The sequence below is a fragment of the Oncorhynchus mykiss genome, chromosome 15 (assembly GCF_013265735.2).
Source record: "Oncorhynchus mykiss isolate Arlee chromosome 15, USDA_OmykA_1.1, whole genome shotgun sequence".
NCBI lineage: Eukaryota > Metazoa > Chordata > Actinopteri > Salmoniformes > Salmonidae > Oncorhynchus > Oncorhynchus mykiss.
Window position 1 is genome coordinate 24,231,355 of NC_048579.1, and position 144,179 is coordinate 24,375,533.

General features: G+C 41.7%; 2 protein-coding genes across 2 annotated transcripts; both read right to left on the minus strand.

Annotated features, from left to right (window-relative positions):
• Positions 1-19,855: 19,855 nt before the first annotated feature.
• gad2 (glutamate decarboxylase 2) lies at positions 19,856-33,557 on the minus strand. The gene is made up of 16 exons (XM_021562788.2): positions 32,710-33,557; positions 32,239-32,301; positions 31,931-32,086; positions 31,257-31,490; positions 30,223-30,313; positions 29,306-29,418; positions 28,677-28,792; positions 27,876-27,955; positions 27,707-27,761; positions 27,347-27,463; positions 26,449-26,513; positions 26,283-26,361; positions 25,651-25,800; positions 24,712-24,819; positions 23,587-23,676; positions 19,856-20,314 (listed from the first exon to the last, which is right to left on the minus strand). The coding sequence occupies exons 1-16, from the start codon at positions 32,786-32,788 to the stop codon at positions 20,141-20,143; spliced, it is 1,770 nt and encodes a 589-aa protein (XP_021418463.1). The 5' UTR covers positions 32,789-33,557; the 3' UTR covers positions 19,856-20,140.
• Positions 33,558-38,536: 4,979 nt separating this feature from the next.
• On the minus strand, positions 38,537-113,178 carry myo3a (myosin IIIA). Its single transcript, XM_036944113.1, has 36 exons — positions 113,048-113,178; positions 104,988-105,171; positions 99,169-99,303; positions 85,063-85,167; positions 84,805-84,904; positions 79,041-79,117; positions 77,140-77,285; positions 72,699-72,764; positions 72,173-72,328; positions 67,202-67,301; positions 65,803-65,919; positions 64,525-64,629; positions 64,313-64,396; positions 63,938-64,140; positions 62,936-63,034; positions 62,696-62,810; positions 61,275-61,401; positions 60,122-60,332; positions 59,645-59,792; positions 58,064-58,217; positions 57,436-57,524; positions 57,100-57,229; positions 55,995-56,089; positions 55,666-55,710; positions 53,654-53,737; positions 53,090-53,295; positions 52,834-52,945; positions 52,558-52,720; positions 52,312-52,401; positions 52,088-52,211; positions 50,296-51,511; positions 50,033-50,177; positions 47,066-47,157; positions 45,040-45,080; positions 40,028-40,321; positions 38,537-39,679 (listed from the first exon to the last, which is right to left on the minus strand). Coding segments are annotated over exons 1-36 (5,478 nt in total). The 5' UTR covers positions 113,050-113,178; the 3' UTR covers positions 38,537-39,561.
• Between the last annotated feature and the right edge of the window lie 31,001 nt (positions 113,179-144,179).

Consider the following 144,179-nt stretch of genomic DNA (forward strand, 5'->3'; position numbering starts at 1 on the left):
TCTCCCACTTAAAAAGATGAGGCCTGTAATTTTCATCAACTATGACCGACAAAATGAGAAAAAAATAAATAAGTTACAGGTCTGAGAGAGCCAGAAATCTTGCTTGTTTGTAGGTGACCAAATACTTATTTTTCCACCATAATTTGCAAATCAATTCATTAAAAATCCTATAATGTGATTTTCTGGATTTTTTTTTCTCATTTTGTCGGTCATAGTTGATGAAAATTACAGGCCTCTCATCTTTTTAAGTGGGAGAACTTGCACAATTGGTGGCTGACTAAATACTTTTTTGCCCCACTGTGTATATATAAATAAAGCTGCCCTCACAAAAAATAATCTAATTTGATCAATTATAAATAAATCCTCCAGTTTGCATTTTCAAGTTGGAAGTTCTTGTTCAGTGCCCTACCTGATAACACAGCCATAATGAGATAGAATATTGTTAAAAGATTTATCAAAAATTGTACTACATTATTGTGATTGCATTATTTATTACTAACCTTTTCTTAACCTACCAAGTACAAAATTATTTTTATTGGGTAAAACGAAATTGTTCCTCCAAATGTTTTGTTTTATTTTATTTCCTCATTGTCATGCTTTATTCTGGCCAAATGAATATTCCTGCCTGTCAATTGATCACTGTGGGTGGGCTCATCAGAGAAATGGGTGGGATGTTTGAGTCACAGGGTTGGTATTTCTTTTTTAATATTTGATTTTGCTAGGCAAGAACAAATTCTTATTTACAATGGCGGTCAAACCCGGACGACGCTGGGCCAATTGTGCGCCGCCCTATGGGACTACCAATCCCGGCCTGTTGTGATACAGCCTGGAATCAAACCAGGGTCTGTAGTTACACCTCTAGCACTGGGATGCAGTGCCTTAGGCCGCTGCGCCACTCGGGGTTTCAGACCCGTCTTATTTATTGGGAGTCTGATTTTCAGGGAAGGGAGTAGATTGGTTATCTAGTCATAAACACGTTTCAATATACTTTATTGTGGCAAAATCTAAAATGGTTCTATTCATAAATATAGATTCCCCCTGTTAAACTGTAGAATTGCAGGAAAATTGTCTATGGGATATCCTATAGACGGCAGCCATCCATAGATCGATAGGGCCAGCTAGCTAGTGTGGAATACAGCATCATGTGTTGGTTTATGGTAAAAATCAGTATCATGGATACAAGCTGACTTATACAGACCTGGAGTAGACACAGTAGCTCAATCATACTCTTCAAATGCCATTACCAAGACAGCTGGGTCACTATGTTGTATAGAAGTTGTATAAACATTCTAAGTGCTCAGCCTGGCCTCCGTAGACATAACATAAATGTATATCTGTGACACTCAAATTAGAACGTTTTATATTTGGTATGGTTACGTAAAGGATAATTGCGCTTCCTGATTGGGCCTCGTTTGGAAAATTGCTCATTTAAGAAATGCTAGCAGCCATTACCGATGCCAAATGAGAGTTGCCTTGGGAGTGTGGTTTGATGTGGGTGTGTTATGTTCGCATATCGTACCATGTCAGGTTCTGTTCTGAGTAACTAGCCACTTCCTCAAAATAATACGAATTAATCTTTAAGATAATTCAATAAATAACTCATTTTGATTTTTTTGTAGATGAAGAGATCTTAGTCACGCAATTATACATCTAGCTAAGGTGTTTGGTGCTGTTCTTTATTTAAGTAAAATGTGCAGGGAAGAACTAGTCAGTGCACTGCATACAGTCTCGAGACAAGTCTGGCTGCGTGCTCAGGACTGATTTCTGAGAACAAAAACATGTCTAACTTCATCTGCAAGCTGTCAAACTATCATAAATATAATGCAAGCGACTCTGGCAGTATTTCAAAGCGAATCATGTTACAAAACAGGTCTCGGCAGACACAAGATGCGCACATTGGGTTTTGTAATATTTACAAGCTGTAGTTGGGATACAAGTGCACTCTGATCATCTCAATTCTCATTTTGCCTGAAAAAAGTGCCACTCGAGTGATCCCTATCAAACACATCAGCAATCTAGTCATTCCCCATGCTCCCCCCCTCTTCTGTCCTCCACCTGTCCCCTGATTTTAGTTGTCAGACCACCTCTTCATAGATGACAAACACGATAGACACATCCTGCCCGGCCTCGGCACCGTACCCTTATAGAACCTAGCCACGCACAAAGGGTGGTTGGGTTAGACAATGGCCACATCCACGCGACCGAGTGGAGGAAGAGCAAGAGAGAGTGATACTCACGACTGTGGTCCTTCGTTCTTGAGGATCTGGAAGGCACAGTCCATCGTGCTGCTGTACTGGTGGGCCTCCAACCCCTACGTTAGGCTTCAGTGGTATATCAGGGTATTTTTTTTTATTCAATTGAGCCAGTCACATGGTATGATTGTTTTACAAAAAGCACACTGAACAAACATGACAATCCACTGTTGAGCAGCACTAAAGTTACACTTTAAATTCACAACTACTGTTTGCCTGCTAAATATTGTGTAACTATTAGTTACTATCCAAATACATTTCCTCCAGTTCAGGGCTCCAGCTATGCATTAGGTTTGCTAACGTTAGGTGGCTAGCTTGCATTATCAAGCTTCTTCTGTATCACACACACACACCGGTAAATCCTACAAATTCCTAAACGCACACAGTGCTTCGCTCTGTCCCTGTGTGTGTGTGTGTGTGTGTGTGTGTGTGTGTGTGTGCGCGTCACATTTTATTGGTCACATGTGTTTAGCAGCTGTTATTGCGGGTGTAGCTAAATGCTTGTGTTTCTAGCTCCAACAGTGTAGTAATATCTAACAATTTCACAACATATACCCAATACACACAAATCTAAGGAATGAAATTAAGAATATAGAAATATATGGACGAGCAATGTATATAGGCAGAAAGCCTCTCTGGGCTAGTGATGGCTATTTAACAGTCTGATGGCCTTGAGATAGAAGCTGTTTTTCAAACAGAATAGTGATTTGGCTGTGATAATAACATTAATGTTCTATGTATATCTCTTGGCCAGTTGTTATAATGTGTCATGTTTTATATCTAACTTGGAGCTTCGCCCACCTTAAGTGTTTTCATTGGACAGGCGACGATAATGGCCTCCGCTTTGCCTGCCACCAGGCCACACCATGGGCTGCGTGTGTTATCTAGGTGATGGTTGTATCACCACCTAGAACGTCCCAAACCTGAACAGGGAGGGAGTGATAAACAGGCTATAGCTACTCGTATACTATGTTGTAGGTATCTAGGATAGCGAACTTCACTTGTCAAAATAGCTAGCTAGAAAGACATGATCATTGCTCCACAACGTTGTGTATCTAGCTAGGCATTAGCCATAGCAACACCAGCTTGTCTTGTCAAAGAATGAATGACTGGGTGAGGTCATTAAACCTAGTTCCACTAGCTTGCTCACTGAGATGAGATTGCGATAATGCGGTTCCATGGGGTGAGCTGTCTGTCTAGCATTACAGCTTTCCGCTAACGTTAGCTACAGTAACTGCTGTGCAATGAAATCGTCTCTGCTAGAGCTACAGTGTTACATCATATTTCTATACCAGTAGCTAGCTGCTACATTCGCCTGCAAGAATGGCCTTCCCCAGGTGGGTGACTTTCCTTCCTCTGACCGCCGTGGCCACCAGCATCATTGTAGCCGAGTAGGTGTGGTAAATCTCTGGGAAGCAGCCCGGCTTGGTTGCGTTCGTCCCCCGGTGTTCCCAGCCCCCTTACCATGGGATTTGACACATCTGGGAGGAGCATTCTCCTCGCTTGAAACCTCTACTCTCACACGACCCATCAGACACAGAAAAACGGCTGTCATTAACTCCACAGCTCTCTAAAGTAGCGGAGAATTTTGGCGCATCCTGGATTAGAGGACATGTCACCAAACGTTGAGCCTAGACAATTTTGGAGCAGGCTGAACAGATCAGCCACCCATGCCCTGGTCCATATGCTTGGTTGCCTATACAAAGAGGCTGACACTCTATCCACAATACCCGCTTAATCAACAGACTTTTCCAAAGCCTTTTGACCACACCACAGTAATAGAGTGTCTGATCCAACTGGGCGTGAGACCAGCAATGCTACCATGGGTCTGCAGTGTTCTGGCTGGCCGAAAGCAAAGGGTGCACTACTAGGACTGCCACTCTGACTGGAAAGAACTCAGAGGGGCGTGGCCCAGGGAACACTGGTCCACTGATCTTTCTTGCTGTTATTGATAGTGCTGCCAGAGACGATTGCAATCTCAGGAAATATGTTGATGATCTACATCTGATCCATACCTGCCCAGGTTAATAATATCTCCACCCCACTATCAGCGTGTGTGTGGTCTGTGTGTTTAGTTAGATGTTGGGGATCATGAAAGCACAGGTGTATATCCTCAGTCTGTTGTGTAGCAGACCCAAAATTCCTCCTCACAGACCTGAGGAATCCTGCTCACATTCCTCCTCAGTCTCCTCCTGCACAGGGTACATCCTCACCTAGACAACATCATCATATAAGTTGGTGTTTGCGTGCGTGTGTGTTACAGATGGAAGGTGTATGATTGCCATCCCTATTGACATGCCCCCCTCCAGGCCATGGATGCAATGACATCAAACCAGACCCATGTTAGGCTTGGATTCGCCATGTCAAGAGGTTTTTCCCCAGGTGCATGAACAATGAGGACATTTACTGTAATGTTGATCACCTTTGATCACACATGGGCTAATTTTGGTGGGTAGTGTAAGTGTATTGCCAAATGTGTGAATAGTGTAATTTACAGTACTGAGACATATTCAAAGGGCAATTTTGAGAAATGTATCTTGCATTTTTGTTTTGCTATTGGATTAACTGGTTGTTAAAACAACTGAATTGAAGATGTTGTGTTTTGGTGATTGAATCAATGTTCTCATGCTATGTCACAGTGATCTTATATTTTGGATGTGGTGAAAGATGTCTCCAAATAAAATGAATGCCCGATAAAAGGTTTTGAATGTAAGACTTCCTGCTTTACACGTGGTACCAGTTTGCAGTTTTTGTACGAAGAGTTTAGAAAATTCACAGCTTTTATTGCTTTAGTGAAAATGGCACCAAAGTGATAAACTGTAACCTGCCTTTTCGGCTACATATTTGGTTTATGCAGAACCAGTGTTTGGACTGGAGGCCTTTCCTCTTCTTTGAATAATCACATTGAGGATTACAGTGTTAGTGCTTTATAGACCATGAGATGTGGGCCACATGTGGAGGGTCATGGCTGACACTAAACCGATACACTGTTGATAAACGGCCCAGCCAAGGGGATCTACAACATGAGAGGACATGTGCTTTGGCGAGAGGATTCTTTATGTGGAGGTTGAATGTTGAATGGGACTTATTGTATTGGGATAGTGCAACCATGTCATAACAACTGTCAGACCAGGGCCTAGAGATGTTGCTGTAAATGTAGAGCAGGAAACTGGCTTTGAAGCTCTAGAATGGGAATCAATCAACTCCTGACCTAATTTCTGCTATCAAGGCCACTGGAAAACAATGCCCAGGTCTGTGTGGAAACTAGAAGGGTAGCCAAACATCACCCGAACAGACATCGGCAACTGATGAGACTTACTGTAGTGTGGAACGAGTCAAATAAGTGGGCTACTACCACCATGTCACATTCAAGATATCACCCATCTCATTGGAGAGAACTGCAGGCCTGAGCCAGCTAATAATGTGGTCTCCAAATGTTTAGCATACATTATAAATAACACTTAGGGAACAGACTTTTGTCATTAAGTAAACAAATATGGTAAGACCCTATCTTAATGTGGGCCAGAAATCTGTTAGAGACACAAATGGCGCCAGTTCCCTTGCATCAGTGTTCCGTCTATCTCCGCGAGCAACTCTCGTCCTGAAAAGGAGAGGATAGTGGAGGTAAACCATTTTTATTTAACCTTCATTTAACTAGGAAAGCCAGTTAAGAACAAATTCTTATTTACAATGACGGCCTACCACGGCCAAACCCTTACCAGGACGACGCTGGGTCAATTGTGTGCCGCCCAAGGGACTCCCAATCACATCCGGTTGTCATACAACCTGGAATCGAGCCAGGGTCTGTAGTGGTAGCACTGAGATGCAGTGCCTTAGACCGATGAGCCACTTGGGAGCCCCCATCTGTAAAAGGTTTCCAGAGTTTTGGAAGTGAGGATCTGCTTACAGTAAAATTCACTTTCATCTGATGTTCAACCAACTTTAAAGGAGGCTTTCATAGAAAAAATCCTCAGCTAAATAACTGTAAGCATACAACACACCAAAATGACCCGAAAGATGAAAAGAATGCACGGTACCAAACAAACAAACCATGTGTGACACAGGGCTTTCAGATAGATTATTTTTCATGTTACGAGTGGAAATGGAATTGATATAATGCTCTCTCCAGGTTTGGGAAACTTGAGGAAGCAGTGCCACCTAGAGATTAGATGGAGCCACTGACGTCGTGCTTCTGAGGACAATGTCCTCCCTGATACGCTAGTGATGTTGTTCGCACCCTAGGAAATGTAGCTTTAGGACTTGGTTCAATCCTTATCGTGGAAGCCCTGCTTTATAGTGCGATTGAAATGTAAAGGTAATGTTACCTGCGTTGGCGGAGACTGCATTCACAGTACCTTGGGTTACAGCAGGAATCAGTCACTATGGTATTTTTGCTCTGTAGAACCCCATACACTAATATCTCATTCGACAATAATGCATATTTAACGCAAATTCAGCATAAACGGAATATTACACAACTTCCAATTCAGACACAAATGGCCCTATGAAATGAATTTGTTTCATAGTTCATCCCAAGGGCGTAACTTTGTATTGCATATTGTGGGGTGGGGTTCCGGGTCAGTGGGTTCCAGGGTCAATACCCTTCTAGGGGTCCAAATGAAATATTACTTTAAACAGGTTGGTTTAACTATGAGTTCAAAAAGTAACCACGCTATGAGAAAGTTAGTTCTGAGATGTGGGGTGCATTCAGTTCGATTGAACGTTTGCTACGTTGCATAATGGGTTGTAATGAAACGACACGTTTCCCCAAAATGTTAAACAAACTTTGAGGTAACCTACGTTTGCTCCATTCGGCGATGGAGGGGAGGGGGGTGTGTGGCTTGAAGCAAAGAGTGACATATTTGAAGGGCAGTGAAGCATTTTGAGCCCATAACCCAACACCTCCCCGTTTTTCAACTGGTCATTCAGAACAGCGCTGTTTCTGTTTAATTAAACATTGCATCATGTTTATTTGTACTGAACTGTACTGGTGACTTTTGTACTCCAAAATGAATGAAAATAAAATGATGGCGACACCATTACAATATCATTTTCCCCTCCAAGAATGTGCTTTCTAAACTTTTTCTGTTATGGCCCCCTTTCATGTCTCTCTTTTATTCATATTTTTTAAATGTAACCTTTATTTAACTAGGCAAGTCAGTTAAGAACAAATTCTTATTTAGAATGACGGCCTACACCGGCCAAACCGCCTACCCATGGGACTCCCAATCACGGCTGGTTGTTATACAGCCTGGATTCGAACCAGGGTGTCTGAAGTGAGGCCTCCAGCACTGAGATGCAGTCTAGTCATAGTGGGAGGACCACACACCATATCATCGCGTGACTCCCCAAGTTTACATCGATATGATGGTTATTAAATCAATATTTGTCCATAAAGGCATTTCCACTACCATTTCTTGCCAATCAATTTTACTGACACAAAAAGATCCCACCCTGTCTAGCGAACAAATTATCTGTTGGCTTTCATAAAATTGTACAGAAACTTCCTGTTTCCATCATAGCTGTTGTGATTTCATTTGATATGGTATGACTTTACTCACATAAAAACTGTGGATGGAAACGTGGCTACTGAAGACTCGGGTGGGCAAATTTCTTTTGTAGATGTTCTCAATTAAAATAAAATATAAAGGTGGTTCTGGAAGTATTCTTAGGGGGAATATTAGGTTGCATAAAGATGAGTGCTTTCCCCGCACAATGTTGGCCTTCAAATTTGCCCTCTAAACATAAATAAGGCAGTAGGTTGCTGCTGCTTGTCAGAGTCTGAGAGACAGGCTTTCTTTAGCCTAATGCCTAATTCTGTCGCCTACTAAAAAACAGTTGTTTCAAAGTTAATAATACTAGCAAAGTTGTCTTTGAACTCACAAAATTGAGCTAAAATTGAGTTAAAAATTATCGCTGGTTTTGAGAAATACTGCTCACATGCTAGATGTTCATCTCATCACTTTGCAATAGAAACTTTAACCATTTGAAAAATATCCTTTTCTATATAATTCTTATTTGTTATAAATTTACCACGTTAAATAAAACTGTACTTCTTTATTTGTTTCAAGTTAGCTCACATAATTAAGGGTTTGTCAAGGAGAAGATAGAAAGACAGGAGCTATTGCTCCATTCTCCTTACAAGTCTTGCGCAACCTTTTTCCCTTCACAAACCGACCTGGCCGAACCAAAAGCATAATTTGTTGCGGAGGAATGCAATCATAAAATGGGGAATTGAGTAATAGTGTGTAGTGGAAAGCCACAGAAAGCCAGTAACTACGGTGGGAAAATAATTTCCAATCCATCAAATTCATCATTGTTGGCTATATTATTGAGGGGGTCAAATTAGCCTGTCTCTAACATTGGGGTGGGGGTCATGACCCCCATGTCCTCTGCAGGTTATGCGCCTGGTTTATCCCTTAAACTGGGGCTGTCAAACTCATTCCATGGAGGGCCTAGTGTCTGTTGGCTTTTGGTTTTTCCTTTCAATTAAGACCTAGACCAGTGCTTTCCAACCCTGGTCCTCTAGTACCCTCAACAGTACACCTTTTCATTGTCGCCCTAGATAGTCACACCTGATTCAACTTGTCAACTAATCATCAAGCCCTCAACGAATTGAATCAGGTGTGTTTGTCCAGGGCTACAACAGAATTGTGTACTGTTGGGGGTACTGGATGACCAAGTTTGGGCTGTTGGGTGTTCTGGAGGACCAGGGTTGGGCTGTTGGGGGTACTGGATGACCAAGTTTGTGCTGTTGGGTGTTCTGGAGGACCAGGGTTGGGCTGTTGGGTGTTCTGGGGGACCAGGGTTGGGAAACACTGACCTAGACAACCAGGTGAGGGGAGTAATTTATTAATTAGTGACCTTTAATTAATCAATCAAGTACAAGGTAAGAACGAAAACACACACTCAGCACTCCATGGAATGAGTTTGACACATGCCTTAAACCATATTTCAGTATGATAGAGAAGCAGTAGTCATATCCCATTATTTCTGTGATTGGAAGCACTGTGTCAGGAAGCCTTGTGAGTGCCGACTATACCAATCCTAAAGGCTTCTGTAATAGTGCTTTGTTTGACACACCCAATTGCTCAAATGTAACTGGGTGATTCTGCAACTTCGAGCACTTTGGCCCTGCAAGCTTTCAGAAATGAAAATGTATTGAAAAACCATTTTAACAGTATTATAATTATCTTTGATTTGTCTAGAAATAAAGGGAAGGGGTATCAGGGCGTGCATCAGGGGCAGGTATGATGGCCTCATGTTCTGCCGGCAAGTCAACTGGTGACTAAGGTGTTGTGTTGCCTGATAGGTAGGTCTCAATTGCAACTGTTCTCTTTAAAGTCTGTCTTCTATTACGTTGGTTGCATTTCCATTGCCATCTCTTGCTTCTTTGTTCTCGCTTTGTAAGCTCAGAGATAGTGAAATCTATCTTCTCTTTTTTTCTTCCAGTATCTCTCTCTGTCTTTTTGCAGATGTTCTTTGTATCGTGTAGGATAATTTATTTTGTTTCTATGTCTGTGACATCTGTGCTGTTTTATGTGGCATCTTCTAAAAACAAATAAAATACTACTTAAGTCTTCCAATTGTGCACATCTTGGAGCATTTAAAGATTAAAACATGATTAAATAAGTCTAAAGTTTTAAAAAAAGTCACAACAATGGATTTTTTTTATTTCCACCACGTTCTGTTATTTCCACCACGTTCTGTTATTTCCACCACAGTTAAGTTTGTGATGGAAATGACGATTCTACTATTTCTGGAGAAAAATTACAGACTTCTTAGCATGCTTTGGCTAGTATTACAGAAACCGCACACTGCTCTTGATAGTATCACTGATATTTAATAAGCTTACGTATCGGCCTCACGGCCTTCGTCAGAGCTTATGTGATAAAAAAAAATGTTTCACCCTTATGTAGACCTAGCCCCACCCACATCCGTTCCACACGTCGAAAGGGGTTGGAGTTAAAGGAAAAACAAATAGTATTATTAGTATATGCTAGTATTACAGCTAGCATATAGTTTACACTAAATACAGTGCCTTGCGAAAGTAATCATCCCCCTTGGAGTATTTCCTATTTTGTTGCATTACAACCTGTAATTTAAATTGATTTTGATTTTGGATTTCATGTAAGGACATACACAAAATAGTCCAAATTGGTTAAGTGAAATGTAAAAAATTACTTGTTTACATTTTTTTTTTTTTTTTTTTACGGAAAAGTTGTGCGTGCATTCAGTGGGGCAAAAAAGTATTTAGTCAGCCACCAATTGTGCAAGTTCTCCCACTTAAAAAGATGAGCGAGGCCTGTAATTTTCATCATAGATACACTTCAACTATGACAGACAAAACGAGAAGAAAAAAAATCCAGAAAATCACATTGTAGGATTTTTAATGAATTTATTTGAAAATTATGGTGGAAAACTTTTGTTATTGAGCAAATACTTGTTTATCTCAATACTTTGTTATATACCCTTTGTTGGCAATGACAGAGGTCAAACGTTTTCTGTAAGTCTTCACAAGGTTTTCACACACTGTTGCTGGTATTTTGGCCCATTCCTCCATGCAGATCTGTGATGTTTTGGGGCTGTTGCTGGGCAACACAGACTTTCAACTCCCTCCAAAGATTTTCTATGGGGTTGAGATCTGGAGACTGGCTAGGCCACTCCAGGACCTTGAAATGCTTCTTACGAAGCCACTCCTTCGTTGCCCGGGCGGTGTGTTTGGGATCATTGTCATGCTGAAAGACCCAGCCACGTTTCATCTTCAATGCCCTTGCTGATGGAAGGAGGTTTTCACTCAAAATCTCACGATACATGGCCCCATTCATTCTTTCCTTTACACGGATCAGTCGTCCTGGTTCCTTTGCAGAAAAACAGCCCCAAAGCATGATGTTTCCACCCCCATGCTTCACAGTAGGTATGGTGTTCTTTGGCTGCAAGTCAGCATTCTTTGTCCTCCAAACACGACGAGTTGAGTTTTTACCAAAAAGTTATATTTTGGTTTCATCTGACCATCTGACATTCTCCCAATCTTCTTCTGGATCATCCAAATGCTCTCTAGCAAACTTCAGACGGGTCTGGACATGTACTGGCTTAAGCAGGGGGACACGTCTGGCACTGCAGGATTTGAGTCCCTGGCGGCGTAGTGTGTTACTGATGGTAGGCTTTGTTACTTTGGTCCCAGCTCTCTGCAGGTCATTCACTAGGTCCCCCTGTGTGGTTCTGGGATTTTTGCTCACCGTTCTTGTGATCATTTTGACCCCACGAGGGAGATTATCAGTGGTCTTGTATGTCTTCCATTTCTTAATAATTGCTCCCACAGTTGATTTCTTCAAACCAAGCTGCTTACCTATTGCAGATTCAGTCTTCCCAGCCTGGTGCAGGTCTACAATTTTGTTTCTGGTGTCCTTTGACAGCTCTTTGGTCTTGGCCATAGTGGAGTTTGGAGTGTGACTGTTTGAGGTTGTGGACAGGTGTCTTTTATACTGATAACAAGTTCAAACAGGAGCCATTAATACAGGTAACGAGGGGAGGACAGGGGAGCCTCTTAAAGAAGAAGTTACAGGTCTGTGAGAGCCAGACATCTTGCTTGTTTGTAGGTGACCAAATACTTATTTTCCACCATATTTTGCTAATAAATTAATTAAAAATCCTACAATGTGATTTTCTGGATTTTTTAAATAATTTTGTCTGTCATAGTTGAAGTGTACCTATGATGAAAATTACAGGCCTCTCTCATCTTTTTAAGTGGGAGAACTTGCACAATTGGTGGCTGACTAAATACTTTTCTGCCCCACTGTATGTATTCACCCCCTTTGCTATGAAGCTCCTAAATAAGATCTGGTGCCACCAATTACCTTCAGAAGTCACACAATTAGTTAAATCAATTCCATCTGTGTGCAATCTAAGTGTCACATGATCTTTCACATGGTCTCACTATACACCTTTTTCTGAAAGGCCCCAAAGTCTGCAACACCACTAAGCAAGGGGCACCACCAATCAAGCGGCACCATGAAGACCAAGGAGCTCTCCAAACAGGTCAGGGACAGCGTTTTGGAGAAGTACAGATCAGGGTTGGGTTATAAAAAATATCTGAAACTTTGAACATCCCATTTAAAAGAATATGGCACCACAACAAACCTGCCAAGTGACGGCCGCCCACCAAAACCCACGGACCAGGCAAGGAGAGCATTAATCAGATAGTCAACAAAGAGACCAAAGATAATCCTGAAGGAGCTGCAAAGATCCACAGCGGAGATTGGATTATCTGTCCATAGGACCACTTCAAGCCATACCCTTCACAGAGCTGGGCTTTATGGAAGAGTGGCCAGAAAAAAGCCATTGCTTAAAGAAAAAAACAGCTTTTGGTGTTCACCAAAGGGCCTCTGGGAGACTCCCCAAACATATGGAAGAAGGTACTCTGGTCAGATGAGACTAAAATTGAGCTTTTTGGCCATCAAGGAAAATGGTATGTCTCATCACCCCGAGAATACCATCCCCACAGTGAAGCATGGTGGTGGCAGCACCATGCTGTGGAGATGTTTTTCATCAGCAGGGACTGGGAAACTGGTCAGAATTGGGTGAATAGTTATGCACGCTTAAGTTTTCCATTTTTTCATCTTATTTCTTGTTTGTTAACCTGTTAGAGCTCTAGGGGCGCTATTTCATTTTTGGATAAAAAACGTTCCCGTTTTAAGCGCGATATTTTGTCACGAAAAGATGCTCGACTATGCATATTCAGTTTTGGAAAGAAAACACTCTGAAGTTTCAGAATCTGCAAAGATTTTGTCTGTAAGTGCCCCAGAACTCATTCTACAGGCGAAACCAAGATGATGCATCACCCAGGAATTAGCAGAATTTCTGAAGCTCTGTTTTCCATTCTCTCCTTATATGGCTGTGATTGCGCAACGAATGAGCCTACACTTTCTGTCGTTCGCCCAAGGTCTTAGCAGCATTGTGACGTATTTGTAGGCATATCATTGGAAGATTGACCATAAGAGACTACATTTTCCAAGTGTCCGCCTGGTGTCCTGCGTCGAATTCGGTGCGCAATTGCCAGCTGCTTCTACTTTACCATTTGATTCAGGGGAGAAAGCATGTGTCCAAGAACGATGTATCAATGAAGAGATATGTGAAAAACACCTTGATGATTGATTCTAAACAACGTTTGCCATGTTTTCAGTCGATATTATGGAGTTAATTTGGAAAAAAGTTCGCGTTTTGAGGACTGAATTTTCGGATTTTTTTTGGTAGCCAAATGTGATGTATAAAACGGAGCTATTTCTAATACACAAGGAATCTTTTTGGAAAAACTGAGCATCTGCTATCTAACTGAGAGTATCCTCATTGAAAACATCAGAAGTTCTTCAAAGGTAAATTATTTTATTTGAAGGCTTTTATGTTTTTTTTAATGTTGCGTGCTGGATGCTAACGCTAATGCTAACGCTAAATGCTAACGCGAAATGCTAACGCTAGCTAGCTACTTTTACACAAATGATTGTTTTCCTATGGTTGAGAAGCATATTTTGAAAATCTGAGATGACAGTGTTGTTTACAAAAGGCTAAGCTTGAGAGATGGCATATTTATTTCATTTCATTTGCGATTTTCATAAATAGTTAACGTTGTGTTATGCTAATGAGCTTGCTGATAGATTTACACAATCCTGGATACAGGGTTTTTTTCATAGCTAAACGTGACGCAGAAAACGGAGCGATTTGTCCTAAACAAATAATCTTTCAGGAAAAACTGAACATTTGCTATCTGAGAGTCTCCTCATTGAAAACATCTGAAGTTCTTCAAAGGTAAATGATTTTATTTGAATGCTTTTCTGTTTTTTTGTGTAAATGTTGCCAGCTGAATGCTAATGCTAAATGCTACGTTAGCCATCAATACTGTTACACAAATGCTTGTTTTGCAATGGTAGAGAAGCATATTTTGAAAATCTGAGATGACAGTGTTGTTAACAAAAGGCTAAGCTTGAGAGCTAGCATATTTATTTCATTTCATTTGCGATTTTCATGAATAGTTAACGTTGCGTTATGGTAATGAGCTTGAGTCTGTATTCACGATCCCGGATCCGGGATGGGGAGATCAGAAAGGTTAAATAAATTATAAATTATAAAATAAATTATAGCCTGTTTGGTAATGACTGACAATAACAATATTCTATGCACAAGCAATATTTACCTAGATTTTTCTTCAACTTCTGTACATCACTTCTGGAACAACTGTCTGCTGCAGCCATGTGCTTCAGTGTCACAATAAGTTTCCATGGTAACTAAGTTAACATTCTCTTTACAAAACTTGAATTTGCCCTCAGTGGTGGCAATGACACCACTACCAAAGGAAAGGTATGTTTTGTGTAAATAACATAAAGGGCATACTCACAGTAAATATTGATATAGATTTGATTTAATTGACTCTTTCTCTAAAAGGTAACATTTCATAATGTGTAGTTATTGATGTTTTCTCATTGTAGTAGCTCAAACGTCTGGGTCAGGGACAAGGGCGAAAGAGTGAAATTAAGGTATAAAATGCATCTGAAAAGTAGCTAAAATACATGATAGAGAGGTGATAAAGAAATATGGGGTGATTGTTGTGTGAACTTAACATATAAAGAATAAAATCATAAAAAATATTTTAAAAATCCCCAAAGTTGACTCTGAGGACATAAGTTCCCGTAGTTGCAGAATCACCCAACTATGCAATATTGCTCTTTCATGTTTGGACATTTTCTGACATTTCCAGAGGCCTGGAAATTGTGTTGAGGCAGGATAAAAGACAAAACTGAGGATGTCTTTTACTTTTGGCAAGAATAATATTTATTTGTATTTCCCCAAGAGAGTGACACACATTTCAAGATAACTGGATGTTTGAGAGAGGCTTGTATACATGCGACTGTACATAAGGGTTCCTATTCATTCAAAACCAGTAACCAAGTTTACAGGATAAGTTTATATAATACATTATTTTTGTATCACATGAATGCATGTTTGTGTGTTTATTTCTGTAAACACAGTCAATTCTCAGATTGTCATTTCAAACATACTTTGTTACAGGGCAAAGATAATATATTTTAGACTCATCCCAGAAACCAGGTTGGGAATCTTGACTGTACAGGATCTATTGTTTCCAGACACCAGTTGAGGCAATTAGGGACCTCAGAAAAGGGACCGCTTTTATTCAGATTCCACTGAGACGGTTAAATTAAACTACTTATGTAATGCTGTTTATCAAGTCCATCACCATGACACAAGCCAGCATAAACCAAAAACATTCTCAAACAGACTGCGAATATTGTGGGTAGCCAAGAAACTTCAGATGAAAGCAATACATTATTCGTAGTGAGATTTGATTGCTACTAGGGCAAAGCTAGAGAGCGATAGAGAGAGATAGAGAGGTTTATGTATATATATATGTATAGAAGAGCTTTTAGAAAGGCATGCTTGGGATCTACACATAAAGATATATTATTCTACGTTCATAGCGACAGACTTAAAGCGAAAGAGATACAGTATAGAGAAAGTTAGATTAGCACAGAGAGGACAGTTGCAAGGCAAGATTAGCATGCTTGCTGACCGAGAAGCTAACTTTGTACAGGACGTCAACGATACATAAAGCAGCTGTTAAAGGCTAGCGACAGTGCACACTATAGTATAAGCTAAGCTATTAATTTGACGCTAAAGCTATTAAGAGGGACTACATGGTTGTCACTAGTTACCACAGCCCAAAATACATAAACCCTGCCTATTTCTTAAATGTATCTTCATAAAATGTGGTTTTAAACCTTAACCCTAACTTTAAACACACTGCCTAACCCTATCCTTAAATACATTTTTACGAAAAAGCCAATTTTGACTTGTGGCTATGGTAACTAGTGGAAACCGGACTACACATACCGTAGATTGTATTTCACAAGCTGGAAAGGCAAGGCGTTTCATGCACATGCAAAGGAAGTAAATCTAGTAGCAGCAGCAAGAGAAACAAAATGGCTGACTTTCCGACTACCACAGTGAGATTCCTATTTTTGTTTCTATGATTCAATACCCAATGTTGCTTGTGTCACAGTGTGCTTGACAATTTAAATAAGGCATGGAAAGATAGAATCACTTCAGAAAATAGATTTAAGGATGCAGCATTTTTTTGTATTATTTTTTAAATATTTAAACTTCCATTGTTGAAGACAGTTGATGGACTTCATAATATCTAAAGATCACTCCAACTACAAAACAACGGAACAATAAAAGCAAGCATTTTCCAATCAAACCCGGTACTTCCAACAGACCCTTAAGTCGCCACACATTCAGACTATTGACAGTTTCCATTTTTTGTGTATGTCTTTTAACATCGAACTATGAACAACCATTGGACATTGCACATTATTAAGTCATCTTATGCGTTTAGTCTAAAGTGCACAATCTTCCCTTTGAGGAGAACTAGACAATACTGGCGATTGATACTAAGGCAACACAGTTACAAACACACAAAAGTACACATTGGCACATACTGTCAAGTACTGTATCACTTGTACACAAAAACCACAGGGCTTGAGTTTTGAAATGGCTTTGCGTACTCATTTGAAATCTACACTGTACCATAGTCGTAATCTGAAATGGTTTCCAAGATGAATTCGGAAAATTTCCTTTGAAAGCCAGTCCCTGAACACATTTATCTTTGAAGTAGCTATCATACACTAATCAAGTCAAGTATTTTGACATAAAAACACAGGAAGAAGCAATATCAACTAACAGGGATGAAAATACTGTTCTTTCAATAGAGAAAATATGAATCTTTTTTACCTCACAAATAGTCTCTGATTATATGCCTTTTGTATACACAAATGCATACACATAGATATGTACTACAGTTATGGTATCTAAAAATTCTATTTACAACCTATGATTAAAAGGGATTGTACACTGACAAACCATGTTGAGGAAATTGTGCTTTTCTAACTTGTGTTCTAATGACAATGCTACAAAACCCCTGCTTATAGTGAAGCAGTGCTTGCCCTCTGCTGACCTATGCAATTGTCCATAACTTTTAACAATGTTTTTGCAAGTTATACATTTTTTTGACACTTGCATATGATCATCTAATTTTGTAGACTATTGAGTTGACCAAAACGATGCTTGTTAACTTTGTTTATTGGCCAGATAAATACGTAATTGCTTGAGAATTAATACACAGTAGATGCCTCAACCACAATGATAAGGGAGGCACCTCTCTTCCCTATGCTTTTGTGCAAGTGATGTCAAGTATAGCTGCAAGCCTGGTGAAGTGCCTATACTCAAAACAAAATTCTATCAGTTTCTACATGTAATTAATCGCTCATTGGCCCCATGACTAAGCAGTATATTGACCCAATCTCTTCACTCCACTTCAAATACAGGTTCTCTCCAATGAAGACTGCTCTAAAAGGTCTGATGTCTATCCCAAGAAGGTGACACTGCCACAGAATTACACTGAGTGTACAAGACATTACGAATACCTGATCTTTCAATGACATAGACTGACCAGGTGAACGCTATGATCCCTTGATAAATCCACTTCAATCTGTGTAGATGAAGGGGAGGAGACAGGTTAAAACTCCATATTAAGAAGGTGTTCCTAATGTTTGGTATATTCAGTGTATATCAATTTACTGAGAGGTACAAACAACATGGCTGACTATACAACTTGGCCTGAATTACTCCCCGTCATGTGTTTCGGTCACACACACCTAAACTCAGCAAAAAAAGAAACGTACCTTTTTCAGGACCCTGTCTTTCAAAGATAATTCGTAAAAATCCAAATAATTTCACAGATCTTCATTGTAAAGGGTTTAAACACTGTTTCCCATGCTTGTTCAATGAAACATAAACAATTAATGAACATGCACCTGTGGAACGGTTGTTAAGACACTAACAGCTTACAGACAGTAGGCAATTAAGGTCACAGTTATGACAACTTAGGACACTAAAGAGGCCTTTCTACTGACTCTGAAAAACACCAAAAGAAAGATGCCTAGGGTCCCTGCTCATCTGGGTGAATGTGCCTTAGGCATGCTGCAAGGAGGCATAAGGACTGCAGATGTGGCCAGGGCAATAAGTTGCAATGTCCGTACTGTGAGACGCCTAACACAGCGCTACAGGGAGACAGGATGGACAGCTGATCGTCCTCACAGTGGTAGACCACGTGTAACAACAGCTGCACGGGATTGGTACTTCCAAACATCACACCTGCGGGACCGGTACAGGATGGAAACAACAACAACTGGAAATGCACAATCCCTCCATCAGTGCTCAGACTGTCCGCTATAGGCTGAGAGAGGCTGGACTGAGGGCTTGTAGGCCTGTTGTAAGCCAAGTCCTCACCAGACATCACCGGCAACAACGTCGCCTATGGGCACGAACCCACCGTCGCTGGACCAGACAGGACTGGGAAAAAGTGCTCTTCACTGACGTCAAAGGAATGAGCGTTACACCGAGGCCTGTACTCTGGAGCGGGATCGTTTTGGAGGTGGAGGGTCCGTCATGGTCTGGGGTGGTGTGTCACAGCATCATCGGACTGAGCTTGTTGTTATTGCAGGCAATCTCAACGCTGTGCGTTACAGGGAAGACATCCTCCTCCCTTGTGTGGTACTCTTCCTGCAGGCTCATCCTGACATGACCCTCCAGCATGACAATGCCACCAGCCATACTGCTCGTTCTGTGAGTGATTTCCAGCAAGGCAGGAATGTCAGTGTTCTGCCATGGCCAGCGAAGAGCCCGGATCTCAATCCCACTGAGCACGTCTGGGACCTGTTGGATCAGAGGGTGAGGGCTAGGGCCATTCCCCCCAGAAATGTCCGGGAACTTGCAGGTGCCTTGGTGGAAGAGTGGGGTAACATCTCACAGCAAGAACTGACAAATCTGGTGCAGTCCACGAGGAGGAGATGCCCTGCAGTACTTAATGCAGCTGGTGGCCACACCAGATACAGACTGTTACTTTTGATTTTTACCCCCCCCCCCCCTGATCAGTTTGTCTCAGTTGTTGAATCTTGTTCTGTTCATGCAAATATTTACACATGTTACGTTTGCTGAAAATAAACGCAGTTGAAGTGAGAGGACGTTTCTTTTTTTGCTGAGTTGATATCATCTTGCACCCACTACACACCAGAGAGAGAATTGAAAGTGACATTAAATGAAAAGTGCTTTTGCTGTTGAGCATAAACATGGCTGCTTTGAAGAGCATTACTGTGGCGCTACTCTTAGAGCTGCTTGGTGTTAGTCGATTGACATTGTCTTTCTCCTTCACTGCTATGAGGCACGACTCTTTTCATCCTTCAGATTCTTTGGAAATGTGTTTAAATTCAGATACTACAGTTATGGGATGTGTTGGATTTGGAGACTTTGTCATTGTTTTCTAATACAAGTAGAAGTGAGTCAACCAACATTTGACCAAAACCACTGCTTGAAGTATGCAAATGTTAAGGCAGTGGACTGAGTTGAGATAAGTCGGAAGTGTTCTTTTAAACATGAGTGAGACTAGAATGTAGCTTACAATGGAATGTAACCACGTCTGGCACTTCCAATGTACCTTGCAAATGAGAAAACAATTAGAAAATAAACTCTTCCTCATCAACCTATTGCACTAGCATTTCATATCACAAAAAATACATATAAAGTTACATCAATTACACTACTCTACACTAGGAAAAACTTTTACAGAACCCCAGACCAAGGAGGTCCACGACAAAGCTGCGATACATAAATATGGATATATCTATAGATTATTTTTTTCTTCTCAAACATACCTTGTTATAATATATGACTTTGGAAGAAAGAAAAATGGATTACCAATACATTCACAACAAACATTTCATCCGTTTAGGGAAAAGGAGAGGGATATTTGGGTGACACAAGTCTTATAGATCCTGACCGAGCCGCTCGATTTCCTCGATAAGAAAGTCGATGTCCTCAAAGGTGGCCGCGGGGTTGGAGATGACCATGCGGAAGAAGTTGACCTTGTCCCCCTGTGGTTGGTAGCTGACCATGGTTGTCCCATACTCCATCATCCTGGCCTTGATCACTGGAGCCACCTAGACAACAAGACACATACAGTTGGGTTAAGAAGAAAAAGTGTTAAGTGCTTTTCGACTATTACGAGGAAATACTATTGTAAAACAAGGTCACATGTATTTATTTAAAAATGTCAAGCCCCTTTTTGTGAAGCCTGGATAAATTGACAATTTCCTTTGACAAACAAATGGACACGAATCAACGTTTTATTCCCTAAAAAAAGGAAACTTCCAGTATTAAATGCTGTTCACTTTATCAAACCTCTGTGTTTTCAATGTGCGACACATCCCTGTAGTCAAGCTATAGTATCTACAGATGCACAAATTACATTCACTCAGTGGACAGGCCGAAAAGACAGCTACAGACAGCTGGGGTGACAAATAAATCTAACACCAACAAGGTTCACAAGAGTTCAGCAGAAACTGTGATGTTGAGAGGCTATCTTGCAATAAAACTTGGTAAAAGTCATTTATTTGTTGTTCAGTACAGTCTGTCTGGCTTTGTGGATTACATTCTCTGATGTGCAGAGGCAGATTCAATTACATGTTCTGGAGGAGATAGTGAGAGTGACACAGGCATAGCCGTGGGAAGTAGGGGCGCTGAGGGTGCTGCAGCACCCCCTGAAATATATATATATACAGTTGAAGTCGGAAGTTTACATACACCTTAGCCAAATACATTTAAACTCAGTTTTTCACAATTCCTGACATTTAATCCTAGTACAAATTCCCTGTCTTAGGTCAGTTAGGATCACCACTTTATTTTAAGAATGTGAAATGTCAGAATAATAGTAGAGATAATTATTTATTTCAGCTTTTATTTCTTCTATCACATTCCCAGTTGGTCAGAAGTTTACATACACTTAATTAGTATTTGGTAGCATAGCCTTTAAATTGTTTATCTTGGGTCACATGTTTTGGGTAGCCTTCCACAAGCTTCCCACAATAAATTGGGTGAATTTTGGCCCATTCCTCCTGACAGAGCTGGTGTAACTGAGTCAGGTTTGTAGGCCTCCTTGCTCACACATGCTTTTTCAGTTCTGCTCACAAATTTTCTACAGGATTGAGGTCAGGGCTTTGCAATGGCCACTCCAATACCTTGACTTTGTTGTCCTTAAGCCATTTTGCCACAACTTTGGAAGTATGCTTGGGGTCATTGTCCATTTGGAAGACCTATTTGCAACCAAGCTGTAACTTCCTGACTGATGTCTTGAGATGTTGCTTCAGTATATCCACATAATTTTCCTGCCTCATGATGCCATCTAATTTGCAAAGTGCACCAGTCCCTCCTGCCGCAAAGCACCCCCACAACATGATGCTGCCACCCCCCCACTTTTCGCGCCAAAGTACGTTCATCTCTAGAAGAAAGAACGCGTCTCCTTCACAAGCAGTATGGCGGCTTGGGAAGTGCTCAAGAGAAATACAAAGGATAAAAGGCTATTTTACATGGGTGTACAGTATTTTTGTAATTCACATTTGGCTTAAAGGGGCAAGGAGGTACTACCAAGAGGTAATGCTAGGTGACAGTTTGTGAAGCTCAACTTTTCAGCTTAGAGCTTTACAGTAGCAGTGCTTTACAGATTCAAATCACCTGCAGGTCCACAGTAATCTTCAATTGACTTAGAATATATCTGGGGTATTAAGTTACACAAGGCGAATGGAACTTTGGAAACTTCTGCAAGTTTAGGCTTAATAAGGGAAATGGATATTGTCTTTAAAGGGAAAATCCACCAAAAAAACGATATTTTGGTATTTGTTTCGTTAGTGCACTGTTGATACGTTGAATGTTTTTGCATGTCAGCAGTCGAGTTTTCACCAGCCACTTCCTCATGCAACATGCTAGTTAGCTTTTAATGTTTGATCGCTTAATTTGTTTTAAGTCTATATGTTGAATCAGCAGGTCATGTTTTGATGTATTGTGGTCATTGTTTCTCCTTACTGATGTATTGATGCTGTTTTTTGTTTTTGCTTTCTACCTTATGCGCATTGAGCATGGGAAATGCGCTCTACAAATGTCATATTATTATTATTATTATTACTATTATTACTACAGTCATTCCACACAAATCTGTTGCAGGTGTCCTGTTGTCATTGGCAACCCTGCAAATAACAATAAATAATCAACTCTGAATTGTGCCTCACTTGAATCAGTCCTTTGGCAAAGGATTTTGTGTCCAATTGTTTCAAAGCACTGTTGAAAAACACTGGTGGTTGAAAAAAAGCTAGTCAACATGGATTCAGAATATCATGTCTTCCAGCACAGTCCAGCATTGTCCCTAATCACCTCTGTCTGCGGGAAACGCAGAATATCAGTCCTGCTAAATATCTATACCCATAACGGATGAGGCATGTCAACACTGTTTTAATCGGGATGTTATCATGCATGTGTGAATGAGACAATGGCATAGATTCAATCAGATCAAGCGTTAACCGGGCGATAACAGACACCCCATAGCGCAATGTTTCGGCGGGTCAGAGGTGGAACTGCATTGGAGCCTTCAAACCAGTGAGCAGCTGCTCTTGCGATCATTGTCACAAAGCCACACCAGCCCCACTCACTTTAGAAGTTCACCGTGAGAAAGTGAAGGCTATATAAAAATAATTACGCTAAAATGTAAAAATCATCAAATAAAATAATGAGAATTTCTATCAGCCTAATCGAGGTGTAGATTACATCTCACATTACAGAGTTTGAACTTGTAAACAAGGCTGGATGGGATTCCTGCAGCCAATGGCAATGTCCACTTTAGGTGTAATGCCACTTGTGGATTTGACAGCTCTAACTCAGTCCCACCTCTGACACTGCCAAAAGTATATCACGGCTAAAGTATATCAGATTTAATAGAGCCCCATGTGTGTTTGAGAGAGAGAGAGAGAGGTCTCTATATATGGCTGGCACGTACATCATCTGTTCATCCTAATTGCAGATTAGAGGACCCCTGCTGCTGAGTGGCTGCCACAGTAACAACCCACGGCCAATGATTGAACTCATGGACAGTAGCCCCTCCCCCCCATATTCACTCCCTCCCTCCTCTCACATTCCACAGAAACATGTCTGTCATTTAAGATTCTCTCATTCCAATTGTGCTATCGAGGTTGAGCGATTGAACTCTATTTACATGCTTAATGACTTCCCAAACGCCTTCCATTTTTAGGCACAGGGGCTTTTCTACAAATGACATCAGAGGACTGCCATTTTGTTTCGGGTGAAGGAGACATGATGTGGACAAACGTGAGGCGTTTGAGGCTCGGACAATAAGGACCGGACTAGTCCTTTACGTCTTACTGCTCACCTTGTGCAGGCGCTTCTTTTTCTCCTCTTTGTCCTCCATGTACCGCATGCCAGGAGGGAGGTACCAGAAGCACACGTTGGTGTGTTGAGGCTGGGACAATGCAAGATGGGAAGACGAAATGATTCATCAGTCAATCATTATGCTTTACACATGGACGCACACACACACACTCGCTCGCACGCGCGCACACACACGCTGGTGCACACATCAAATTGAGCTGGAAAGACAGGCGGGAAAAAAATCCATTAGAGAAACCATGGAATATTGGAATCCACTCAGGTTGTACAAAATAGAAAGCTCTCAAAGCAATCATGGCTGTCAATTTATCAAGCCAGCGCAGTGTATACTGAGCAATTCACACCCTGACAAAAGAACTCTGCTGTGAGTTCTGCTGTGTCGGGTGGTGCTGTCGGTGGCAGTGGTCTGAATAGTAAGCAGGTAGAGAGGCTCTCATTCATAGACCCTCTAGCTATGTCTGAGTGTCTCACATGTCGATCTCCTAGTACCAGATGTGATGGGAGAAAAAAATTCTGTCTGCTCACTGGTGTAAAGCATTCATTACCAATGGTTGACTGACCATGCATACCAGACTCATTTATTTAGCGGCAGTGTTGAGTCCCCGACTGCACTGATGTGGTGCTATGGTTCCAAGTTAACACCTGGACCAATGCCCAGGGGATTTGGACTATTCCTGCCTGTCACTCTATTGTGTTATAGTGGTTTCTGTCTTTTATATGGCTGTAATTATAAGCATAGCTAAATAAAAGTCATTTAAATGCCAGGGTGTCCATACTCTACCGCAGGGGTATTCAACTCTGACCCTACGAGGTCCGGAATCTGCTGGTTTTCTGTTCTACCTGATAATTCATTGCAACCACTTGGTGTCCCAGGTCTACATCCGTCCGTCATTAGAGGGGAACAATGAAAAAACACACAGAGTGGAAATGGCTTCGAGGTTGAGTGTTGAGGGCTCTATGGCATGGCTCAGCCCTACTCTATAGTATAAAATACATTCCAATTAGATTTGAGCCATTCACAACATCCTCACATATTTGGTTTGTTTTTTTGTGTTATCATTCATGTCGTTCAGTGTCTAACCATACAGCACATTTAATATGAACATACCTTTCCATTGAAGACCATCTCATATCCTTCCCGGTCCTTGATCTTGTTGTACAGGTACTCCGAAAGCTCCAGACACTTGTCAATCTGAGCCTCGAACCCGATGGTGCCCTATCGGTGAAGAGGAAAATGCTGTCAACAACACAGTAAAGGTAACAACAAAGATGGAAAAAAAGAGAGCTTATTTTAAAATCATACTAACGATAGCTAATATTTTTAAGTCCCAATAACTGATAGCAGGAACAAATAATGCTGTTTTCCTGTGGTGATTGACATTTTCCAAGAATGTTTCATAAATGTCTTAATTAAATTAAAGAAGACACTTGGTACACTAAAACCCATAGTCCAAATGCAACACGAGCAAAAACAACTCCCTCCACACATCGCTGTCTTTGCAATGCAGGTTGATGTCAGTTCCCATTGTAGCACTGTGATAAGCAATTACCCCACTAGTCCTCAACTGTCAAGCTGCAGGGGTCAAACTAACTACTTGAAGACCAGGACAGGCTTTACATCCCAGCCACATGGTGAGAGGGAATCTATTTGTCTGGGATGTCCAGCATCACAAAGCTCACTATATTATACTTAACAGGACCATTTGCTGACTGAAGAAACAGAAGGCTACTAAAGGTTTGGAATTCATACTGCACACAATGTAGTCAAACAGACGTCAACAATGCAATCAAAAAAGCAATACACTGTACATTGTACTAGGCTGTAAAAGGCTTTTGGAATATATATTTTGAAATATACATGAGATAGTCCCTGGCAAAGAGAACTATAATATCATTTTTTTTTAAATACCAAAAAATATCACCATCAATGTTATCTAAAACAATCTGTTTTACAATTAATCAAGGCATGATGAAAATCTCTAGAGGGGATCTTTATTGAACTAAATGATCGAAAGAGAACTACATTTGCAATCAGTACTCTACCAACCTTAGCTCTCCACATGAGCCAGAGCTTGAAGATGTCCACATGACGTCCACACTGCAAGGCCTTGTCCCCAGTGTCGTAGGACAGGTCGTAGTGCTTGTCCTGCTGGAACAGGTAGCAGGCGTGCATCTGGTTGCAGTTTTGCATCAGCCCCTGGAGAAGAGAAAATAATCACTTAAACAATAAGGCCTGAGGGGGTGTAGTATATGGCCAATATACCACGGCTAAGGGCTGTTCTGAGTGGTAGGACTCAACCCTTAGCCGTAGTGTATTGGCCATATACCACAAACCCCCGAGGTGCCTTATTGCTATTATAAACTGGTTTCCAACATAATTAGTAGTACAAATAGATGTTTTGTCATACCCATAGTATACGGTCTGATATACCACGGCTTTCAGCCAATCAGCATTCAGGGCTTGACCCACCCAGTTTATAATTCCGATTATACAACAGTGACAATAGCTAGTTAATACATATCCTATAATCTAATTCGCTACAAGGTCATTTAGGATGGATGTGTAACTTAGTAATGACCTTAGTCATGTAGGAAAATACAGTAGGCCTTTTATTCTGAAATGTAACAAAAGAAGACATTGTGATGAATATATATGTAAAGGGGACTTTGACCCCTTACCTCCTCCCGGACCAGCAGGGCTGAGCATTGCAGTGGGACTGCCATCATCTTGTGAGGGTTCCATGTCACTGAATTGGCCCTGTGAATTGAAACAACAATGAGTACTTTTTCTGAATATTGATTTAAAAGATGAAAATTCATCATTTTAGTACATTTCAGTACGGACCTCTCAACTCCATCTAGCTTCCACTTGTGCATCCTGGACATGATGAGACTGCCTCCCCACGCACCCTGAGTAGAGAGAGAGATAGTGAGATGACCAAACTACAGAACACTTTGTAGCATGAGACTGAGTCTCAACATGAAGAGCCCCATTACACCACAGCATGTCTGAACTCAACCAGCCATATGTAATAACATACAGTTCATATTCCCGGAGTGACCGGAGTTTCCTGCAAATACTGACGACTAGTCTCTATTTCATATTTTGTGGAAAGGGAGCTCCTAAACCTAAACCTCACCCTCACAGTTCTATGTTCGAAAATACAAGAATTCAACGTAAAAAGGCCCTAAACAAATCTAGCATGTCTGCAGTTTGACACTGATGGATCTCCTTTCTTGGTCTTAATAGAGGTGTCTCTATGTCATGCCTCAATCACCTCCATTACACAGAGTCCTTCGGTGAGAGAGGCCATGATGGGGAAGTCAGGGGAAAGGATGATTTACAGCCCCTGCTCCAGTTTCCTTAATCTCCAGTGTTACAGAGGAAACTGGCTGAGTGGCTGTCTCCTATCTAGGTCAGCTGAAAGCAGCAGAGGGGACTCAGATATATTACATGAATCAAACTCTGACTGGTGAGCTCTGTGTGCCCCTGTCCCTGAAACACCCAAAGCTAAATGTTATGGACTTACCATCTGATGAGGTAACAACAAAGGTATTCACCTAAAGTAACTTGAGTGTGTAATAGCCACTTGTATAGTGTAACTTAATGTAATTTTCCACCATAACAGGATTCTTGCTCTGTATATCAGTTGGGACGATTCTTATCAGTCAGCTATTACAAAATCAGCATGTAAAAAAAATAATGTTTTTTTAAGAGATAAAGTACACGTGTTTCTACTTACATCCACGTGGAACCAGACTTGGTACTTCTTACAAATATCTGAGATGGCAATGAGGGGGTCAAAGGCTCCGTAGACTGTGGTGCCAGCCGTCGCACTCACAAAGAATGGCACAAATCCCTAAACATAAAACATGAAAAGAAATAATTCGCATGTACAGTGTCACATACCAACATTATAACTATTTCCCATTATACACATGACATTACCGATGATATATTCTAGATAATAGCACAACACATTCCTGATCATCGTTGGGGTAAATTTCCATATGGTTGCACAGTATGAAGGGAAAAAATGACTTAATAGCCATTGCTCTTCAACAGGGATATGGATGGATGTGTCATGTGTGTATGAAATTACCTTCTGCTTGGCTTCCAGTATTTTCCTTTCAAGGTCAGCTGGTATCATTTTACCACTGTGAAGAAAGAAAAAAACAGGATTTCATTGCTTGAATGCTTTTGCCATTAAATGACATGTTCTGTTTTATTCTGCACCTGAGGCCTACTGTGTAGTTAAAACACTACAGTACCTCTCATCAGCTTTGATGCAGATGACACTCTCTGTACCAATGCCAAGGGCTGCTGCTCCTTTCTTGATTGAGAAATGACTCTAAAAGACACAGAAGTAGAGAAATCCCTCGCACAAGCTCTTCTCTTAACCTGATTACATTTCCTGTTTGATGCATTTCATTGAATGCTGCTATAAAGGGAATTCAAGACCAAGGAAAGAACAAAAAGAGGTGAGCTGTAGTAACGTTGGAATGTTGCTGTCCAAGGCAAAGCAACGGCTTTTGGGAGTGTTCTATTTGAGCTGTTGTTTGCCCGAATTATTTAAATGTCCTGGGCCACTGCAGGGGAGAGGAGATAACAGCAAGTGTCCCTGTGTGCTGTACTGTCATGCAGAATGTCAGCAAATCAGCCTCACATTAGCTGTGGCTGCATGTGAAGGTGATGTCAGTCCCTTTTCTACAACATGAATGCATCAGTGTTGGAAAATGTGACCTGGCTTTATATGGAACAGCTGGCCCAGCAGTATGCCAAAGGGATTTCATTGGGAATCTGACGCCCACTTTGCCAAACATTACCCTCTTTAAGTAGTGAACGCTGGATCCTTGTAATTTGACGTAATCTAAGAACAAAGCATACAAATTATACTCCCTCACCAAGACATTGGGGTAACATCACTATGAAGCAGCTAAATGAAATGCACAATAAATAAACACACACAAAAAAGGAAGTCAAAGCAAGAAATGTATAAAACGATAAATGAACGAATTAACAAATTAAATAAAGTGAAAATGAAAGATAGGAGTAAGGGGAGGGAGGCCTACATGCTCGGATGTGAAGGCTGCCAGTCTGGGGACTGATGACATTCCTTTCTCCTTCACTTCAGGAAACATCTTGAAGCGAGCCAGCAGCATGGCATACATATTGGAAATGGCACCACCTAGGGGAGAGAGGCGACGCACACCACTCAATCACTTGTGTTGTGTCACGATCATTTGGTACAGCCATCAGATGTCAAAACTCACATGAAGATAATGCTTTGGCTATTCAATAACACAGGACTAAAAGTAAATGCAATGGTTATGTATTGGTAACATACATGTCTCGGGAGAATCTGTCTTAAATGTTTTGAGGAAATAATCAAAAAATACAATGTTTCAATGATGATAACATATATTTATTTACATGTCGATGTAATTGTGAAAAAGCATCAGTTTGCCTCGGTTATTATAACCTCCTATGTTTTTTTGTTTTTGTTATATGTCAACCAAGAGTCCAGAGGAGAAATGAAAGCAACCGTTATGTTGTAAGGGAGGAAGTGGTTTTATGCTAATTGACTGTGGAAAGTGTTCCATTTTAGTCATCAAAATGCTAATTTACACATAGCTGGAGATGGGCCAACCAATTTTCTGTGAATCTGATGGGGGGGTTATAATTGGCGTCACCTACGCACCGGGAGAGAAGATTCCATCCCCTCGGCCATCCTCCCAGCCAATGATCTCCCTCATTTTCTTCAAAGTGACGTATTCCAGCAGCACGAACACTGGAGCCACCTCGTAGGTGAACCTGGATTGCACAAGAGAGATCACATGACTGAGTTACACAAAATATGTAATGGCAGACAAATGATTGAGCATCTGTCTTTTCTCCCCTCTGGAGGTTCACAACCGATTTGGCTTGAGAAACAGTTTATCATGGGCTCAGGTTTAGCATGAGGGATGGGGTTATATAGCTCATAGAAGCTGACAACGTATTTCAAAGTCAAGACAGACAAAGCAAAACTTTGGGTTTATTGGAATGCACATAGCAGTAGATGTCAATGTACAACGTTGCAATTCAACCACAAACACAGTGGAATTTACAAAGGTCATTGCAGGTTATGTAGGTTAAATGCATTACTCTATGTATGACTCTTTTCTCTACATTACAAAACAGTTCAACATTCTCTGCATCATACAAACGCTACACTGCAGCATGTCTGACTCCAAAATTGATTACAAATTTATTCATTTTGGGGATTCAGTGCATTTAATTGTGCTAGCAGAACCCTTATTTCACTGAGCCATGACTCTCAGTATATATCATCCCCCACTCAGCCAGAAATTAACTTCCGATTAGCCTGAATCAAGCCAAAATGCTAATTTTTTCCTCTTGAATTGCCATGGGGATAGCGAAGGAGGGAAGGCGGCGAGGGGTGGGGTTAAATTAATACGGGATTGAATTATGTGCTGCCTTTCCTTTCAACCTTTCACATGCTCTCTTTGAGTGAGACTCCACTATCAGTGTGAGAAGTCGCAGCAGAGAATGCCCATGGATGGACCGGAAATGGAAATGATTGTTATTCTGTTTTATCATACTAGTCATACTCACATGTTGGTGTTTGCGGTGGACGTTAGCCAATCAGCTGCAAGACCAACCATATCTAATCCTGTTGAGAGCTGATTGAAGTATCTGGGGTGGGCTAGAAGCAGAGGAAATTGTGTGAGATTACAGAATTTAGTTGTGGTCTTTTTGGAAATGTCAGGCATATTTTCCTGTATTTCTGTTTTCCATACTATGCTTTTTATGTGATTCTGGTGCCTATGCCACTTGGCACAGCTTGGCATGTAAGGCTGTATGTAGCTCCTTCATAGTTGAATTCAGTTGTGGTGTGTTCTTGGAGTGACAACTATTAAGCTTGTATGGTCATGCTAGAACATTTTAGAGAGAAGGTGATTTCAAAACGTTTCCGTATTTTTTGACATTTTACCAGCCCTGAGGGGTATTCGTTTTAGTTTTGAAATTGAACATGGTGAGGATAATAGCATGGCATATATGGAACATGTTAGTGATTTTAGCATTGATACTGTCAAATTCGTTTGGAAATTGTATTTTGGGGAAGGACATCATGTCATTTCCATTTTGCTCCATATATTATGCCTTTCTTCATCCCGAATAGTGCGGCACGGGGGGAAATGACCTAGCACATTTAACAGATTATGATCTCAAAAACATTAGATTTCCACCATCTATACATACCATCTACAGTCATTTGCTAAATAAAAACATGTAACGAAAACACACATGTAGGTCTGTTTTCTTGGATATGCCGCTGGATAGGCCTGGTTTATATTTTAATCTAAAACCATTAATGTATCTTTTTAAAACAATCTGCCTGCTGTACTTTAATTTTCGTCTGGGTAGCCCCAGGCCTAATTAATGAACAGGAACAACTCTTCAGAAGAAAACATTTAGCAATTAATTTCGTGTATATTGACCCAAAACGAATTTACAAAAAAAACATATAGATAGCTGAGTAAAACAGCAGACAGACAGGCAATATTGATTTTGAATTGTCCATTTCCTCTCATAAAAAAATCTGCGACATTAGCATTTTGTTGCAATAAATATATATCTTATAATACCTGTTTTGATAGCGTATTTCAGAGTTGCACGACAGCTTATCAAAATATCATCCAGTGTTTCTGGCTCATCCTGCAGTTCCCAGTTGTTTCTCTGGAGCAATTCATTTGGATAGTGGAAATCAATGACTTTCGTTTCCCTATCAAACGATTCCGTGATATATGCCAGCAAAATATCCACAACTTCTTGGAGAAAAGTCATTGTCTTCAAGTCACCATCCAACGCAGGTAGTAGATCTGTGAATCAATGTAAAAATGCAGGCAATTTGAATTTGAACTCTAAAGTGTCATTTTAACCTTGAAAATGAAGGACAGAGAGGCCTAGATTTAAGTATGGAGAAAATGCGTATAAAGTGTAGATTTATTGGGAAATAATAGGCTACATATTTACACCAGATACATAAGGCCATCGACTATTTTATTATTTGTTTCGAAGTGATAATGACTAACCTAAATTAATTATATGTACATCAGAAAACATAACACATTTTTCAGTTCAAAATAATAGGTCTATACGTCAGTATGCCTACGTGGGTTTTAAATGGGCTTCTTGTTGAATTTGTTGAAGGTTACGCTATTTATCATCTGAACGATGCATCATGCGTGTAGGCCACTCATATCACGATTTCGTATGTGAAAAATGTATCAATATAGGCCTGTCATGTTTATAGGCCTACCTGTTGAATATAGATCTGAGAAACCAACAGTCGCCTCAGTCGCCTTTAGACAATTGCACGGTTTGTTGCATCCGCAAGTTCCAACCGTTGTCTCATCCAGTTTGGTAGATGTCGGCTCGGATGTTTTCTCGCCCTCTCCAGCAACACTGAGTAGAGCTTTAAATGTTTGTTTCAGTTCATACAAATCAGAAAAGGAGGAAACAATTCAATGCACGATAAGCAATGAATATGTTGCGACACTGTTATATTGCTTCATATAGGCTATGCTAATATGCAAATTGGAGCTGTTTTTTCCAGAACCAACCTACCACACAGTTTCGATCCAATGCCTCCAGGTAGTTTTTGGGCCGCCGCCTGGCACCATGCCCTGGCTGGAGAGAGCAAGTCAAAGACGGATGAATAATGGGCTATATTCAGGCTGTGTAACTTACAAATATTCAGGAAAAAACGTGCTGAAACAGGGTGAACACAACCTCACATGAACATAATACGCTGTATTGGGCTACCAAATTCACAATAATAGGGCTACTAGCAATTTATATAATCAACATTTTTTAAGTCGTCTTAACCTTGACTAAGCCCATTTTGTCTAGGGGCTATATGCATGACATAAAAACAATATGTGACATCTTCTACCGGTCATTGTTAAGCCACATTTATCCTGGTAGCCTGAATACATTGTTTATGAGAGTTAGGGGTTGCAAGCGTTAAACGTTGATTTATCCAACCAAATAGGTTATTTCATTTTCCCTTTAGGGGCTCAAGCCGATAATACTCACGCGTAGTGGGGCTTTGGTTGCTGGTATTATCACCAGCATTCTCTGGCGCGCCAAGACCCCAAAATCCGTGTGATGCCATTGCAAACAGTCAGTCGCCAGCAGTTAAGAGCTATATGAAAGACGGACAAATAGCGCCCATTCAACCGGGGGGAAATGTGCCGAAGGGAAACGGGAGCTGTTCAGAGACGTGGTGCTGAAGCTGTCTGTCGACTCTTTTCCAGCTGCACAAAATCAAACTGTGCATTCAACAGAGACACAAACGAAACTGCAAAAGTGCTCAAAACGTAGCGCTCTCTTCACCGAGACTCTTCTCTGTACGCAGGCGACCACAGGTATACAGACGGAATGCCAGGCATTGTCTTCTCAGAGAATTCGGTAACAGTTACCCAGAGCCCCTCGCGATTCAGTGTAAAGCGCAACCTCTCACCACTGGGTAAAATACAAGGCTATGTAGTATGGCAGAGTGTAAGAGTATGAATATATCCGTATTGTGAAAAAAGGCGATAAAAAGGCGATTTCACTAAGGCCACTTTCAGGAATAAGCACTACTATGCAGAGTATAATCCAGCGGTGAAAAGTAGAGCGCAGGGTTTGCTATATTAATGGTATAAGCAACTTAATAAAACAAACGTGTCCCACCGTAGTGTTAACCTGGTTTCACGTCACGAAATAAATTCCAATGTGATTCAGTTCATGACGAACTGGGTTGCGTCATGAGTCGTGACCACACATCTTTGTCCCCCTCCTGCTGTGTGCGTGGAACTCAACATCAGAAACAGTCTCATTTAAACTGTTTTACTCCAGCTTGGCTGCCCTGATAATTCATTGATCCCAAACTTTTTTATGCCTTGGCGCCTCCTATCATTGCCCCCCTCCGGTCAAGGAAACGTAACGCGGTGTGGAGTGGGAACGCGTGGGTCCCTCTCGCTCCGCTAGAGTTCAAACCGAGTGCTCCATGGAGAGTGGCGTTCAAATCCGCGGTCCGTTTATTGTGCCTGGCTCTACGTCGGTCATGGCTAGAAGGGCTCCAGCTTTTGTCGAAAGTTGAAATGTTTTGAATTTTAGCTAACCCTAACCCTTTTCCTAAACTTAACATAATTCCCCTAACTTGCTACGTTAATTCTGCTGCATAAGTTCTCCTAACTTGCTATGAAAAATCAAATCTGACGTTTTAACTTGACAAAAGATGTAGCCCTTCAAGCCATGACTGTCAGTGCTGTTCAAAAGCCATGCATCCAGATCCCAGATCCCAGATGGCTTTACTATATAGTAAAGCCCCAGTGCACTACTTATGTAAAAAAAAAAAAATAATACCGTAACAATAATAATATATATATATATATATATATATATATATATATATATATATATTGTATTAATATTTGTTTATAATTCAGATTTTTCAGCATCCCTACTTCCTGTGGCTATGCACAGACCTACAAAAAGAAGAAACATAGCTATGAGGTCATCTGGGAAAATAGGGATGTGTTTTGTTTTGGGGCAGACTACATTCTGTTGGATGCTATCATCAATCAGTTGTGCTGCTAGTGTGACCACTGAGAACACATCACAAGTGAATCAGTAACAAACCCTGTGGGCTTTTCTGCTTTAAATGTCACACTTAAAGGTTACGGATTCACTCAACAACAAAAAATGCTAAGTTAACATAAGGGAAATACGTAGGAAAGTTGAATAACACTGCAGCTCCGTGGTTTGCATTTACGTAAGTGGTAATATATTTGGACAATTTATTAAACAGCGTTCAAATTATTTCCACATTATTCAACCTGAGCATGGGAAGTAGAGTGTGTAAAGTCAAAACAATTCACAGTGAATGTAGGCAGACCTGAACACAACAGTAATGTTGAAAGCCATTCTCAATCTACATTAGGCAATACAATCTACACTGTTAAAATTAAGTGCTTTGTAACACCAAAACGAGTGGCAACTGAGCTGCCACCAACACGAAGGAGATAAAACCTTAAAGTTTCTGGAGTATTGAAACACATCATCCTGAGAAGTGTTGAAGCAATACATGGTGTCAGTGGTGACCCTATTCAGGACTGCCCCACCTGTTTTGAGCCCCACCTGTTTAGCAAAAAAAAAAAGAAGCCTGTTTTGCATGTTATTTTGGCATTAATACGCATAACATATCATTTTGCAAACAATGTAAAAAAAATAATAAAAATGTAATTAATAAAGCCGCATACAAACATGGTCTCCTTTTTTGCTTTCTAAGGCAGCTACAAAATGCAGGTGTTTCAGCCAAGCTCAGTGCTTTCTGTGGTGGTGGGGCAGCCAGCGGAACAGACAAAACATAGGGGTTGGTAATGCTCTCTAGCTGTGCCATGATTAGTTCAGTGTTCTGTCACTCATGGGGACACTTCGTCTCTGCAAAATCTACAGGGAGAGCTAGAAAGTTCAAGCCCCGTAGGTGCTGCCATAGATTTACAGTAGAAGTACCCATCCAAGAAGGCTCAAGGTCATTGGCCACAGATAAAATTACATCGGTTCACGGTTTATGTACCGAAGCTTTGATTAGACTGATCATGTCAACATCATACTTTCAAAATCTTAGCTAGCCAGCTAGACAAGCAGTCATCATCATGAATCAAGTTGACAATCTACTGGCAAATCCTTTTCAGTCCTTGTCATATGACGAGAAATTATAGATAAAACGTATTGTGCTCATCGGCCATTGGACATAAACATTACACAACAAGTTGGAAATCGCAAATTCACCAATGAGTGGCTTGGAAGGAATCAGTAGCTAACTGCAAGCGTTGCAAAGTAATTACTAGCCTGCTATTCAGTGGAGTGGGTGTGTGGTCCAAGTCTGGTTTTAAGGGTCTCTTTTCCAAACTTAAAAGGATAAACATTCACATGTAACATGGGCCAGAAACGGTTGAATACATTGGCCATGCTGTCAATCCTGCATGACTTCTGCCGCGTTCAAAACAACTGGAAACTCTGAACTGGGAAATCTCAGATTTCAGTGAGTTCATGACAACTGGGAACTTCGAAAAAACAAGCTCAGACTGGGAAAATACTTTTTGAACGGTCATCCAACTTGGAATTCCAAACCGGGAACACATGACACTATCTAGAGCTCCGACCTGAAGATCACTGATGCCATGATTCAACCTTGTATTTTTCACAGTTCCCAGTTGCCTTAAAAGCACTATAAATCCAGAGAATGCCAGACTTTGATTTTAAAAAATGATGACAAAATTTGCACAAGAAGGACCCCCACACCACCTTCCTGTTCAAGTGAGCACAGCACAACAAGATGAGTCCAAAAATGTCTTGTATGCTGCTGCATAAATTATGTAATCTGCCAGGGAGATATGTATACTGTAGCTAAGAAAGTAATACTATGTGTATATTATGTAGTAAGCTGTTAGTAGCCAATGTGTCTCACCCTAATAATTGGGTCCCTTCCCCACTCATAATTTAGCTTACTGTTCTGACTTGGTGGTGCACATGTAGCCTATAGCCTGTATTTGAGAAATGTAATCATCGAATATTGTAAGAGCTTTCATTGTCTGCTTATATGCCCCCCTTTATTTTTCCTACGGTTCTGACTTGGTGTAACAGGGAGAATACTGTAAGATCGACCCATGTTCTGAATTTTGTCACTGTACATTTCAAAAGTGCTTAACAAATAGTTATATTGTCTACTTTCGTCTTAGCTCGCTCATTAATGTCTCAATCGAATTTACGGATTGCCTCTTTTCCGCTCATCGTTCCCTTATGCCATAGTATGTACATCTCAATTGCCAGTAGAAACCACATTTGTTGAAGAAAGTCAGCCATATCAACTTTTTTTTAAATATAAAGGCAGTAAATAAGGCTGAATGAACTGTTTCGGTGCCAGACAAGTCTTCTCTGATAGCCAGGTGTAGCAGTGGTAAGGATTCATTCCATGGTTCTGAAAAGAAAACTGCTGTTGGGACAGCAGGCCCTAACCATTTGCAGGCCCTAACCATTTGTGGGCACCGTTTGTCACCGTTATAGTGCAATTCATGTATTGTTTAGTATCGTGTTGTGTAGTGGCTTCCCTGTCATGCATCCCCATGACATTTCTTTTGTTGATGTTTTCCCCACCAAGATTTACATGCTAAAATCACCACTGCATGGTGTGTTGTAACACCACTTAATAAAGTGTTGCACAACACCTTGCCAAGGACTGGGAGCCCTACCAAAAAAGGTTGAACAAACTATATTGGTATTTCGTATTCTGTTTAGTGCAGAATTAGATAACTTCTCTTTTGGTGCCGTTTCCTCTCTCTATAGTTTCTAAACACTATAGAAACTATAGAGGGAGGAAACGGCACCAAAAGAACACTATTATGGTTTTTCAAATCCTGTCTAGAGCAGAGTATTTTATTGTTTAGCATTCATTAATGTGTCTGTTCATTTGCCTGTTTAACCCATTTTGGCAACAGTAACTCCAGGTTTTGCAACATGTTTTGCAATTTCCTCTTCCATCAAAAGTTAGAAATGTGGGAATGGGTTTTCTCATCATTGAACATTAAAAATGCCGTTTTGGATATCCGTTCATCATGATCCATTACACCTTATGGTGCATCAAGCTGCTTAATACTAAACTATACTGTAAATATACTTTTCTTTCTTCAAACATTCATACACCATTGTGTAAAATAAGAATACATTCTAAACACTTTTGAATTACCCATAATCCTCTAAAAACAGAGCCATGTGGCACGATAGGATTCAAACCAATTAGTTAAATAACTCAAATTTCTCAGGCTTTGGATCTCCTCATAAAATAATCTTAACTTTTAAGCCACATGTTAAGTTGGATTTATTTTTAAATTGTTGGGTAAAATTAAATGAACAAATCATTGAAATTACTTGCAATCATTTTTAGTAAGTATACTGTATGTTTTTAGTTTTTTTATTATACATTTCAATTCACCCTAGAATCTTTTTGTGGCGGGGTGGTTGAGTTTGTAAAACTTCAATAAAATTCAAATGAAATGTACCATTTTACTGCCCCAGAATTCGAGGGTTCAATTCTTACTTCTGCCTGTCCCACTTTCACTCCTTCTCTATCTCCTCCTGTTTCCAGTCTAAATAAAGCATTGAAAAAAGGTAGATTCCACAAAAAATATTCTCCACGGGTCCTCATCAATCAATATTTAGGCTATAAATAATTTGCATTTCTTAACTGTTTTGATTGTGTATTTTTTTATGCTGCCTTTTACATGCACTAAAACCCCCAAAACTGTTTTCACAACACCAATATTCAGATTAAAATAACCACTTTGGGTGTTTCAGAGTACTTCTAGTCTGTTTTAAAACCCTTTCTGTGTATCAGAACACTTACATTGGGGTCGACATTCAAACCCCCTCCTAACACCAGATCCCAGGTAAGGTGCACTACTTTTCACAACTCTCCCCAAAAATGTCCATGTCAGGGCAAGCTGTCAACATCCCCAAGGGCTCTCTTAATTAATAAACGGTTAGAGCCACATGGAAGGTAAACCGAAGGATGGGGCTTGGCAGACGGACGGACAGTTACTCTTAAAGACGAAAAAAATATGGACAGGAAATGCAGAAAGTGACTGATAGTTTATCAGGAAGTACAGCAGCCTATCTGCCCTTCAGAGGTTTCTGTATGTCACACCAAGGAGAGCAATGACATATGCACACACTATTTGATCAATTATAAATGATGTATTTTAAAAGACCCAAATATGTAGACAGACACTTAATTAAAGTTAAACAAGATAAAGTACTAAGCGTGGTTGGTAATCAACTGTAATAACACACATTGCAATTGAAAGACAGATCATTGCAACCTCAAATCGTGCAGTCATTGTGTTAAAAACCGATATGACATTACATTTGGTCTGATGGTACGACATACACTACGGTCTACAGGTCAATTTATGTATTCAAATTAGCGTTGACCTTTTACATGTAGCTGTATTGCTTTGTATATTTACACTTCACAACAGTAATAAAATGATGTTTGAGTTGATAATATTGACCATTCAAGCAGCAAAGAAGCATTCATATCAACATACTGTACATCACAAACCCATACACTAATAAACAGTGGTAGTGCCAATGCAGTGAATTTCAGGAACGTAAGCTGCCTACAGCCAATGATCACCACGAACCCTTGTTTGATAACCCACTGTGCATCACCATAAATGACATAGGACCACATTTTCCTTCCAACTTTATATTCATTGACATCAATAGTAGTAACCCTGTTTTAAATCGATCACAATACACTGAAACAGATCCTAGAGGTAGAGCCTTCATGGCTTGCACCACATACCACTCCATTTCTATTCTCTATCTCTTTTGACATTCAATTCCTTTCATATACATTTTGAAGGATAAAGAACACATTATCAGCTCACACTATGCAGCGAATGAAGCTTACCAGCATTGTTTAAAGGAGATACAACAAATCTGCTTCTTAGAAGAGCCTGACACAAGTATTTACAGACTGACAAAGTTAACTCGTTCGTGACGCCATCTGCTATGTATAGGCCCCAAACTCAACCTGGTAACTACAGGGAAGTGGCTTGGCGCAACACCGTCATAACAATGCCATAAGCAAAACATACCAGCTGTCATGACATTTTATGAAAACCAATGTTAGTTTATAACAGCTGACACAGCACTATCATAGAACGCAACTCATTAGACATTCAAATAGGGTTTGTCAGATGTTAACAAAAGTCAACAGTAATGAACTATCATGTCGCATTATGTCAGATGTTATGGCATGCTTCTGGCGGTGTCACATACAGGGAGGTATTATGCCATTTTGCTTTAAATGGAGTATGCCGTTGAGAAGAGCACTGCTCAGTCTCTGTACTGTTTGATGAGCCTTCTTCTCTGGGAGGTCTTTCTCAGGAGCTTTCTGTAGTCATAAGGGTTGTCGTCCTGGCCCTCTGCAGAGGGCAGTCTGGGAACGGAGTGCCTGTCAACACAGCAACACAGGAGATAAAGTGAGACAGGGCCAGGCAGGAAATGAACAGAGGACCAAATAGTGAAAGAGGGAAAGAGATGCAGTACAGTGAGAGATGAGCAGAGGGATAAAGATGGAATGATAGATGGTAATAGATGAGAAAAGATCAAGACTCATGGTGGAATATTTAGGATTTGTTTGTTTTCTCTCTGCAGTCTCTCTGCGTCATCATAGACGTTCATGCTATGGACATACACTATGTATCAGTGTCTTGTGTCTGTGTATTCACACGTATTCCCAGGCGTATTAACAATAGATATGTGAGTATATGCATTTGTCTGTAGTGAATGGATTACACACCTTTTATCTGCTGGCTCGGAGACTGCCCTCTCTCTAGATTGTCTCCTGTCTGGAGTTTGTCTTCTTGTCTGTGGACTTCTGTCTGCAGCTGTTGACTGCCTCCTGTCAGAAGACTGTCTCCTCGCAGAAGACTGTCTCCTCTCTATAGAGCGCCTCTGTTCGATAGACTGCCTCCTCTCGAGAGATGCTCGTCTGGTGAGAGAGGTGCGTCTGTCTCCGGCTATGGCACCGGTGGACTTACTGGTGGGGAGGCCCTGGTAGTACTGGTCATCTACGTCCAGCAGCTTCCCAGGACTGGAGCACAGACAGGAGAAGGCAGTTATGGTCAGTCACTTACTATTTGACAATAAGTCAAAGTGGACATTTCATATGCCATACATAATTTGGCTTTCCGAATATGGCAAACCGATCAAATCAAATCAAACTTTATTTGCCACATGCACCAAATACAGCAAGTATAAACTTTACTGTGAAATGCTTACTTACAAGCGCTTAACCAACAGTGCAGTTCAAGAAGAAGAAATGATTTACCAAGTAGGCTAAAATAAAAAGTAATAATAAAAAGTAACACAAGAATAACAATAACGTGCTTCTACACCTGCATTGCTTGCTGTTTGGGGTTTTAGGCTGGGTTTCTGTACAGCACTTTGTGACATCAGCTGATATAAGAAGGGCTTTATAAATACATTTGATTGATTGATTGATATACATGAGCAACCGGTACCGAGTCAGTGTGCAGGGGTACAGGCTAGTTGAGGTAATCTGTACTTGTAGGTGGGGGTGAAGTGACTATGCATAGGTAACAAAAACAAACAAACAGCGAGTAGCAGCAGTGTACAAGGGGGGTGGGGGGGGTTCATAGTAAATTGTCCGGTGGTGATTTTTATGAATTGTTCAGCAGACTAATGGGGGTAGAAGGTGTTGTATTGCTGTATTGTGTCATGGCGAGGAAATATCAACGATACATTTGCTCGGCCATTGATTGGCATTGAGGAAGTTTCTCTAGCCAGCCACGCTGTTCACCCGATGGCTACAGTAGCCTTAACAGAGTATATTATTTCATAGCAGGATGAGCATCAATATGAACTCCATTACTCCACTTCCTCATTACACCAGCCTTGTGATGAGCTAGCTGGAGCTGTGCATAATGTGAACCCAGGACCTTTAGTTCTACAGCCGAGGCGGAAGGGCCTTCCTAGTTCCTGATTAATCACTGCCTCCCCTCCTCTTCTATTGACAGACTCAAATGGAAATTTCCCCTCTGTGGGTTTTCATATCCCCCCTCTTCTTTCCGGCTTATTGGTTGAGTTATGTAATAGAAACAGTAATCTATGTCACAGGCAGAGGCTGTGGCAAGCCTCAATGCCTACGGACTCTCTAACTAACAGGATTCTGCCGCTATTATATCGTTCAGTTAGACCGGCCACACAATGGGTGCTTTTCAGTCAAAACCGCATAACGGGTTTCCAGGTTAAAACTAAAAAAGGTGTTCCTCCAGTACTGAAAGTTGAGTTTTAGTTGGGTTTGCATTTTCATTAACACAGGAAACACGTTTTATTGTTGAATCCGAATGCTTATTCTCACAGCGCAAGGGGAATCGTTTTTGTCATTCTCTGGAGACTTGATTACCAGTATTAATTGAATAGGACCTGCGTCTCAGGAGCCAAATGGGATTTATTGAACCTGAATGGGATCTACTTTGCAGTGGTATAGGGCTTATCTCTTTCACTCTTTCCATATCCCTCCATCATTACCAGCCCAATCGTTCTACACCAGGCTTGGAGTCTCTTTCTCTCTCTCTCCCTCTCTCTCTCTCTCTCTCTCTCTCTCTCACACACATTCTTCTGTTCATTGGTTCCTTCCACTTCTCTGTGAACCTCTCTTCTTTCTTCTTTGCTTTTCTAGTATTCACACCCCTTGAATTTTTCCATATTTTGTTGTGTTCCAGCCTGAATTAAAAGTGGATTCAATTGTAATATTTTTTTTGTCACTGGCCTGTACCACTTCACCACATAATGTCAAAAAATGAAATTATGTTTTTCAATTTTCTTACCAACTAAAAAAACAAACATCTGAAATGTCTTGAGTCAATAAGTATTCAATCCCTTTGATATGGCTAGCCTAAATAAGTTCAGGGGAAATTTATTTCTTAACAAGTCATGTTTAACATGATTTTTGAATGACTACCTCATCTCTGTGCCCCACAGAGGAAGGAAACCGCGGGTTACTGGTGACATTAAAACAGTTACTGAGTTGAATGACTGTGACAGGAGAAAACTACGGATGGATCAACAACCTTACAGTTACTGAGTTGAATGGCTGTGACAGGAGAAAACTACGGATGGATCAACAACGTTACAGTTACTGAGTTGAACGGCTGTGACAGGAGAAAACTACGGATGGATCAACAACGTTACAGTTACTCCACCACACTAATCTAATTGACAAGAGTGAAAAGAAGGAAGCCTGTACAGAATAAAAATATTCCATAAAGTAATGCTGAAGAGGCAAAACCTGGTTCAGTCTGCTTTCCAACAGATAGAATGATGAATTCACCTTTCAGCAGGAAAATAATCTAAAACACAAGGCCAAATCTACACTGGAGTTGCTTACCAAGAAACCTTTCAGCAGGACAATAATCTAAAACAGAAGGCCAAATCTACACTAGAGTTGCTTACCAAGAAGACGGTGAACGTTCCTAAGTGGCCATGTGGCCGTGTTACAGTTTTGACTCATTCGGAAAGTATTCAGACCCCTCAAGTTTTCCCACATTTTGTTACATTACAGCCTTATTCTAAAATGGATTAAATCTTGGTTTCATCAGACCAGAGAATCTTGTTTCTCATGGTCAGAGTCCTTTAGGTGCCTTTTGGCAAACTATAAGTGGGCTGTCATGTGCCTTTTACTGAGGAGTGGCTTCCGTCTGGCCACATAAAGGTCTGATTGGTGGAGTGTTGCAGAGACGGTTGTCCTTCTGGAAGGTTCTCCCATCTCCACAGAGGAACTCTGGAGCTCTTTCAGAGTGACCATCGGGTTCTTGCTCACCTCCCTGACCAAGGCCCTTCTCCCCTGATTGCTCAGTTTGCCCTGGCGGCCAACTCTAGGAAGAGTCTTGGTGGTTCCAAACTTCTTCCATTTAAGAATGCTGGAGACCACTGTTTTCTTGGGGACCTTAAATGCTACAGAATGTTTTTGCCACCCTTGCCCACATCTGTGCATCGACACAATCTTGTCTCGGAGCTCTATAGACAATTCCTTCGACCTCATGGCTTGTTTTTTTTTTCTCTGACCTGCACTGTCAACTGTGGGACCTTATTATAGACAGGTGTGTGACTTTCCAAGTCATGTTCAATCAATTGACTTTACCACAGGTGGACTCCAGTCAAGTTGTATAAATATCGAAAGGATGATCAATGGAAAACACGATGCACCTGAGTCTCATAGCAAAGCGTCTGAACACCTATGTAAATAAGTTTTTTTATTATTTTATTATTTTATTATACATTTGTAAACATTTCAAAAAAACATTTTTGTAGATTGACGAGAATGACGAGGGTTTAAAAAAAAAAACATTTTAGAATAAGGCTGTAACGTAAGAAAATGTGGAAAAAGTCAAGGGGTCTGAATACTTTCAGAATGCACTGTACTTGAAAATCTATGGCAAGACCTGAAAATGGTTGAGTAGCAATGATCAACAACCAATTTGATGGAGCTTGGATGAATTTTGAAAAGAATAATGGGTAAATGTTGCACAATCCAGGTGTGGAAAGTTCTTAGAGACTTACCCAGAAAGACACAGCTGTAATCAATGCCAAATGGGCTTCTACAAAGTATTGACTCAGGGAGTGAATACTTATGTAAATCAGATATTTCTGTATTACATTTTCAACACATTAGTTAAAATTTCTATAAACATATTTTCACTTTGTCATTATGGGGTATTGTGTGTAGATGGATGAGAAAAATTTGTATTTATTCAATTTTGAATTCAGGCTGTAACACAACGAAATGTGGAATAAGTCAAGGGGTATGAATACTTTCTAAAGGCACTGTATCTATCTGTCTTCCTTCATTTTTTCACTGTGCTGTCTCACCACTGCTTTTCCTCACTGACACAATCCACCTCTCTCTATCACTCTCTCCCCTCCTATTTCACTCCCTCTCCCCACCCCTGTCCCTCTCCCCCCTCTCTCTCAGCTGTCAGCGACAGTTGGAGATGCTATCTTTCCTCCTGACCTTCTCGTTCTTAATGATGCATGTAAACTGTTCCTGTCCATAGCTGGCTTTATTTATCTGCTAACAAATTATTACCCTTGATGTGTACAGTCTCGTCGTCTCACAGCCCAGTGTGTGTGTGTGTGTGTGCGTGTGCGTGTGCGTGTGTGTGTGTGTGTCCAGATTATTTTGATAAAGTACCATACCCCTTCCTTGTTCATCCAGACCTATCTGTCTGTCTGCCAGCCTAGGGGAACCTCTATCATCACCTTTCTGGGAGCTACACGCACCACGTGGCCCACACACACAGACACACTGGGACACACACACAGACACACTGGGACACACACAGATTCACATCAAACAAAAAACAGACACGAAGCAAAGGAGGCTCACATGGTCTGTCTATCATGTATTGCAACATATTAGGTTTATTGTAGATCCTAAATAATTGATCACTGCATCTTTCATTAAATACTCAACAAACACACAGTAAAAATACTGATGTTACTATGAGTGGATTATATTGGACTTTGTCCACATGGCACTTGTCATATAGTTAGATTTCATTAAGTAAAACCATTGTATAAGGAGGATGAAGGATAAGGCCAATTAAGTCCATTGTAAATGTGTAAGGCTACAGGCCGTTAAGTTTGGACCCACACCCTGGCCTTACAGTTGGCACTGTCCCATATTCATTACTCACAAGCAGAGGTCCAAGATCTAACCTCTTAAAGGCCTGCCAGTAGCTACAAGTGGCTAGTTAAAACAGGGTGAATGATGGGCCGTTGACTTACCCTTGTTTCCGTGGCCTGCGTTTGTCATCCTGGACAGACCTCTGAATGTGAAAGACACAGGAAGTCGTGTTACATGGAAATAAACTAGGATTCAAATCTGTGAATATGTTTAGCTCTATAGCCTACTTACAAGATGTATTGCCTCCAATATAGCCTTCGAGACTATGTAAAAACTTAGAACTTAAAGCCGGCAGGTGATTAGTCCAGTAATCAATCGATCTGTTGGTTGACTAACAATTAAGGTCAGCTAGCTTGAGATCAGCTGAAGCTGAAGGGATGAGGTTGGAACAAACCTGCAGGGACTCTCCAGCCCCTACTTTGTGCCTTTCTAGTGCATACTGAAATTATTAGACAGAAATATTTCAACAATATAACACATAATGGAGTGCATCAAGGCTTAACTTCTTTGGGACAGGGGGCTGTATTGAGGAACTTGGATAAAAAGGTGCCCAGAGTAAACTGCCTGCTACTCAGTCCTAAAAGAATATACATATAGTTAGTAGATTTGGATAGGAAACACTCTGAAGTTTCTACTCTTTGCCTATCCAAGATACAGTGTCTATGGGGTCATATTGCACTTCCTAAGGCTTCCACTAGATGTCAACAGTCTTTAGAACGTTGTTTGATGCTTCTACTGTGAAGGAGGGGGGAATGGGAGCTGAATGATGAGCTGACCACGCACGTGAGAGTTAGCTTGCAGTCCATTGCATTTCTGAAGACAAAGGAATTCTCCGGTTGGAAAATTATTGAAGATTTATGATAAAAACACCCTAAAGATTGATTCTATACATTGTTTGACATGTTTCTATGGACTGTAAACGGAATTGTTTGACTTTCGTCTGCTCGCGCCGCATGCATTTGGACTGGGCTAAACGCGCGAACAAAAAGGAGGTATTTGGACATAAATGATGGACTTTATCGAACAGTTCAAACATTTATAGTGGAACTGGGATTCCTGGGGGTGCATTCTGATGAAGATCATCAAAGGTAAATGAATATTGATAATGCTCTTTCTGACTTTGTTGACTCCACAAAATGGCGGATATCTGTATGGCTTGCTTTGTTGTTTTAGTGCTGTACTCAGATTATTGCATGTTGTGCTTTTTCGGTAAAGATTTTTTGAAATCTGACACAGCAGTTGCATTAGGGAGAAGTGGATCTAAAATTCCATGCATAACACTTGTATCTTTTAGCAATGTTTATTATGAGTATTTCTGTAAATTGATGTGGCTCTCTGCAAAATCACTGGATGTTTTGGAACTACTGAACGTAACGAGCCAATGTAAACTGAGATTTTTGGATATAAATATGAACTTTATCGAACAAAACATACATGTATTGTGTAACATGAAGTCCTATGAGTGTCATCTGATGAAGATCAGCAAAGGTTAGTGATTCATTTTCTCTATTTCTGCTTTTTGTGACTCCACTCTTTGGCTGGAAAAATGGCTGTGTTTTTCTGTGACTAGGTACTGACCTAACATAATAGTTTGGTGTGCTTTCATCGTAAAGCCTTTTTGAAATCGGACACTGTGGCTGGATTTACAACCAGTTTATCTTTAAAATGGTGTGAAATACTTGTATGTTTGAGGAATTTTAATTATGGGATTTCTGTTGTTTTGAATTTGGCGTCCTGCACTTTCACTGGCTGTTGTTGAGGTGGGACGCTACCGTCCTGAATATCCCAGAGAGGTTAATAGCATACCCAATAGGATTCAAGTTGAATCTATGCCAGTTGAAAGACTTGTACGGTTTTGTAATATGCTTTCCTGCTTTCCATCGAAGCACTTGAAGTTGTCATGGACAGACCTTGGCAAAACTACATTAATGGAAAACTTTAAGGTTGGAAAACTTCTAACAACAGAGATTGTTACATTCCCTTTGATCTTGTGTCTTAATCACTCTTGGAGAAAAATGGCCACATCAATAATGTAGTGCGAATGCCAATAGATAAAAATGCAATTATTACAGTGCTGTAAAGGTGACAGAGAATGTATCACTACTGTATGGATGTAGTCAGACTCACATGGATGAGGTTGTAGTACGTAGAGTCCTCAGGGGTGTTGAGCGTCTTTGGCTGCTGGGTTCTGCGAGGCGTCCGACACACTTTCAAATCGACTGAAACATCACAACAACAAAAAGACCCAGATCAGCAATAATGCTTTGATTTCCAAGTAGCTAGAGAAAGTAGACATAGGTGTATTGTTATCCAGGTTTTTCATTTTTTCTACAGTATTTATCAATTGTGACTTGACAAATCCCTGGTTCATCATTTTTAAAAGAGTGCTATGTAATAAACAGAGACATTTTGTGTCCTTGTGGTTTTTTTTTACACAGGAACTGAGTGAAAACAGTTTTTTCATGTTATGCTTGAGAAAATGGCTTCCAAAAGACTAGCATGAGGAGGCGATTGACCCCCTGAGGGCAGCGAGAACACACAATGACTCCCCTGCTGGTTAACTCTACTCCACTTCACACTATTCTGCACTATTCTGCACGCTCTAATATTTTAATCACTGCCTTTAAACATAGCTTCCGAGAGGACAAACATTGCTACAATTGTAGCAATACCTGAAGAGAATATTACCTGGAAATAATTTTGAAATGGGAGGGTGTTTTAATAATGGTGGCTTCAGGAGATTCTATTCTACCAAAGACTTAAAGATTTTGTTGAAAATCATTATCCTAAGTATAAATATGGTAAAGTACACACATTAAAGGGTAAACATTTTTTTTTTACACAACTGCAAACTGCAAACTTCAAGGAGAAGGGCATTCAAGGAGTTAGTTTGATGGTAATTTGTGATGTCATCGCCAACCTCACTATTGATGAACAATAGAGGAACAATGGAGAACAAAAGAGGAAAGGTCCACCTGCCCACTTGTTTCATGTCATGAGACACCTGGACTACCTATTGAGATGGGTCTTTTGTTAAGTAAATCAGGTGATAAATGAGCTGAAAAGGAGACTGGAGTAGGACTTTAAGTTTTGAGAATTTTACAAACTTAAATGTCCCCAAAAATCGTAAGCCTTTATTATTCAGTTAAACTAACCTCATGGGCTTAGGGTTTGGATGCTATGTAGCCTACTTGAAGCTGATATTTGGCCTACAGAGCTGTATGGAAAATTTACTTAGGCCGTTATGTTAGACCCTTTTTTTCTAATGACTTACTTAAGAGGCTTTGTGACTGGGCGTATGATCACTGGAGAGGCTATCGGGGGTGAACACATGGTTTCCAGGTGCCATTCCATACACTCTGTTCCATAAATGATTATGAGCTGCGCTCCCCTCAGCAGCCTCTACTGTGTTCCATATTATGGTGACCTATAGGTCTCAGTAATGTATTGAATAACATGTGTATGTGTGCATATGGATGCAGTATGTAAGGTAAAGGCTGTATTTCATGCATGGGTTGGCATAGTTTTTCATATTATTGAACCTGTCTATTGAAAGGTCGTCGGTGATTCTGTATTGCTCAAAGGAGAAAAGCTCATTTGAAATCCCCATATTAATGGTTGTTGTAATTGCCACAGCGGTGCCTTATGAAACGTGATTAGCATTTAATTACCTTTTCCATGAAGTGAAATATGATTGGCATTCTAAGAAATGTCCCCAACTTTCTTTCTGCATATAAAAATTTGTATTTTAATTGAAATGTAGCGAGGTATGAGGACAGCTTATTATTGGATCAAATCGAAGACATTTTGGAGGATATAATGTCTCTGGAAATGAATTCTGCTCCTCAGGCAATGTGTTGCTGTTAAGAACACCTTGTAAAGGGCACATAGCAGGCATCTCAAGAGATTGCAGTTTGGATTTTATTGTTGTGGTGAGTTGTTATTGTACTAATATAGTGTATATCTCACATTCAGAAAATGCAGGTCTGATACCAGGTTACCAATTGTGTTGAGCCGCCGCTTATACACAGCACTGCAAGCAGCCACACATAGTCCCCAAATTCTAGGCTTGGCTCTCACAATCCAATATGAGAAAGTCACCCATGACACCAATAAAACTAATCATGGATGACACAATAATTATATTTCTTCCCGACACCTGGTAAACTTATGATGATAATAACATTTCAGCTGCCAGACGGATTTGACACACCAAGCACTGAGATGCTGAACTTTCACTCTGCCAGCTCCCTTGCTCATCCTTTCAAAGCAATTGCACATATCACCGGTGGGAATCAAATTCATTTTCTGATGACGCATCGCGCCGAGAACCGCTTTCCGGTTTTGGCACTTGACATCCCCAGTTTTTTTTTAGATACAATCTAGCCTTAATGAGAGAGAAAACAGAGCTTTGTCCGCTGATAAAATCATCAGCTAGTGCGAACCGGAGACATAACAAAAGCTGTGCCTTCTTTTCCCCATCTTGTTTCGCACCTGAGGCAGGGATGACTGAGCATAGGCTGAAAGTAGCACCTGAAATAGGAGAATGATTTCACAAAAAGGGGGAAATGACATAAGACATACAAAAAAAAACGCGATAATATCTGTGCACTTCACACATTGAGAAAGCTGCTTCGAAAAATGTAAATACTAGGAATGTGTTTGACATATTGTCTATAGGGCCAACCTGACACTCAAAGAAACACTGGTCATAAGTTCTCTTTACAAATGAAGGAGTTGGTTATGGAAGTAAAGGCTATTTGCAAGTGCACTCTGTCTTATTTCAATGAGTGTCAGTGAACTCTATTCAGCTCTCTGTCTGCGAGGGATAGTCTTGGAGCTGTTTGACCAAGCAGACGAGTCAGGAGCCCACTGGAATGATGGATAGACCAGAAAAGAAGGATTTGATTGCTTCTTCAGACAGGAAATCATACGCAACACTGCCAGAGTGACTCGGGATCACCATTAGTACTTCCAGTTGTTTTTTGTATAAAATCAGTCTACAATATTTAAATTTACTTATTCTCAAATGTATTGAATTTCATCCATGTCTGTACTCTTGTGTCTTGTCGTTTTCACAAAAGTCAGACTTACCTGATTGCTGATGGTTGGCAGCAAAGCCATTGACTGCCTGCCCTTTGACAAACATGCCGTTATTGGCTGGGTTTATCTGGTGGGCCAGGATGATCTCATTCAGCTTCTGCTGGAGGCTCATGTAGTTCTGGGAAGACGTCGTGACCTGTTGTATAGACAATGGACAATTGATACATATAATCAAAAAGTTGGGGGTTCAGAACCCCAAGAAAAGCTGTTGGCAGACGTATAAAGTGGGTTATAGTGGGTTAGTACTAGATTACCTCTTTAGAAAAGACCTCCAATTCCTCCATATCTCTCTGGGCTGTGGCCTTGGTGGCCTTCAGGTTCTTCCTGTCCTTGTAGCCCCTGAACTGGCTCTGGATCTTCACCGCTGCCTGCTCCTCGTCATACCTATCCCCTCCCTGAGACTCTGTCTCCTCTGTCTCCTCTATGCGAACCAGCTCTACATCGGTGAGGTCCACAACCCTGTCCTCAACCTTCAATCCTTCCTCCTGTTCCTCAACCATGGGTTCCTCCTTGCTCCTTTTGACCCGTTCTCTCTCCTCCTTGAATTTCTTTCTATCCCGGTGTCCTCTGAAATTGCTCTGCAGAACGGTGGCAGCTTTTTCCTCGTCTGGCTCCGACTGGCTTGCGGTGGACGGCTCTGGTTGGGGTTCTAGCGTTGGCTCCTGTGGCTGGACTAGTTCTTGTTTGGGTTGTTCTTTGGCCTCTTTCGCCTTCTTTTTCTTGGGGATTTTTCCTTCCTCCTGCAGGCGTTTGCGCTCCTTGTGGCCACGGAAGTTACTTTGAATGACCGTTGCTGCCTTGGCCTCATCTACTTCCTCCTTCTCTTCCACTCCTGCAGACACGGCTGCTGTCTCTGGAACCTTTGACATTCCTTCTGGTTTTGACATACCTTCTACCTTTGCGGTCTCGTCTTCAGTTGGGCTCATCACTCTCTGTTTCCTTGCTGGGATCTTGCCTTCTTCAACCAGCCTCTTCCTCTCTTTGTGGCCCCTGAAGTTGCTCTGGAGAACTGTAGCTGCCTTAGCTTCCTGTTCCGGGTTAACCTCCTCCCCTTCTGCTCGCTCTGCATTCTGTTGCTCGTCAATTTCTGTGTCTTCCTCGTCCACCAGCTCTTCACCCACTTCAGTGTGTTCATCGTCGTCGTCCTCTTCCGCCTTGGCCGTGTCTTCATCCTCTTCCTCCTCCTCCGTAACTTCGGTCAACCCATTCTCCTCTTCCTTTTCCACTGCAAACTCCTGCTCCTCCTCTTCATCCTCCTCGATAATAGCAGACTCCAACTCCACAGGTGAGGGTGACCTTAGTCTCAAATCGTCTCCGGACAGTGTCTTGTGGCGCTCCCTGAGTTTCTTTCTCTCCTTATAGCCTCTATAATTACTCTGGAGGACCACGGCGGATTTGGCCATCTCTTCCTCCTCCAGTTTGGCAGCTTCAATCCTCTCTTTCTCTACCCTGTCTTTCTCAATGGCCTCCCTAAAGAGAATGCAGTTGATTTTTCTCTGAACAGAATCAAACTCAATGTCAAATGTTTATGATCTGGAACAACTATAGGGGGTATACTCCACATATACGTTGATATGAAGAGTTGTTCCTGCCTTGTCAGCAGCTGATGGAGATCCTAATAAATACTGAAATACTAATTATGAACTGGGTGTTTCGAGCCCTGAATGCTGATTTGTTGAAAGCAGTGGTATATCAGACAATATACCACGGATATGACAAAAAAATACTTTTTAATGTTCTAATTACGTTGGTAACCAGTTTATTATAGCATTAAGGCACATCGGGGGTTTGTGGTATATGGCCAATATACCACGGCTAGGGGATGTGTCCAGGCACTCCACGTTACGTTGCGCATAAGAACAGCCCATATCTGTGGTATATTGACCATATACCACACCACCTTGGGCCTTAGTGCTTAAATATAAAATGTATACTAAATAAAACATTAACTTCACAATGCTTAAAAAGTTCTGGATCTACTGTCCTACATTTGACTATGACTCTGTTTTTTGCGTAGTGCAGATCCATCGACATGGTTGTCCCTACCTTTTCTTTTTAAAACTCTTCCTCTCCCGGTGTCCTCTGTAATGGGCCTGAATCTTGGCTGCTGCTTTATTTTTTTCCTCCACCAACTCCTTGTACTTCCTCTTGGCGAGGTGACCTCGGCAAACTGCAGAATAGGAGGGTACAAGTTGAAGCTACACTAAACGTACCACGTATCCCTCTGAACACGAGCAAACCGATCTTAGAAAACAAAATCGTCTCCTCACCAGCCTGTAACTGGGTGATGAAGGTCTCAAACTTGGCTTTGCTTAATTTATCATCAGCACATCTCCTCCGTACTTTATGTCCTCTGTACGCTGGTGGACAATATATTAGAGACAAATCATTAACATACATATATTAACTATTGTTTATGATAATAATGACGTTAACAGTATTTGCACACGTTTAAAAGGAACTGGGACAGTTTTGGTTCCACTATGGTCATGAGGTCAAAGTGACCACGTACTGACCTGATTGTATGGCCACAGCGCTCTGTGCTCTCTTCTCCAGTATTTTGCGGTAACGTTTGGCCCCCAGCCAGCCCCGGACGTAGGCCTGGACCAGAACGATGCGGTCTATGGTCTGCCTCACCATCAGGTTTAGGGTCTCCACATGGTAGTACTTCAGAAACACCTGAGACACCACATCGAAACACAATCGAAGGGTGTAGACTCAGTCATACTCTCCATGAGATTTGTCTAATCATTTACATTTGACTACAAAATACTCCATGAATGTGACCTTACTTTCGTTTTGCCCAGGACCCAATTTTCCAGTTTGGTTTTTTCCAATATAGCTGCACAAGTCTCTGGGCTCGCATCTGGCTCTTTGTGCGCATGGAAAGCTAGTATGTAGTACCTGCAACAACCAATACTAGACTTACCAAACCATTCCTGCGCACTATTAGCCTAAAACCCACAACATGAGTTGTCTATTCTTCTAGTCATTCACAAGCAATAAGTGGGAGCCTATGGAGTCTTTTCTATGATTAGGATCACCAACCTGTTGACGAAGTTGGTGTAGAGGATGCGGTGAGAGTAGCCCTGCCGGCGGATCTTAGCTGTCTCCAGGACACCCGTGTAACGCAGCTGCACCAGCACCTTCTCCCGGTCAAACTTACTGGCCTGCCGGTCATTGTTGGGCTTGATGCAGCGCACAAAGTGGGGCTGTCCCGCCACCATCTTGGACAGCAGGTCCATTAGGGAATACTGGTGAATGAAGAGGCAGGAAGTGAGTAGTTTACCTAAAGCATCCAATCAAAACTAGTGTCCAGGTAAAGACCTGAATAAGACGAAAATGCCTATTCATGAATTCCTGTATGAGAAGACATATTTAGTTGCTTTCTTTTCCCGTGTAAACCAGTATTTATAATCTAATTTTCCAGGGGTACTGGTACAACGCCAAGGAGCTAAATAGGTACACATTACATGTCACAGTATGCAAATGTGCTGTACTACCAGTCAGTTTATCAACAGAGATGTACTACCATTCAGAGCTATACTACCAGGCTTGGGGATAATCTATCCACTCAGTAATGTAGGAAGTGATCAAGTGAGACATTCTTACTCTGAAGTAGGAGGCTACTGTCTGTGTTCTCATGTTGGTGGACTCTCTAGGATGGTGGGTGGTCTCTCCAGTTCCAGTATCACCCTGGACACACAAAACACTGAGTTTATCAAAAAGGATTCACCACAGGTTGATGGTAGGTGTATTTGTTGAGTTATATCAGTGAATATTGAAAAACAGTATTATATGTATTATATATAGTGTAAAATACTATGGGCCAGTTTCCCGGACACTGATCAACTTCAGTCTTGGACTTAAACGCCATGTCGTTGGAGATTCTGCATTGAGATTGATGTTAAAACCAAGGCTTAATCTCAGTCTAGGGAAAACTGGCCCTAAAAGATGTTGTAGAATATTACGTTTATTTTTTATTGACTGAACGGTACGAGTATAAAATCATTATGGATTGGAAGTTATTCATCAATATGTAATTAACATGAAAAGCAATGATGTGTTAGATGAGGGCTCTGAACCCCAAAATACTTTCCTGTGAATAACAAATAGGTAACAGCCTAAAATGGGTATCAACATTCAGAAGCCTTATTACCCCAATCATCTGCGTATCATATTTTTTCATGGAATTGTCTCTCATTTTTGTTGTTGTGTGAAAATCACAAAATTTTGAAAATCACCAATCACCGTTTGAATATGTACTGTGTGATCGAGAAGCAAGAAAGGCTTGTGTTTTTTTTCTGGGGTGAGAGTTAATTTCCGAGAAGAAGGCTGCAAGAGATGCATAAAGAGGAAGGAAGCGTAAACAAACACGAGCCAAGTTAGGAATCAAGTTTGCATAATGACAACTTGTTTTAAATGTTTAATGCTGAGTATTGACTTCAGAGGTACGAAATTAGATATTTGTGACAAAGGACAGTGACCACTTGATCATAAGAGAATGTATGTGTTAAGTCAGTTTGTTTCAACTGGCATTGCTAGATATGGCATGGATTATAAGGATTTTACCACAGAGGAACTAGCTATTTTCCTGCTTATGATCATTGGTAAAACTGACATTTAAAATAAATCCAGACACTTGAAAATCAGTGGGACTTTTCTTATTCCATAAAACGCCCTCTGAGAATTTCCAACAATGTTCTCAATAGCAGAGTAATAAGGAGAGTGCATACTATAAATGCAAAGATATGCTAATCTGGGACATGGCCAAATACGAACCTTGAAACATTGCACATGAGTTAAATTGCTCACTAAAAAGCAACAGCACTGACAAAACATACCTTTACAACATGAGTCTAAAACATTTCTAAAATTACACTTTCACTCTCATGACTACAGGAGGAGTCTCTGATGTGCTTTCTTAGGCAGAAATGTAAAATATGCAGATGAATGGAAATACATTCATGTACTCATCAAAGACAGTTAATTGCCTGGTTTAGCCTCTGCCGATGGCCCTCAGGTATACAAATTGGTTTGACAAAGTGTGAATTGTGACTTCAAAAAATGCAATTTTCCTCTTCCCCTAACAATCAGATTAGTATGGGGTACTGGAAAGTAAAGGGTTGTGCCCTTTCTGTGGGGAAGATACGTTCTAGGGGTAACTTTAGGTTGTTATGCAGAAATACAACAAACAACTTGAAGTTGATAATGTTATGACTTCAATCTCTTACTAGTGTGTGAAGGGCACATCCTCAAAACTAGTCGATATCATGCGGCGTGGTGTCATAAACAGAAATAACCCCATTAAAGCAAGGTAAATGAGAAAAGATCCAAATTACCAGTCATACGCACATGAAAGCCTCTCCTTTAACATCTAATCAGACAATCAATTCACTCTGAGGTTCTAAAGAAAATCAAAAAGACTGCTTTTGCAGCCAAACTTAATAGATTCTCACTCTCATCTATTGAAAGGGAAATACGAAAGGATAGGAATTGGACGAGCCATGAAGAAAAACAAATGTAAAACGACTAGTCTTATTGTTTCCTAGGGGTGGGTAGATGGCTTGCCACACAACATAGATACAACATAGATACAACATAGACAGAGAGATTGCCATTACCTCACAGAGTGACATACTAGAACTGTATAACTTAAGCACTCCCATCTTTACAAGGATAAAAGCAGAGAGAGAGAGAGAGACAGGGGAGACAGAGAGAGAGAGAGAGAGAGAGAGAGGGGAGAGTCAGAGAGGACACACAAGGTTAGTTTATCTGAAAGAGAAAGCGAGACTGGAAAAAAAGACAGCATTATTTTCCCAAAGATTTTTGACATGGAATTACAATGAGGACACTTAGCGTTACTGTATTGGAAAAGGGAAGCAAGAAAGGCAATGCGACAGAACTATAAACTTTGTTTGAGTGTGTACAAAGGAAAATCTTATACCCGTACCTTGGCAAAGTTCATGGTGCGGTGAGGGTGTGCTGGGGTGCGAGGCATGCTCATGAGTGTGTTCATTCCTTTACCCTTTGTGTGGGCCAAATTACCTAGAGGATAGAGAGATAGCGGGAGAGAAGTTGAGAACAAATGGACATGCTACACCACACTTTCAAAAGAGGAAATAGTTAGTGCGGTATCTGGCAATCAGCGCCTTCACGGAAAAACAAAACGGCAGTAGTTAGACATGCCAGTGGACATTTAGATGTAATATAACCAAATCAAGTTGTACTAAAACGGAAGAAGGTGGAGGGAATATGTGGGAGAAATAAATGAAACAAGCTTGACCCCATAGAGCAAGTTACTCTAAAGAGGGAAAATTCCAAGTTAGCAAAAGAAGGAAATCTGAAAATCAAAATTAGTGATGCAACATCAGCCATGCAAATTCATCAACAAACATAGACAGAATGTCCATGTTACTTGATAATGTCAGGTGTATAGCTATAGGCCGATGCTATTTCAGTAGCACACAGCTATAGAGAAGTGGACTCGCTCTCTGCTAATCTCTCCAGTAGCGTGCTAGCATGTCATCGTGTTAGCTTTCGTGAGGGCAGTAGCGGTGACAGTACAAAGGGGGAGGAGAGGTTGCCGTAGCTCAATAAAACAGCTTCAGGGGTATATTAAAGAGTGATTATGGGATTGCTGATTGGATTTGGGCTCAGTTGGCCTCGTCCTCTGCCTATGAAGGGTACTCACGCTGCAAAGACCAGCTTGTCACAACAAAAGCCCTGCCTCCAACAACAACAGGCCGCACTGAAAAAAGTGACATGGACCGGTTTTCTTTGGTTCTTTGGCATTTAGCATTTCAATTTAGACCAATAAACACATTTGTTTACATCGGCATTCATTTCTTATAAATATTGAGGTTGTTACGATATAATATTTGAATAATCACCACAAGGCAAGTCTGGAGAGAGTCAGATGGGAATAAAAGCAATGCCTCGCTTGACAAGAAAACTGACAATTTGAGAGACTACCTCAATTATGACATACAAAGTGAAAACATAGGTTAGATGATTGTGCTAAAAGACAGAGTTGCTATTAGACCATGTGTGTTTACCTGTCTTGGTGAGCGGGTGGGTGACCAGTTTGCGAATCAGCTGATTTTCTGACGACCTCAGTAGAAGAACAATATCTGCCGGTAGTGTATCTCTGTTCTTAGAGAGGAAGCCTGCAGCGTTGTAGATCACCTAAACATGATCAACAGAGGAGGTAAGAAGACCTGTATGCACAAACACGGTTTTTACAGCAAACTCAGCTTATTACACCTGCTACTGTTATTCACATTTCGGGTTGGGGTTTCCCCATATCCTGTCTTTTTTTTCATTATTATTGCCAACTCTAAATATTTGACCTAAAACACATATTTGATTTATTAGACAGGAGGCCTTATAACCTTTCCAGCATAGTGATGAATTCCAAAGCCAAGGTCCACCCTTTTTGGTCTCCAAAAGTTTTTGGATTTCAGGTTGTCTTCAAACTTTTCTACAATGGACAAAGTTCACACAGGTTAATTAACTAGCAGTCCAAGCTGGATGGCTGAGCATGTAAACATAATTGAATGACAGAATAAACAAGAATGCATACACATAACATACTCGCGAGGCTGCTAATTATTTAAAAAGCAATGTTTAAACTACTTTTAGGTCCTCCTAAATGAACCTACTGAATAATTCATGACTTGAGTGGGGGAGTGGCTTAGCTAACAGGATAAAACTGGTGTACACGTCCTAATAATAATGATAATATGAATAATCATTTATTGGACTTATATAGCGCTTTTCTAGACACCCAAAGCGCTTTACATAGTATTGGAGGGAGCTCACCTCATCCACCACCAATGTGAAGCAGCGACCTGGGTAATGCACGACAACCAGTTTGTGCCAGAACACCCATTGGGGAGCCATGATGAAAATGGGGCCAAGTTGGACACTTAACCAGGACACCGATCACTGCCCTGAGGCATTTGGGATTAGATCTTAGTAGCTACACGAGGACTGAGTGAAGACTCTGTGGGGACTTGCCTACAAGGGTTTGGTCGGTGGCTTGGGGAAAACGGCTCTCCTCGTCCAGCAGTGACAGCATGCCCATGGGCTTCTGCAGAAACAGGTCCAGCAGAGGACGGTTGTCCTCATACTCAATCACCCTGGCGTCCACATCCTCATTCAGGTACTCGTCCTATAGGAGAGGGTAAGGGACAGAAAGATTTCAATTGGAACGGTGAAGCTGGTTTTGAATGAAACCAAAACCATATCTGACAGATAACATCACCCTGGGTAGGTTTAGTTTAGTTCTTCATGTTTGGCTCACCTGATAAAGTCAAGGCCCAACTATGAGTCAGAAACGTCACAGAACATACAGTATATGTCTCTCTAGAGGTGAAGGACAAAATTGAAATACAACGTCAAAGCTTTTAGGTAGAGCTGGGATGACAAACCGAAAATTAGCGACACCGACCATACCGGTCACTTATCGCAAGTTCATTATGATAAGTAGCCTATAACTAGAGAAAATGTGAAACTTTAAATTAAATAAGTTTGCTAATATGGGTGATTGTTAATGGGACAACCATCAAACTACTAGTAGTAGTAAAAGACAATAAAAAAACTGTGGTGCACAAACATATCGTTCTGTTTATCGTTATGGCATCAATCCAGGAAATGTTTCGCAATATGGATTTTTGTCGATGCTGTCCTGCTCTACTTTTATGTACCCGGGTTCACAATGGGTACAGACACACAGACAAACACGCTCACGCATGCACACAAGGCATCTAATATCTGGAACAGAACACAGCATTAGCCTCAGGCAAAGTCATTCTGAATCTGCAACCTCTTCTCAGGACAGTAGGACAACGCTGCTGGAATAACATCCTGAGGAAACAAAACAAAGCCTTCCAGAACAACAGAGGGACACGGACAAGCATCAGAAGAGCTTGTTCCTCTGGGCTTTGCTCTTATTGTTTGTCTGATAAAAACAAGTAAATATCCGTACTCTCTTCAGGAAGGATGTAGTCTATCAAGAGCCTGATGTTACAATACCGGTATGATGGTTCTGAGGAGATATACGTTGTTCTACAGATGTCTTACTGTGCAGAATTTAGTCAGGACAGTCGAGACAAATATATTGTACACTTAGCACGGTAGAAAAAGTCTTGCGTTTTGTACATACAGTACATCTATGCATTGGGGCCTTATGCCAGACTTTGCCCTGGTGTGTCCTACACTGACTGTGTTGAACTCCTAATTGACCCTCCTTTGCAATGATTTATGGAACCTCTCTATGGGGTTAGACTAAAGCATTTAACAAGAGCAAACCATTCTCTGCCCGAGGCAAAAGCGCACCCCAGTGACGACGGCTGGGGAATTGTCATCCCTTTCCCCGTCGTAAATACAAGCGGAAGGATATTTCACCCTTACACACTCTGTTAAAGAGCCAGCTGGACAAACAACGATGCTTTATCACCATTTAAATGGAAATCAAGTCGTATCCAAAGGTGAAAAGTGCTTTGAAATGCTTCCCTGGAGGCATAGGCACACTCAGATGAGTATTCATACTATTTCCGAGAGAGACGACAGTGTTAGCGACAAGGAGGAATGGGCTACCTGCTCCCAGGCGAATATGTGTTGGTTGAAGTAGAACTGGATCTGTTCGTTGGCGATGTTGATGCAGAGCTGCTCAAACGAGTTCCTCTTGAAGTTCTCAAAGCCAAAGATGTCCAGGATGCCAATGTTCAGGCCCTTGTCATCCTCTCTGTCAGGGGAGATCAGAAATGATTAGATATTAAGGAAGAGTATTAGAGACGATGAGGTAGGAGAGAGACAGATCAGGAAGGTTTTATAATGATGACAGTCATTACGATTAGCACCTACTAGTGAGGTTTATGTTCATTTTCAGGGCATCCGCACGCAGGCACGCACTTACACACGCACGCACGCACAAGCACAAGCACACACACACGCACGCACAAGCACACACACGCACGCACGCACGCACAAGCACGCACACACACACACACACACACACACACACACACACACACACACACACACATACACACACACACACTCGCGCCCTCTTACCCTAGGTGTGTGTCGGGTCGGAGCAGGGTGTTGATGCGGTTGACGATCCAGCTGAAGAGTCTGCCGTATAAGGCCTTGCCCATGGCATCCCTCACCTCCGTGGCCTTGTCCACCGTGTTGGGCCTGACGATGGTCTCGCCCCGGGCCACTACGCAGTGGGACGTCAGGGCCTCCTGGAGCTCGTCTGGACGGATACACAGCAGCAACGCCGCTGTGGGGAGAAACCCAGGGATGGAAAGAATGTATAGGTACTGGATGTTGTCACCATAGAAACGGCCCTGCGGTATTGACGTTTGCATGTAGATTTGCAGCGACAACACAGAAAACATGCACATGAACATGGATATAGACATGGATATAGACATGCGGTGTGGGTAGACAGGCTGCAGGGAGGACATTGTTGGGACGATATACTGTATGTGTATGCAAACATGATGAAAATGTACACATTCAGAGAGATATCCTGTACACGTACTTTACACATAAACCAGATATAGTCAAACACAAAAAGAGGACCTATTAAAAAAGATGCAGATATCCCACATGCGCGCATCAGCAAAACAAAACCATACATGACACGCCACATCAACAAGGACACAAATCTCAACATACACACAGACATGAATACAGCCACACTGACACAGACACGCACATTCATATTTATCAAAACGAGATAACACTTCTTCAAACTGCAGCTGGTAAAATACGATAACTGGCTCTCACACCATGATACAGATGCTAGACCACACTCTTAGGAAAAAAATGGTTCCAAAATGTAATTCGGCTGTCCCCATAGGTGAACCCTTTTTGAGTTGCATGTAGAACCCTCTGTGGAAAGGGTTTTACATGGAACCCAAAAGGGGTCTACTTGGAACCAAAACGGTTATACCTGGAACCAAAGAGGGTTATTCAAAGGGTTCTCATAAATTCAATTAAAATCATCAAACACAACTTAGTCCCCATGTCAGGCGTGTCAAGCTGAATTTAAAGGGACTGCATGTAAACAGGCTTGGGATACTGTAGTGCTTTATATCTCCAGTGTTCACGCTAGGCTGGCCTCTCTGGAGAGGTAATGGGCATTAGCGGGGAAAGAGGTGAGAGTCATGTTAGCTTTACATCACACCAGGTGCTGAACTGTGCGTCTGTGTCTCACCATTCTCCAGAACTGCTATGTTGGAGATGTTGCTTTTGTCGGTTTGGTGCTCGGAGGCCACAGAGGTAAACTCAATGTCGCCTGAGTTTAGGATAGCAGCCAGAGTACTGTACACACTGCCCAGCTCCTAAGGGTTCAAAATGTGTGATTAAACTTGACCTTATTGTTCAGAATATAACACATTCATACTTTGATACAAAGTTATGGAATACTCATTTGGAGATTTCATCTGAAGGCTTTTTCATAGATTCAGTGGTTCTATTGGAACTACCTAGGTAACAGCCCTGGGGCTTGGTAGCCTACAATCTGACAGAATTCCTACATCGCACAAACACAAGTCTGTTTGATGGCTTTGGCATCACTGTCACATGCCGTGTCCTAATGTCACTATACTCAGACTGACATGACACCGACAAGCTCGTGTTAACTCTGCTCTCTCTTGATGGGGAGCTGCTATCCAACAGCTAGCACGGTTTAAAACACCTCTCCCCCAATGTGAACTTCTTGTTTGTGTGTATGTACTGACATGTATGTGTAACACACACACACACACACACACACACACACACACACACACACACACACACACACACACACACACACACACACACACACACACACACACACACACACACACACTTCATGTTAATGTTTTTAAGTGTCTGTAAATTCTAAAGTATTTTGTCTGTAATGTCTTCTCCGTCTTGTGCCGGACCTCAGTAAGACTAGCTATCGCCATAGGCGTCGGCTAATGGGGATCCTAATGAAATGAAATCAGAATCCATTTAATCCAAATCAGAGATGCACTTTAGATGCACCCTGTCTTTATGTGCAAGGTAGACAGGGGAATGGGAGGTAGCCGTACTAGCAGAGTGGTTAGCGATTATAAAGTACATACGATAAGTACTATTGACTTGTGGAACCCAGAGGCAATCAGTTATTTACGACACTTCCTTGGGCTTCATCAGTGTCCATGTTGCTAATTGCAAACTGTACAAGGCATCATGCCACAGTCCACACTGGCTCATATGACAGCCTATATCAACACTGGAAATCATTGTCTTGACCGTTTGACCAGAATGGGCCTCTTTTCCTGGAACTGTTTCATGGTCATTTGCAAATTTCACATCGGTTATTGCACATGAATACTTTTTTTTCTCCTTTGAATTCCTCATTTACTATAATTTCCCCTTTTCACAGCCGAGGCAATAAAATATGAGCCATTTGTGAAAAAAACAGTTTTTCACATTTTTTTTATAAAGCATCATAACATGGCAAAGACACTCCACATTGAGAGCAACCTAGTAAAAAATCCTCCAGGCTTTAACTGAGAACGGTTATGTCTGTAACCTTTGGACAGGAGGTTGAGTTTCTTTGCTATAGGAATCAGCAATGAACCCAATGTACTATAGTGTATGTACCTCCAGGGTAAAGCCGATGACTTTGAAACACTGCTCCACCGAGTCAAACTGCTCCTTGTAGAAGGTGTTGTTCACTATGTCAGGGCCCAATTTAATGTGCTCGTTGAACAGATACCTGGGACAGAAGGCAGGAAAATAAACCACAAATAAGGACATGATTGGTGTTGTAACGGTAGCAAAGCAGGGTATTTGGGAAAATATAGGGTTCCGAGAGATAGGAAGGTTAATTGTGGGACCTACTTTGGGGTTTTGCTGTCTGATAGCTTGTAGTGGGCAAGTTTCTTCCGCTCAGCTAAACCAGCGTAGATGTAGTAGAATATGTGGAAGTTCTTCTCACCTCTGTAGGGATATGTCTTCACATATGAATATGTTTGATGATTGAAACACAAAGACTATTAATCCCATCCAAGTCTGTCAGCTATGGTTGCCTAAGATTACCAGAAGCCTATTTACAATCTCATAAAAAGCCAAAGACATAGTAAGATGTACTCCGAAAACACATAATTGGCAAGCAACCAAGCTAATCTAGACTGCTGTGTTAAGTCAGTTGTGATAGACTGTCATCAGTTTTAAAGCTATTTGTCATGCAATACTTATCACATCCGATTATAGGCTTCATGATGGTTGCATTTAAACCTCTCATTTTAATATAATTTTACCCCCCCCCCCCCCCCCCCCCCCTTTTGGCACCAAAGACAATATAACCCCATGGGAGAAGTGACACTTTGAATCTAGGCAGTAGGTGCATAGTTAACTGACAGACAACATTACTCTCAGAGAATGCACCGATCCTTCACCCTCAGTCTGAATTTATTTACCAAGAGCAAAAAGTCACCCTTTGAAGCCCCAATGAGGAGACGTCGGCAGCTAGAATCTTTGATCAAACAGGAAATAAGCTATCCACTCTCACTCTACCCTCTGCACTCCCTGGTCATGGGATATTACAACAGGAGCAATAAGCTGCAGTGGGAAGGCACTTCCACCAGCTTCAGAGGGACAGAGGAAAAAAATCTTCCAATTATCCCTTGCCCTTCTTGACCAGAGGCTGCTAAAAAAATTATAGAAGTAATGCCTTTTGAGCCAAATAGATGGACCCACACATTAATTGGCCATTGGCCACAATCGTAATGTTGTTGTCGTGTGAAAGTCACAAGAATGCCTTATACGTATTACATGACGGCTATGTGCCAGTCAGATGAGGGCCATATGAATGCCTTAGTGAAGCTGTCTGAGGGGTCTTACGTGGCCTGATGGACGACGCGGGATTTCTCCAGGAGGTATTCTGAGATTTGCGCTCCGACAACGGTCCCCCCGCAGGTAAACTTCATCTCCAGGTATTTCCCGAAGCGGCTGGAGTTGTCGTTGATGGCGGTGCATGCGTTCCCAAAAGCCTCCACCAAGTTATTGACCAATAGGATCTTCTCTTGGAGTGATCGATTATTGGCCTGCAAAGATGTGGACGATCAGCATAAAAACGTATCATTTTAAGCGATGAGTAACAATGAAAGCATGATCTGCAATGGTGCACTGTAACAGGCAGAGTATCATGTTTGCCGTCACAAGTGAACATGAAGTGCCGTAATTACATTCTATGTCATTCTTACGACCGTATCTCACCTTTCCAAGCACCGTGAGCTGCTCGACCAATAGATGGGCGCTCTCTGTCTTCCCTGCACCACTCTCTCCACTGATTACAATGCACTGCACAGAAACAACCAATCCCCAGTTACTATGGTATTCTGGTCTACTGACATGTTGCTATGCTCGTACAGCACATAGTGGAACGTACTGTATCATTCATACATTACAGTTGACACGGACTTGTGTACCTGGTCTGCGTTGTATGACACCATGGACTGGTAGGCTATGTCAGCGACAGCAAAGATGTGCGGCGGGTTCGCGGTGCGTTTCGCTCCTATGTACATCTTTGTGTACTGTGCAAGGAAAAGGATGAGGCACATGTAAGGGGATTTCATTTGAATTTGATACCAACAAGTAAGTTAGCTACACTATATGCAGCTAAAATGGGCTGACTCAAATACAACAACCTTCTAGCTGCCTTCTAGTATAGCAAAAAGACAAAGAGATTAAAGACGTGCTCTGGAACTTTGCAGCGTAATATGTTTTTTATTTATTTTATTTTTTTAAACCTCCCTCTTTGAGCTGGATGTGTCATTGTGTAGTTCATACATGCCTAATCTACGAGCATAATTACGATCTTACACCAATTAGCCACGAAATCCCTAGTTTGAAAGCGACTGTTTTCTGGAAGATATGCCATTTTCTTTCGATTTTCCCACACATGGGCCAGCCCCCTAGCAACTCGAGTTCAACCAATGAGCTTCAGCCCCTCGCCAATTGAGGGACAGCTAGCAAGAGGCACATCATGCACACACAGCAGAGCGAGAGTGAGCCATTTACTTTATGTTCATATTCCTTTTATTCATTCTAATTGTTGTTGCATTGTTGAGAAGGAACCCGCAAGTAAGCATTTTGTTGGACGGTGTATACCCCACATATGACTAATAAAACTTGAAACTTGAGAGCGATGACGTGGTACCACTTTTGGCTCGTGAGTGCTACTTTCAGAACTATTTTCAGAACGACTGGCTAGAAAGTACACAAAAGTACCGGAGAATCTCTTCAAGCAATTTTCAAAAATGTAATGACTAGTTATGACTAGTATCATGGCATTTTGTCTTGAAGGGTTCAGTTACAAAAACATCAGCAGTTCAGTAAGACAAGCACCATTTTTACAGAACAGCATAAACTCTAAAAAAGAGAGGCAGTGAAGAAATCGTGTGATAAATGGAAAAGTGTGACCAGTGAAGAGAGAAAGAGAGAGAGAGAGAAAGAGAGAGAGAGAGAGAGAGAGAGAGAGAGGGAGAGAGAGAGAGAGAGAGAGAGAGAGAGAGAGAGAGAGAGAGAGAGATTAAGAGAGTGAGAGACAACGGGAGCTTGGAAGGGAAAGAGGAAATGGGGCACTGGGGCCCTAATGAGATACGGTTGGGTACATTCAGTAGTGTCTGTTTGGCCACATTAACACACACGCTCGCAGGAATACACACAGACAGACAAACACACATCGCACACACAAATACACACACCTGTGGGCTATACAGCTCCATCTTGTGAAATGGGTTAACTGCAATGAGGATGTCTCCAACGTAGGTATAGATCTGGTCCTTGGCATAGCGCCTCTGAAGCTGCTCTGTGACTGAATTCTGGGAAGAGATCAAACATGCACACTCAATATTGTGACATTCAAAGGTAATAATTGATGTTTGAAGAGACGTCATCACAGTGTTTCAGTATCATTTGACGAGGGCCTCGGTGCAGAGCAGTGATTACCGAGGAAACATTGCAGTAAGATGAAACACTTATTAGGATTGCTTACAGTATGCTGGCAAATTGGCAATATATCTGTCAGCGTAAATAAGCATTATGCAACATAATAAATGTACACTGTCGTTGATCACATGAATATGAGAATCTGGACTCAGTTCCGTTCATCATCTCCACCTTGATTCCATTAGGCATTGTGCTTAGATCATACATGCTGTTTCCACCCCCTCTCTCGGGCCAGACTAGGATATAAACAAAACCAGCCATCTAGAAGAATGGGCAAAAATATCCCGAGGCGACTGAGCAATTTGTATGTTTCAATATGTCAATGGAGCACTCAGCTTTGATAAATCACCCTAAATGTGTTTGGTACAAATATTGCTATTTTGCTTCTATATTCATTTAATACCGGTGTAGAGACTAGAGGGAAGTAATTCTGAGAGGAAACACTGTCCTAACTTAAACTGTGGGTGGTTATCAATAACCTACACTCATAGAAAAAATGGTGCTATCTAGAACCTGAAAGGGCTCTTTGGCTGTGCCCATAGGATAACCATTTAGAGAAAACATTTGGGTTGAAGGTAGAACTCTTTTGGGTTCCAGGTAAATCCCTTTCCACAGAAACCCAAAAGGAACACAAAAGGGTTCTATCTGGATCCAAAAAAGGTTCTCCTATGGGGACAGTCGAAGAACCCTTTTGGGAACCTTTTTATACAAGAGTGTTGGTCAGGTATGGCAGCTTTGATGGGGATGGAGGCAACAAAAAATCTGAACTCATCATGAGGGGCTGCAGTGGCTCATGGGTCTGTGTACCCACATCCATACCCACACATGCAGTCAGAGCTAGCCCTAGCCCTTTGGGGGCCCTAAGCGGTAAAAAATAAAAGTTGCTTTCGTTTTGGGAAATTTATCCGTGGGCCTACAAAATGGGAAGTCAGCCACCAGTTGCCCCTCCCTGACCTAGGTTATTAATACCAAGTGAGAATAAATAAAACCACCTTGACATTGATTAACACAAAGCCGATTCAATTGTATGTGTGGATCTGAAAGGATTGGCTAGATTTGAACAATATGGCTAAGAATTCCACCTATCGGCTAAGGGGAAGCTATTACCGTGTTGATAATACATATCCGATATCTTCAGCCAATTGAATCTCTTACCTCATCAAGTACTTCCAGGGTGACAAGGTCATCCACTTCGTCGGGGGTGGGGCTTGATGACATAATTTGACCACCTTTCTTGGTGTGGATGCGTTCATGCCTACAACACAGGATGCAATATAAAGTCTAAAGCAACTAGTTGCATCTAAACAACTAACTTATAACAGCAACATAGCTGATAACAATGGCTTCACATTACATTCCTCTATGAAGTTATTTTCTTAAAACTGCAACGCCTTGACTCCTTTTTCTCTTTTTACTCTCTATCTACTTAAATTAAACACATCTCCCACATCCACACATCTCCCACATAAAAATACTACAGTTTACTATGGAATACTACAGAACTTAGCATAGAATTCTGTAGTAAACTGTAGTATACTGTAGAATACTATACTACACACTTTAGTATTCCTCGATCGTGTGTAGTACTTACTATATCATTTTGTAGTATACTGTAGAATACTATAGTAAATACCACAGTATACTAGTTTGCAAAAACACTACAGTCCGCAAAAACAATAACGTTTAAAAAAAACTATATTACAGTATTTAATTTTCATACCTACAGGACATTAGCTCTCCAGGAACAGGGTAGGAGAGCCCTGATCTAGATCTATTCAAGCTGTGCTTCTACACAAGCTTTTTGCCCACGATGACAATTTAGCTGCATGACTGTCCAGACACTCCTCTCCCAGTTGTCCTTTCAACCCCTCTTGAGTGCGACTCCAAGCAAGCGTTTACCTCCCCAGGCGGATAAAGGTTGAGGCTGACCACAACCAACTCTTAAACAAATAAATTGTTGGTCCCCACTGTTTTTTTTAAATTAATTTTTTGTATTTTTTTGTATTTTATTTTGTATTTTTTTACCCCCCTTTTTCATGGTGTCCAATTGTTGTAGTAGCTACTATCTTGTCTCATCGCTACAACTCCCGTACGGGCTCGGGAGAGACGAAGGTTGAAAGTCATGCGTCCTCCGATACACAACCCAACCAAGCCGCACTGCTTCTTAACACAGCGTGCATCCAACCCGGAAGCCAGCCGCACCAATGTGCCGGAGGAAACACTGTGCACCTGGCAACCTTGGTTAGCGTGCACTGCGCCCGGCCTGCCCCAGGAGTCACTGGTGCGCAATGAGACAAGGACATCCCTACCGACCAAGCCCTCCCTAACCCGGACGACGCTAGGCCAATTGTGCGTCGCCCCATGGACCTCCCGGTCGCGGCCGGTTACGACAGAGCCTGGAACCAAGAGTCTCTGATGGCACAGCTGGCTCTGCAGTACAGCGCCCTTAACCACTGCGCCACCCGGGAGGCCCTGATCCTATTGTTATTGTGTCTAACTGTCTAGGAGCTCCTTTCCCTGTTTTTTCCCTCCTTGCCTTGAATGGTGCCATGACATATCTTAATCCACGCTGTCTGACTCTACTGGCTGATTGTGCTAAACCTGATTGTAAAATGATGCTGAACATTTTTTTTTACTGAACCTTTATTTAACTGGGAAAGTCAGTTAAGAACAAATTCTTATTTTCAATAGGAACAGTGGGTTAACTGCCTTGTTCAGGGGCAGAATGACACATTTTTATCCTCAGCTCGAGGATTCGATCTTGCAACCTTTCAGTTACTCGTTCAACCACTAAGCTACCTGCCACCCCTTGGCTGGTGTTTTTACAAACATTTTCTAATCCTCGCTTGACCAGCAACACGTGCCAGTATTGTGAAAAAACTCAATAATTATACCCATTCCTAAAGCATCTAATCCCTCTGTGCTGAATGACTTGACATCCTTAGTAATGAAGTGCCTTGAGAAAATTGTGAAAAGTCATGCGTTCTCAGCGCCACCCAGAAACTCCTCGACCCGTTTCAGTTTGCTTATCAGCCCAGCAGAGGAGTTGATGATGCCATTCTAATACTCCTCAACATGGTCTATAGACATCTAGAGGGTGCCAAATCCCATGTCAGGGTTTTGTTTGTTGACTTTTCTTCTGCCTTCAACACAATCCAGCCTTACATTCTGGCACAGAGACTCATTCGGCACTTCCCCTTAGATTTGTGGCTGGTTTTGTGGCTGTTGGACTTCCTGAGCCAACGGTCACAGCGGGTCAAAATAGGTCCTCAAGTGTTAGACATACGCACCACCAACACAGGCTCTCCTTGTACACTAATAGTTGTACAGTTCCTATCCTGACAGACACTTCGTTAAGTTCGCTAATGACCCTGCCTTGATCAGCCTGTTGCATGGTGACGAGGAACACCATGGCCCGGTCCTAAATGACTTTGTAGAGTGGTGTGACCAATCACACTTAGTCCTCAATACCAACAAGACCAAAGAGATGTGCATAGACTTCAGGAAGTGCACAACACCTACCTCTGCAACATCTATCAGAGGTCAGAACATAGAGATTGTAGAGAAATACAAATATCTGGGTGTCCTCTTGGACAATAAACTTCACTGGAGTAAATGTACAGACCTGATCTACTAAAAGAGTCACAGAGACTGTACTTTCTCAAAAGGCTGGGATCTTTTAATGTTGACTGTACTATACTGACTCTGTTTTACAAATCTTTCATTGAGAGTATTTCAACTGCTTGTATTGTTTGTTGGTTTGACAATGCCACTGTCAGTCAGAGAAATATGCTGACAAGGATTATCACCACAGCAAGTAAGGTACTTGGAGTCAAGCAGACAGGCCTGGATGAGATCTTTAAGGCCAGGGCCCTCTGCAAGGCTCACAAAATCATTTTAGACCCCAGCCACCCCCTGTACCCGGACTTTGAACTAGTCCCCTCTGGGTGCAGGTATAGGGCACCCCTCGGCAGCAAAAACAGAACTAGACAATCATTTGTGCCAGGTGTGATTTCCCTCCTAAATAGCTCGGGCTAATGTTCCTATCCACCCAGTAAGGCCAGCAGGCTAATGTTCCTATCCACCCAGTAAGGCCAGCAGGCTAGTCTCTTTTTATTGCTATGTAACTGTTAGGAAAATTGTTTTGTCAATTTGTTTTGTAATTAAACGCCACTTTACATGACAGTGCAACAAAATGTCCCTATGGGGACAATAAAGTCAGTAAATCTGTGACAATGTCATTTTTCACGCTATTTGATGGGTCATACATTGTTTGATTTGTTAAAACATGGGTGTAGGTTGTAAAAACTACAGTCAAAGTTAGACATGAAACAGAAGACGGAGAAACGAACAACACATCTACACTCAAAAGGGTCTAGCCTGACTAAAACAAATCTGGAACACAAGGATGACAGTGTCATCCTTTGATGTCGACAACAATCATCTAGACACAGCACAATGACTTGATTTCAGCAAAGTGCTCGGTTGTGGGTAGGCTACAAACTATAGTCTACAGTTAGGGCTTTGATTAAACAAAATAAGTGGGCAGGTAACTAGCTACCCCTACAACCCCTACCAGGGCATTCATATCCCCTACCTGTCGTTACTGTCTGTGCTTCTGTCTGTCTTTCCATGATGGCTTAAATGACAGAAATAACATTACAGTTCATAAGCAGGATATGACATCGTTGCAGTGGTTGAACTTGATATCTGGGCTTCAGGGGCCCAACATTCAGTCACTGGTGAAGCTTTGAGCCTGAAGGTGACCCAATATCCAGCTGATGTGCAATTTGGATTACTGTCTACATCCAAGTAAAAATAATGCCTATCTCCTCCAATGGCAGACAGTTGTGCAACCAGTAGGAACGTAATAGAATGTAATAGAACATAAAGTACTGTGTGGAGTAGGTGAAGCTTGGGTTTGAAAGTTAAGATGAAATAAATCCACTACATTTTCACATTGGATCCCGGCATGGGTCCCTTTCGTAGATAACAAGTGACATGACTGTATAATAACATGTAAAACATGCAAGGTTATATAAGAATAGGTCTACATGACCAACAGAGAGATGTTATGAAATATATTATGACATTCATATGGAAGGAGTTTCTAGAATGTTCCATATGTTGTTGTTTTTTTCTTATTTTATTTCACCTTTATTTAACCAGGTAGGCCAGTTGAGAACAAGTTCTCATTTACAACTGCGACCTGGCCAAGATAAAGCAAAGCAGTGTGACAAAAACAACAACACAGAGTTACACAAAAACAAATGTACAGTCAATAACACAATACAAATCAATGTACAGTGTGTGCAAATGTAGAAGAGTAGGGAGGTAAGGCAATAAATAGGCCATAGAGGCCAAATAATTAAAATGTAGCATTAACACTGGAGTAATAGATGTGCAGATGATGATGTGCAAGTAGAGATACTGGGGTGCAAAAGAGAAAGAGGATAAATAACAATATGGGGATGAGGTAGTTGGCTGTGCTATTTACAGATTGGCTGTGTACAGGTACAGTGATCGGTAAGCTGCTCTGACAGCTGATGCTTAAAGTTATAGAGGGAGATGTAAGACTCCAGCTTCAGTGATTTTTGCAATTCGTTCCAGTAATTGGCAGCAGAGAACTGAAAAGAAAAGCGGCCAAAGGAAGTGTTGGCTTTGGGGTGACCAGTGAAATATACCTGCTGGAGCGTGTGCTACGGGTGGCATTTAAAAGCAGTTGGAGGCCACGGAAGGAGTGTCGGATGGCACTGAAGCTCGTTTGGAGGTTTGTTAACACAGTGTCCAAAGAAGGGCAAGATATATACAGAATGGTGTCGTCTGCGTAGAGGTAGATCAGAGAATCACCAGCAGCAAGAGCGGCATCATTGATATATACAGAGAAAAGAGTCGGCCCGAGAATTGAACCCTGTGGCACCTCCATAGAGGCTGCCAGAGGTCCGAACAAGAGGCCCTCCAATTTTACAAACTGAACTCTATCTGAGAAGCAGTTGGTGAACAAGGCGAGACTGTCATTTAATGCAAAAGTCAGTTGAATCCTGAATACATAGTGCTATGTGGGGCCTTTTTAGCTTTTATCTTTCTACCATTGGCTAACAGAGGTCATCTGCATCATGACGGTACCTTGTCTTCCCAGTGGTTCCTATCTGCTGGTTGAGGTCTATGAGTTCCATCAGCTGTTTCTGCAGGATCCTCTCTCTGCCTACAATCTGTCTGATGAACACATGCTGGAGCAGGTCTAGAACGTTAGGCCTCAGCTCAAAGTCCTTGATCAGACATCTGTGGGTGAGACAGTTGGACAGGGAGAATGTTACTTATGCTCTGGGCCTTGCAATCAGCAAGTGAACATTGTGATATTCTGATTCATGCTTCTGTTTTAGGGGGTGAATGGTTTATGAAGAGCAAATCTGAAGAGGATAATAAACCAAGTATTTTGGCCTGTAAATGAGAGGGAATGTTTACACGTTTGTGCTCTGTAATTAGCAACGACACACACACACACACACACACACACACACACACACACACACACACACACACACACACACACACACACACACACACACACACACACACACACACACACACGCACACACACACACCAACAGACACATAACATACACACACACCCAGCTCCCATTATACTCACTTGCAGATGAAGTCGTTAAAGTGGTCCGACCACAGCTCCGGCTGGTACAGGGTAGGGGGAGGGTTTCTGTATGGGGGAAATAATCAAAAGATAAGATAAAATGTGAATTACACAGACTGGGAGGAGAACAGAGGCTACGGCTGGGAGCAGGATGATGGAATGATCATCACACTGTGCTTCATTTCAGATACCAAGAGAAATCTCAACGTTAAGCCTGACACTCACATAAGGAAACTTTAAGGCCACTTGGATCTAAGCATTATGGTGAAAAACACCAACAAATGATTTCGAAGCTAAACAGCACCAGGTTGTACTTGCAGAATGCTGACATAAACTTGTCATGGGACCATCAAAATGTTGACAGGTGTTATGCCAATTGGAAATAACACAGTTATAAGACATTATACCCATTATGCAGACTTTCTCCTCCAATCTCAAAGTATCCATAATGAATAAAAAAAAGTGGTCCTTTAACAAGCAAATACAGCCAGAGACTGTAGTTAGCTCCCCAACCCCGACAAGACCACACCCACTAAGGAACAATAACGCTAATTTGTATAATTCCCTGTCCTGTTTAAAGTGGTTCTTTAGGAGAGGGTGCTTGGCACAGGTTGTAAGAGTTGATATTGCATTGGGCCCTTTTCACGTCCGCACTGACAGCGATTCATTGCTGTAATGGGAGGGCATACATCTCCTGGTTATCACACTTAGTTCACACCCCATATAGACAGAGTGTGTGTCAGACATTTAAATGGACTCTGTTCTGCCAACACTCCCACTATTAAAATGAATTCTTATCTGGAAGACAAACAGGTCTGGAGAAGCTGTGGGGAGGGGAGAGTCAACCATCTGCTATCTAGACCTGGATACTGGAGCTGAATGTGGAATCAAGGAGCTGAGAGGAAACAAGGACGCCTACTGTAGCGATATACTGGTGAGAGACGAAAGGGTTTTGACCATAGTAAAAGGACGCAGCCATCAGTACTATTGAGTCAAGATAATAGCAGTGGTCAAACAAGCTCACACTTCTCATCAAATTCTCATGCAACTAATTCATCTGTGTGATTAGTACAACCTACTCAATGTGTTTAAAATGTGTAATTCCGGGAAATATTTAGACCATTCCTATACACTCCTGTATCTTTCTACTCCTTTACCAAGAACCGTTTTGATCTGAAGAACCCTTTATGGAAGACAGCGGTTCTTTGTAATGTACAGGGTTCCACCTAGAGCCTTTGTCATCCTAAGAACCGTTTTTGGAAGAAAGGGCTCTTTGATGATTCTTTACTAGGCAAGAAGGACTCTTTGGAAGGCAAGAATGGTTCTACATAGAAACATATATCATATTTCCCAGCATGCTCTTTTGCAGGGTGGTTTTCAAAATTGTTTGTTTAATGTCTGTGTTTTTGCATGTACACTGATTTATAGATACATTTTATGCTACACACAGAAAAATAGCATACATTATTCTAAACTAATCCAATCTGTTAGTGGTTGGACTTATTGCACCTGTTACTGAGATGGTTGTTCTAGATGGTTGTTCTAGATGGTTGTTCCAGTTAAGATGATTTATTGAGGTATTCTCAATATTCCATCTTCCCTACAAAATTCCACTTGTTTCACTAATTCCAAAACTAATTAAACATCACTTTGCAAGCCAGCATAATGTGACTCGCAGGCTTGATGTGGCCTGTAAACCAGGAGTTTCCTAACACCACTGTGTTAATAAAAAAAACATATTTTTAACTTTATTCAACTAAGAAAGTGTTAGGGTATAATTAGGTGCTCAAATAAAGGCCTTATGATATATGTAATGTATTGTCATAAATAATGACATTTTAAAGGCTAATAAGGCTGGTGGAACCATTCATAGAGGGTACTAGGAAGAAGATAAAAGGGTTTCTCGGTTAAACAATTCATAGAGAGTTCTAGGTATAACCATTTACAGGGGGTTTTATGAGAACCCTACATAGTGGGTTCAGGTAGAACCCTCTGTAAAGGCTTTTACCTAGCATCAACAAGGGTTCCCCTATGGGGACAAACTGAAGTGTTTTTTTTTTACCCTTTTTTTTTACCCTTCCTAAATTCATGTATTTTGGACATGTACTGTATGCTGGGACATATTTTGTGTGTGTATGCTTTCCTGGCTGTGTAGTGTGTATTTTAGACTTGACCTGGGGTCTGTTCCCGTCCCTTATCTGTCTGGGTGACTGCTAGGCAGTGCCAGGCCAGAGGGAGTGTTGGCAGAACTGCTCTCTCTGGGATCAAACCGGGATAATCCTGAACACAGGTTCCCTAGCCATAATCCAGTGGAGGAACAGCTTCCGGACATCTTGGGTGATGTCATCGTGGCTATTAAAAGGGGACAGCACTTCAAGCAAAAACACAGCGTGTGCCTTCGCTGGTCACTAGTGTGTGAGTAAGAGAATGAAATGAATCACAGTTGAACTCAAGACCCATTTGAATGCATTAGTGAAATGCATTTACAAACCTGCTCAATGTGTTTGATTACTTGTATACTAGCATGTCTGCTGGCATGACAGGACAGTGTTGGATGTAGAGTGTTGGCAAAACAAAGGATAAGGGAATTTTGGCAACCAAAAATACAAAAGTCAGTGGCAATCATCCCACTGAATCTATTGAATTTTGTTCATTTAACATGGTTTCTCAATGGAGATCCTGGCCAGCATAGTGAAAGAGGAGTGTGAGGGAAGTGTGTGGAGAGAGCCTGCAGCTCTTGTAACAGCAGTCACAAAGATTCAGAGATAGCTGTGTGATGATGACTGCTCTGGAACAAAAACCCCCAAGCAAAGAGTACACTAACAACAGAGGGGAGAGCTGAGAGAATGGCCTTTGTGTGTGTATGTGTGTGTGTGTGTGTGTGTGTGTGTGTGTGTGTGTGTGTGTGTGTGTGTGTGTGTGTGTGTGTGTGTTTAGACAGAGAGGGTCATAGCAAGAACGAGAGAGAGAAAGAGAGAGAGAGACGCACAGAGAGAGAGAGAGAGAGAGAGAGAGAGAGAGAGAGAGAGAGAGAGATAGATAGATAGATAGATAGATAGAAAGACAAAGAGAGAGAGAGAGAAAGACAAAGAGAGAGAGAGAGAGACAGAGAGACAAAGAGAGAGAAAGACAAAGACAAAGAGAGAGAGAGAGAGAGAGAGAGAGAGAGAGAGAGAGAGGTGAAAGAAAGAAGGGAGAGGAAGCTACTCTTTTGTCATTTACCATTTGCAATTTTTCCAGTCTAGTGAGGCATGTGTGTGTGCCTCTGTGTCGGTGCACACAGTGGTGGGGTGGAGATGGACAAAATGTTGTGGCGTCAAGATGACAGCGGTGATGAGCGCTTGTGCACCCGCCTCACAGCCTGAAGACCAACGACAGTAATCAATAACCATTCACCTCCTCCTCCCCCAACACAGTGAGGGCAGAGGAGGAAAAAGATGATCTAGACTCCCCTCCCTAAGATGATCTCGACACCCCTCCCTATTTATCCACAGAAAGAGGAGGATCGCAGTAAATAGCAGAGAGAGGTGGTACGTCTAAGCTGCTGTAATGCAAAAGAAAGCTATCTATTCATTTTGCCTTCTGACAGATCCAAGCCCCACAGACAGTTGTATGGAAGGACAATTCATCTCGCTGGCTACAGAACTGTAGAGTGCAAATGGTTTTGTAAATTGCAGTCCAAACTGCCTGCACTGCCCTACTTTGACGTTCTATTCTACCAACTGAAAAGCGCAGTAATAAAACCTAGTTGTGATGATTGTGTTGCTCTTTTGTGTATGAAGGGCCCTCACAGTGTTCTACAGGAGCACCATCGAGAGCATACTGTCAGGCTGCGTCACAGCCTGGTACGGCAACTCCACCGCCGCTGACCGCATGGCTCTTCAGAGGGTGGTATGCTCAGCCGAATGCACCATTGTGTGCACACTGCCTGCCCTCCAGGACACCTACAACACCAGGTGTCGCAGGAAAGGCCAAGAAGATCATCAGGGACCTCAGCCTCGCCACAGACTGCTCTCCCCATTTTCATCACTCAAATGTGGGCAGTACACAAGCATTATGGCTAAAACTAAGACTGGCCAATAGCTTCTACCCCCAGACCATCAGGCTGCTGAATAGCCACCACTAGTTAGCTACCTGCTACCCCTGCCCCCCACTGACTTTCTACCACCCCTCAACAGACATCTACCCTACCCAATGGACATTTATCATTATGAATAGCCACCACGGCTGCCATCTGTGTAGCAGTTAGATTGCTAGGCTGATGTTAGTTGTTGCAATAACGTCTCGTTGTCTGATATCTAACAACAGATGTTAGACATAGCTAACGCCTAGCCTTTAGCTCAGTGATTTAGGAAAATACTTCCTTCTCTGTTGGATATCTTGCACTGAAAACCCCGGTTCAATCCCCAGATGGTTAAATGTGCAGTTATAGGAGCCTGACCTGGGGATTTTGAAGAGAGCTCTCATTGGATGGAGGTCGGAGAGGGGCGGGTCTCCATCTCCCAGCTCTATGGCAGTAATGCCCAGGGACCAGACGTCACAGCGAGCGTCATACGTGGAGTCCAACTGCTGCTCACACGCTATAACCTGTAGACGGAGACACGCGCACACACCCTCATTACGATTAGCAGCAGGAAAATGCAGTCTGTCTTTCTAATAGTTTCAAAAAGCTTGTCTAAGGAGAATATTATTGAGAGTGTCTTGGGAGTTACGGGCACACCTTTATCAACAACTGCTGCAGGCGTCTACAGGGAATATTGTACAGATAGGGCACGCACGCACGTACAAACACACACACACACACACAGATAGACCATCATCAAGAGTGCACGCACGCACGCGCACGCACACACACACACACACACACACACACACACACACACACACACACACACACACACACACACACACACACACACACACACACACACACACACACACACACACACACACACACACACACACACACACACACACACACACACACACACACACACACACACACAAACCGCCATCAACAATATCCTTAGGCCAAAATGGCATCCCACTAACAAAATATATCTCCCCATAGGAGACACATACGGTACGTACACAGACAGAGCATCGATACACACAGTTAAATCCACACCCAGACACCTCAATCACCTGCAGGGAAACAACAGTAATCATTCCCAAGGTACATACTTTAGTAGCGTACTCAAAAAATGCATAATATTGTCCAAACATAACAATTACAACATCATTAAGACACCTTTATCGACAAGGGTCCCAAAATGAAATATTCTAAATGACAAAACGTCACATGAACATAATGAAGTACACATTAACGTGCAGAATGCACACCATAGCACAGTACACACGCACAAACATAGATGAAGAGTAGTGTCATGAACATGTCACAACTCACATAAATAACAAGAAACCATAAGCAATACGGAATCTTCATCTCAACAGTCATGAAGAATATTCAGCATTTACGACAACAAGAAAAGCCAAGCAGATACATTAGAATCCATCTTGCCTTACCCTCAACTCAAATCCACTAAATTTGAGGTACTCTTATCTTTTTCCAACAAAGCACAGAAGGTACCATCCAACCCTTCGTAAAAGACTTCCAAAACTGGCAGAGAAACCTTACGATAGCCTATCGACTATCTGCCGCACTCCTCTCTCTGTTTCTGTTCGGTGTTCTGTACGTTGTTGCTTTTAAAAAAGTATTTTTTTTACTCAAATGGTCCACCTGAAAGGACATCCACCTCCGAATCTAATGTCATTAGTTATACTCTATGTAAACGTTATGTAAAATGCCATTTCTCCGCGTAAGTTAACACCAAATACATTTGCAAAGTGGATGTAAAAGTCATGTAAAAAAAGAAGGACGGCCGTTTTAACCAGGTCACCTTCAGCATCGTGTTGTAGTATGAGCCAGCCAAGCGCTAGTGTCTTGTGACAGACAAGAACATTGAGTAGCTGGTCAGAGGCCAACACTCAGGTGAGATTTGGTTCTTATTCGGGGCTCCCGAGTGGCGCAGCGGTCTAAGGCAGTTTATCTAAGTGCTAGAGGTGTCACTACAGACAACCTGGTTCAAATCCAGGCTGTATCACAACCGGCTGTGATTGGGAGTCTCAAAGCGGAGCACAATTGACCCAGTGTCGTCCGGGTTTGGCCGGGGTAGGCCGTCATTGTAAACAAGAATATGTTCTTAACTGACTTGCCTAGTTAAACAAAAGTCAAATAAATCAATTCTACTTATCAAGGTCAACAAAAGTCAGCATTCTTTCTACAGGTCCAGTGTTGGGTGCTATGTAAGTGTCTAGCGAGGTAAAGGGAATGAGGCCTACCTCCGGCGCCATCCAGAAAGGTGTTCCCACCGAGGTGTTCCTACGGAGACGAGTGTTCGTCAACTGGGCCGAAACACCTGCACAAAGACACAAGGACAACATAGCTCAATTAAATAGGAACCACAGTATGAACGGCTGTATGCATTGGGACATCACAGTTCAGTTACATAGGACATCTATAGATTTATTTTCATCTCATGTCCATCAGACAGAAACCAGAGCAGCTGGTTCCGATGATGAGCTGTCATAGGGTCAAAGAGTGAAGTTCTATTCATATTCCAGCTGGGATGGATGAAGTAAACGAAATTCCTGACCCACTCTGTTAGCCATGATGGTGCCGTCACTGGTGACATTGAACGAAAACAGACTTGTGCACGCACGCACGCACACACACACACACATACACACACACACACACACACACACACACACACACACACACACACACACACACACATAGCCTCAAACATAGCCTAAACACACGCCAACTTGTGATCGCTCTCAAGCAAATGATGGATTGCTTTGCATTACAAATACCCCCAGGTGATTTAGCAGTGCATTTGACTAGAAATCCCATCATGAACAAACCTCAGAACGACTATATTAGCACTTGCTTTCTAATCTACACAATACTGACTAACCCATTCAAACCATGACATGATTTAATTGGGATTATTTGGTAAGTGTTCCCGTTATCTTCTGGTCATTTTGAAAGGAGACTGTATACAATTCAAACGGCTATGTCTACGGTGGATATTTAACTAAGAATTATTCTAAAGGTCCAGTCAATCTGAATAGGACCATGGGTCGTCTCTTCACTGTGGCCATAGCCATTAGCAGAAGGCTGCTTTCTCTTCCTACCTTCACAGTTATGAGGCTAGGAAGATGTTACACACATGATGTGGGTGCAGTGGTGTAAAGTACTTTAGTAAAAATACTTTAATGTAATACTTAAGTCTTTTTTGGGGGGGGGGGGGGGGGGGTATCTGTACTTTACTGTACCGTTTGACTTTTACTTCACTACGTTCCTAAAGATAGTAATATACTTTTTACTCCATACATTTCCATACAGTACTCGTTATATTTTGTATGCTTAGCAGGACAGAAAAATTGTCAAATTCACGCACTCATCCAGAGACCATCCCTTGTCATCCCTACTGCCTGATCTGGCAGACTCACTAAACACACGTTTCATTTGTAAATGATGTCTGAGTGTTGGAGTGTGCTACTGGCTATCTGTCAATTTAAAAAACAAGAAAATGATGCCGTCTGGTTTGCTTAAAATAAGGACTTTGAAATGATTTATACTTTTACCTTTGACACTTAAGTATATTTTAGCATTTACATTTCATTTTGATACTTAAATATATTTCAAAACCAAATACTTTTACTCAAGTAGAATTTTACTGGGTGATTTTCACTTTCACTTTCGTCATTTTCGATTAAGGTATCTTTACTTTTACTCAAGTATGAAAATTGGGTACTTTTTCCACCACTGCTCATGTGTTCATATCAAAATGTCTGGACAATCAGCGACAGGCCGAGCCACAGTCGTGAACCAGACTCCAGTCCAGACAAATCAGTGTGAAGCTGCAGTAGGTGGTAGAGGAGCAGCCTGAACTGAATCCACCACTAGGTTATCAACAGAATGCAGCGAGACTACTATGGACTGAGAGAGAAGCTGTGCATCAACAACTAGCTGTGTGGTTACTATGTGCTTATATGTTTAAACAGACAACTGGAGAATTCCAAAGTGTTTTACAATACAGTATATGACATGTTGCTAGCATAGATGAATATACAGTATACAGTACACTCCATCTGAGTCAACAAATCACACATGTGTAAAACAATGTTAATGTTGGCTTTTATCTATGCTGTATGTAACTGTATAGTGAATATGAATGAACTAGAGTATAAGACGATGTTATTTGTAAAGAGTATATAATGGATATCTCTCAGAGGCCCTCCTTGTTGAATGGGTTAAACTGCATTCTGGATGGAATGAATAGGCAGGAGAAGGACTGCAGTAAGCAGCAGATTCTCAACGGTGCTGTAGCAAACATCAAAAGGGATTAGGATTATATGCAGGAGGGGATATACACAGGGCTGACACACTGTGCTGCACGTGCACGTGCACATGCACACATGCTCATGCATGCACACACACGCTCATGCATGCACACACACTTGCTCATGCATGCACACACACACGCTCATGCATGCACACACACACAAAAGATGAATGCACGAACACATGCATGTTACTAGCAGAATTTTTTTTGCACAGATAGTCAGTACACAGACACATTTGAGTCATTTATCAGAGCGACTTGGGTTAAGTGCCTTGCTCAAGGGCACATCGACATACTTTTCACCTAGTCGGGATTGGGATTCAAACCAGCAACCATTCGGTTACCGGCCCAATGCTCTGAATCTCTAGGCTACCTGCTTACACACACGCACACACACAGAAAACCTACACCCAATCAAACACACACGTCCTACACACATATGTTCACACATATTAACCCGTATTTAACCATTTCATGGTTGGTGTGATGAAATGGTTATGAGGCCCTGACACGTATGCACAAAGACAGCCCTATAAAAAGCCCCCGTGGCCATTCTTTTTCTACAACATTACCCAGAGGCAGGGCCCGGCGGAACACCCTTAATAATCATCAGAGAGATAACACTGTCAATTAGCATATTCATTAAGAAACTGAAAAGATGGCCTCCATCCATATTCTTCTTCTCTTTTTCAGGGCTTTTTTTTTCTCAGAGTGGTGATGAGTCACTGCAGGGGTTTTATCTTTTCAGCTGCTTAGTGTAGCGTGGGACGTGCCAGTCCCCCACATGGAAAACTATTAGCCTCGGCGTGACGCAGGACACGCGTGGAGCACGTGTCCCTGCTATCTTCCTCTCTCTCGCTCTCTCTGTCCCCCATCTCTCCTAGCCACCTATGTCCAGCCCCCTGTATCACCACTGTCTGTCTATTTTGTCGCTCTGGGCCGTCTGTCTGTCTGTCTGTCTGTCTGTCTGTCTGTCTATTTCGTCGCTCTGGGCCGTCTGTCTGTCTGTCTGTCTGTCTGTCTGTCTGTCTGTCTGTCTGCCGCTCCACGTATCAATGTGCCCATTGATATATTCCCCAACCTTTCTCTTATCAAAATCAGTTACCAGGATTCAGGAGAGAAGCAAAATACAATTTTTCCTGCACAGCATGACAGCCTATTGGAATAAATGTGCAGTTGAGTGTCTTTTAGTTTTCACAGTGGGTGGGATACCATGGGTCGCCAACCCCAACAAGAGTAGACTACATTAATTCAGTGGAAGAGGATTTGGGTGATATTCACCATAATGACAGCACATTTGAAGCTAAATGAAGAAACATAAACTCTTCTCTGTTCCCATGACAATCTTTGTTTTTGTCATAGCAACACATATTTATGCGGCAAGTAGCCTAGCGGTTGAGAGCGTTTGGTCAATAACCAAAAGGTCGCTGCTGGAATCCCTGCGCTGACTAGGTGACAAATCCCTTTGAACAAGGCTTCTTCCTGTAAGTCGCTCGTACCCCCCCCCCCCCCCCCCCCCCTTTCAAATCAGTGATATTTATAATAGTTTACAGCCTCAGAAACACTGATGAAACCAACATAACACCACACTATAAAACACAGATCTCTGTACCTCTGTACAAACGTACGGGGTGTTATGTATTTCTGATCAAAATAAAGGCATGCTTGATCAAATGAATCTGACCATGGGATATTCAGACAGCCTCAAACACTCCTAGTTGTTTATAGGTCACCTCCTAACTCCATATTCATCATGAAGAGTGTAGCACTGGTATTTGTGTGGAGGACTTCGCTAAATCAGATCATACAGAAGGGTCATTTGAAAGGGAGGGGGTACAGTGTTTCCTGGAGTGCAGGTTTGATTGAATCCTGCCCTCATTTGAATGAAGTATTCATGGGGAATGTGGTGAGTGAAATATTAAACAACAGAGTGGAAGGAGAACATTGTGTGTCCAAATGACAGCTTCTCTGTAATAACATCAAAGCTTTTCTATAGTCTACCATGACTTTACTATCCTGACCAAACAATGCTTTCCTGTTGACTGACTTTGACAGAGCCAGGGGAACTTTCAAGCATAAGTCATTACTATCTCCCTCTCGCTTTCTCTCTGTGGGGTCGTGAGTCATCACTATCTCCCTCTCGCTTTCTTTCTGTGGGGTCATGAGTCATCACTATCTCCATCTTTCTTTTTCTCTGTGGGATCGTGAGTCATCACTATCTCCCTCTCGCTTTCTCTCTGTGGGGTCGTGAGACATCACTATCTCCCTCTCGCTTTCTCTCTGTGGGGTTGTGAGTCATCACTATCTCCCTTTCGCTTTCTCTCTGTGGGGTCGTGAGTCATCACTGTCTCCCTCTCTCTTTCTGTCTGTGGGGTCGTGAGTCATCACTATCTCCCTCTCTCTTTCTCTCTGTGGGGTCATGAGTCATCACCATCTCCCTCTCTCTTTATCTCTGTGGGGTCATGAGTCATAACCATCTCCCTCTCTCTTTCTCACTGTGGGGTCATGAGTCATCACCATCTCCCTCTCTCTTTCTCACTGTGGGGTCATGAGTCATCACCATCTCCCTCTCTCTTTCTCACTGTGGGGTCATTAGTCATCACTATCTTCCTCTCTTTCACTCTGCAGGGTCATGAGTCATCACTGTCTCCCTCTCTGTGGGGTTATGAGTCATCACCATCTCCCTCTCTCTTTCTCTCTATGGGGTCTTGAGTCATCCCTATTTCCCTCTCTCTTTCCCTCTGTGGGGTCTGCTCCTCCTATCTGCTCATTTCATATGTCCGGGTTCACCCTCCTCCTCCTAACCCCCTTCCTACCCTGATTGCGTGAATGCCAAGCTTCCCCGTTATCTCTCCGCTACCCAGAATTCCCCCAAAGTAATTAGCATCTTCACATTGCCTCTGCACTGGGGCTGACACGGACTGAAGCCAGGGTGGCGACCATCTATCTGAGGGATTGGGCGAGCACGGCGAGCCATGAGAGTATCACTTGAGAGTAGCTTATAGCTAAAGTGGAGCCTCCTCAGAAGTGAATACCTCGTTAATGGAAGTGTTAAACAGACGAGCGGCAACAAAGAGCGCAAATGGGCGAAGTGTGTTATTCGTGGAATTTCTATGGTGCCGACAAAAATTCACAAGACCCATTACTCATTGGTTTAAGTGAGGGAAGAGAGGGAGGCAGTGACATGCGCAGGTTGATGCTTTTAAGAGAAGCTTCGCTTAACAGGCTGAATGAAGAGGAGATTCAGCTGTAATGGAAAGAGGCATGCTGCTTTTCAGGCCCCAAAGGAGCTTCGCTGAGTCACTGCTGGAAATGGCCTGAATCATTTCTCCTTATTCAGACTCTGGCTAGCGCACAGAGAGCTTCATTTGGTTGAGAACAACAGGCAACAAATCAGCGCTGCATCGCTAACACAACGAATAAAAACAATGTCCTCTGCGGTGAGGCCAAATGCAGGAGACACTGCGTCTCATGGAAGTGTATTTGCGGCTACCCACCTACCACCTTCCCACCACGTATTCCACCCTGGATAAGAAAATACATGTACGCCAATTAAGGTGGCAAACAATTTGGGGTAATGGATTTGATCCATCGGCAGTATCACAGACACGTAGGCACACATAGACCGCTGACAAATTAACACAATATACTGAGCCATACAGACACACACACACACACACACACCGTACCAAAGTCCACCAGCTTCACCCCTCCTTGTGTGGTCAGTAGGATGTTGTTGCCTTTGACATCCCGGTGGATGGTCTTGTTGATGTGCAGGTGATGGAGACCCTGTAACAGCAGAGATAGTAGTAATATAGTAAGTCATCGGAAAGAGGGTCTTTCAATTCATAGTTGGGAAAAGTATTTTTCAGGCTCTCTCTCTCTCTCTCTCTCTCTCTCTCTCTCTCTCTCTCTCTCTCCATCCACCGTTCAAAGAGCAGGCTTACCGTGAGGGCCTCGTGTATGATATAGGCAATGATTGCCTCATCCATTCTGTCCCCTCTCTTCAGCATGCCTTTGGCCAGGTCTGTCACCGAACCTCCATTGCAGAGCTACAGGCACATAAGAAAGAGAGAAGACAATGGCTTTCCTTTGCTAAACCGTAGCGTGAGTCAGCATATTCTGGCCAAAGCCGAGACAATGAGCTTAAATCTAGATATGCCACATCTAGAAGTGCATACTGTAGCTTCGCATTGTGTAACACCCTTCTGATAAAAGCGCTGGGTACAAAATTAAGATTTCAGAAGGAATCTTCAAAGCTCTGAAGACCATGGTGGTGATAGTTGATTATTTTGTTCAATCTCTCTACGCTTATCTATTTGAAACAGCTTAGGGGGAGGTAGGAATCGTGTGTATAGAGAAAATGCAGATTCTCCTAAGAGGGGTATAATCGGCTTTGTGATGACTAAACTGTAATTATTAAAGATGTGCGAATCGAGGTCCTCGAATCAAGCACCTCCGCCTACTTTGGAGACTATTTCTGACAGGAAGATTAAAATCCATGCATATGCATATGCCATGATGAAAACCCATGAAAAGTGTTTTAAAGTATACATTTGGCAGAGAGCTTTACTGAGCGGCATGTCAAGGGAAAACAGACTTGTTTTCATTACCAAGTAATCAGTGCCCATTTTACACTACAAAAAAAAAAATAATAACCTAAGCTTGATTACACAACAAATCTCTCGTATGAAGAAATGTGACTTTCTGCATACTACATAAGGTTACAGTGCGAGCAGCAGAATCTATCTCCTTAAAGTGAGATGTGGCTCTATTATCAATGTCAACGCCTGCCTGAAAATCACAGAAAATCACAGAGAATCACAGAGAATTGCCCTAGGTGTTGCCAAGGCAACAATAATACCCCATTATTTTGGGCTGTCATCACCTGACCTCCAGATAAAGAGAAAACGCCCTTGAGTGCCGACTGAGACGTGGAGGAAACAGAGTGGCGCATAATAGTACAATCTAAGTAGCTGTGTCTAAGTACTTTATAGACGGATACAATGGCCCCTCATCTGCATCAGTGGGAAGCTTGAATCAAGCAATAAATATTTTGTCTATGCACTCTCAGAAATGCTACTTGTTTTGCCTGCATTTTTCATGAGGAACTGCATGCATAAAAGCATTTTTTTTTGCATTCTAAAAGGGAAATGTCTATTTGTCTAATTATGCGTAGAACACTTATACTCCTATAATCAGAGACGTCTCTGTCTCACTTGTGCATTGAAGGGATAATGAGGGAAGAAACCTCAGGGGTTACAGATAATTAGAAGCACCCTCTTGTGGAGGACAACCGAAAAATGCTTCACATTCATTCTCAGAGTGAGTCACAAAACGCAAAGTGTAATCATCAATGCAATCATGTCTCCTACGATGTAATGGTAACCAGTTAGAGAGTTTAACCGTTTTTTGGTGATGTTTGTTTCCATGATCATTCACACGTCACGGGAAAAGCAAGCAAAAACAACTTTTTAATGCTAAATTCCCCAAATAAAGGAGGATGGGAAATGGATGGAGGAAAGATGCAGTAACACAACCAGGTTTTTATTGAGAGCTTCTCTGTTGGTGACTTGGTAAGGAGTTCCCAAAAAGACAGATCCATTTTCTGATCTCATTAACATTCTGTCCACATGGCCCAAAGCCATTGTGCACTGTGTCTCTGCCCTCATGTTTCTCTGCCAGTTACATGCACTCATTGAGCTAACCACAGGGAGTTGTAATTTGCCTGTTCCACTTAGCCTGCAGTTTACAGTACACAGTGTGCACTTTTGAAATGGGAGAAAGGAAAGGAAATGGTTGGAATACACAGTCCTGTATAAAATGAATAATACAAATACTGAGCTATGTTGTATGCTCCAAAACATTTGAAAGTTGTGTTATTTTAAACTAATAAAATGACTCGTGGAAAATTAAATAACTATAAAAAAGATAGGTGTCAAAATGATTGCTGCCCGTTTTCAACCACTGGTGTGTGTGGCCAAAGAACCCCAAAACAATTTGTCATCGAAAGAAGGATGCATAATCAGAAAAGAAGCCCGTACTTACAGTGAAATATGGCGGCCGAGATTGAAGTTATGGGGCTATTTTGCTTCCACTGGTCGTGGGGCCCTTGATGAGGTCAACGACACAATGAACTTTACCCAGTACCAGGACATTTTAGCCAAAAAACCTGGTTGCCTCTGCCAGGAGGCTGAAACATAACCGCAAGTGGATCTTCCAGCAAGACAATAACACCAAGAACTAATAAAAATCCACAAAGAAATGGTTATTTGACCGCAAAATCAACATTTGCCTTTGGCCCTCTCCGTCTCCAGACTTGAAACCCATTGAAAACCCGTGGTTTGAATTGAAGAGGGCAGTCCGTAAAAACAGATGAAGGACATCAAGGATCTGGTAAGATGAATTGGTCAAACGGCTCAGTGTTATCATACTTCCGTAGTAATACAAACAGTGGTGCCAATCATTTTGACACGTAAAAATCTACAAAAATAGAAAGACACCTTGTTAAATCAAATCTGAGCAGTTGTGTTAGCAGAAAATAATAGCATTTCTGAATTTTTTTGGAGCACACAATATAGCTCAGTATTTGTCTTTTTTGCTCATCTTTATCAAGGGTGCCAGTCATTTTGGTCATGACTGTAGGTGGACGTGATGCTTTGACATGCTTAACTTCTCCTATTGTCTTATGTTTCCTTCAACACTTAGATACGGACGTCAAGACGTGTGATGACGACAGACAAGATGAGTGGCAGCCAGGTGGTGTATTGTTAGGGACGTCAGATGATGTCAAGCACCCTTCACATGTGAGAGCTTCACACAGACCCCTAGAGGGCTGAACATGGGCGAATTGATTTGCCCTCGCAAGGACTAAACCATGGTATGTTGTCTCTGCATGTCTGTCTGTCTGTCTGTCCTGGTGATACGGAAACACATTGTTATATAGAAGCTCAGTCAAAACCCCAGTATTCCAGAAACTGTAACAGTAATACTTCACTTCCCTTCCTGCAAGCCCCGGCTATTTACTATCAGCCTTTGCAGACAGACTGCAGTCGAGCAGAGCGTATCAGAAGCCTCTGCAGACAGGAGCGTCTCAGTGAGCCGGCTGAGCCTGACGTCAGAGTCCACATCACTGCCGAGATCCCCTGTCATCATTAAATTACACAGGGCAAGGCAGACCGATCCATTTTAATGAGCTAGCTAGGCTCCAGTGCCATGGTATTAGCCAAGCTAAACGTTAGCACTCACTCTCCCGGCCGCACTGTTTGGTCTTCTAGAGTGCCCCATTTCACGCCAACATGAATTATTTTGGACATGTTGAAAGAGGCAGTCGCACCAGCTGGCTGACTAAAGACGACGTGTGAAATTTCACACTCAGCTACATTGTTTTCTATTTGGGATTACCTAGATGTAGCATATTATCTTATGAAGTTATTGCATTTGAGTCACTTCAAGTCATGTTGCCAACTACTGTTACAGGTACACATCCAGAAATAGCTAATTCCATCAATACCCACATTTGGCCCTAAACCAGAACCCATCCAATCAGATAGAACTGGCTCTTCTGTCAACATTGGTCAAATATCCCCAGAGTTCAGACTACACGAAGAACATATACTTTATTGGCTTCGTTTTGAAACCTCATGGTTATCTCCCCGCGAGAGACGGTGGGCACATTATTGCAGCTTTGGACAAGACATCAACATAATTCCTCACATGTTGTATGGAAATGACTTGAGACTTAGGGGCTAATACTGTTAGCTGCCATCACCGGCTCCATCCCCCTACCTTCTGCTAGACTAGCTGTTGGATTTAAAAGTCTTAGCCTGCTATTTATACCCACAATAAAAATGGAGGGATGGTATGAAATACTGTACACAAACTAATTACCACAACCATAAAGTCATAAACACCAGCTATTTCAATCTATTTTCTTCAAATCAGATTTTAAACCTAACCTTAACCCTAACCACGCTGCTAACCTTATGCCTAACTCTAATCTTAAATGAAGACAAAAGCAAATGTTTGTTTTATTACATTTTTACGATATTGCCTTTTAGACTTTGTGGTTGTGGTGGCTAGTGGAAACCCGATGACGATAGCTAACTAGTAGTAGAGATGTGAAGCTTTCTGAGCTCCATACTGGGTCATCATCATTGCTATACCGGGTCCTGTCAATCATTAGCTGAGAGCTGTCTGTGGGTACTGTGAGTCATCACATGATGATCCCGCCTATAGGATATGTGGACCTTAACCAATCACCCCAATGCAACAAGACAGCTTCAAAAGAAATGCATTTGTGAATCACCATAGTTCTTCTTTGTCAGCTCAAAGGTTTGGCCAGTAAAGCCTCGAAACAGAACAGGACATGATCCAATACAGATCAGGTGCTGCTTTTGTCATGTAAATGAAGTGAATGGATCAAAGACCATGAAAAGGAAGAAGAAACGATGATGAGGATGTCACAAATATGTATGCCCCCCCCTCCCCATACCAGCCCTTTTGATTGGGCATTCCATTTTAAGCTTGGGGATGTTTTCTCTACAGGTGCAGCTAGTTATATTGAGCAGTATAATTGTGTAGATCTATGTTTACTGCAGCACAAAGAGATGTCTCCATAAAAGGACACAAAGATTTCTTGAAAGAAGAGCTACGCAAGGTTATCTCATGTTCTCCTTTGTTACTTTTCAACTTGTAACAAAAATGATGTTTTATCATTGTGTGTGTGTGTGTGTGTGTGTGTGTGTGTGTGTGTGTGTGTGTGTGTGTGTGTGTGTGTGTGTGTACGTGTGTGTACGTGTGCGTGTTTGGTCCTCAGGCCAAAGTCTCTTATTTCTGACTGTGTTTAATTTAAAGCCCTAACAAACAAAGCCATTATAAACCTCATTGTCAATTAATAACGGCCAGAGTTGGCGACGACCTGGAGTCGGGGAGAATAAGGGCAGTGTTTTTAAGGGAGTAAAATGGAGGCTTGTGAAGACAACAGAGCTGAAAGACAAATGGTGTGTTTCAAAAAACATTAACTGAAACATGATTAGATGCATGTTATTAGCACCTTATATGAAATGATTTCACAACTTAAAGCGTAGAACAGAACACTTGATTGCTGTTCAGATGAAGGTATTGGGGACACAAGAAGCAGAGTGGCCGAGGGTTTGAAGCAGCGGCACACTATGATTGATATATGTGAGTAAAAAAGCAAAGTGCCGGTCTATTTAAACGTCAGACCCCGGATCCATCTTCTCAGCTCATTTCACAGACGGAACAATTATCTACCCCTATCACAGGGATCGCTGTCTCAATATTTATGTCTCCCGGTGTATAATGAACGCAATCTCTCCCCTGTTAGTTTATCTGCATTAAACATGCCATCGCTGCAATGATCCTTCATTATTATGGTGGGATGGTGGTCATAGAATTGATAGTTGCAGTGTGCTCCAATACTAATCATGCCAACGTGCTTCACGGTAATTGTTTGGTTGTTTTGGATCATTTTCATTGGTTTAAAAATAAGTCTGTACCATATTTAGCCATGTATGTAGCAATATGTAAAAGCTGACGACAACTGCCATAACACTGTGACAACGGCACTACTGATGACACTAACCGTTGTTTGGGCGTATTGCCGTTCAACTAGCTTACCTACATAAGAGTTTGCATTACAGTTTAAGTCTGGTGTTATCAGCTCAGAGGTTCTCCTTTGAGCTTTGATACTGAATGACATGGCTACAAGTATTTTTACATCGGCTTACCTTCACTCATTTCGCTACACCCGCAATAACATCTGCTAAACACGTGTGTGTGACAAATAAAATGTGATTTGATTCGATCACTTCCAAAAGCACACACTGTAAGTGTAAGACAGGGTGTCATTAGGCACCGTATCTCTGTGAGGAACTGGAACCTCGACATTGTGTAGCAACTCAGTGAGGGGAAACAGTAGTAGTCAGGCATAGGTATCGCTAGCCCTGCACATAGGAAGTCACTCATATCAGACAAACCATTACACAGTTGTTGAGTAGCTGACCAGCCTGCACGCATGATTTGATTCTGGATGCAGAGATTAAAAACATATGTGAAGCCAGAACTACCCAAGATGCTAGCTTTATCCTGCCAACCACTTTACTCCCTGGCACTCAAGGCCTTATTTCTTCTAATACAACAGGTGGGTGTAATCCTGGATGCTGATTGGTTCAAACTTAATTCCAGCCGGTGTCTATTCCACAAGTTACCTTGGCTAAGACCATGACGTTAAAATTCCTACTGTTCCATCTCACTGCGCAATCCACTGTCTTATCAGCCCAAAAAGGACATTTATAAACTTGATCTCCACCACAATTTTTTTTTAGATTTGTATAAATGTTGCTGTCTATCTCTCCGACATTTGCAACATTGTTTCAATATCACAACTCAATTTTCAGCTGTCCCACCTGTCCTGGCGAGAGAGCAAATGTTCTATGCCAGGCAAAATCGCACATAATTAGCTCATTGTTATGGATGTTTCGAAATAAATGTCACTAGAAAACAGCTTAAACAAACACAAATGCTGCACTTTGCTGTTATTCTGGATGCACCGTTTGACGTGACTGTGTTAGCCGAAGTTGGCTAGCTAGCAAGCAAGGGATAAGAATGTTGCTAGCCATCACGGCAGCGAAACTTTTAGAACGAAGGTCCATAGGTTGAGAACAGAAAGACTTAACGACTGGGTCTCGTCTCTGGCTACCTAACCGATAGAATGAACAACCAGCCGGCTTAGGTAGCAACCCTAGATTTGTGTCAGGACTATATCTCATGGAAGGATTAAATAGTATGAATACATTAATCAAATTAACATCTTTAATGAAAATATGTCAATCATTATTTGAATATAATGGTACACAACACCTGTCCCAATTTATCCTTCGAACACTGGCTTCTCAGGCAGTATCATTTAATTAGCCATGTGTTATGTGCTGTTAGTGAGGAGAAGACTAATGTCCACTGAATAAAATAAAAATCATAAATACAGCATGGGCACAGAATAGACAGCAATATCAAATTATGACTTATACGATGCTGGAAGAGCTATTAGTACCACAAAGATAATAATACAAATTGTAACATTGGGCTGAAATTATAGAGGTTGTTTGCATAATTGATAATAAGGGACTGAAATACTGCTTTGTGTGTTTTGCTATCACAGACTGGAACAGGTTCCGGGATTCATCCGATGGCATTGAGGAGTACACCACATCAGTCACTGGCTTTATCATCAGTCAATGGCTTAATCAATAAGTGCATCGAGGTCGTCGTCCCCACAGTGACTGTACGTACATACCCCAACCAGAAGCCATGGATTACAGGCAACATTTGCACTGAGCAAAATGGTAGAGCTGCCGCTTTCAAGGTGCGGGACTCTAAGACGGAAGCTTATAAGAAATCCTGCTATGCCCGCCGACGAAGTGTCAAACAGGCAAAGCGTCAATACAGGGCTAAGATTGAATCGTACTACACCGGCAAAGATGCTCATTTTATGTGGCAGGGCTTGCAAACTATTACAGACGACAAAGGGAAGCACAGCCGCGAGCTGCCCAGTGACACGAGCCTACCCGACGAGCTAAATCACTTCTATGCTCGCTTCGAGGCAAGCAACACTGAGGCATACATGAGAGCATTAGCTGTTCCGGATGACTGTGTGAGCACGCTCTCTGAAGCTGACGTGAGTAAGACTTTTAAACAGGTCAACATTCACAAGGATGCGGGGCCAGACGGATTACCAGGACGTGTGCTCCGGGCATGTGCTGACCAACTGGCAGGTGTCTTCACTGACATTTTCAACATGTCACTGATTGAGTCTGTAATACCAACATGTTTCAAGCAGACCAGCATAGTCCCTGTGCCCAAGAACATGAAGGCAACCTGCCTAAATGACTACAGACCCGTAGCACTCACGTCCGTAGCCATGAAGTGCTTTGAAAGGCTGGTAATGGCTCACATCAACACCATTATCCCAGAAACCTTAGACCCACTCCAATTTGCATACCGCCCAAACAGGTCCACAGATGATGAAATCTCTATTGCACTCCACACTGTCCTTTCCCACCTGGACAAAAGGAACACCTATGTGAGAATGCTGTTCATTGACGACAGCTCAGAGTTCAACACCATAGTACCCTCAAAGCTCATCACTAAGCTAAGGATCCTGGGACTAAACATCTCCCTCTGCAACTGGATCTTGCACTTCCTGATGGGCAGCCCCCGGTGGTGAGGGTTGGTAGCAACACATCTGCCACGCTGATCCTCAACACTGGAGCCCCTCAGGGGTGCGTGCTCAGTGCCCTCCTGTACTCCCTGTTCACCCACGGCTGCATGGCCAGCCACAACTCCAACACCATCATTAAGTTTGCAGACGACGCAACAGTGGTAGGCCTGAGCACCGACAACTACGAGACAGTCTATAGGGAGGAGGTCAGAGACCTGGCCGGGTGGTGCCAGAATAACAACCTATCCCTCAACGTAACCAAGACTAAGGAGATGATTGTGGACTACAGGAAAGGAGCACGCCCCCCCCCTTATCATCGATGGGGCTGTAGTGGAGCAGGTTGAGAGCTGCAAGTACCTTGGTGTCCACTTCACCAACAAACTGGAATGGTACTAACACACCAAGACAGTCGGGCACAAGGGCACGAGAAAGCCTATTCCCCCTCGGGAAACTAAAAATATTTGGCATGGGTCCTCAGATCCTCAAAAGGTTCTACAGCTGGAACATCGAGAGCACTGGTCGCATCACTGCCTGGTACGGCAATTGCTCGGCCTCCGACCGCAAGGCACTACAGAGGGTAGTGCGTACGACCCAGTACATCACTGGGGCTAAGCTGCCTGCCATCCAGGACCTCTACAGCAGGCGGTGTCAGAGGAAGGCCCTACAAATTGTCAAAGACGCCAGCCACCCTAGTCATAGACTATTCTCTCTGCTACTGCATGGCAAGCGGTACCGGAGTGCCAAGTCTAGGACCAAAAGGCTTCTCAACAGCTTTTACCCCCAAGCCATAAGACTCCTGAACAGGTAATCAAATGGCTACCTGGACTGTTTGCATTGTGTGCCCCCCCAACCCTTCTTTTACGCTGCTGCTAATCTCTGTTTATCTTATATGCACAGTCACTTTAACTATACATTCATGTACATACTACCTCAATTGGCTCGACCAACCAGTGCCCCCGCACATTGGCTAACCGGACTATCTGCATTGTTTCCCGCCACCCACCACCCGCCAGCCCCTCTTTTACGCTACTGCTTCTCTCTGTTCATCATATATGCATAGTCAGTCGAACCATATCTACATGTACATCCTACCTCAATCAGCCCGACTAACCGGTGCCTGTATGTAGCCTCGCTACTGTATATAGCCTCGCTACTGTTATAGCCTCGCTACTGTATATAGCCACTCCACTGTTATTTTTTAACTGTCTTTTTACTGTTGTTTTTATTTCTTTACTTACCTATTGTTCACCTAATATTTTTTTTTTAAATTGCACTTTTGGTTAGAGCCTGTAAGTAAGCATTTCACTGTAAGGTGAACCTGTTGTACTCTGCGCACGTGACAAATAAAATTTGATTTGATTTGATTTCAAAGATAGGAGTAACTTTAATTAAACTTTAATGTCCTCCTAACTAAACTCCTAATTATGTTAGTTCGTGGCTTTTTCATCATAAAGTACCAAGTAAATTTAAAAAGTCATGTGAAATACGATCTTGAGAATTACATTTTCTTTTATTTAACTAGGCAAGAACAAATTCTTATTTACAATGACGGCCTAGGAACAGTGGGTTAACTGTCTTGTTAGGGGCAGAACGACAAATTTTAACCTTGAGGATTCGATCTAGCAACCTTTCGGTTACTGGCCCAACGCTTGGCTACTTGCCGCCCCAAAATAGCACAGCTCCTTGGGTTTACCATTCAACCATGAGAACCAAAAATATCAAGGTATACAATTTAGGTCGACAATATTCCCAATTAGAGAATCAAATTGGTCCCTTTATTGGTATCTTTGAAGTTTTGATAGGGTTGAGGTCTCAAACCTTCAATGGACCCAGATTGGGAGCAAAAGATGAAAGATCCCTCATCTCCCCACATCCGCTATCTATCATAAAGGAGTCCACTAGAGAGACTGAGTTATAAGCGCAAGAGCAGAGCCCAATGAGGCCCAATGAGGAAGCAACAAAGTGAAGGATGCAATTTGTGCAGATCGTCGTCATAATGAGCAGCGTGGCATGAGGAGAGGGGATCCTCTGATCCACAATGAACCACGGAAAATTACAGTTCAGAAGGAAGGACTGTAACCATGGTGATTGCATCCTCTATCACCCATCTTCGCCCCTTTGTATTTTCCCCTCTCCCTTTGTATAAATACACACACATGCACACACTCTCATACACGCACGCACACACACACACACACACACACACACACACACGCACACGCACACACACACACACACACACACACACGCACGCACAGACACACGCACGCACGCACGCACAGACACACACACGCACGCACAGACGTGTAGTAACGTGACTGGCAGTGATTTCAGCCCCGTGGATTAGTCCCTCAGATTTGGGCTGTTGGCTTGAGGTTTTTGCCTGAGGAAAGAGTTTGCATACAGATATGCAAAACACAGTGGGGATAGAGAGTAAACAAAGTTGCAAAGCTGACTGAACTCGCCCAAACACTGGCTTTGCTTTTCTAACCCGCGGTAATTGTGCTCCACTGAAATACCTCAGGGAGCCCTAGCGAGGACTTAAAACAAAGGCACAATTGGTACATATCAACACCTGCCTTGTGACAGAATAGGATTTACTCTAACTAAGACTGCGGCCCTTGATTGGTATGCTTTGGAAGTCTGAATGGTGTGGTAACATTGTATTCAGAGTATGCTTATGCTAATTATGCTAACAGAAAACCTCTGTCCTCCTGCTGGTCACATTATGGGTTTGAAATCCGACTTTCATTCAGAGAGGAGCCTGACATCTAAAGTCAGACAGGTGATTAAACGACCCTTCCACCAAGAAGGAAACTGAGGACAGCCAGGCAGAAACATAAGCTGGCGATGTGAAAACGATCTACTGGGCTAGCATTACACCGAGAGGGGATAGATGATAATGTTCAAGCCACTCTGAACTTGGATAACAGAAATGTGTGAGCTTTGTTCAAGCTTGGCTACTTTACCTTGGATTACAGACTTGTAAAAGAGGCTAGGGTAATGGAAACAGGCTGAAGCATCACACAGAACACAGCGCCACGGAGGACAACATCAGTTAAGAAGCAGGCCAACAAATAACCTTCCCTGAGGCACAGCAGAGAGGCCGCTTGTCCTACATGCTTCGATAGGGGCTCACAAACAAATGCAAGGGATACACGTGCACTCACAATCGCCTGCACACGCACGCACGTATGCACGCAGGTGCACATTTACATTCACAATCACACAACTCAAAAACGCACACACGTACACTGGCAAACACTGTTCGGTAACATACAGAAAATATCCTACATCTAGCCCTACATACAAAGATATTATGTGTTTTGACACAAACAAACACACAACTGGAATCTGAACATCCAACACAGACAGCATGTGTGACTTTTGGCACTATGAGCTTTCTCACCAGAGCCTCTTGGGTCAGCTAACCATTATTACCAGCCATTCATATTATATTTGAAATAGTTTCTCTCGATCTTCACACCAGGAACTCAAATTAGAGGGTCAAATTTCAGACAGCACAAAGCTCAGCTAGTGGCGCATCGCTAACACTTTCCTCAGACGCAGGCTGACCTCGGTAACACGTTTGTCTGGAGCTTGGCATTCTGGGGGAAATACAACATAAAGGATGCAGAGCTACGGGCCACATTGCCTCTCACAATCATAACATCAACCAGGTCCCCTTGAATTTCTCTCTCAAATACCACCGTTTTCATAATTGAGTCATGAAATTCACACTCAGTACGTTCAGAAGGATGAGGTTGTTTTTCATTGGGTGAATAAAAATGCAGCCTGGCAAAAAGTCTCAGCCTTCACTGCGGTTATTCTTCCTCTTGAGCCAGTCAAATAGTGCGCTTGACTTGACATGTTGAAATGAGGAAATCCTTTCTAATCGAGGCATTACACTGTACTTACAGTAGAATAGTTAGTAACACTGACAAGCTTACTGGACTGCGGACATTGTGCCTTTGTATTGCCCTAAAAACTCACTACTATAAACTGTAACAATACATGCTTCAGTTTGAACAGTATTTATACATGTTGCTATTTAAATGTTCATGTTTATGTGCGTTGTATGAAAGGGTCACCTGGGGATACCTGCTATAATCCTGAGGCACATTGCTCAGCTAAATCCTTTACCTGAGGTTGAGTCTTACCCACACCAATACTGAACATAAGCTTCCCATGATGGGGCCTCCAGGGAAGGTATCCCCAACTCAGGTCCTTCAGAGCAGTTATGTTTTCTGGTTTTCCATCCACACCTTTGAATCAACGTGTGGGCAGAAAATGTGTGGGCAGAACTGAAAAAGGGTGTGCGAGCAAGGAGGCCTACAAACCTGACTCAGTTACACCAGCTCTGTCAGGAGGAATGGGCCAAAATTCACCCAACTTATTGTGGGAAGCTCGTAGAAGGCTACCTGAAACGTTTGACCCAAGTTAAACAATTTAAAGGCAATGCTACCAAATACTAATTGAGTGTATGTAAACTTCTGACCCACTGGGAATGTGATGAAAGAAATAAAAGCTGAAATAAATCATTCTCTCTACTATTATTCTGACATTTCACATTCTTAAAATAAAGTGTTGATCCCAACTGACCTAAGACAGGGAATTTTTGCTAGGATCAAATGTCAGGAATTGTGAAAAACTGAGTTTAAATGTATTTGGCTTAGGTGTATGTAAACGTCCGACTTCAACTGTATATACTTTTGTACCTGTTTCCTCCAGCATCTTCACAAGGTCCTTTGCTGTTGTTCTGGGATTGATTTGCACTTTTCACACCGAAGTACGTGTCTCCTTCCTGAGTGGTATGATGGCTGCGTGGTCCCATGGTGTTAATACTTGCGTACTATTGTTTGTACAGATGAATGTGGTACCTTCAGACGTTTGGAAATTGCTCCCAAGGATGAACCAGACTTGTGGAGGTCTACAATAATTTTAGGCTGATTTCTTTTGATTTTCCCATGATGTCAAGCAAAGAGGCACTGAGTTTGAAGGTATGACTTGAAATATATCCACAGGTACACCTCCAATTGGCTCAAATTATGTCAATAAGCCTATCAGAAGCTTCTAAAGCCATGACATAGTTTTCTGGAATTTTCCAAGCTGTTTAAAGGCACAGTCAACTTAGTATTTGTAAACTTCTGACCCACTGGAATTGTGATACAGTGAATTAAAAGTGAAATAATCTGTCTGTAAACAATTGTTGGAAAAATTACTTGTGTCATGCATAAAGTAGATGTCCTAACCGGCTTGCCAAAACTATAGTTTGTTAACAAGAAATTTGTGGAGTGGTTGAAAAAATTATAACCTAAGTGTATGTAAACTTCCGACTTCAACTGTATGTTGGCGATTGCAAGGTGGTATAAAAAAGTGTAATGCATTTATATTTGCAGTCGTGAAACAACCCCATGACACCCAGAATATACTGCACTCAGCCAGACAAGAGCAAAATCAGCTGTCCACACTGATTCGTGGAGACGGCCCAGGAAATGCAAATCCCCCCTCTGCTTCTCTCAGCACGACACAGGTTGAGCCAATGACACGAGAGCCTATATGGCCTTCTATGGGAAAGCTGTATGTCCAGACCTCCTGCTGGATCTTATACTGTTACATAATACCTTCCCCCGCCTCGGCTCTTCACCACTGTGCTGTCTACCTTGTATAGAGCCGACTAGTTGAACAAATCTATCATTGACCAAGGCACTTAACCCTAATTGCTTCTGTAAGTCACTCTGGATAAGAGTGTCTTATAATTGACTAAAATGTAAATAGTTAGTCACATTGATGTACAGCAAAAAAACATTACCTCAAGAACTAGCCACAACTGGTCCCCGTTTTTGACATCCTTCTGGTAGTACATCCCAAAGAATTTAACCACATTGGAGTGGTCAGAGAGAGCCTTGAGGATATTGTATTCTGCTTCAATCTCCTCATCGATATCCTGGAAAACAATAACCAACATGGGGTCAACCACGTAAAATGACAGAAGACTTACCATGAATCCTCAATGACCGATCTGTAACAATTTGGTGTTCTGCAGCCAAATCGTATGATACATTGTTTTTGGTCATGTTATGTATTCAATCATATGCCAAATCACAGTACATGCTCGCATCACAAAGAGGAATTAAACAGTCATAACGGAACCAACAGCTGTGGTTACTAAAATGTCATCTCAATGCTTACGAATCTGATCATCTTTAATGAGTGATTTGTGCTTGTGTTCTCTGCTGGAACCTATCAACCGATTGATTAAAAGGATGCTCCTCTCAGAGAACGGTCTATAGATAATTATTCTTCATTAATGAAAAACAGTAACAAACTCTCTACAGACTAATGAGACAGTGATTAAGATGATGTGAGAGTTTAATGGATAAAAACAACTGTTCATTTCGCTTTCACTTGATATTGCCATTCATTGTACCTGGAAAAGGAAACGAACAGAACAAGAGTTGTATAATCTACTTAAACCTTGTCCACGTATAGTGTTGAGTATCTGCTTTTGAAAGAAACCGTTGTTAGGAATTGTAAACACTTCTACTGCTTACTGAACTACATGGCCAATAATAAAAACATTTTACAGTCAAGTAGCTACTGTAGTTGATCATTTTCAAATTGTCTTTCAGCATAACAATGTGCCGTTTTGTGTCCTATTTCTCCAGCATCTCACCAGATTTAACTTCTCAAAACTGAGTGAGAGGAAGAAAATGTTAGCTGGGTTTTATAACCATAGCAACCATGTACATTTCAAACGTGTATTGTCTCTAGATCAGTAATTAAATATACGTTTCATGAATGAACAATGAAACATTTCCCTCTTTCGTGTAATTGTAGGGCCTTGAAAGCACAACCCAGGTAAATCTACAGTCGATGCTTTGTGTTGTTAACAAAAGAAGGGGAGGCTTGATATTAAGCTATACAGAGAGAGATAGATGGAGATAGATTAAAATGTATAAATTGATTAAGAGAAAGAAAGAGAAAGAATAATTCTAATGAGGAGGTTGGGGAAGTGTTGTGGAGACAGAAGACTGAGAGCGAGAGAGACATAGAGAAGATGAAATAAAGAAAGAGAGAAAAGATTTGATAACGTGACAAAGTGTGACCAAACAGAAGACAGAGCCTCAGAAGAGAACAGAAGCCAGTAAGATAGACTTTCAATTTGCAGTTTAACATGTGAAAATCGGATTTTCACATTTGAAATGGCTGTTTTCACGACACCATATGTTCACATGTATTAAATGTACAGTTCACGTGTTAACACCACCTTTTCTCGTGTGACGAAAATAACATGTTTTCACGTCATGTGAATTGCAGTTTATATATCCACATCATTTTCCTGCCTCATGGTGCCATCTGTTTTGTGTAGTGCACCTTTCCCTCCTGCAGCAAAGCACCACCACAACAGGCTTGCAAGCCTCCCCCTTTTTCCTCCAAAGATAATGATGGTCATTATGGCGAAACAGTTCTGTTTTTGTTTCATCAGAACAGAGGACATTTCTCCAAAAAGTACGATCTTTGTCCCCATGTGCAGTTGCAAACCGTAGTCTGGCTATTTTATGGCGGTTTTAGAGCAGTGGCTTCTTCCTTGCTGAGCGGCCATTCAGGTTATGTCGATATAGGACTCGTTTTACTTCAATCCCATAGAAAATATGTGGGCAGAACTGAAAAAGCGTGTGCGAGCAAGGAGGCCTACAAACCTGACTCAGTTACACCAGCTCTGTCAGGAGGAATGGGCCAAAATTCACCCAACTTATTGTGGGAAGCTTGTGGAATGCTCCCCAAAATGTTTGACCGACGTTAAACAATTTAAAGGCAATGCCACCAAATAGTAATTGAGTGTCTGTAAACTTCTGACCCACTGGGAATGTGATGAAAGAAATAAAAGCTGAAAGAAATCATTCGCTCTACTATTATTCTGACATTTCACATTCCTAAAATAACGTGGTGATCCTAACTGACCTAAGACAGGGAATTTTTGCTAGGATTAAATATCAGGAATTGTGAAAAACTGAGTTTAAATGTATTTGGCTTAGGTGTATGTAAACGTCTGACTTCAACTGTAGATACTTTTGTACCTGTTTCCTCCAGCATCTTCACAAGGTCCTTTGCTGTTGTTTTGGGATTGATTTGCACTTTTCGCACCACAGTACGTTCATCTCTAGGAAACAGAATGCATCTCCTTCCTGAGCGGTATGACGGCTTTGTGGTCCCATGGTGTTTATACTTGCGTACTATTGTTTGTACAGATGATCGTGGTACCTTCAGGCGTTTGGAAATTGCTCCCAAGGATGAACCAGACTTGTGGAGGTCTACAATCATTTTAGGCTGATTTCTTTTGATTTTCCCATGATGTCAATCAAAGAGGCACTGAGTTTGAAGGTACAGTGCCTTGCGAAAGTATTCGGCCCCCTTGAACTTTGCGACCTTTTGCCACATTTCAGGCTTCAAACATAAAGATATAAAACTGTATTTTTTTGTGAAGAATCAACAACAAGTGGGACACAATCATGAAGTGGAGCGACATTTATTGGATATTTCAAACTTTTTTAACAAATCAAAAACTGAAAAATTGGGCGTGCAAAATTATTCAGCCCCTTTACTTTCAGTGCAGCAAACTCTCTCCAGAAGTTCAGTGAGGATCTCTGAATGATCCAATGTTGACCTAAATGACTAATGATGATAAATACAATCCACCTGTGTGTAATCAAGTCTCCGTATAAATGCACTTGCACCGTGATAGTCTCAGAGGTCCGTTAAAAGCGCAGAGAGCATCATGAAGAACAAGGAACACACCAGGCAGGTCCGAGATACTGTTGTGAAGAAGTTTAAAGCCGGATTTGGATACAAAAAGATTTCCCAAACTTTAAACATCCCAAGGAGCACTGTGCAAGCGATAATATTGAAATGGAAGGAGTATCAGACCACTGCAAATCTACCAAGACCTGGCCGTCCCTCTAAACTTTCAGCTCATACAAGGAGAAGACTGATCAGTGATGCAGCCAAGAGGCCCATGATCACTCTGGATGAACTGCAGCGATCTACAGCTGAGGTGGGAGAATCTGTCCATAGGACAACAATCAGTCGTATATTGCACAAATCTGGCCTTTATGGAAGAGTGGCAAGAAGAAAGCCATTTCTTAAAGATATCCATAAAAAGTGTTGTTTAAAGTTTCCCACAAGCCACCTGGGAGACACACCAAACATGTGGAAGAAGGTGCTCTGGTCAGATGAAACCAAAATTGAACTTTTTGGCAACAATGCAAAACGTTATGTTTGGCGTAAAAGCAACACAGCTCATCACCCTGAACATACCATCCCCACTGTCAAACATGGTGGTGGCAGCATCATGGTTTGGGCCTGCTTTTCTTCAGCAGGGACAGGGAAGATGGTTAAAATTGATGGGAAGATGGATGGAGCCAAATACAGGACCATTCTGGAAGAAAACCTGATGGAGTCTGCAAAAGACCTAAGACTGGGACGGAGATTTGTCTTCGTCCCAGTTCAAGGGGGCCGAATAGTTCAAGGGGGCCGAATACTTTCGCAAGGCACTGTATGACTTGAAATATATCCACAGGTACACCTCCAATTGGTTCAAATGATGTCAATAAGCCTTTCAGAAGCTTCTAAAGCCATGACAAAGTTTTCTGGAATTTTCCAAGCTGTTTAAAGGCAATTGCATGTTCACATGTGAAAAACAATCATGTGAAAATCACATTTGCCATTTCACATGAAGAAAACTATTCATGTGAAAATATCACTTTCACATGTGGAATTGCAAGTTCACATGTGGGGGTGAAATAATGTTAATCTCCTCATATGTGAAAAGGTGGTGTTAACCTGTTGCAGTAGCAATGTTTCCTACCTGTGTATAATAGTTCAAGTGCGTAAAAAAAGAATGATTTATTTTTCCTGAGTCATCCACTCCATTTTTATTGTAGTGCTCCATGGGGTTCCACTGATATGCATGTATATACCACAAGGGAGAGACATTTGGAGTGTTCCTTCTTCTAACGTTGAAGTCCAGTGAAAAGAACAGCGAAGCTATCTCTCCATATTTTCTTATTTTTTTATCCTGTTTTCCAGTTTGCACACATGGTTACATTTTCTAAATCTAGAGATGACATGTTTTTCTGGTCTTTTTGTTGTATCCTCTTATTGTTTTGACCGAGTGAAAAACAAGCTAGCTAGACAAATTTAGTATGCAAGTCAACGAGAACAAGTTGGCGTTTCTGAGGATTTTTTATTTCCATTATAAATGTTTTGGCTCTTAAATATACAGTCAAAAGTTTGGACACACCTACTCATTCAAGGGTTTTTCTTTATTTTCACTTTTCTCTACATTGTACAATAATAATGAAGACATCAAAACTATGAAATAACATATGAATTCATGAAGTAACCAACAAAGTGTTAATATTTTATATTTGAGATTCATCAAAGTAGCCGCCCTTTGCCTTGATGATAGCTTTGCTAAATCTTACATTTACCTGATTTTGCTAACTGTTACCTTGGACAATATCAAGACGTTAATATTCTTTATGTAAAAAAGCTTAAATGACAGCTCAATTCGAAAAAAATCTGAAATTGCTATTAATCGTGATTAATCACAGCAAATCCTACGATTAACTCATTTTTAAAAAAATGTATCATTTGACAGCCCTATTTTTTATTGAAGAGTCAATATTCGGAGATTGAGAGAAATTTATAATGAATATACTGTAACGTCTGTTTCCAACTCACACGCTCAAACACATAGATCCCCTGAACGCAGCTTACTTTCCAGCCCACTTTCCAGCTCACACTCTCAAACACGTAGATCTCTTGAACGCAGCTCACTCTCCAGATCCCAATCACTTGAATTCTGATAACCTGTTCACACACCTGTATGTCATTATCACACACTATTTAGTTAAGTTCTTTGCACCCCGTCATTGTGAGATATTGTTTGTTTTTTTGACGTGTGACACACGTCTATTTGGAGCGCTGGGTTCCCTGCAATTTAATCCTCCCGTGTATGATAGTTTTGGCCTGCCTCACTAACAACTCCTTTTCCCTCTTGATCAAACAGTCAAGACATTGGCTTCTCCTGTGGGAGACATGGACTCCAATCCCACCGGTTCCAAAAGCACACATGTGAAACTTAGAATAGCACATGTGAAATGTTGGAAAGTGAAGTCGTGAAAAATATATGTGAAAAATCTTTGTCTGAGAATGTGCAATTTATTTTCCTCACGTGACATTTTTCTAATATGTGAAAAATAAACGGGAAAATCCATGTGAAACTTGTCCGAAAACCACGTGCCTGACCAATGTGTAGTTTCTATTCATCATGGATGGCAGCCCAGGACCTGAAGCTCCCTGAAACTCCCCACATGACAGTTCTGGGGCTACAGGTAATGTGATGTGTCCTCACTATGGCTCCCCAGGATCATAAACATACCGAAGGCTACTGCCGGCCAGTCACACTAATGCATAATAACAACAACACCTGCATGGCATGAAAGGACATTCCTATTATTGGCCTACTTAAAAACCAAACCCCAACATGCTCATTTCAAAAGCATGCACCTCGACATGCAGACACACATACTTCAGAACCTCAGAAAGTAAGGAAACATTACTCACATGGATGGGGTCCAGTATCTTGACAGCCGCTTTGCTGCCATCGATCTTGTTGAGTACTTTATAGACTTTGCCATAAGTCCCTTTCCCGATGGTCTCGATGATCTCCCAGGTATCTGTCGGATCAGGAAATGTGTCGAAGATAATCGATTTCCCTGATTGTGGAAACATCTTCATGAGAGATCTCCTGGGAAAGAGAGGGGTAAAGGAATAACATGGCCATTGTGAATGAACATTTCTTGTTAAAGACCCAACTTTTCATTCCGTGAATGAAATAAACAAAAGGGCTACCAATCTTGGCACATCAAATCAAATGATTCACATCTTTGCATATAAGCACTATGTCTCCAGTCTTGGCAGTTCGTTCTACATATCTCCTTCCAATTGTGATTACCATGGTTGCATGCTTCCATTTGTGTGTCTTGTATCTTCCTTAACCCCTCCCCACATGCCAGTTCAAATGACGAAGAAGGTACTGGATGGATGGATGGATGGATGGATGAATTGATGGATGGATGGGAAACCTTGTTAGCCAGGCTTGTTATTTGTGTCTTTATAAGTCCATGGTCTATTTTTGATAGTCAAAACAATAGTGTAGTCCTGGGCCTTCTCAAATATTGGGTTCATGTAAAGAAAAGTTATTGTAAAGGATCTGTAGCTTTATCTCTCATTAGATTTGTTACCGCAGTGTTTACCCTTGTTGGAATTCCAGAGATGATTGTAATTGTAAGGGTTGTTCACAATGTCCTGAGAACATTACTCAAGGATACTTGATTACCTCAGATGCACAGCGTGCATAGGTCTTGCACATTGAACACTGGAGTGGATCTAATTGGGTTGAAACAGAGCCAATGTTTTAGGTTTTATTCATTTGCACCAAAGAAAAGACGCGAAAGACAGAATAGATTTGGGGAAAATTTGGGATTTGGGTAAAAACATTGTGCAAGTGAGGTGTTTTTTCAATCAGTTAATCAAAGCATATTAATTATAATTGTACATGATATACTCAGTATACAAGAAAAAACGTGTGTGTGCGTGCGTGTGTGTGTGTGTGTGTGTGTGTGTGTGTGAGAGAGTTAGGCTATATGGAGGGGATTATTATGTAGTTTCAGGCTGACCCCCAGTCTTTGCTTTAGGTTATTGAGGGATGATGAGGTTTTGGCAATGTGAAGATAAGAATTCCAGAGTATGGTACCTCTGTATCTGATGCAGAATTGACTATGTGAGGTGCGGCAGTGGGGAGGATGAAGGTTTTCGCAGTGTCTTGTGTTATATAGATCGATTTCAGAATGACCATGGAAGAATCCATTGAAGGGTTAGGTAAACTATCTGGGAGGTATGAGTATTTGTAGATGAAAGTGCATAACTGGCGTACATTAATGTTGTAAATAGACAAGATATTGAGTTCCTTAAACAAAGGTGCAGATGGAGCCAGGTAATTAAATGTAATTTGTATGACGAGTAATTTGTGTAGGTAGGAGGCATATGTACTGGCCCAGACAATATTACAGTTAATTAAGCTATAGTATAGAGTTAGGAAGCAAGCCTGATGAACCAAACCACTAATCTTTCTGATGATATCAACAGATTTCATCACTTTGCTATAAACAAATTTAATATGATCTTTCCAGGATAACTTTTCATCAATTTGAACTCTGAGGAATCTAGTGGATGTGACCTGTTCCATTTCATTCCTACCAATTGAGATTCTGGCTCTTTTTTATTTTCATTTTTTAACTATATTTCTTATGCTTACTAGTGAATAAAATAAAGTTGTATTTAGTTTTTTACATTTAGAGATTATTTGTTTATCTGGAACCATTCAGAAAATGTGCCAATACCTGAGTTGGCTTCATTAATATGTGAATCAAAATTATTGTGTGTATCATCAGCAAAGAGAATAGGAAGTACGATAGAAGACACACCAGCAAAGTCATTGACATAGATTAGGAATAAAGAAGGTCCAATTATTGAACCCTGTGGCAAACCACAGGATATCTTGGTCCTGGTAGATGCACAGCCGTTTGCATAAACAAATTGTTCTCTATCATACATATTGCTACATTATATCACCCGCTATCTGAGCAGCTAACCGATCGCTGCAGCTGTACATAGTCCATCTGTAAATAGCCCTCATCCCCATATTGTTTTTATTTACTTTTCTGCTCTTTTGCACACCAGTATCTCTACTTGCACATCATCATCTGCTCATTTATCACTCCAGTGTTAATCTGCTAAATTGTAATTACTTCGCTACTATGGCCTATTTATCTCCTCACGCCATTTGCACACACTGTGTATAGACTTAATTTTCTATTGTGTTATTGACTGTACGCTTGTTTATTCCATGTGTAACTCTGTGTTGTTGTTTGTGTCACACTGCTTTGCTTTATCTTGGCCAGGTCGCAGTTGTAAATGAGAACTTGTTCTCAACTAGCTTACCTGGTTAAATAAAGGTGAAATAAATATATATATATTTTTTAAATGTATAATCATGAAAACTGTAATAATGCAATTTAGAAAATAATATTTCATGATCAACTGTGTGAAAAGCTTTGGATAAATCTAAAAAGATGCCAAGAGCATATTCATTGTTGTTAAAGGCTGTAAAGATTTTATCCACGAAAACCATATTGGTGCGAGTATAGAATACAATGTTGATTTACATGTTTCAATATTGTCTTATACACCAATTTCTGTAGGATTTTAGAAAAACATGGCAGTACAGATATTGGTCGATCTTTTGTAAAATATATTGGATCCCCAGATTAATAGAGGGGGATAACTTTGTCAATTTTCAAATCTTTAGGAACAAGACCAGTTTGCATAGATTTGATGAAGATATACAGTACCAGTCAAAAGTTTGGAAACACATTACTTATGTATGGGTTTTTCTTTATTTGTACTATTTTCTACATTGCAGAATAATACTGAATACATCAAAACTATGAAATAACACATACGGAAACAAAAAAGTGTTAAACAAATCCAAATATATTTGATATTTCATACACTTGAAGGTGTGTTTTGGGTCATTGTCCAGTTGAAAAACAAATGATGGTTCCACTAAGCATAAGCGGGATGGGATGGCGTATCGCTGCAGAATGCTGTGGTAGCCACGCTGGTTAAGTGTGCCTTGAATTCTAAATGAATCACATACAGTGTCACCAGCAAAGAACCCCAACACCATCACACCTCCTCCTCCATGCTTCGCGGTGGGAACCACACATGCTGAGATCTTCCGTTCTTTGCAGCAATTGGACCAAAGGACAGATTTTGACCAGTCTAATGTCCATTGCTCGTGTTTCTTGTCCCAATCAAGTCTCTTCTTTCTATTGATGTCATTTAGTTGTGGTTTCTTTGCAGCAATTGGACCATGAAGGCCTGATTCACACAGTCTCCTCTGAACAGTTAATGTTGAGATGAGTCTGTTATTTGAACTCTGTGAAGCATTTATTTGGGCTGCAATCTGAGGTGCAGGTAATTGCCGATTTCTGAGGATGGTAACTCAAATGAACTTATCCTCTGCAGCAGAGGTAACTCTGGGTCTTCCGTTCCTGTGGCGGTCCTCATCAGGGCCAGTTTCATCATAGAGCTTGATGGTTTTTGTGACTGCACTTGAAAAAATATTCAAAGTTCTTGAAATTTTCTTCATATCTTAAAGTAATGATGGACTGTGGTTTCTCTTTGCTTATTTGAACGGTTGTTGCCATAATATGGACTTGTTCTTTTTACATCTAGGCTGTATCAGAACTGGCCGTCCCATAGGGGGGGTAGCACAATTGGTCCAGTGTCTTCTGGGTTAGGCTGCCATTCTAAGTAAGAATTTGTTCTTAACTGACTTACCTAGTTAAATAAACTTTAAACAAAATGTTTTAAAAATAACAAAATTTATTTACCAAATAGGGCTATCTTCTGTATACCAACCCTACCTTGTCACAACACAACTGATTGGCTCAAATGCATTAAGAAGGAAAGAAATTCCACAAATTAACTTTAAACAAGGCACACCTTGTTAATTGAAATACATTTCATGTGACTACCTCATGAAGGTGGTTGAGAGAGATCAAACTGAACTACAGATGGGAAATGTCCCTTAATGTAATCTAAGAGATTTCCATCAGTTTTCTACATTTTCTTTGACAGAGAGGAACCCATATTCACAAAAAAAGTGTATTGAATTCACATTAAATAATATCAGGATCACTATATGTCTTATTTCCAACAATAGATTGAGATTGAATACTTGTTGATGCCTTTTCCTTATTCAATAGCTGATGATTTTCCAAGTTGACGTTATATTATTTAAGGATACTTGGAATTTGTTTGTAAAATATATTTTCTTGGGATATCCAAAGTAGATGAGTAAATGTGTTCTTATACTTTTTGTATTTTGCAGAATTCAGGGGAGAGGTGTCACAGCTTCTGTTTTATTTGATTGTTGATTCCTTAGGTTACTGCTGGAGGGCACCCTTACCTTGTTTTCTAGTTTCCAGGTTACCCTGATTATTACTTATTGGATTCACCTGTGTTTAATTACTTTCTCTGGTTGCCTTGTTTATTTAGGTTCCTCAGTTGGTCTGGATATTTGCTTAGGTCTCATGTTTTATTAGTGTGCTCTTGTGCGGTTGACTTGTTTATGTTAAGACACTAAGCAAAAGATCTGGATTTACCCTTACCTCTGCTTGCTGTGTTTCTCTGCACCTGGGTTCGAGTTCGTTCAAGCATTATTGTGACAGTAGACCTAAGTCAACAATGGACCCAGCAGAGATTTCTCAGTCGTGCGAGGAACATTCCGAACTCCACCATTTACGGTCGGCTCTCACCCACCATGAAGCTGTGATTGGCTGCCAGGAGGCGCGGCTGCAGACATTGTCGGATGATTTAAGAACTCTTGTGTTCGTTCTGCAGACAGGACAAACGGCTGCTGCACCTGTGGCTGTTCCTAATCCTCCACTCCCTACCAGCTCAGCGTCTTCATCCATTTGGGAGCCTCATCTCCCGGCACCAGAGCACTATGAGGTGCATCCTGGGAGGTGTCGTGGGTTCCTACTCCAATGCTCGCTGGCCTTCGAGCTGCAGGCATCAACGTTTCCCACCGAGCGTTCCAGAGTGGCATACGTCATCTCCTTGCTCTCAGGACGGGCTCTGGCCTGGGCCATGGCCATATGGGAGCAGCAATCGGACGTTTGTTTTAATTGGTATAGCTTCACCCAGGAGATTATTTGGGTTTTTGATCACCCCATCAGTGGCATGAATGCTGCTCAAAGATTCATTGCGCTTTGGCAGGGCAGCCAGAGCGTAGCTGATTACGCTATTGACTTTCGGACACACGCCGCTGAGAGCGGTATACAGAGGCACTTCACCCAGCCTTTCGGAACAGACTCAGCGAGGTTCTCAACTGGCTTCCCGGTACAACCCTGACACTCTGTATGAGCTTATCATTCTGGCCACACAGATTGACAACCGGCTTCGGGAACGTTGTTGTAAGAGGACGGAGGGGTTCTGAGTGGATTCAAGTGTTTCGGGTTCCGCTGAGGGAGTCAATTCTTAATTTGTTCCACTGCCTTATGCTGCGTCTGCTTGTCCTATACCCCGTCAGAGTTCTCAATTCGGCTCTGGTTCTCTTTCAGAGGTGCCAATACAATTGGGATGCACCAGACTTTCCGGTCTGGAGAGAAGACGCAGGATTAACGAGCAACGTTGCCTTTACTGTGGACAGTCTGGACATTTCCGTGCCTCCTGTCCCGAGCTGATGGGAAACGGGAGGACTCGTCAGTAGATGAGAGAATACTGGCGAGTCAGATGCTTCCTGCGGTGGGACAATGGGCAGTTGGACATTCCTGCTTTCATAGAATCTGGGGCTGCCGGGTGCCCCTCACTAAACTGGACATTCCGCTGTCGGTCACTGCTCTGGATGGGGTGCCCGTAGGGTCTGGGAAGGTGAAGCAACTCCCCATGCCTATTCAGCTACGAGTTCTGGATTATCATGTGGATTTTATCCAGTGAAATTTGGTGGACTTGCCTGAGCTACCCCTGGTTCTTGGACATCCGTGGATTTCTATCCATAATCTTCAAATTGACTGGCCCTCGGAAAGAGTTCTGGGATGGAATCCTTCATGCCAGTCCACCTGCCAGCAACGCTTTCCACATCTTTCTGGCCCTGCTCGTCTGGAGGCTTTCGATTCTCCTGTTCCCCCAGCTGGGGATGACAAGCCTGAACTTTACCACATACCTTCGGGATTATGGGGTTCTGAATCAGGTCTTCAGCAAACGAAGGGCCAGCCGGCTGCCTCCTCACAGGTCATACGATTGTGCCATTGACCTCCTGCTCAGCACCACTCCTCCGAGAGGAGGGCTGTATTCTCTCTCAGGTCCAGAGACTCAGCCATGAAAAGTTATATTAAGGAGGCGCTGGGGGCGGGTTTTATTTGGCCGTCCAATTCACTTGCAGGAGCAGGTTTTTTCTTTGTTGGAAAGAGGGATGGGGGATTACGTCCCTGTATCGATTGGACTATTTTCCTGTCAAAAAAGTAATTTTGGGTGTCCGGGAAAATGTATGGAGTAAAAAGTACATTATTTTATTTAGGAATGTAGTAAAGTAAAAGTTAAATAGTAAAGTACAGATACCCCAAAAAACAACTTAAGTAGTACTTTAAAGTATTTTTACTTAAGTACTTTGTCACTGTTCGTGTGTGAGTGGGAATGAGTCCTAACACTTTAGACATTGAGTACACCAGACACACCAGTACTGAACGAATGACTGCCCTGTTAGCGTGGGCCAAGAACTCAGGGGGATGTTTCTCTGGGTCCATTACACAATCAAAGGCTTCCAAAACAAAACCTAATGGATGATCCCTTAAACATCAGAGACAACAATGGGATAGAACAGGAAGGCGTAAATAAGCCTACTGTCTTGGTGTAAGGTGAAAGACCAAAAGGTGAGTGTATCATTCCACCTGGAAGAACTCTGTTCTTTGACGGTGCACTTTGATGATAGCTGCAGGCCAGCAACGTTCAACAAATTGTATAATACTGTGTTAGTGAATGGATGGGTGTACTATAGTTTGGGTATCTGAAAAGGAAACTAGACATACTAGGAAAGCTCTAAAAGACTAACAACAACAAACATTTTACGAATTCAGACCGATTGACTTCTTCCACATTTTGTTACATTACAGCCTTATGCCAAAATTGATTAAATAGTTTTTTCCCAACACCAATCTACTCACAATACCCCATAATGACAAAGCAAAGCCAGGTTTTTAGAATTTCTTACAAATGTATAAAAAAATATTTAAAAAATATCACATTTACATAAGTATTCACACCCAATTGTATAATAAGGCTATAACGTAACAAGCAGGCAGTTAACCCACTGTTCATAGGCCGTCATTGAAAATAAGAATGTGTTCTTAACTGACTTGCCTAGTTAAATAAAGGTAAAATAAAAATAAATAAAAATCCCACTGTGAGTTTCCTTAACATGGTTTGTAATTCTGACACACATTCTATAGATTCACACAGCAGGGGTGTATGTTCCCATTTCCAACGGCATCCAGAACAAGAGTCAGTCAGCAGTGATATCAGTCCCAATCTCTAGAGCAGAGGACTAATCATTTTACCTGCAGGTCTTCCATCTCTGACCTACAATCAGAGGAAGATAATAGGAGCAAGATAACCCTCCACCATCCCAAGAAAACAAACGATAGTAACCAAAGAAAAAGATCCAACCAACATTCAAAGAGCCATGTCTACATGTAAGTGCATATAAAATGTGGTTTAGAAAAAAATAAAAATGTTATATGCACTTTGGCTCTTTGAGTGTTGATTGGATCTTTTTATTTGGTTACTATCGTTTGTTTTCTGGGATGGGGGAAGGCCATCTTGCCCTATTATCTTCCAGTAAGTTACAGCTCCACTAATACCTGACAACCACACACAGTACACCTCCATGAGGCCAAATTTCAGTCAGGCCAAGGTTATCCCCTGGTCACACTCACACAACTTTGTCTATCTAATCCACAACAACACCAAAACCAACAACAGAAAAAAAAACTTACATAGTTTTGTCATTGTGCCTGGGGACATATTTTGGAGGAGGATTAATCCATTTTCGGTGAATTCGGTTAGCTTCGAGGGAGTGAGAGAGGGAAAGCAACTATGAGTGTAAACAGCAGAGGAGGAGCTAACCAGCGCTAATCTCGCTAGCAATCCCCTCGCTCCTTCCATTGGAAACAATCTCTAAGTAGTAGGAGATATGTCAGGATTAAGAGGAATTAGCCAGTTGCAACATGAGCCTTTCCCCATATAGATGCTCATTCATACACAAAGCAAAGCTGATTAGTGCAACCTTACAATATGGTGCTTGCTAAAGACACAGTGCCATCCCTTTCTCTTCTTGGTGGTCGTGTACATAATTTAGTACTGAGCATTGTATTAACTCTATTGTATTTAATCCCTGTTATCCATGTACAGTGTTTTGTTAGGATAACATATACAGTACCAGTCAAATGTTGGTACACACCTACTCATTCCAGGGTTTTTTAACTTACCTATTTTTACAAATTTCTACATTATAGAATAATAGTGAAGACTAAGAAGTAACACATATGGAATCATGTAGTAACCTTTTTTTAACAAATCAAAATATATTTTATATTTGAAATACTTTAAAGTAGCCACACTTTGCCTTTCCTTCTTAATGCATTTGAGCCAATCAGTTGTGTTGTGACTAGGTAGGGGGGATATACAGAAGACAGCCATATTTGGTAAAAGACAAAGTCCATAATATGGCAAGAACAGCTCAAATGAGCAAAGAGAAATGACAGTCCATCATTACTTTAAGACTTGAAGGTCAGTCAATGTGGAAATTTTCAAGAACTTTGAAAGTTTCTTCAAGCGCAGTAGCAAAAACCATCAAGCGCTATGATGAAACTGGCTCTCATGAGGATCACCCCAGTAAAGGAAGACCCAGAGTTACCTCTGCTGCAGAGGATAAGTTCATTAGAGTTAATTAACTGCACCTCAGATTGCAGCCCAAATAAATGCTTCACAGTGTTCAAATAACAGACTCATCTCAACATCAACTGTTCAGAGGAGACTGTGTGAATCAGGCATTCGTGGTCCAATTGCTGCAAAGAAACCACAACTAAATGACATCAATAGAAAGAAGAGACTTGATTGGGACAAGAAACACGAGCAATGGACATTAGACTGGTCAAAATCGGTCCTTTGGTCTGATGAGTCCTAGGGCCATGCCCCAGGAATACCTGACATGATGACTCCTTGCTGTCCCCAGTCCACCTGACTGTGCTGCTGCTCCAGTTTCAACTATTCTGCCTTATTATTATTCGACCATGCTGGTCATTTATGAACATTTGAACATCTTGACCATGTTTTGTTATAATCTCCACCCGGCACAGCCAGAAGAGGACTGGCCACCCCACATAGCCTGGTTCCTCTCTAGGTTTCTTCCTAGGTTTTGGCCTTTCTAGGGAGTTTTTCCTAGCCACCGTGCTTCTTCACCTGCATTGCTTGCTGTTTGGGGTTTTAGGCTGGGTTTCTGTACAGCACTTTGAGATATCAGCTGATGTACGAAGGGCTATATAAAATAAATTTGATTGATTGATTGATGAGTCCAAATTTGAGATTTTTGGTTCCAATCGCCTTGTCTTTGTGAGACGCAGAGTAGGTGAACGGATGATCTTTGCATGTGTGGTTCCCACCGTGAAGCATGGAGGAGGAGGTGTGATGGTGTGGGGGTGCTTTGCTGGTGAGACTGTCGGCGATTAATTTAGAATTCAAGGCAGACTTAACCAGGGTGGCTACCACAGCATTCTGCAGCGATACGCCATCCCATCTCGTTTGCGCTTAATGGGATTATCATTTATTTTTCAACAGGACAATAACCCAACACACCTCCAGGCTGTGTAAAGGCTATTTGACCAATAAGGAGAGTGATGGAGTGCTGCATCAGATGACCTGGCCTCCACAATCACCCAACCTCAACCCAATTGAGGGTATTTGGGATGAGTTTGATCGCAGAGTGAAGGAAAAACAGCCAACAAGTACTGTAATCAGCATATGTGAGAACTCCTTCAAAACTCCTTCAAAAAGCATTCCAGGTGAAGCTGGTTGAGAGAATACCAAGAGTGTGCAAAGCTGTTGTCAAGTCAAGGCGTGGCAACTTTGAAGAATCTTAAAGATAAAATATATTTGGATGTGTTTAACACTTTTTGGTTACTACATATGTGTTATTTCATAGTTGTGATGTCTTCACTATTATTATACAGTGTAGAAAATCGTAAAAATAAAGAAAAACCCTGGAATGAGTAGGTGAATATGTAAGCTCAGCAAAAATAGAACCATCCTCTCACTGTCAACTGCATTCATTTTCAGCAAACTTAACATGTGTAAATATTTTTATGAACGTAACAAGATTCAACAACTGAGACATAAACTGAACAAGTTCCACAGACATGTGACTAACAGAAATGGAATAATGCGTCCCTGAACAAAGGGGGGGGGGGGTCAAAATCAAAAGTAACAGTCAGTATCTGGTGTGCCCACCAGCTGCATTAACTACTGCAGTGCATCTCCTCCTCATGGACTGTACCAGATTTGCCAGATCTTGCTGTGAGATGTCACCCCACTCTTCCACCAAGGCACCTGCAAGTTCCCAGACATTTTTGGGGGAATGGCCCTAGCTCTCACCCTCCGATCGAACAGGTCCCAGACGTGCTCAATGGGATTGAGATCAGGGCTCTTCGCTGGCCATGGCAGAACACTGACATTCCTGTCTTGCAGGAAATCACGCACAGAATGAGCAGTATGGCTGGTGGCATTGTCATGCTGGAGGGTCAGGTCAGGATGAGCCTGCAGGAAGGGTACCACATGAGGGAGGAGGATGTCTTCCCTGTAACGCGCAGCATTGAGATTGCCTGCAATGACAACAAGCTCAGTCCGATGATGATGTGACACACCACCCAAGACCATGACGGACCCTCCACCTCCAAATTGATCCCGCTCCAGAGTACAGGCCTCGGTGTAATGCTCATTCCTTCTACGATAAACGCAAATCCGACCATCACCCCTGGTGAGACAAAACCGCGACTCGTCAGTGAAGAGCACTTTTTCTCAGTCCTGTCTGGTTCAGCAACGGTGTGTTTGTGGCCATAGGCGAAGTTGTTGCCGGTGATGTCTTGCCTGCCTTACAACAGGCCTACAAGCCCTCAGTCCAGCCTCTCTCAGCCTATTGCGAACAGTCTGAGCACTGATGGAGGGATTGTGCGTTCCTGGTGTAACTCAGGTAGTTGTTGTTGCCATCCTGTACCTGTCCCGCAGGTGTGATGTTTGGATGTACCGATCCTGTGCAGGTGTTGTTAAACATGGTCTGCTACTACGAGTATGATCAGCTGTCCGTCCTGTCTCCCTGTAGTGCTGTCTTAGGCGTCTCACAGTACGGACATTGCAATTTATTTCCATGGCCACATCTGCAGTCCTCATGCCTCCTTGCAGCATGCCTAAGGCACGTTCACGCAGTTGAGCAGGGTAACCTGGGCATCTTTCTTTTGGTGTTTTTCAGAGTCAGTAGAAAGGCCTCTTGAGTATCCTAAGTTTTCATAACTGTGACCTTAATTGCCTACCGTTTGTAAGCTGTTAGTGTCTTAACGACCGTTCCACAGGTGCCTGTTCATTAATTGTTTATGGTTCATTGAACAAGCATGGGAAACGGTGTTTAAACCCTTTACAATGAAGATCTGTGAAGTTATTTGAATTTTTGCTAATTATCTTTGAAAGACAGGGTCCTGAAAAGGTATGTTTCTTTTTTTGCTGAGTTTATATGTACTGAACAAAAATATAAATGCAGCATGCAACAACAACGATTTTACTGAGTTACAATTCATATAAGGAAATCAAGTCAATTTAAATAAATTTATTAGGAGGGCATAGGAGGGCATAGGCCCACCCACTGGGGAGCCAGGCCCACCCACTGGGGAGCCAGGACCAGCCAATCAGAATTTGTTTTTCCCCCCACAAAGGCCTTTCCTATAGACAGAAATACTCCTCAGTTTCATCGGATGTCCAGGGGGCTGGTCTCAGACGATCCTACAGGTGAAGAAGCTGAATGTAGAGGTCCTGGGCGGGTGTGGTTACACTTGGTCTGCAGTTGTGAGGTCGGTTGCACGTACTGCTAAATTATCTAAAACAACGTTAGAGGCGGTTTATAGTAGAGAAATTCATATTAAATTCTCTGGCAACAGCTCTGGTGCACATTTCTGCAGTCAGCATGCCAATTGCACACATTAAGGGCAACATTTTCTAAGCGCAAAATAATTGTGCAAAGTGCTAAAAATACTCTAAACCTCATTGAAATCTCGCAGTGTGAGTTAATTTTGTAACTTGTCTTCAACAATATGCAATATAGAGGAAGCGAGTTTTGAAATAAAAGTTTAGTAAACAGCGATGCATAAATAGTCACAGCTTTATCGTGCACATTACTGAAGAAAAGTTGAAATATAAATCACAATGCCAGACTCTAATGAGATTTATGGTCTTTTTTTGCACTTGGCACATTGGTTTTGCAGTCTGAAAATGTTGGTTGTTTAAATGTTGGTGTGAAAAATGAACATGAACAAATCAGTTCAAACAAAGTTCGAGGTTTGTGACTAAACCTGACTACATACATCATTCTACGGAGACATTTATCAGCAATTACCTATGCAGCGCAATTAGGCTTCTATACAGGCATTCAACTCTGCTATAATAGAGCTGCTTGTTAGTGTAATGTACAGGACCTAAGTAACCCACAGAAATGGTGAATAATATATTACAACTCTAGATGTGATGACATATTGTAACACAGAAGACATGGGCGAGATCTAACAATTGGCTGGCTCACCTCAATACTAACACATGCCGTGGGGACTTAACCCTAGGAGGAGATGTGTGTGTGTGTGTGTGTGTGCCTGCTCACTCAGACAGAAATTGATGAAGTGTTCAGGTAGAAGGATTAGCTGCAAAGAGCAGAGAAGATAAACAATAAAGAAGAGAAGTACCTCTCAGTACCTCTTCTGAGATTACATCTAACTTTCTGCACCAATTACAATTGGACAAGACCCAAAATACAAAACAAACGGCTACAAACGTGATGCACGGGTCAACCTGATTAGTGTTTCAATAAGACACAAGTTTGGCCGGTTGAGGCCCTTAAGAGAAACAGGAGATCCTATCTGATCACCACAAGGGGTAATGAGACCTGGTTAATCTGTGTCTGATGAGTTGGTTAAAGTTTCGGGTTAACCTTGGCATCGGAAGATAAACTTTCTCATTTGGGTATATCCAAGTCAACTGGTCTTGGCCATTACAGTCTGTATTTACATTATTGGTCATTCATAGGGAAGCATGTGCTTTAATATTTAAAGTGTAAACCAAATGTAACAGTATAATTTATTGCTCTCCTGTTGATAAGCCTTCACTGAATCTAGCACAATATTCACAGTAAGTACAGTATATTGTTAAATCCATATGAACTATTGCCTGCTAGCATTTTTGGATCTAACGTTTGGTTGTTAATAATACACCTCAGATATGTATTTCCATAAATACATTACATTTTCAACCATTGCTACTGTCATTTTGTATTCACACAGAGAAAGGAGATTGACCCACTTCACAATATACTTATAGATCTATTATTGTATCAATTACCTTTAGCTCCAGAGAGACTTACAGAAACAAGCCTGTTGACAAGTGCCATCACTTACGTAAAAAGTTAATACAACATAAAGATTCACTGACCTTAGAGAGGGAAGAAGCCTGGTTCTACCCAGAGACACACCGTGTTCACATGTAGTCACTCCCAATGGCTTGCAAATAAGACATGCTCCAACTACACAAACACTCTGTTTTGCATGCATTGACAATAAACTTTAGTTTGCATCTTCAAAAGGCCAAAGACTGAGACCTACTGTGCAGTCCATTTCAAATAATTCTCATAACCATCGAAGGCATGCGTTTAATGGCCAGACCTGAAATCAAATTATCATTTCGATATACTTACTGCTCTGAGATGCGTCTACATGTTTGAGTATCAGTCCTTGATATCAGTGTTAATCAGCAAGAGCGGTCTGTAGTCACTCACGGCTGGGTTCAACTTATTCAACAATCTATTATTCATCCAGAATAAGTAACACTATATTGCAGAGTATGTTAAAGTTATCACGCTCTGACAATCAGTTTAATGGTCCTTCCTATGGAGGTGTTTGGAAGTCCAATAGATGAATCAATAAATAAGACTAGAGACGGCAGGTTCAAAACAGGCTTCAGCATGGGCACCTAGAGGTCCATGTCAGGTGAGACGGGGCATGACTTCATCAAAGTCTCCTCAGAATCACTTGATGGTGGTATCGGCTTACAATGCACTGGTGTTTTGTTTAGCCCTTACAGGAGAGGAGTTAAGATAGAGCAAGGATGTAAGTTTAACTGTAGCTTGAGAACTTGGATGTAAGACTATTTTTGGGGACTTATTTTGACCAGTTGTAAAATAACATTTGGTTACCCCAGTCATAAGTAAAAAAAATGATAAAAAAAAATAATATTCAGACATAACAAATCATGTCAATATGTCATGATCTATTCTTGTCACGTTGTAAGCAGTAACATGTAACACAAGGCTCCATACTGCAACCACGCATGAAGCGACCCTTTGACTCGGCTTTGCAAGTTAAAAAAAATGTATTGGTCGCACTTGTGCGAACTGCACATTCTACCCGGTCACCTCAATCAAAATGTCCAAATTTTGGGGCAGATAAAACCATTAATTTGTTAAACAATAAAGTACATTATCCTCATGATTCCTGTAATAAAAGTGTTTGTCCTGCCAGTGCCTGCCTGTTTCGTTGGGGCGGGCTGCTGTAAAAAAACAACAACTAGTTGTCCATATTAAAGAGAGTAGAGTCTAAGCTTTCGGTAAGTATACTGTGTATTTCTCACTGATCATAATTGAGGTCAAAGCACACTGTTTAACAAACAAGATACCTTTGTATGACTTGAAATACGTAGCTCGCGAAATTGCACATTGGCCATCGCGAGTGCACTTTTTTTACTCTTTTCTTTTTTTTCATTTACTCTTAGATGAATACATGGCTACTAGCAGTAGGTGTTATATTTAGAGTTAGAAATCTCGCCTTTTTTGACAGTAACATTTTTACAAAATAGGTCACACTTATTTAGATAGTGCCACATAGATGATGTACAGATTGTCATACTGTAACGGTTTTCTTGGTGAGAAGGAGAGTCGGACCAAAATGCAGCGTGTAGATTGCGATCCATGTTTATTCAACAAACGAAACACGAATCTAAATACAAACACTACAAAACAATAAACGTAACGAAAACCGAAACAGCCTATACTAGTGAAAACTAACGCATAGACAGGAATAACGACACTAAGGACAATCGCCCACGACAAACAAAGAATATGGCTGCCTAAATATGGTTCTCAATCAGAGACAACAATAAACACCTGCCTCTGATTGAGAACCACTCCAGACAGCCATAGACTTAGCTAGAACACCCCACTAGCTACAATCCCCATACATACACACCACATACAAAACCCCATGCCACACCCTGGCCTGACCCAATACATGAAGAAAACACAAAATACTTAGACCAGGGCGTGACACATACTATCAACAAAGTCATTGTTGACATGCAAATGCTTGCTATGGTTAGGTTCAGAATAAGGGTTAGGCTAAGGGCAAAGATTAGGGCTAGGGTAAGTGTTCAGTTTAGGGTTAGGATAAGGGTTAAGGTTAGGGTCAGGGTTATGGTTCAAGGATAGTTAGTTGAAATGTTGTTGACAGTTATTGAACATCTACTGAACATCTACAAAACACCTACTTGAGATTTTCCAAGTAAAGTGTTACCTAAAAATAGTCTTATTGTCAACCCAAAACGCATATCAAAATATAATGCGTTCCTGCATGGACATGTTAGATGTAACAACGTGTTTATTGAATACCATATCATTAGTCTATTACACTTCTTAATAAAACATTGTGAATAACTTTCTAAATCATGGGCTGGTGTCACCAACTGAAAAACGTTAGTGCCACCAGGGGAAAATGTTAGTCTGGAGCCCTGCAGTCAATGTCATTTTCTGCAACCATGTTGGTTGTCATAAACTAACATTAGTTGTTATGACTGGTTACGACACTGTGCTTGTAATTTATTGTGCTCATACTGGCAAGAACAGCTTGCTGTAGAAATGGAACTGGTAATGGCTGATGCAGGGGAACAGATGGGTCCCTGATTGTTTTCTCTACAGAGTTTGTGACCCACAAACTCACTGGCATTTATCCATCATAAAAACACAATATGGTATTGTTTTGATGCCCACTCCATATGTGTTTTTCTGTCTACAACTGTTCTACTCTATTTCGATCCATGAGCCATGATTTTGGGGAACAAACTTCCATTGGCAACTTGGCCGTAGTAAAAGGTAATGAAGCCTAAAATTAGATATTGATTGTGAAGTTATCCCTTAGACTTTCTGATTTGATCACAACAAGGTGTACAACTGTTAACCGTATCGGTCCCGAGACCCCAGCGAAAATCGTCTTTTCAATTATCTGACTTGCATTTATCCGCATGTCCAGCCCTTATACAGTTTTTAGCCTCAAAATGAAGTGTTTTTCTATTTTCTTTTCAGGACAACCAGCGCTACAAGTAGAACATAATTTGACTCTACTGAGGTTTTTGTAAAAGACCCGGCCCCTGGGGCCCCTTCGGGATCCACCCTTGCCTCACAAACACCACTCTGGCTCAGCCCCCATTAATCACACAGACTACTGATTGGTACCAACCGGTGCAGAAGAAATAGACAAATCCAATGGTGCAGAAGTCTGTAGCTCAAAAAGTCCACAATGTGCATGTATCACAGTGGGATTGCAGGAGTTAATAGATTTTTAAAGCCCCTATGCAGTCTTTTTAATTGTATTAAATCATCACTGTATGTTTAATAAATATGAGTTCATTTCATGGAAATAACTCCAAATATATTATTCATAATTTATTTCCCTGAGCCTCCTTTTGTAATTGAAATGCTCAGGCTGATCGTATGGGCATGTTGATACAAATGTTTAGATATTTACATACACAGCCCTGATTGGCAGATAGGATTCTAGACTCTAGAGCCTACCCCACTTACCCCTTCAGAGTAGGAGGATATATATGCAAATAAAATATTACTGGTTATTGGTCAGAATAATCAGATCAGATTGTGATCATTTTTTTCAAACAGCTCTCACACAAAAAAAGGCATCATCATAATTTTCACAAACATTTCAGTGTTATTTTGAACTCATAGTGTGGAAATATACTTTTTTTTTAAGCAGGAAATTCACGTTTTTGACTGCACTGGCCCTTTAAGGAAAGTTACAGAGAATTGGGATTTTATTCCAACTGGGTTTAACTACACACTTATACCTCTGGGGCTGTGATTTGGTCATCTTAATATGAAATCAATAAAATATTTGCCTGAATGAACCATCCACTGTCTATTGCTTTACTGTATAGTAATGTGCAACACTGAGTATTTGCAACACTGAGCTACTGGGGTTAAGGATACTCTATCCAATCAATAACCACCAATGGCCTTTTACACTAACTATCAGCCCAACATAGAATTGTACTGTACTGGACTGGACTTCTAGAGTCAAACCAGTATTATCTATGTAATCCAATCACTTTAATAGGCTTGTACTGGGTGTCCAGTTGACTCAATCTCTGAGTTATGCCTTGTCATATGCCAACCAGTCCTACTCATTTTCCACACCCACCGCTGCTCTATGGAACGCTGTGTAATGGAGTCTCGTGTTTTATGGGTGCGTGGCCATGATAGGTTCCGCCTGATGGGACAGTACAATAGCTAAAGGCATCCAGAAAGTTGCAATATTAATGGCAGCTTCTCCGTTTTCACAGCCATTATTACGAGGATACTGTGGTGCTCCTCCCCTCGCTTCCCCTTCTCTTGCCTCTGGGTTAGGGTTACAAAGTGGAGGAAAGGAAGTGGTGCGTTTGTCCACTTAACCGCTCGGCGTGTATGTCAGACAAATACTATAGATCAACTGGATGAGGCAAGGATCCCATTCCTCACAGAGCACCGAGGAGGAATTTGACATGGAACCACATCCATCAGTGGACTGGGAGTACCATAGTCTGTCAACAATAGTGAGTTTGAAGCCGTTGATGTCGTCGTCAACGAGCAGTAGGGCCGTGAATCACAATGTCACTTCCGCCCACTAATCCCGCACTCTCGGTCTAGAAGGGACCTAGTTTGATCAACGTCTCGTCTTAAGTGGCGCTCCCTCAACCAGATCCTCCAGGCTTGGGTTACTGGCCGAAAACCTGGGTCATTTCCTGCTCCGTTGGTTAACAAATGGCTCTTGGATGCAGAGTGGAGAGAGACACTCGTGGCCATAATGACCTTGTGATTAGTGTGGGCACAGGTCCAGCACGCTGGGTGGATAAACCTCTAAGTCTTATTGTCGGACTGATCTAAGGTCAGACTGATTAACCCCTCACAACATTAAGGAAATGTGCGAGAAAATTGCCCCTTCTGGCCCTGACTCAGTATAATTAGCCCCCTTTTTCATTAAATCCATTTGGACAACAACAACATGACATCATTTTGGGATGGAGAGTTTTGACTGAACAACGCCATCCATATTGGCAAATGATGATAATATTAGGGTCAGTGCTAACAGGGATCCTTGGGCATTCCCTACCCTACCCTAAACTTAACCCCTACCCTTACCCTTACCCTAATCATAACCATAACCCGAACCTTTACCTAACACTAACCCTTACCTTAACCATTTAAATGTAAACTTCACTGGGGTAGGGACATCCCAAGGATCCCCGATAGAACGGACCATAACATTAGCATCGTTGTCACAAGATGTATTTTGCCTAACCAAGGCATCAAAAATTACATACCGCTATGCCAAAGGACCTAAGAGTGAGCTGAAGCCACAAACTACTTGACACTAATGGCGCCCCACTTTCATTGAGACCATCTTACATAAGACGCAAGTAAGCTTTATTCCCTGACAGGTAACCTAGAAACGTATCCCTCTCTGTGTAATTGGCAGCTTCCACACTGATGGAGTCATCAGACACAATGCAATGAATAATGACTTGTCAATGATTCACCAGGAAACTGTCAGAGAATATTAAGATGATAATATGGAACGTGAATGATGGCCAGTAATTGAACAATGTCCCTTGCATAAATCACTCTGGTGTGTTGAATCTTTGGATTATTGTGGTTTTCAGTCACCTAGTTTTTCCATCTTTACTTTGATCGAAATTGAAATGGAGAATGACATATCATGCTTCTCTTTTGATCAAAGACCATATTCAGAAAGGGAAAAGTATGATAGAATGTTATGCATAATCGACGGAACACCAGGTAAACGTTACATGTGATTCTAGCCGTTTCCATGAGAAAGTATGAACCCCTTTGTGTTAAATGATCATATACACCACCGTTCAAACGTTTGCGGTCACTTAGAAATGTCCTTGTTTTTGAAAGAAAAGCTAATTTTTTGTCCATTAAAATAACATCAAATTGATCAGAAATACAGTGTAGACATTGTTAATGTTGTAAATGACTATTATCAGAAACCATCACTCCTGTGTTCCAATGGCACGTTGTGTTAGCTAATCCAAGTTTATAATTTTAAAGGGCTAATTGATCATTAGAAAACCCTTTTCAATTATGTTAGCACAGCTGAAAACTGTTTTCCTGATTAAAGAAGCAAGAAAACTGGCCTTCTTTAGACTTGTCTAGTATCTGGAGCATCAGCATTTGTGGGTTCGATTACAGGCTCAAAATGGCCAGAAACAAAGATCTTTCTTCTGAAACTCGTCAGTCTATTCACTGCTATGCGGATGACACACAGCTGTACATTTCAATTAAACATGGTGAAGCCCCAAAATTGCCCTTGCTAGAAGAATGTGTTTCAGACATAAGGAAGTGGATGGCTGCAAACTTTCTACTTTTAAACTCGGACAAAACAGAGATGCTTGTTCTAGGTCCCAAGAAACAAAGAGATCTTCTGTTGAATCTGACAATTAATCTTAATGGTTGTACAGTCGTCTCAAATAAAACTGTGAAGGACCTCGGCGTTACTCTGGACCCTGATCTCTCTTTTGAAGAACATATCAAGACCATTTCAAGGACAGCTTTTTTCCATCTACGTAACATTGCAAAAATCAGGAACTTTCTGTCCAAAAATGATGCAGAAAAATTAATCCATGCTTTTGTCACTTCCAGGTTAGACTACTGCAATGCTCTACTTTCCGGCTACCCGGATAAAGCACTAAATAAACTTCAGTTAGTGCTAAATACGGCTGCTAGAATCCTGACTAGAACCAAAAAATTTGATCATATTACTCCAGTGCTAGCCTCTCTACACTGGCTTCCTGTCAAAGCAAGGGCTGATTTCAAGGTTTTACTGCTAACCTACAAAGCATTACATGGGCTTGCTCCTATCTATCTCTCTGATTTGGTCCTGCCGTACATACCTACACGTACGCTACGGTCACAAGACGCAGGCCTCCTAATTGTCCCTAGAATTTTTAAGCAAACAGCTGGAGGCAGGGCTTTCTCCTATAGAGCTCCATTTTTATGGAACGGTCTGCCTACCCATGTCAGAGACGCAAACTCGGTCTCAACCTTTAAGTCTCTACTGAAGACTCATCTCTTCAGTGGGTCATATGATTGAGTGTAGTCTGGCCCAGGAGTGGGAGGGTGAACGGAAAGGCTCTGGAGCAACGAACCACCCTTGCTGTCTCTGCCTGGCCGGTTCCCCTCTTTCCACTGGGATTCTCTGCCTCTAACCCTATTACAGGGGCTGAGTCACTGGCTTTACTGGGGCTCTCTCATGCCGTCCCTGGAGGAGGTGCGTCACCTGAGTGGGTTGAGTCACTGATGTGGTCATCCTGTCCCCCCCCCCTAAGTTGTGCCGTGGCGGAGGTCTTTGTGGGCTATACTCAGCCTTGTCTCAGGATGGTAAGTTGGTGGTTGAAGATATCCCTCTAGTGGTGTGGGGGCTGTGCTCCGGCAAAGTGGGTGGGGTTATATCCTTCCTGTTTGGCCCTGTCCGGGGGTGTCCTCGGAGTGGGCCACAGTGTCTCCTGACCCCTCCTGTCTCAGCCTCCAGTATTTATGCTGCAGTAGTTTATGTGTCGGGGGGCTAGGGTCAGTTTGTTATATCTGGAGTACTTCTCCTGTCCTATTCGGTGTCCTGTGTGAATCTAAGTGTGCGTTCTCTAATTCTCTCCTTCTCTCTTTCTCTCTCTCGGAGGACCTGAGCCCTAGGACCATGCCCCAGGACTACCTGACATGATGACTCCTTGCTGTCCCCAGTCCACCTGGCTGTGCTGCTGCTCCAGTTTCAACTGTTCTGCCTTATTATTATTCGACCATGCTGGTCATTTATTAACATTTGAACATCTTGGCCATGTTCTGTTATAATCTCCACCCGGCACAGCCAGAAGAGGACTGGCCATCCCACATATGCTCTCTCTAATTCTCTCTTTCTTTCTCTCTCTCGGAGGACCTGAGCCCTAGGACCATGCCCCAGGAATACCTGACATGATGACTCCTTGCTGTCCCCAGTCCACCTGACTGTGCTGCTGCTCCAGTTTCAACTATTCTGGCCTTATTATTATTCGACCATGCTGGTCATTAATGAACATTTAAACATCTTGACCATGTTTTGTTATAATCTCCACCCGGCACAGCCAGAAGAGGACTGGCCACCCCACATAGCCTGGTTCCTCTCTAGGTTTCTTCCTAGGTTTTGGCCTTTCTGGGGAGTTTTTCCTAGCCACCGTGCTTCTTCACCTGCATTGCTTGCTGTTTGGGGTTTTAGGCTGGGTTTCTGTACAGCACTTTGAGATATCAGCTGATGTACGAAGGGCTATATAAAATAAATTTGATTGAATTTGATTGATATTCTTGTTTTGAGAAATTAAGGCTATTCCATGCGAGAAATTGCAAAGAAACTGAAGATCTCGTACAACGCTGTGTACTACCCTTCACAGAACAGTGCAAACTGGCCCTAACCAAAATAGAAAGAGGAGTTTTCAGCTGTGCTAACATAATTGCAAAAGGGTTTTCTAATGATCAATTTGCCTTTTAAAATGCTAAGCATGGATTAGCTAACACAACGTGCCATTGGAACACAGGAGTGATGGTTGCTGATAATGGGCCTCTGTACGGCTATGTAGATATTCCGTTAAAAATCAGCCATTTCCAGCTACAATAGTCATTTACAACATTAACAATGTCCACACCGTATTTCTGATCAATTTTATGTTATTTTAATGGACAAACAATTTGCTTTTCTTTCAAAAACAAGGAAATGTATTTTGAACGGTAGTGTACATTTTTAAAGTGATTCATTCAGATGGCGTTTTGATTTTCAGTTTTGTCTGAGTGTTGTTAAGTACATCAATGATTCCAATCGCTGAAAGAAACATCGTCCTTGCTCCAGTAACGTGTTTCATTACACTCACCCAGCAGATAATACATAGCCAAATGATTACACCCCCATCTCCCTATCTTTCGGTTTCTCTCTGCAATCAGCTGGAGTCTCTTCGATTTACATAGAAGCCATTATCATTGCTCCGTAAACGTGCAAATAGGATCGATGCTGAAGCAGGTGTTTGATCCAAGCCATTTCCCCCTCTGTGACAGCGAATCAAAAGCAACTCCATAAGAGGTGGGTCAAGGGTTTGGTCAAAGGTACCAGACTGAATTACAAAAACAGATATTTGATCACACATTGGTGGGGGGGGGGGGGGGGCTAATGAATAGCTAATGGTAGATTGAAGATTACAACTTCTAAATTAGGGTACAGAATACAATGCCTTATGTCAATACACAAATTAAGCAACAGACAAAACAAATACTATAGCATAGCTACTCCAGTAAGAAACATATAAGGATATTTCTGACAATTATAAAGACTGGTTTGCATGCATGTGATGAACAAGAGTGAGAATCTTACCAGAAGTTGGCGCGGCTGTCATCTGACATGTATGTTCAATTTTAGAAAGTAGCACTGTGTTGTGATTCAGAACTGTATGGCTGGTTTTATCCCATTGAGAATGAAGTGCCTTTTATGGGAGATATCTGTGCTTTCGTTCAGCCCAGTCTCTTGCCCACACACTAAACTCAGCTTTCATTGTAATAATTGATATTTTCATGTGCCATATGGCGTGAAATAGCTGCTTTTGCCTTTAATGGTAAGGGAAAAACAACAGCTTTATGCATAGAAATATAACCAAGCAATGTCAGCCAAAACAAATATATTGTGACCTTGCTTTACATTGCAGCAGAGAAGGCATAGCAGATTACATTGTTTTGTAATTTAAACAGCAGACATTTTAGTTTTTTGCAACATAAAAAAAAGTTTACAAAATAATCTATTCACACCTCGAAAAAGTGTTAATTTTACTCCAATCTATTTGAATTGGCCTCTTTGGGGCAGTAAAGTGTAAGTTCAGCTGGGGTTTGTGACACATTGGTCTGAAGGACAAATAACAATGTAAAGGTTGCTAGATTTGTAGAGACATTGATTGACACACATCACGTCTGTGCGTGCGTGTGTGTGTGTGTGTGTGTGTGTGTGTCTGTGTGTGTGTGTGTCTGTGTGTGTGTGTGTGCGCGTGTGTGTGGTTTGACTTTGAATCAATCAACCGATCCTCATTCAATTGTGCAGGGTGTTTGTTTTGCATCAACTGATAAAAGAGCCCACTGGATTACGTAACTCATTGATTTGATCTAAGATTTTTGTTGATCTACGTGGTGTTGTTCCTTCTGGAATTAGTTACCATTCAATGATTTACTACACAAGAAAGGTTCAGAAAAAGTAGTTTAACTGTCACAACACAATAACTGTGCGAGCTCTGAAACATTATTGCAAAGATGCATTTATTGATCACTTGAGGAAAGTTAATTGGAACCCGGTACTTACATGTCTATATATGGATAAAGCATGGGACTGTTTTAACTGTATTTTTAAGCATTGTGGCTCTATGGAAATCCTAAATAATTAAACAAAGACCTGAACCTTGGATGAATCAGGAAATCCTTGAGGCCATTAAATACTGAATTTTTAGAATATAACAGAACCTAAGAGGAAGATACACTAGACACAGAACCCTAAGGAACAAATCTAATCAGATGATTGAAGATGATTCAAAATCAGTGAGGGTAGGAATAATCGTAGGAAGTTGTGGCAGTCACTAAAACTGTTGGGATATGGTGAGGAACAGAAAACAAATAGCAAAAGCTTGGGTTTTGAGGTCAATGGAGAAATCCCGTTTGACAAAGAGGTGGTAGCTGACAATCTCAATACCTTTTTCACAACAGTTGCCTCAAATCTGGTTGAGAAGCTACCTGGTTGTAGTCGAGAGTATGGGGAGGGTCAGGTCTTAGGTTATTACTCCAATATGGATGTACAATTCCATGCCTTTAACTTTACAGCAGAGTCTCAGGCTGAATTGTCAAGAGACTGTCTGAACCCTGCTCCAAGGCTTAAAGCCTCGAAAATATCGCTGCCAGGTTTTTGAGAGATGGTTGCTGAACTTATTGCTCCCTTGTGTCACCCATTTAATCAACATCTATACGGATATGAAACACGCTACAGTAATCCCTATCCACAAGAAGGGCATCAAAACAGACAAGGGCAACTATAGACCTGTATCCGTTTTGAGTGTGCTGTCTAAAGTGCTGGAAAAAAGTAATGAATTAACAGATAGAGGAAAATACTAGCAAGAATAATATTTTATACAAACTACAGTCTGTTTTTAAAAAATCCCACTCAACTCACACGTCTATTGTTTTTAACTGACATTATCAGCAAAGAAGTTGACCCGGAGACATTTCTGTGGAATGGTAATGCTGGATCTGCAGAAGGCATGTGACATGGTTGATCATAGTATCATGCTCTACAAGTTTAAAGCCCTTGGTTTTATTAGCAGGGCCATGGCCATTGAGGTATACACCAAAAGGTGGATGTTAATGGGAAACATTCTAGTGCAAAGGATATTAGCTGTGGGGTCCCGCAGGGGAGCATCCTTGGCCCACTTCTCTTCCAACAATATGAAATCAGTCTGCTCTCATAATTAGTGTTTGCCTGTGGAGGACTCTGCTCTACTGGTGTCCCGTAAGAACAAAGCCTCAGTAGAAGAGATATCCAATATCTGTAAATGGCTTTCAGATACAGCGCCTTGCGAAAGTATTCGGCCCCCTTGAACTTTGCGACCTTTTGCCACATTTCAGGCTTCAAACATAAAGATATAAAACTGTATTTTTTTGTGAAGAATCAACAACAAGTGGGACACAACCATGAAGTGGAACGACATTTATTGGATATTTCAAACTTTTTTAACAAATCAAAAACTGAATAATTGGGCGTGCAAAATTATTCAGCCCCCTTAAGTTAATACTTTGTAGCGCCACCTTTTGCGGCGATTACAGCTGTAAGTCGCTTGTGGTATGTCTCTATCAGTTTTGCACATCGAGAGACTGACATTTTTTCCCATTCCTCCTTGCAAAACAGCTCGAGCTCAGTGAGGTTGGATGGAGAACATTTGTGAACAGCAGTTTTCAGTTCTTTCCACAGATTCTCGATTGGATTCAGGTCTGGATATCTTTAAGAAATGGCTTTCTTCTTGCCACTCTTCCATAAAGGCCAGATTTGTGCAATATACAACTGATTGTTGTCCTATGGACAGAGTCTCCCACCTCAGATGTAGATCTCTGCAATTCATCCAGAGTGATCATGGGCCTCTTGGCTGCATCTCTGATCAGTCTTCTCCTTGTATGAGCTGAAAGTTTAGAGGGACGGCCAGGTCTTGGTAGATTTGCGGTGGTCTGATACTCCTTCCATTTCAATATTATCGCTTGCATAGTGCTCCTTGGGATGTTTAAAGCTTGGGAAATCTTTTTGTATCCAAATCCGGCTTTAAACTTCTTCACAACAGTATCTCGGACCTGCCTGGTGTGTTCCTTGTTCTTCATGATGCTCTCTGCGCTTTTAACGGACCTCTGAGACTATCACAGTGCAGGTGCATTTATACAGAGACTTGATTACACACAGGTGGATTGTATTTATCATCATTAGTCATTTAGGTCAACATTGGATCATTCAGAGATCCTCACTGAACTTCTGGAGAGAGTTTGCTGCACTGAAAGTAAAGGGGCTGAATAATTTTGCATGCCCAATTTTTCAGTTTTTGATTTGTTAAAAAAGTTTGAAATATCCAATAAATGTCGTTCCACTTCATGATTGTGTCCCACTTGTTGATGATTCTTCACAAAAAAATACAGTTTTATATCTTTATGTTTGAAGCCTGAAATGTGGCAAAAGGTCGCAAAGTTCAAGGGCCAAATACTTTCGCAAGGCACTGTAACAAACTTTCTCTTCATCTTGGAAAAACAGAATCCATCTTCTTTGGTTTCAGAGTAAAGCTTGCAAGGTCTCCTGGTTTAATTGTCAAAGTGGGCAACTCAGTGGTTACACCAAAAACCCCAGTCAGCTACCTTTGGTGTGAATTGGATGGGTACCTGACTGGTGTAACTATGGCCCTAAATGTTTGAACAAAGATAAAGCAAAAAAATATATTCCTAGCTCCGACCTCAAAATATCTTGATAGTGACACCCTAAAGACTCTGGCAGGTGCGCTAGTTCAGTGTCACTTTGATTACGCGTGCACATCATGGTTCACCAGCATCCCTAAACATCTACAGAATAGCCCAAACAAGCTGGTGAGAGTTGTACTTAAACCACCCACCCGTACTGATCTGGTGTCATGCTGGCATGAATGGATCAGGAGACAGACGCAGGAATGCGTAATATTTTTTTTTATTACACCCCAAATTACGGGCACGAAGAACAAGCAAACACGTAACAAAAACACAGGGTTGAAACCCAAACAAAAGAGCGAGGAGTACTTCGAATAAATACACACGCGCACAATGATTAACGCACAGGACGAGACCTGTAATCATCTGCGCAATCCACAATGGCACAAAAACCCAAAACACACAGCATAGGTACTCATACGCACCAATGGACATTGTAACAATAATCGACAGCCCAATGGAAACCAAAGGGCACACTTATACAAGTACTAATTAGTGGCAATAGGGGACAGGTGTTCGTAATGAAAGTTCTGGAGGGATCCGTGACATCTGGAGGTCGAGCATTTTAATCAGCTAGGCTGGCTATCAGTAGAGAAAACAATCATTTTAATTCAACTTGCTCTGGTCCATAGAATTACTACTGACTCAGCCCCCAGGTACCTATCGAATAATTTTACTTATTTTAGAGATGTCTACCAATAAAACACCAGAGCAAGAGACTCTGGTAATGCCTGTTTTAAAATTAAGAGTCTATCTGGTAAGAACACCTTTTTATACACCGGTTCTGTTGAGTGGAACAAACTACCATAGCAGCTCAAATCCATGCCGATCAAAAGCAGGCTAATAATCGGACAATATGATTGTAATATTTTTTTTTGTATCTGTATGTAATGCTCTAGGCTATGACAATGTCGTCCTGTCCTTTGTTTAATTATTCTTTATACACTACCGTTCAAAAGTTTGCAGTCACTTAGAAATGTCTTTTTTTCTTTTTAAGAAAAGCAAATTTTCTAACCATTAAAATAACATAAAATTGATCAGAAATACAGTGTAGACATTGTTAATGTTGTAAATGACTATTGTAGCTGGAAACGGCAGATTTTTTATGGAATATCTACGTAGGAGTACAGAGGCCCATTATCAGCAACCATCACTCCTGTGCCAGCATCCCGGAGTCGCCTCTCCACTGTTGATGTTGAGACTGGTGTTTGCGGTTACTATTTAATGAACCTGCCAGTTGAGGACTTGTGAGGCATCTGTTTCTCAAACTAGACACTCTAATGTACTTGTCCTCTTGCTCAGTTGTGCACCGGGGCCTCCCACTACTCTTTCTATTCTGGTTAGAGCCAGTTTGTGCTGTTCTGTGAAAGGAGTAGTACACAGCATTGTATGAGATCTTCAGTTTTTTGGCAATTTCTCGCATGGAATAGCCTTAATTTCTCAGAACAAGAATAGACTGACATGTTTCAGAAGAAAGTTCTTTGTTTCTGGACATTTTGAGTCTGTAATCAAACCCACAAATGCTGATGCTCCAGATACTTAACTCATCTAAAGAAGGCCAGTTTTATTGCTTCTTAAATCAGGACAACAGTTTTCAGCTGTGCTAACATAATTGCAAAATCAATCAATTGATCAATTAGCCTTTTAAAATTAGAAACTTGGATTAGCTAACACAACGTGCCATTGGAACACATGGGTGATGGTTGCTGATAATGAGCCTCTGTACGCCTATGTAGATATTCAATTAAAAATCAGCCGTTTCCAGCTACAATGGTCATTTAAAACATTAACCGTGTCTACACTGTATTTCTGATCAATTTGATTTTAATGGACAAAAAAATGTGCTTTTCTTTTAAAAACAAGGACATTTCTAAGCGACCCCAAACTTTTGAACGGTAGTGTATGTGTAAACAAAGTATGGCTAGTAGGCTAGCTCTAATGTGTAGCCTAGAAATACTATGTTAATATTTGTTCATTTTTTAACCATTTATTTAAGAGGACCACAATGGAAATACTTTCAAACTTTTTGTATCATCATCGATGATTGTAAATGCATTATCCATGTGTGTGGTTGTATTGTGTTATAAACTGTCAAACAAATCTATCTATCTATCTATCTATCTATCGATCTATACCCCCTGACCTCTTTGGGGCAATTCCAGTTTTAATGTGATGACGTACCAATCAACCTTCAAAGCCAAGCAGCAAACCCACTTATTGCAACTTTAAGAGAACGCTCTATAAAAGCACACTCTGTCTGTGCCACTACTGAAGTAATCCCATCCGATTGGTGGAACACCTGCATTAACCTATCCAATCATGTCTAATCAGTGGTCACCTACACTGAGAAAACCTGTTGCACTTAATATATAATATATAAATATATATTTGGGTACAGTTACTTAAAGTGATTTTGTAGTCATTACTCAAACCGATAGAGTCAATATGACCCTGTAGGGGGTCCAGATTTGAGTTTTATCAGCTTGAACATTTTGAGTAAGCCATGCCGCTAATATAATTTCCCAGTGTGCCTGGCCTTTGCGAGTAAATTGTAGCGTTACCACCCTTGACTGTATTTGTTAGTGAAATGGTTGTTGAATTCGTTCCGTGAGTTCCTAGGCGAATGTTATCATTATGGTAAATGTATTTATGACAAAACATTACATATCTCATAAGGCCTTATTTTGAGGCCTAGTTTTACATTAATACAGCGGCCTGAAACTCATGGTTTACAGACCACATCAGGCCTGCATGTAGGTTTGCAAAATGTTGATAACTTCCCCAAAAATTCCCACGTTTTCAAAAAATCTTCCAACTGGGATTTCTGGATAACCTGGGAAATGAATCAGAAATGTGCAACCCTACCTGAAAGTCACATTATCCTGGCTTGCAAAGTGATGTGTAATACTGGAACCCAGCCAAAATTAGGATATCCAACAGTTGAAATTTGTATTCACCTGCACTCCTGCATTCATAATGACTGCCAGGGTTAGGAACCGTGTGAGGAGACTTCTTAAGCCATTTCAATTGGAACAAGCATTTCACTACTTTGTAAGAACAATCTAACTAAATGTTTGGATTCGTTTTAGAAACATTTATGTTATTTATCTTTGTGTAGCATTTAGATTGATCAATCAATCACTCAATGTACATGCAAAAACACAGATATTGACAACAATTCCAAAACATCTACTTGCAGTAGAACATGCTGGGGAAAAGTTAATTTGTTATCATAACTAAACAAATAGAGTTGATGTGACTTCTCATTTAGTTTTGAGTCAGTACCATAAACATTTTAAGTAAGAATGACTTTTCATTGACTTTGAGTTCAATTTACTGGAAGTATTTGAGTAGAAAATGCCTTGGGGTTTACGGTGTATTCATTTCAACATTAGAACATAGCCACAGTAATGGATGCCACTGAGATATGCTGGATTGTGGATGGCTGAATAGCTGGTGCTTGTCTGCATTGCATCGGAAGGTTGATTGAAATGAAGCCACTGATGAGGTCGTTGTGGTCATAGGTACGTGGTCGGAATGTCTGACTGCTCCTGCGTTGACATCACCGCCTGCCTGGCCATTATTGTGGAAAGCTATTGAGTAATGACTAACCCAGCTGTGGCAGATTGCAAAGATGAGCCACTTATAAACAGAGATGTGGAGTGTATTGGTGCACACTATTCTCAACAAAGTCGTCATAAGGCTATCATAGCCATGTCATATGAAGTTCAATTTATGATGGCCAGCCATACAATAATGCTGTGAAGTATGAATACTGTAGAGATGGGGGCAGTGTTTAACCTAATTTAGACCTCATGTATCCGTATTTATGCTAATACAACTCAGAATCACAAAACCATATTTATTTCCATAAACTATTTTGCTATTAAGGCCTAGATTCATTCAGATCTAGTGTTAACCCGTGCTACCCGACACCCGCATACCTGGTGTTTGGGTGGTGTTGGAAGTGTAACTGCATTAGAGCTTTCAATGGCTGCTCTTGTGGTCATTGTCACGAAGCCATACCTGTTGCACCTGCGTTTGAAGTTCAGAACGAGAAAACGTATGCTATATATAAATAATGATCCTTAAACTGAAAATCATTGATAATTATCATTAACAAAATTATTAGGATTTATATCAGCCTAATCGAGGTATAGATTACATCACACATGCCAGTGTTCAAACTTGTAACATGGCTGGATGGGATTTCTACTAATGCGACTCGGTGCAACCAATGGCAATGTCTGTGATAGGTATAACACCGGGTGCCACTTGTGGATTTGACAACTTACTCAGTATGATGGTGTCGGGAAGCACGGATTTGATTGAATCTAGTCCTAATTATTAGAACTGTTATTGGTAGCCTGTATCATAGGGTAAATTCACTTTCAAAACTGCAGTGTACAGTGAGATAAGACAGGGAAACACAGTATTTACCTAAATATTTCAGTTTGTTAGTTATATAATTATTGTCAAATTATGATAATTATGATAATATTGTCACATGTAGGCATCAAAAGAACATACTGCTATGCCAAAGGACCTAAGAGTGAGCTGAAGCCACAAACTACTTGACACTAACGGCGGCCCACTTTCATTGAGACCAAACTACTAGTGTGACATCTTACATAAGATGTAAATAAGCTTGATTCCCTGACAGGTAACCTTGAAACTGCTCCCTTTCTGTGTAATTGGAAGCGTATTTTCGCCCACTGCTGGAGCCTGTAGTATAAGCTAAGATAGGGGGCGGAAGGTAGCCTAACGGTTAAGTGCGTTGGGCCAGTAACCAAAAGGTTGCTAGTTCGAATTCCTGAGACGACTAGGTGGAAAGTCTGTCGATGTGCCCTTAAGCAAGGAACCTAACCCTAGTTACTCTGGATAAGAGCGTCTGCTTAATGACTAAAATGTAATAAGAGGGACGCACAGTATTTAGCTAGTTAATTCAGTTTGTTGGTTATGGTTAATGAACTTAAAAGCCTTTAGGTAAAAATACAATTTAATATGGCGCAATGGAGAATGCACATCTTAAACATACACTGTAAAAAATATAAATGGAAAATGCAACAATTTCACCTTTACACCACACACAGAGACGAATACAAAGCTTTCCCTCGCCCTCCATTTGGAAAATCAGACCATAACTCTATCCCCCTGATTCCTGCTTACAAGCAAAAATTAAAGCAGGAAGCACCAGTGACTCGGTCAATAAAAAAAGTGGTCAGATGAAGCAGATGCTAAGCTACAGGACTGTTTTGCTATCACAGACTGGAAAATGTTCCTGGATTCTTACGATGACATTGAGGAATACACCACATCAGTCACTGGCTTCATCAATAAGTGCATCGACGACGTCGTCCCCTCAGTGACTGTACGTACATACCCTAACCAGAAGCCATGGATTACAGGCAACAGCCGCACTGAGCTAAAGGCTAGAGCTGCCACTTTCAAGGAGTGGGAATCTAACCCGGAAGCTTATAAGAAATCCCGTTATGCCCTCCGACAAACCATCAAACAGGCAAAGCGTCAATACAGGACTAAGATCGAATTGTACTACACCGGCTCTGATGCTCGACGGGTGTGGAAGGGCTTTCAAACTATTACAGACTACAAAGGGAAGCACAGCCGAGAGCTGTGAGATAACCTGCCTAAATGACTACCGACCCATAGCACTCACGTCTGTAGCGATGAAGTGCTTTGAAAGGCTTGTCATGGCTCACATCAACACCATCAACACCATTATCCCAGAAACCCTAGACCCACTCCAATTTGCATAGAGCACCAACAGATTCACAGATGATGCAAACTCTATTGAACTCCACACTGCTCTCAAAAGGAACACATCCAGACAAAAGGAACACTTATGTGAGAACACCATAGTGCCCTCAAATCCCTAACCTAAGCACCCTGGGACTAAACACCTCTCTCTGCAACTGGATCGTGGACTTCCTCATGGGCTGCCCCCAGGTGGTAAGGGTAGGTAACAACACACCCGCCACGCTGATCCTCAACACTTTGGCCCCTCAGGGGTGCGTGCTCAGTCCCCTCCTGTACTCCCTGTTCACTCATGACTGCATGGCCAGGCACAACTCCATCACCATCATTAAGTTTGCCTAAAGGGAGGAGATCAGGGACCTGACCGTGTGGTGCAAGGACAACAACTTCTCCCTCAACGTGATCAAGACAAAGGAGATGTTTGTGGACTACAGGAAAAGGAGGACCATTCTCATAAACGGGATTGTAGTGGAGCAGGTTGAGAGCTTCAAGTTCCTTGTCATCCACAACACCAACAAACTAACATGGTCCAAGCACAACAAAACAGTCATGAAGAGGGCACGACAAAACCTATTCCACCTCAGGAGACTGAAAAGATATGTCATGGGTCCTCAGATCCTCAAAAGGTTCTACAACTGCACCATCGAGAGCATCCTGACGGGTTGCATCACTGCCTAGTTTGACAATGACCACAAGGCACTACAGAGGGTAGTGTATACGGCCCAATACATCACTGGGGCCAAGCTTCCTGCCATCCAGGACCTCGATACCAGGCGGTGTCAGAGGAAGGCCCTAAAAATTTTCAAAGACTCCAGCCACCCAAGCCATAGACTGTTCTCTCTGCTACTGCACGGTAAATGGTACCGGAGCACCAAGTCTAGGTCCAAGAGGTTTCTAAACAGCTTCTACCCCCAAGACAAAAGACGCCTGAACGTCTAATCAAATGGCTATCTAGACTATCTGCATTGCTCCCCGCCCCCCCTTTTACACTGCTGCCACTCTTTGTTATTTGGTATGCATAGTCACTTTAATAACTCTACCTACATGTACATATTACCTCAATTACATCGACTAACCAGTGCCCCCGCACATTGACTGCCAGTACCCCCTGTATACAGCCTCGCTATTGTTATTTTACTGCTGCTGTTTAATTATTTGTTCGTTTTCTTTTCTTTTTTTGTGTATTTTTCTTAAAACTGCATTGTTGGTTAAGGGCTTGTAAGTAAGCATTTCACTGTAATACACCTGTTGTATTTGGCGCATGTGACAAATACAATTTGACTTGATTTGATACAACCACTGTCACTATCTTTGGTCCCTAAGACTGAAAAGCTCTGTGGGTGTAAACAAACCCAATGCTGCTGAATCATTCAGTACATGAATCACATAATGAGGACTACAGATACAGAACCGTCGTTGATATCCTCTGCCCACTCCTCTCCCATCCCACATAAACACAACTAGAGGTCTACTTGATGTGGTAGCTAGAGGCCCTCAAAAATGTAATTCAATGACTCATAGAGAAATTTTTGCCCTCCTCAGTTGCATAAAAGTTCTATAGACTTGCAGTGCCCTCCCCTTGAGTGTGTGTGTGTTTGTGTGAGAGTGTGTATGTGTGTGTACATGTGTGTGCTTTGGCCTGTAGAGTATCATATGCCGCATGCATCAGTAAGCATGGTTGGTGTAAGGGTTTGCACCATACATTAAACTATTTTGGTACCAATTACTCTTGACCTAGGACAACACTGTATATCATTGAAATTCCGGCTTCTGTATTGAGTGCCCCGAATAGACAGTTGTCTATTCTAGGAAGGCCCTAGAAATTGCCAAAGACCCTAACCTGTGGGTGCCCCCTTTTATTGTTGCTTTTTAAGTTTATTTTTTACTTCAGTTAATTTTAGTAAATACTTTCTAAAACGGCCTTGTTGTTTAAGTGCTTGTAAGTAAGGATTTCACTGTAAGGTTACTGTAAGATTTTTACTGTAAGATTTCACTGTAAGGTTACTCGGGGAGCAGTGACTACTTACTATCTGTTGTATTCGCGCATGTGACAAATATACTTAGATTTTATTTGATTTGGAGTATACCACCTCAGTCACCAGCTTTATCGATAAGTGCATAGACGACGCTGTCCCCAAAGTGACCGTACGTACATATCCCAACCAGAAGCCATGGATTACAGGCAACATCCGCACCAAGCTAAAGGCTGGAGCTGCCGCTTTCAAGGAGCGGGACACTAATCCGGACACTTTGATGAACCATTAAAGAGGCAAAGCCTCAATACAGGTGTCATAACTGTCCTGTGAGGATCCAGATGGGTTGGAGCAGCTTTGCAGTGGATGACTTCGGCCAGACCCCCTCTCGCCCGCAGAGGGGGGGAGAAGGGAGCTGGTGGGGGGTTACCAGCTCACACCCTGTTGTAAATCAAGGACAAGAACATTCAGCTCTCTCTCTCTCCAATGTTCACCTCAGGAATGTGCCTTTGTTTCACAGACATTTTCTCACCGAAACTCTGACACATTCTAGAGCAAATTCTGGAACAATATTTCTGACATAGAATGTGGAGAATGGTCAGAGTGACCCAAAGACCACTAATGTAATTTTGGTTGTTGTTTTGTGATGTCATTAAAAATGTTATAAAGAAAATGCTGTAACTTGGAAAGTATACATACTATATGTGTGAAGTGTCCATCCGATGCGTTGTGAATGAAATATGAAAAAGTATGAAAGTATTTTTGTTAACCAGTTGCATCTCTAGGGGCGCTATTTCATTTTTGGATAAAAAACGTTCCCGTTTTAAGCGCGATATTTTGTCACGAAAAGATGCTCGACTATGCATATTCTTGACAGTTTTCGAAAGAAAACACTCTGAAGTTTCAGAATCTGCAAAGATTTTGTCTGTAAGTGCCCCAGAACTCATTCTACAGGCGAAACCAAGATGATACGTCAAACAGGAAATGAGCAGAATTTCTGAAGCTCTGTTTTCTAATGTCTCCTTTTATGGCTGTGAATGCGACAGGAATAAGCTTAGACCTTCTGCCGTTTCCCCAAGATGTCGGCAGCATTGTGACGTATTTGTAGGCATGTCATTGGAAGATTGACCATAAGAGACTACATTTTCCAAGTGTCCGCCTGGTGTCCTGCGTCGAAACTGGTGCGCAAAGCCATGTGCAAGTATTTTTCCTTTTGATTGAGAGGGGAAACCATGCTTCCACTAACGATATATCATCGAAGAGATATGTGAAAAACACCTTGAGGATTGATTCTAAACAACGTTTGCCATGTTTTCAGTCGATATTATGGAGTTAATTTGGAAAAAAGTTCGCGTTTTGAGGACTGAATTTTCGGGTTTTTTTGGTAGCCAAATGTGATGTACAAAACGGAGCTATTTCTAATACACAAAGAATCTTTTTGGAAAAACTGAGCATCTGCTATCTAACTGAGAGTCTCCTCATTGAAAACATCTGAAGTTCTTCAAAGGTAAATGATTTTATTTGAAGGCTTTTATGTTTTTGTTGAAATGTTGCGTGCTGGATGCTAACGCTAACGCTAAATGCTACGCTAGCTAGCTACTTTTACACAAATGATTGTTTTCCTATGGTTGAGAAGCATATTTTGAAAATCTGAGATGACAGTGTTGTTTACAAAAGGCTAAGCTTGAGAGATGGCATATTTATTTCATTTGCGATTTTCATGAATAGTTAACGTTGCGTTATGGTAATGAGCTTGAGTCTGTATTCACGATCCCGGATCCGGGATGGGGAGATCAGAAAGGTTAAGAGAGGGATGTGATTTTAGAAAGAGTGAATAAGCGGGTTTGTGTGCAAAGTATATGATTACTGTGAGAGTAGTCTCTAAATGTACCAAAGTATTGTGTCTCTGTCCCTCCTTGCCCTGTTTCTAGTGTATTAAGTGTGTATGTTTATCCTGTGTTACCATTTAGTTAGCTAGTAAATAAACAATTATATCAATTTGTGTAGTACTGAATCATAAGTAAGGCTCGGGTTTTTGCAGATTGCAGATGCAGGAAATTACGACTGTTCAGAATGATGATATGATACAAGGTTATGATTACTAAGTTGACTGTTTATGGATGTGATAGGTAAAGGAGAGATGTTTGGGAGATGGGAACTCTTTAAAGAACCGCTCTCCTGGTGCCCCAAATTCTATTGAGTTAATTGTTACATTATTAATTTAATCGGGTAACAATTAAACATAGTTAGTTGGTTAGATAAATAACAGTCATTAGATTAATGAAAGTAAAGTCACAACACAGGACAGATTAAATCCTACTACACCGGCTCTGACGCTCGTCGGATGTGGCACGGCTTTTTAAACTATTACGGACTACAAAATGAAACCCAGCCGTGAGCTGCCCAGTGAAACTAGCCTACCAGATGGGCTAAATGCATTTTATACTCGCTTCGAGGCAAGCAACACCGAAGCATGCATGAGAGCACCAGCTGTTCCAGACGACTGTGTGATCACGCTCTCCGTAGCCGATGTGAGCAAGACTGTGGGGCCAGATGGATTACCAGGATGTGAAGTCTAAGTCCAAAAGGCTCCTTAACAGTTTCTACCCCCAGGTCATAACACTGCTGAACAATTAATTAAATGGCCAACCGGACTATTGGCATTGAACCCCCCCCCCCCCCCCTTTGTTTTTACACTGCTGCTACGCACTGTTTATTATCTATGCATAGTCAATTTACCCCTACCTACATGTACAAATAACCTCAACTAACCTGTACACCGCACATTGACTGGGTACTGGTACCCCCTGTATATAGCCTCGTTATTGTTATTTAATTTTCTTGTGTTACTTTTTAATTTTTTTTTTTACTTTAGTTTATTTAGTAAATATTTTCTTAACTCTATTTTCTAAAAACTGTTGTTGGTTAAGGGCTTGTAAGTAAGCATTTCACGTTAAGCTGTTGCATGTGACAAATACAATTTTTCTATTTGATTTGAGTATAGTGCAAAAGCCTCCAACATGCTACACTGTACCCTAAAACATGTGGCTGTCTCAGTGTGCTTATTGTGTGCCAGCCAGGACACCGACATTATCACAGTCACGCCGTTGCCTTTGGTTACGGCCAAACCTGTCATCTATCTGTGTTCCCCGGGTAATATGACAGCTCTGATTTGCTACTAATGGCAGCTAGAATTTAGAGGGAAAAAATCCCCCTTTTTTCGCCCGTCATTAACTCCCTCAGAGAGAGATGGTCTAGTGGGCACGATCTGAATCCCCCTGTTGTCACGCAACACAAAAGAGAATATGGTACAGAGCTGGCAGGGTCCAGTCCAACATCTGACAAAAAAAAAGAAAGAAATGAGCGAGTGACATATCGGATTTGTATTGTGTGTGTCTGGCAAGCGTACAGACGTGGGGTGCGGCTCCCAAAAACTGTCACTCTGCATTATGTGCTCCCTGAGCGTTTTCTTTTTTCCTCTCCTCAGACGTGCATTTGTGCCTCTTACGTCACTCTATGGCTGGCCAACAGGATGGTTGGGGGAATGGAGGCGTTCTCCTTCTTTTCTTCGCCCCACTTTTCTTTAATACAGTATGTTGCGTAGAATCATCTTCTCTCTGTCCCCTACTGCTGAGCATATCACTCTCTAGCCTCTGAAACTGCTCTTTGTTGTTGCTGTCTAACTCACTGAATACTATCGTCAAACAGAGTTCATAGGATGCCACATGCATTCTGCATATTGGGGCCACAAATAAAACACTTTTAAACCTAGTGTGCATGCTTTTATCTTTATGCAACCATCTCCCATGAGGCACCTGTGCTGGTTTGAGGACACCTGGGGGTGTAAACAGGAGGTAGTGACCCTAAAAATAAAGGTGACTGTTTCTTTACATATTTTCTTTCTGTCCATGGAGACAGAGCAAGAGGTAAGGGTGAAGGGGCATTACACCAAGCCTCTCTAAAACAACAACAGACAAATCACATGGATCCTATCATAGGATGGTCAATCTGTAACACAGATTGTCAACTCATCCAATGAGCAATAATACACACGTGGAGCTATGATGTGGTCACTATGTACGAGGCTTTAGCCAAGCTCTATTGCTGAAGGTTGTATCTGAAAGCAGCCATCTTGTTTCTCCCAGGACAAAATTGCTCTCAGAGTGCATCATGGCTCTCTGGCAGCGAGATGGCCCTCCCTGCAGCTATATTGAAACTGCTGTATGTGCCTGACGCTTCTCAGAGAGAGAAAGAAAGGGAGCGAGATGGAGAGTGAGAGTGAGAGTAAGAGGCAGAGCCAGCCTGCTAAGGCCCCCTACTCCCTCAGAATACATTATGCCCCCCGCTTTTAAGCTGGTGAGACTATTACCCAGAAGCCCCTTGGAAGTTCTTATCAGTGACAGCCAGATGGAAAGCACATGAGCAATGTCAATACCTACAGACTTGATGATCGAGAGGGCAAAAAATTGCCTTTAAGGCAAAATTCAGCGGCTACAGATTTGCATCCGTTTCAATCAGCAAAATAAATTACATTAATGACTATGTATTTGATCACTTTAATTTTTATACCAAGATGCTGGAAGGGGAGTGGTTTGGTAGCACCAATGTATGTGTGCGATTTAAATGCTAGTGCCTGAAAAGTGGGAGGCTTGTTCTTCTTTTTGAATTGTGCACAATTCCATTTGTAAGGTTTGTCTGTGTGTGAATGCC

Coding starts and splice junctions, on each gene's coding strand:
- gad2 (XM_021562788.2), bottom strand. CDS start 32,788: ATGGCATCACACGGATTTTGGGGTCTTGGCGCGCCAGAGAATGCTGGT. Junction 32,302..32,709: donor CAACCAAAGCCCCACTACGC/GTGAGTATTATC, acceptor TGCTCTCTCCAG/CCAGGGCATGGTGCCAGGCG. Junction 26,362..26,448: donor AAGCTAGATGGAGTTGAGAG/GTCCGTACTGAA, acceptor TTCAATTCACAG/GGCCAATTCAGTGACATGGA.
- myo3a (XM_036944113.1), bottom strand. Junction 84,905..85,062: donor TCATACACGAGGCCCTCACG/GTAAGCCTGCTC, acceptor CTGCTGTTACAG/GGTCTCCATCACCTGCACAT. Junction 57,525..58,063: donor CACCGACCAAACCCTTGTAG/GCAAGTCCCCAC, acceptor TGTCCATTGTAG/AAAAGTTTGAAGACAACCTG.